We start from the raw sequence: 128,259 nt of genomic DNA, 5'->3' as shown, positions 1-128,259 counted from the left end.
AAGCTGGGGATATCTCAGCCCAAGATCTCCCAGGTCTTTGCCATTAGAAGCTGCCCTTCCAACCCTGCTTAATGAGATAGTCCTGTAATGGCGTCAGCCAAGGTAGCAAGACATTGCTGAGTCTCCTCAGACCCACCCCACCATCCCCCTTTGCTTCTAAACTTTTAACTAGACTCAAGTTTCAGCAGGCCGCAAAAGGGAAAGCACAAAATGTGTGGAGAGGCATTACACTCCAAAAGAGCTGCATGATTCTCCCAGTTTGTATAGACAGAAATTTAGATAATATGCGTGGGAATGGGTCTTAAGGTTGTGGGATCATGGTAGAAGGAACATAAAGTTGGATCAAGCAGAATTTGTTGATATGGGCTGCCAGGTTGGTTGGTTAGCTGAAACGTGAAGCCATAAGGGGTCTACACTAAGTGAGTTGAATTGCCAGAACTGCCTAGTTATGCTCTAGAGGAAGGTATTCAAAAGCGTAGGGAAATTACGATATTAGAGTGGGTTTATCATGTGGATTTGTTCACCCAACTTGGGAGGATCCAGAAGACACACCTTTTACCATAACTGTGAGAAGACATTCGTGAGAGCAGTCTACCATTCTAGAAGAACTCTGTGGCTGCTTTGCTCTTTAGGTCAGAAATTTAAATGGGAGATGTTACCAATGAACTGGGATACTTAAATACAATGGAGGTCATGGGATCCTAGGGTGGCAGGGGCCACACGGAGGCACTGAGTTGCTAAAGAAAAGATGGGTATGGTTACCATAATGGACAATGGAGCCAAAGCAGTGGTCAGAATAGTCTAACTCACAGATACGTGTGGTGTTGGCTAGTTGGTATCCATAGAAAAGAAACAGATGAACTGTTTACTAAATTCTTACTTGATCTGTATGAGCAAAAGTGTTCTAATTAATTTTAAGCAACTCAATATTCAATAACAGTCATAATGGAAAATGCTACCGTTGCTTCATGATACTTTGGAGTCCAGTGTTTTTAGCAGAGTAAAAGTTGACTGAAATTTTATCCATCCAGGGGTATCTGGAATTTAAGTCCAGGTGAGTAAGTTTGATGGTAGTAGAAAGAATTCCTTGGGCATAGGAGGCAGCCCTATTGGGAAAGTCTTTAAAACCTTTTTCCCAGACTAGATACCACGTCAAGACAGACTACTTCAGTTTCTACTCTGGGACTCTGTTTCTCTCTGCTGTGTGCAAGTGAACACCTGATATCCATCTGGCAATTCACAAATTCTGTCTTTGGTGGTGTCTTATTTTGTTGCTTGAGTTTTTATTTCAACTCACACATTTTTTTTTATTCCTGAGATTTTGATATCAACCTATTTTTATTTTGTTTCTACCTGTATTTTCACTATCAATCCTCTTCTTTTTTATGGAAAGCATTCTCTTATTTATTGTTTGAAAGATCCAAAAAATATTTAAAGGACACTGTTAGTTCTATAAAGTCAGTTTCATCTGAAATGAATTCATGTTCCAACTTTATTTTGTTGCCCTTTCTTAACATTAGATGTTTTTAAATGTGTGTTAGTTATTTAGTATTTATAACAAACTACCCCAACACTCATGGCTTAAAATGCCACACATTTATTATCTCACAGTTTCTGAGTCAGAAATCTGGGTACACCTTAGCCGAGCCCTCTGGGGGGGTGTCCTACAGGAAGTCAAGGTGTTGACTGCACTGTGGTCATCTCAAGGAGGCAGGGCATTGACTGGGGCATGATGCATTTCCAAGCTCATGTAATTGTTGCCAGGATTCGGTTCCTCATGGCCACTGAGCAGAAGGCTTCAATTCCTTGCTAGCTGTTGAGTGGAGACTGCCCTCAGCTCCTGGCCACGTGAGCCTCTCCAACACATCAGCTTGCTTCATCAAAGTGTGCAAGCCAAGAAATCAAGAACTGGCTTGAAGAGGGAAGTCACAGATTTTTGTAACCTAATCAAGAATGTGGCATCCTGTCACTTTTGTGCTATTCTCATCATTAGCCACTAGATCCAGCTCATACGCAAGAGAAGGTGATTTCACAAGGGTGTGAACACCAGGAGGCAGGGATCATTGGGAGCCATGTTAGAGGCTTCCTACTACAAAGAGTTTTTGAAACTTTGCCAACTTACTTTAAGTGAGAGGTGTTTTGTTTTCACTTTCATTTCTCTCACTCTCTGTCTTACCTCAGCCCTCACCTTGGCTTTTACCTGTCTGGAAGTTTTGCAGTTATATTCTCCTGCCCCACATCCAAGCCTCATCCCATTATGTAATGGGATATTGTAGAGTATTCTTAAGTCTACAGATGATTTAAGTCAATTTGTGATCTTAGGATTATGTCCATATGTCTCTGGTGGACACCAGTTTATAGGCCAGAGCCCCAGGAAGCAGAGAGTCATAGAGTTTTTTCAAGACTAGAAGGGGCCCCACCCCGACACCAAATCTCAAGTGAGCCTGGCTGTATCATCCCCTCTCTGTGTGGAATATCTGATCTCCGTGATCATATTCCCACCCTCCACATGCTGATAGCCCACTTCTAGGCCAGATCCCAGCAAGGCCATGTCTGTTATGCTGCGGTGAACTGAAATAATCGAAAGAAGAAAACTGCATACACCAAAAAACTTTAGAAAGAGGAAAAGGAAAAGATTGACTCTTTCCACCAAAGAGACCCCATGGAAAGCCCAAATGGTCTCAGGCCCACCATTAAATTCTGTATTTGGGTCCTGGGGGGAAGGCCCATGTAGGGCTTAAGGAATAGCCACCGAAGGGCCATGTCGTTACATCAATACATGGAGACCGCATCTCCCGGGGAGTCGGCGCACTGGGCTGTAAGGAAGGGAGGAGGCTGGCAGGAGAGTGAAGTTTCACTGAGGGGAGAGGGTGGTCCCCAGAGACCCGGCTAGGGCTTCGAACTTGGGACTGCTACAAGGGTTTTAAAAACATGCAAAGGTATATTTGCTCTCAAGTTTCAGAACAAACCAGGATTCCATGCGCACATACACGACAAAGGCAAAAAGAACACTTTGTATGGACTTCTAGTTTTTATTTTATTAGGAAATTTAGACAGTATTATATAATGACTAGGAAGGGAAAAAGGGGGAAAAACTATGCATGATGACAAGAAAAAGTGGGAAAAGATAGAACTGATATTTCCATCAAACATGATTTCATTAGTAATTTGCACAATTACTCTGGTGTCTGGCTGTATTTTTTCCAGTAGATGCCTTCTCTTCAGGACTCTTCTGATGGAAGGACTTAAGGCACCAAAGAAAGACAGGAAAAGGGTATTTTCAGGACCATCAGGTGGGGGAAGAGCAACAGGAAGGAGGAAGTCTTACCAACTGAATGGGCACTGGCAGCCCCCACACACCGTCCACTAGCAGCAGCATTGCTTCTTACAGCACTTCTGCTGGCAGCAGCACTTCTGCTGGCAGCAGCCCTTCCCACCTCCACAGCCACACGAGCCGCAGCCACACGAGCCACAGCCACACGAGCTGCTGCCACAGGAGCGGCGGCAGCAGCAGACCACGGGGACAGTGCAGCAGCACCCACAGCAGCCGGTGCAGCAGGGGCAGCAGTTGACCCGGTAGCACCTGCAGGTGGTACAGCTGCCACCACAGCCGCCACCACAGCCACCGCAGCCACCACCACAGCCACCGCCACAGCCACCACAGCCGCCACCGCAGCCACCGCAGCCACCACCGCAGCCACCACAACTTCCGCAGCCACAGCACCCCATGGTGTCAAGAGAGTAAGGACTCAGGAGAGGTGAGGAGGGAGACTCAGGAGGTGAGAGAGGTCTGATGCCACCTTCTGCTGGGGGAGCCCCTTATATACCATCTTGAGGAGGATGGGGATGGACGAGTGACCCAGGACACATGACCCCTGCACTTCCTCATTGTTGCCAATGCAGCTTCCACAATAAGCTCAGCCAGGGCTATTCCTTGTTTACATTCTTATGGATGTTATTTGACGCAATGCATTTGCTAATTTTAGCTTTTCTTCTTAAAGTTGTTTTAGAAGCAAACTAAGAGATGCTGCCATTTTGGAGGGGTCTTCATTTCCACAGAAACACAGATGAAACTTTGAGATTTAGAACTAAGAAAGCACTTGATTACTGCTGGCTCCTTTTCCGCCTCTCCTCAATGGTTTTCTCTCCATATATTCAGCTGAAACCACCCTGCTCTGACAGAAACTTCTGAGAGGTAGAGCCCATATGAATAACCAAATTGAACAAGCCATTTCTTTCCAATTATTTCACATCTATTACTGTCATGTACTTTACACCTCATTAAATGGGCCATTTTAGTTCTTGTGAGGTTACATGTTCATGGCTGTAGTTGCAAAGAGATGTGGACTAGTTTTAAACTAAACGACCCTCTTTCCTTCCTAAACCCTGAAAGTTGTCTACTGAAAATCTTGACCCCATGCTCCCCTCTCTCTCTCCACACTCTCTCCCTTGGTGCTCACATCCACACCCAGGGCTTCAGTTCCCATATGCATTTCCCAGATTCCTTCCTCCAGTTTAGAATCTCCTCCACACTCCAAATTCACAGACAGCCAACTTGCGCTCCATCTTCTTCCCACTGTCCCAAGGCACCTGCCATGTCCTGGGCCCCAGGCTCAAGCCACAATCTCCCCAGCCCAATTACCAACCCCACCAGAAAAGCTACCTGCCTCCACTGCGCCTTCTCCATCCAGCTGACAATCCATTCAAAAGTGAGCTTTGAATCAATCCCTTGTTTCTCTTAGCCCCAGATCTGGTCTTCCACTGAATTCTGTCATTGTGCCTCCTTAAAAGCTCTCAAACCTATTCTCCTATTTCTTGCCCCACTGTACCCCGCACCCCAGCTCAAGCAATCTGGGGTGGTTGAAATGTATGCTCTGGTCTACATACCACAAAAATAGTTTGGGATCATGAATAACAATGCCAACACGCCTCCAGGGACCTTACAGCATTTCCTCTCACTCAGATTCCTGAGGAACAATCTCACCAGATTGGGAAAATGGGCTCCGGACAGCAAGCCAGTTACAAGTTGTAGTTTGGGGAATCTGTTGGCCACCAACGATCTCCATGAAGGTCCTCAGAACTCCCTGAGAGGCCAGAGGGCTCCTCCAACAGCACACGTGATGAAGAGCTCACCTGTGCTCTTGTTTTTCTTGGATTATGTTTTTATAGCCACCTTGTTGGTTGTTAGCCCTCAAATCCCACTCAGGACCATAGCTGCACACTTCACCATATTTCACACTCGTTTTCTCCCCACATCGGGCCCCTCCTCACATCTCTGGCCTCTGCACCTGCACCCCTCAAGGTTCCCACCCTACTTTTTTTTTTTTTAAGATTTTATTTATTCATTTGACAGAGATAGAGACAGCCAGCGAGAGAGGGAACACAGGCAGGGGGAGTGGGAGAGGAAGAAGCAGGCTCCCAGTGGAGGAGCCTGATGTGGGGCTTGATCCCAGAACGCTGGGATCATGCCCTGAGCCGGAGGCAGACACTTAATGACTGAGCCACCCAGGCGCCCCACCACCCTACGTTCAAAATCGCCTAGGTCAGACTACTTAGCAAAGGGGTGTTTCAGACATGAGCTGATATTATCTCCTCATCCAAAGCAAAATATACCAAGGATTACATCATTAAAATGAAGACTCTTAAGAGGATTTATTTCTGTTTTAAAACAGTCATTAGATCCTGGGTGTGAGAAAGAACAATGGGATGCTTCCCACGAAGAGGTAGGGAGTTAAGTTTCCAGCTCCAGAAGTTGTCACTGGTCAACAAATGCAATGATGGCATCTGGCCTTGGCAGTGACCTTTCAATCTGTCCCGAAGTTCACATCCCCAGCTCCCAGTGTTACTTCCTGTTGCAAGCTCTTTGAGGTCAGGGACTGTCCACCTTCACTCTGCCAGCCCCCTGAGAGCTCACAGGTCACCTGGCCCAGGGTGAGGTCTGCAAACCCCACGGACACAGGCATCATGGGCAGGTGGAGATCCTGCCCTTTCCTGTTGATAGCCTCACCGCACTCCCAGTTCCCAGAATGATTCCCTAGAACTTTACGTTTTTTTCAAAGTTTAACTGGAATATAGGTTTTATTTAAAAAATAGGGGCGCCTGGGTGGCACAGCGGTTAAGCGTCTGCCTTCGGCTCAGGGCGTGATCCCGGCGTTCTGGGATCGAGCCCCGCATCAGGCTCCTCCGCTGTGAGCCTGGTTCTTCCTCTCCCACTCCCCCTGCTTGTGTTCCCTCTCTCGCTGGCTGTCTCTATCTCTGTCGAATAAATAAATAAGATCTTAAAAAAATATATATAAAAAATAAACTAAACATGTGATGAAGACAAAAATATCTAAAAGGGAAGCAAATAAGAGATGATGTGATTCTTCCCTGTAAATAGAGCCGAATAGCAACAAGGAAGTGGTCATGTGTCTTTCCGCTCTCCTCCCAGAGTTGGTATATAAGGGGCTCCCCCGGCAGAAGGCGGCATCAGACCTCTCTCACCTCCTGAGTCTCCCTCGTCTTTACTCCCTCCTGAGTCCTCTCTCCTGACACCATGGGGTGCTGTGGCTGTGGAAGTTGTGGCGGCTGCGGTGGCGGCTGCGGGGGCTGCAGCAGTGGCTGCGGTGGCGGCTGCGGTGGCTGCGGTGGCTGCGGGGGCGGCTGCGGCAGCTGCACCACCTGCAGGTGCTACCGGGTGGGCTGCTGCTCCGCCTGCTGCCCCTGCTGCTGCGGCTGCTGCGGGGGCTGCTGCAGTACCCCCGTGGTCTGCTGCTGCCGCCGCTCCTGTGGCTGTGGCTCTTGTGGCTGTGGCTCCTGTGGCTGTGGCTCCTGTGGCTGCGGCGGTGGGAAGGGCTGCTGCCAGCAGAAGTGCTGTTGCCAACAGAAGAGCTGCTGTAAGAAGCAATGCTGCTGCTAGGCGTGGGGCTTGGCCTCTGGGCAGGTGCTGCAGGTGACCATGCTGTAGGTAAGACCTCCCCCTCCCTGTCTGCTCCTTTCTGACTTGCAAATCACAAGCATGACCTGAGCCTTGTCACCAACCCATACCACATTTCTGTGGTTTCTGTCATTCTGTCTGCATTTAATGAATACCAACCAAAGTAATAAATAGGTAGTCACCCGCGTCAATGATCATTCAAATCTTGCCCTTGACAAAAATGAATCAAGATAGCTAATGTTTTACCTTCTTGAAATGCCTTTAACCTTATGTTCATTTATGTCCTGTTTTTACCTCTGCATTGCCATCTCTGTAAACACATGCAAAGCAACTGTTTTCTTAATAAATTTTCCTAAATCAGCCTCGAAGACCCGTTTCTTTTTTTCTTGCCAGTCTCTAAACTATCTATCCCTCGGGGACAATGCACTTCAATCTGAACAGATGAGGCCGATGGTATACACGTGAAGATAGCAATGAATCAACAGCTAGATAAACCGTTTGCGAAGGATATAGATGGCTGTAGATGGTTAATTCATTGTGGGTGTAGCAAGGAGCAAAGAACTCAGGGGCACATCCTCTAGTTGAGCAACTGAATGTCATAAACTAAACTCTTCCCAAATCTCTCCTTTGATAGAGTCTTAGCAACAGAAGTCTGAGTGCGTGAATATTCATACAGATCTTGCAAAGTCATTTGATAGCTTCAGGGCATGGTCACTTTTGAGGCTTATCGTTTATGATGTTCACTTTTCGTCTGCTTCTAGGGTCTTTTTCTACTGCATGTCGATCTCGATTGTCATGGCCTCATTGCTGAGAATTACTCCAATAGGCAACGTAAATGGAAGCCCTGAGTCTCTCACATCTCTTTGCCCACTAGCTCTGTAGTCCATGAGTGCTTTCCATTTAGCCGTCACCTCACTAAGCATCCATACCCTCCCATGCAGCTCCCCCAGATGTTCTGCTGGAGCCCATGGCAGGGGCCACGGAAGTCTGTCTGTCAGCCATTACAAACTACAAAATAGGCTTTCCGATGTAGTGTCAGAAAATGAGCATTAGATTCAAAATAATCAAACTGGGCAACTTTCATCCCACCCCGTCAGCATTGTCTGAAGGAGTCTGCACCACGCACACAATAAAATGTGTTCCCAGACACCACTTCTGTTAATTTCCCATAGTGCTCCCTGGTCCTTTTCTGTGTAGCTTCCAGATTCTTGATCCATCATGGGTGGTTTAGCAGTGAGCTGAAAGGAGACAGGGGTCTCCCAGCAGGGTCTGGTGGTGAACCTGGGGCTGAGGGAAGCCAAGCCCCTGGGGTCTGTCTCCAGAAGATGGATATTCTTGCTCCAACGCCACAAGTCCACATGGGGTATTTCCTTGTCCCTCTAAGCAGAGCCTGACAAACACAGATGCTTACATAGGTTGAAGTGACCAAATGCAATGAAATCACCAAAGGAAATATGAATTGAGTAGTCGCATCAAGTAAGATCCCCAAAGGGAGCCCCTGAAAAGATAGTCTTCCTTCCCCCCTTGAAATTCAGAAAATAAGGTTTGAGGAGGGGTTCTGAGATGAGCTTCCTCAAATTCTAAGTTGACACACACCCATCTATGTTTCTGTTTCCTTTTCCACATCCAAGGGCCCTGAGCCTCCAGTGCCCTCTGGCTACCCAGCACCCCTTAGTTACTCTCAGCCTCTAGGATGGTCTCCATCCTCTGACTTACACTTCTCCAGCCAGGTTCCACCTTTAGAACGACCTCCTAGGGGTGCCTGGGTGGCTCAGTGGGTTAAGTGTCTGACTTCAGCTCAGGTCATGATCGTCGTGTCCCAGGATCGAGCCCTGCATCGGGCTCCCTGCTGAGAGGGGAGTCTACTTCTCCCTCTCCCACTGCCCCTTCCCCCACTCATGCTCTGTCTCTCTCTCTCCCAAATAAATAAATAAATAAAATCTTTAAAAAGAGAGAGAACCACCTCCTATCACATAGCTATTCTCAGCAGGAGAGAGTCCTATCCATCTATCTTACCCAGATTCTCCTCATGAGGATTCTTTGAGGCAGTTTTCCCACAAAGTAAGGTTGACGGCAGAATTCTGGGACACATGGCCCTCCTGCATCGGAGATGTAACACGTCTTAGGCTCCTGCTCTCTCCGTCCTGCTCACGAGAAATGTGAGCTTGTTTACAGGCAGTGTAGGTAGAAGATGGGGCTGTTAGGAGTGGGTGAGTTGTCCTTACTCAGCACTGACATCAATCCGTGAAAGAAGAACCCAGGCAGCAGGGTGAACCAGTGACAGTTACTGAACGTTTAGTTGCCAACATTGTGCTGGGTCCTATGAGGGACACTGAGACACAATTTCTTTGTTAGTTAGGTGACAACTTGATATAGAAAACAAAGTAAGTGAAAATCTGTCATGGCTCCCAACAAAAAAAAGGGCAAAACCATATTATATTAAACATAGGTCACTAGCTAAACCACATAAATGAAGAACAAAGCATGAGACTTTTCTATAGTTTGTTATTCTTTTGTTATGGGCTGAACTGCATCTTCCCCAAGTCCATATGTTGAAGTCCTAACTCCCAGTACCTCAGAATGGGACTATGCTTGGCGACAGGCTCTTTAAAGAAGCAAGTGAGTTCAAGGTCCTTAAGTTGGATCCTAAACAAATATGACTGGTGTTCCTATAAGAAGAGAAAATTAGAATGCAGATGTGCATGGAAGGAAGACCATGTGAAGACAGAGCAAGAAGACAGTCATCTTCCTGCCAGAGAGAAAGGCTGCAAACCAAACGGGCTGCCACTTTCATCTTGGACTTTGAGCCAAGGAACTCGGACTTCATCTTGGACTTCCAGCCTCCAGAACTGTGAGAAAATAAATTCCTGCTGGTTAAGCCACCCAGTTATGGTGCTTCATTATGGCAGCCCTGGCAAACCAATACACTTTGGGGGGCTGCCTGATGAGTACCAACAATACACGTGTTGGTGGAGTTCCTGAGCCACAAACCTAAAGAGATGCTGTGGCTTAGGTGAATCTGTGTGACACGTCATCCCTGATGCTGAAATGAAAGAAACGTGCAGAGGCACCTGGGTGGCTCGGTCGGTAAAGCATCTGCCTTTGGCTCAGGTCATGATCCCAGGACCCACATTGGGCTCCCTGCTAAGCAGGGTGTCTGCTTCTCCCTATGCCCTATGCCCCTCCTCCCTGCTTGTGCACATGCACGCTCTCTCTCTCGCAAAAATAAAATCTTTTAAAAAAGAAAGAAGAAAAAAGAAAGAAAGAAAGAAAGAAAGAAAGAAAGAAAGAAAGAAAGAAAGAGAGGAAGAAAGAAGAAAGAAAGAAAGAAAGAAAGAAAGAAAGAAAGAAAGAAAGAAAATAAGAAAGAAAGGTGCTGCTGTTGTGTCCACAACGTGGCACGTGTACGCAGGATGGTTCCTGGTTTTCCTTGATGCACTCAGCTCTCTCTTCTTCCCCCTGAGTATGGTCCACACTAATTCCCACCGCATGAAGCGATCACAAAATTCACAAGGAAATCAGGATCCACGTATGAGGGCTTGGTGACAGGGGCTGGAAAGCATGGGAAGGGCACTCTGTGTGCATACATCCTGCATCTCACCTCAGTTCTTGAACATTCTTCTCCATAATCTGATTGTAAATATAGGTCTTCATCTAGGTTACCTGAATAACTGAATAACTGAAATTTGTAGTCAGGGCCTATAAGGATTGAAAAACAAAGTGAGAAAAATATCGGATTGAAAAATGAAAATATTTGCTGAGCTCCATTGAACTACAGAAGTATTTTCCTTAAATTGTGATCCATCTTTTTGTTTTCAGTACTCAGTCCGTCTGAGAAACGTGTGCCTTGTGGCAAAAGATGAGGAAAGTTACTGCAGAGGCCACAAATGCCGACCTTCACAATGACAATAACCTCTGCCACTCTTTGGCTCTGGTCCAAAATAGACCAAAAGCGACAGAGAGAAAATACACTGAAGAGTCTACAGGCAACAAGAAAGCCATGAGATTCAGTGCTATGAAGCCACTCTGGATGTTTTCAAGAACTCTCTCTCCACCTCTGATGGAAACACCTGCAGCAAGCATCACAGTTGGCCTTGGATTATAATTCTTCGTACACAACCCACCCCACCCAAAGACACTCTAAGGCAGGGTCTACTTCATCTTAGAACTGGCTTCAGCACTTTAGACCTGCCTTTATATCTAGGGACTTCTCAGAGAACACTTGTCAACAGAAAGTCAACTCTTCCAAAATATTTAAATAAATACTTCGAAGTACAACTCATGATCGGAATCCTAAAAAGTCATTTGTATTTCAATTTTATCTTCCAAGTGAATGATGGCTATAGGGGATTACCTGAACTCTAGTGTCCTCTAGGTGTGAAAGAAACAGATCTTGCTCATAAAACTGTTTTCATATCAAGAATAGACTACCACAGTCTAGCAAAACAACATAGATTCCATGAACATTCAGAGCCCCTCTAAGCTCATGAGTCTTTAAAAATGGAAATAAAACTTAAAAACATACATCACAGTTTAAGTTATTAAGTAAGATCTGAGGGGCACCTGGGGGGCTCGGTCAGTTAAACGTCTGACTGTTGATTTTGGCTCAGGTCATGATTGCGGGATCATGAGATCAAGGCTCCACACTCAGCATGGAGTCTCCTTGAGATTCTCTCCCTCTCCCTGGGCCCCTTCCCCCTGTAAAAAGAAGAAGAAGAAAAAAAAAAGATTTGAAATGAAGTCAAAAGAAAGCTTGATCCTCAACAATAGCCCAATCAAGGTTAAATTAACATAGAAGAGAATGATGGGTAGTAAGGAGGGCACGTATTGCGTGGGTGTTATATGCAACTAACGAATCATCGAACTTTACATCAAAAACCAGGGATGTACTGTATGGTGACTAACAGAATACAATAAAAAAATATTATTATAAAAAAAAGAGAGAATGAAGATAAATCCCATGTCCACCAATGCTGACCCACTTAACACTACTTGATGGCATTACTTTTTGTAGTTAGGGAGATAGAAAGCTAAACTAATAATACTAAAAGTCTAAATGTGCACTGCTGGCTGAGTTTATAGGGAAAAAATGAAAGCGCCTGCACGGCAGGGGTGGAACTCTGCCCTTGACGCAGAGTAAATGGCCCCAGTAGGTGGGAATCTAAAGCAAAGGTAGCCATCCATATTTGGGTAGCAGATACATTTCTGAAAATTTGTTTGAAATGGTTCTTTGTGAATACAACAGGATTTTTTATGAATTAGGGACACTTGCTTCTCTGTAACTGAAACTGTCATTTCAAAATAGAATTCAAAATGTAGATAAATCATTCTTTCAAGTGTCCCATTGGTGTTCGTAGCTGGAATGCATGGACAGCAGTGGCAAGAAAGCTATTCTCATGCTCCTTGCCTTGCTCTGCTATCATTGCCCGTCTTCCAATGGATGTTTAAGTGAGATGAAGATGTTCCAGGAGGCGGGATAGGATAAAATCAAAATAAAGGCAAAGAGAAACTTTTAATGATAAAAGTTTTTATTTTATTAGAAAATTTAGAAGAGAGCTATTGACAAATAGGAATACAAGATAAAAAAGGAGCAGACATAAGAGCACATACATGGGAAGGAAATAATCACATATATCTAAAGAATAATAATGGGACCCTATCTGCTGGAGCTCCATGATGCCAGCTCTTCTTCCGGAGTGAGACCATTTTCACGTCCTTGATTTTGCTGTTTCCTATTTGACTGGAAACTTTTCAGTTAGGAAAACTGAAAACACCCAAAACAGAAAAAAGAGGAACCTAAATCCAGGAGCAAAGTCAGTCCAAGAGGGTAAGTCTCAGAATACCAGAGGACGACAGGTAGGACAGGTGAATGCAGTAGAGGAAATTCCCAGTATCTCCTGTGCAGGGACAGAGGCCAGATGGCCCACCTAGCAGCAGCATTGCTTCTTACAGCACTTCTGCTGGCAGCAGCACTTCTGCTGGCAACAGCCCTTCCCACCGCCACAGCCACACGAGCCGCAGCCACACGAGCCGCAGCCACAGGAGCGGCGGCAGCAGCAGACCACGGGGGTACTGCAGCAGCCCCCGCAGCAGCCGCAGCAGCAGGGGCAGCAGGCGGAGCAGCAGCCCACCCGGTAGCACCTGCAGGTGGTGCAGCTGCCGCAGCCGCCCCCGCAGCCCCCGCAGCCACCGCAGCCGCCCCCGCAGCCACCACCGCAGCCACCACCACAGCCGCCACCACAACTTCCACAGCCACAGCACCCCATGGTGTCAAGAGAGAGGACTCAGGAGAGGTGAGGGGGGAAACTCAGGAGGTGAGGGAGGTCTGATGTTGCCTTCTGCTGGGGGAGCCCCTTATATACCAAGGCAGGGAGAGTACTGACCCAGGACTCAAGGCCACTTCCCTGTTGTTGTTGATGCAAATATCCACAGCTGAATCTCACATGGCCTCATGTGCACTTCCTTAATGGGTCCTTCTGACTTGTAAACTTTGCTAAATTTATCTTTTACTTGTCTTTTTAAGGTCATTTTAAAAATAGGACAGGAAGTAACTATGAAATTTTTTTTTTTCTTGTTTTCTGTGGGGGGTGGGATTGGAGGGGTTTTTGGTAATTTTTTTTTTTTTTAGTAGACGTCTGAATGGGTCAGAATCACCCTTGGGTGCTTTTACATTTCTTGGTCATATCAGCCCAGGACAAGATATTTTCATTCCTACACCATTTATTACCATTTACTAAGTGATGAAGCATCCCTTTAGACTGAAGAGAACATTTTGAGAATCAAAGGGAAAGGTGATCCCAGGTCACACTGTTTTGTTGTCCCAAAGCAGAGTTCCTTGGGTGTTTCTTCATCCTGCAACATGAGTCAGGAGGAGACTCTGATTCAGAGGTGAAGGGATCCAGTGTTATCAGGGGTCATTACAGAGTGCCCTTGCATTCTGCCAGAAGAATGTGCATTCTGCACAACATTCCCAAGCCATGGGCCAAACTCGAGGAGCCTTCTGCTATCATCAGCCTGTTTAAAAAAAAAGACAAACCTAGGGCGCCTGGGTGGCTCAGTCAGTTAAGCAGTTAAGCAAGTAAGCCTTCAGCTCAGGTCATGATCCTGAGGTCATGGGATCGAACCCCTCGTCTGGCTCCATGCTCAGCAGGGAGTCTGCTTGAGATTCTCTCTCTCCCTCTCCCTCTGCCCCTTCCCCCATCCCTGCTCATGCTCTCACTCTCACTCTCTCTCTCAATGAAATAAAATGTTAAGAAAAGAAAAAGGAAGACAAACCTAAAGGCATATTTCCAACAGTTGCTCAGTCCCTAGTTAGCGTGGACCAGTCCACCGCGGAATGCTTACATGAAATGGTCACTTCTAATTAGCCATTCCTATTCAGATCACTCTTTCCTGTTAAGGGTAAATAGTGAAGGCAATCAGTGCAGTCTGCAGGTCAGGTTCTATTGACTATTGTAGAACATGAAAGTGCTCTTATCGGCCATCCTAGGATAGTCCAAGTGGCACACCGATGAGGCGAGCCCAGGTGTCCTGTCAGCCTCCTGCATGACCCTGAGTTGAAGGAGTTTGGAATACTGTGATAGCCCAAGTCTTTAACACAGGGCTCTCTTCTGGTTACTTTTTTAGTTACTGTTAAAGAAGTCTTAAAATTTAACCAAGGAAGTAAAGACCTGTACTCTGAAAACTACAAAACTTTGGTGAAAGAAATTGAAGATGACACAAGCAAATGGAAAGATAGTCCATGTTCATGAATTGGAAGAGCCAACTTGTTAAAATGTCCATACTACCCAAAGCAATCAACAGATTCAATGCAATCCCTATAAAACACCAACAGCATTTTTCACAGCACTAGAACAAATAATCCTAAAATTTCTACAGAACCACAAAAGACCTTGAATAGCCACAGTGATCTTGAGAAAAAAAAACAAAACCTGATATATCACAATCCCAGATTTCAAGGTATACTACAAAGCTGTAGTAGTCAAAAAAGTATGGTACTGACACAAAAACAAACACATAGATCAATAGGATAGAATAGAGAATCCAGAAATAAACCCATGTTTTATGGCCAGTCTATAATAAAAGAGGCAAAAATATACAATTGGAAAAAGACATTCTTTTCAACAAACAGCATTGGGAAAACTGGACAGTTACATGCAAAAGAATGAAATTGGACCACTTTCTAAACCATACACAAAAGTAAACTCAAAATGAATTAAAGACCTAGATGTCAGACCTGAAACCATAAAAATCCTAGAAAAAACATAGGCATTAATCTTTTTGATATCAGTCATAGAAATATTTTTCCAGATATTTCTCTTCTGGCAAAGGAAACAAAAGCAAAATTAAACCATTGGGACTACAGTAAAATAAAAAGCTTTTGCATCGCAAAAGAAACCATCAACAAAACAAAAAGACAACCTACTGAATGGGATAAGGTATTTGCAAATGATGTATCCAATAAGGGGTTAATACCCAAAACATATAAAGAACTTATACAACTCAATAACCCGAAAAGCAAATAATCCAGTTAGAAAATGGGCGGAGAACATGGACAGACAATTTTCCAAAGAAGAGATACACATGGCCAACAGACACACGCAAAGATGCTCAACATCACTTATCATCAGAGAAATGCAAATAAAACTACAATGAGACACCACCTCATACCTGGAAGAATGGCTAACATCAAAAACACAAGAAACGATTAAGTGTTGACAAGTGGTAAGCAGGGCACAGAACATTCCCCAGGGGACCCCATCATAGCAGAGAAAACAGCATCACATTAACAGTAACAAACCGTGTTTTACTAGATTGGCTAGTTAGTCCCTTAGTCAGTGGTCAGTAAATACTGTTGAATGTGTCAATTAACTGATTAACTGAATTTTGCTCGTCATCATGTGCCATGTAGTTCCTCTCACCCTCTTCAGAGTCCTCCCCCTCAACCACACCATGATCCTGGGGTCCCCGTGAGGTGTCAGTGTGGTCAGGAACGGAGCACACTCAGCAGCCCTGGGGAGTGTCCCCAGGGCCAGGTCCCCCAGGGCCGGCAGTGATGCCACTCTGAGGCCTTGCAGGCAGGACAAGCATGACGGTACACGGTGGCTGTCACCAGCCGCAGCCACTGCCTAAGGGTTGCAGGTCCTAAGCCAAAGCCATACCACGATGGAGCCCACACTGTCACCAGCCACCGCCCTGTGCTGTGGCTGCTACCAGCGCCGACCTTCCCGGCCACGTCTGTACTAACATCACCCTGCCCTGACGTCGCTCTACTGCCATGGAGAGAAGGTCCTCCCCCACCTCGTACCACGCCCCGGACTCTGCATGTGTCACTGGGAATGTTTCTCATTGCCATTTTCCCACATGCCGCAGGCCCAAGTCCTTAGTGAGATCTAATTGCTCTTGGTCCATGACATGAACCACGCAAAAGACCTCTAGTAATTGGGTCATCGTCATAGAACTGAACACCATTGCTTGACTCTTTTCCCTTAAAATGACTCTACTTGCTTTTGTTTTCCTTAAGATGCCCCCCGGTCTTCATCCCAAGAGACCCCTGGCAGGCCCACTTCACCATTTCTGGAGACCTAACCAGACACCCCAGACCAGTCGAGTTGAAGTTCAGATGGGACAGTCACTGCCTAAGTGTACATGACATCATGGAAGCAGAATTGATAAACACTTGTGGTCATCCATACGGCTTTCCAACTACTTTTCTAGCTGAATGAGCCAGTCAACTTTATCCCTTCTCCCTACATACTTGCTATTGCCCCTGTTTTTTGTACCAATCCTCCCTACAATTAAGTTAAAACATAAACTTCTGCGTATAGTACATGTGCTCAGTCTATTTGTGGAATGTCAAGGTGAAAAAGTACAGAGAAATTCGTCATTATTACCTCTTGCTCTCCAAGCTATCCGTCAAACCAGATATCCAAATAATGAATGATATTAACAGAATCATGGTAGAGTTGAAATTGTCGTTCAGAGGCTTTGCTCTTAACTGAACTGGTATGGAATGGATTAGCAACAGATAAAGTAACTTATTGTCTATAAAGGAAATTGAATTATTTGTTTTTATCTTGAATATTTAACTGTGTTTCCTTTATTTTTTGTTAGTGAAAGGATGGAAGAACCCTCACATTTTTTCTTTTTTCTTTTTTCTTTTTTTAGAGGAGGGTTTTTGGGAGGAGGAGCAGAGGGAGAGAGAGAGAGAGAGAATCCCAAGGAGGTTCCATGCCCAGTGCAGAGCCTGATTTGGGACTCGATCTCATGACCCTGAGATCATGACCTGAGCCAAAATCAAGAGTCAGATGCTTAACCAACTAAGCCACCCAGACACCACAAGAACACTCATATTTTTTAAAAAGTAGTCCATTCGTCTTTCCTTCTTAAAGGACAGAAAGGTTCTGCACATTACCCTGGAGGAAAGAACAGATGTCAGTGGATGTGGTAAAAGGATGTCTTTTAGGGATACTTCACAGAGCCAAAGAGATGACAGAAACAGTTCGTTAAACTGGGAAAAGATGGTTAGAGACTAAAGAAATAAGGACTCAGAGCACACCAAGATCACCTGAAGACCCTAAACCATAACATTAATCTTAACAACAATGCCTCCCATTATAAAAGAGTGCAGGAATCCCTACAATTACCCAAAGACTAAACTAGACTCCAACACAAATACCATCTAATGGGTTCTTTGCTTCACTTGAACTTTTACCAAGATTTGAAAAAATAACATTGGACAATGATCAGATCTCATTCAAAGGGTGACTGCATTCAGATTAACCCCCATATGGGACTGTCAGCTCAGCTCCATCCTGTTGGGATAGACAACAATCCCAACTCCCAACCTGTACAACGAGGTCATTGGAAGCCTTAGAGCATTCAAATATATGACCCATTAGTCGGTAACACAAATTTCTACCTAAAGCATGGTTCAAGTGCGTAAGCATGCCAGTTAAAAATAACCAGGTGTGGCTGTTCTAAATAGAGGATACTATTCGGTGCACCTATCAATTAACTTCTTACTTATAGTTCTACTTGGAATGATAAACACTTGAGCAAAGCAAACCACATTAACAAATATGTGTTGAACCCATTTCACATGCCAGGCCACATGGGTAATGCAAAGAAATGTACTTCTAAGTAACTCCTACTGATCAGAGATCAGTTTAATCAAAAAAGATTTAAATAATAGTCCAATAAAATAAGAGTTGACTCCAAGTATGGGCTGTTTAAGTTGCAAGTGAATATTAAGACTTGCAAGAGTTCCAAGGAGGGGCTAATTAATTCCAATTATGTAGTGAAGATAGGGAAGCTTTATGAAGCAGGCAGGGCTCAAGCTGGGTCTTGAATGGGAAACCAGACAGGAACAGGTACATAGGAGGAAGGGGTGGGGGTGGAGTGTGTAGTCTGGAATCATCTTACTTCCTCCCTCCACCTCCAGGGGTATGACAGGATCCTTCTTGATCTCAGTTTCCGGATGAAAAGAATAATACCTCTAGCAGAGGGTTATTGAGGAATGTAAACATGATAATACATATAAACACTTCAAATAGAGCTTGCGACCTACTCAATAAAAGCCATTGTTAGCATTAGTATGGCTTTCCTATTTATTTACAAGTCCTTGGGATCACTGATGCCTAGTCACAGTCTGAGAATAACAATTTGAATATGAATATTATTCCATGTAGAAAACCTATGTTTATATCTGCATAGAAGTAACAGTGGTGGGGTGGGTGGGGAATATTTTGATTCACATAATGCTTCTTCCCAGGGCCAGACCTTATGTAGGATGAATGAAGCACTCACCTGGGGTGAAAATTTAAGGTGGCACCCAAAACCTCAAGTCATTGAGATATTTTTAATGCAATATTTTTAAAATTAAAATTGGTGCAAAAAGTCCATGATGAAAACAATAGCAAAATTTTACCAAAAGACAGGGCTGGACACTGTACTGGCCTGACTCGGCCTCCCCTAGTCCCAACCTGCTTCTTACTTTACAGGCATTTTATACAGTTTAGTATTGCCTAGGTATTTAAATGGTCCATGTCTCCACAAACACAAACATGGTTCCACCTCCCACCTGTTAAAGACTGTGGCAGGAGGGAAGATACATGTGATTAGCATGAATGCAGAGTCCCTAAGGTCCCATTTCTCAGGGAGCAGATTTTCAATTATAGTCATGCCAAGAGGGAGGCCTCCACCATGAATCACGTGCCAGGTTCTAAAAGGCCACAAAAACCTCACTCCCACCTTCACTCCTTCTCTATGGTGCCATCTGGGAGCTGAGAAGCCAGCTTGGTAACCAGCAGGTTGAATGTGATCCAGGCTCCACCATGCAGACTCTGAGAGACTTCCCCTCACAACCTCGATTTCCTAAACAGTGGGGATGGTTTTCATACCTTCCTCTTAGCCTGTTGTAAGGACTAAACAGGAGGAGACTTGCTGACAGCATCACTGCCACCATCAATATCGCTGACTCAGTGGGTGACCCCATGATTCATTCCCCTGACTTCCCTACCTGTCCCAGGTAGTTCACCCGCCATCTATCATCCACCCACTTGTCCAAGCTAGACCCCTCACTCTTGAATTCTCCTGCAGTCCATTTTCTTCTCCACTTGACATTTAAACATTTCTCAAATGTCCCCATTGCACAGCAGTTCAAGCCCCCTTCATTGGCGCCCAGACCACTACAGCAGCTTCTTATCTGCCTTTCTGCCTCCGGACTCGTCTCCCTGCACCCATTCTCCCTATGCTGCCGCACTGGTACTTTCCCCGAAGTATGTTCCTCCCCGACTAAAATCCTTCAAAGAAATCTTTCACAGTGTGGAACACAATGTCCACATACTTACGTGAGGTCTTTCCTGGTCTGGACTTTGCTCACTTCTCCAGCCCCATCTCCTCATGTGACACCCGCACCATCAACTCTGCAGCCACACCCAACTTGGGCTGTCCCCACTGCTCATGCTGCCTCTCACCTCTGACCTTTGCACACACATTTGCCTTGGCCTGAAACAGATCCCATCCCTGCCATGTCCCCCGACACTCCCTCTTCCCATCAGTTGCCTTAACACTTCTTGACTTGGTTTAAATGTCCCTTCCTCCATGAGCTTTCTATGATGCTGGCACCACCCCCCCCCCAAAACCTGGTTTAGGTCTTCATGCATTTCCATAATACCTCAGGCTGCTCTCAGCCTCAGCACTTATCACATTACGCAGTATTTCTCATTTACTTGTTTGTCTCCCTCATCAGAATGTAAGCACCCCAGGGCCAGGAGCCATTGGAGAATCAGTTTGGTATAGGAAAAGGATGGTCGGGTTTGGTGCCACAAAAACCTTGGGTTCAATCAGGACCTGCGTTTCTTTCAGTGAATTTCTTAACTGCCTCAACCTCAGTCACTTCAGCAGTGGAATGGGTCTAATACAATTCACCTCGAAGGCCTGTAGTGAGCTATAGAAGTAGCTGTGTGTGTGGCGGGGCGGGGGGGGGGGGGGGGAGTGTTGTCCAGGAGAACTCACCACCCATCCTTTCTTTTTTGAATGGACATGGGAGCAGCATGCAAACCCAAGGAGAGGACCCCTCGGCTGCCCTGCTGCTGGAGCTGGGCTGGCCACAAGGTTTGGCTCTGACGTCATAGCGCGGCTCCCCTCTTGTGGCTGAGCGGAATCATCCCACGCACTCGGCAGCTGGGAGGCGGTGCATCTTCCCTCCCCAAAGGCCTGCACCGAGAGTTTGCTGCACAAAATCAGCAGAAGCAGAGAGAAAAGACACAGTTGTCAGAGGCACGGATAAGGATGCTCGCAGAACAAGAGCCTCCCAGAACCCTCAACGGAGCTCAAGCTCCCTGCCGGGGCCAACGCTTCTCAGTCTCCCCAGAAATCACCCAGCATTGCAGGGAAGGATCACCCACCTTCTTCCTTCCTTTGGGGCCCGTTTTTTATTTCTTAAAAATACCACCACCACCAACGCCCGCCACCTTCACCCCACTGTGGAACATCCTCCGGTGGGTGTGAGTACAGAGGCCCCTCTGGGCGGCTACGAAGGGGGCTCAGTGGCTACGGCGGAAGGGTCCAGTCCCCGGGACGGCTGCGCGGCGATGCGGCCACGGGAGGACCAGGGTCGGATTCACTGTGCGGGGCCGAGCAGCCGACGGAGAAACTCACAGACTATGTGATTAATGGAGAGATGTCATCGTGCGTCAAGTCAGTTTATTAGGAAATTTAAAACAGCAGATGTAGACAGAGCAGCAGAAAAGACTGCACACAGCCAGAAAACTCCCAAATGGCCCAAAGCCAGGCCTGAGCATTTATAAACGATAGAACGTTACAAACTCCTAGGGTTCCCAGTAAATCTGGCTTTGCCCCGCTGTCTTCTCACGGGCTCTTTGGTTGCATCTTTGTTTCTTGCTGTGCGATTGGGGCAAACTTGTGCCAAGTGTGGCCAGAGGGAGATCTCAGAAGGACAAAGCAGGACGCGCAGGAAGCATGAGGGGGAAGCTGGTGACAGAGAGGCCCAGGGAAAGGAGTAGGTGGACGAGGTGAAGCAGTCTTACCGGCAGGACAGAGCGGCCTCCCGCAGCCGGCTCCCGGGAGGGGCGGAGCCGCCGGCCGCCTAGCAGCAACATTGCTTCTTGCAGCAGCACTTCTGCTGACAGCAGCTCTTCTGCTGGCAGCAGCCCTTCCCACCGCCGCAGCCACACGAGCCGCAGCCACACGAGCCGCAGCCACACGAGCCGCAGCCACACGAGCCGCAGCCACAGGAGCGGCGGCAGCAGCAGACCACGGGGGTACTGCAGCAGCCCCCGCAGCAGCCGCAGCAGCAGGGGCAGCAGGCGGAGCAGCAGCCCACCCGGTAGCACCTGCAGGTGGTGCAGCTGCCGCAGCCGCCCCCGCAGCCACTGCTGCAGCCACCGCAGCCGCCACCGCAGCCACCGCAGCCACCACAGCCACCACAACTTCCACAGCCACAGCACCCCATGGTGTCAGGAGAGACGAGGGAGTAGAGACGAGGGAGACTCAGGAGGTGAGAGAGGTCTGATGCCGCCTTCTGCCGGGGGAGCCCCTTATGTACCAACTCCGGGGGTAGGAGAGGGAAGACACGTGACCACTTCCCTGTGGTTGATTTCAGCTCCTATAGGAAAACTTCAGGCTCTTCCTGTTTATTTCCTGACACCTCTAGTCTCATTAAGTCACCTGTTTTCAGTTTAGCTAAATTTATCTCTGTTTCACCCCATGGGAATATTTAACAGAGAACCTATCCCCGTTTTCAAATATAGCTGGTCTTGGAATCGATGAGCTGGGACACGCATCTGCCCGCTGACATTTTGTTGCTCACCAGTACTTTCGCTGGCGGAATTATTTTTTCCCTTGACACTTCTTTTAGGAAAATTCTTAGAGGTCCTTTCAGTAGGGAAAAGAGAACATAGAACCTTAAATAAAGGAGGTAACTTGCAATACCTACCACATTTTCTACCACCGGTCAGCATGCCACGGAGCAAAGAGGCCACATCACTCTAGACTAGCAAACGTGTATTTCTTCTTCCTGGGACACATGCTCTGGCTGCAAATGGTGAGTTCACTCAGCAAATGATAAAAACCATCCTCCCTGGAGAAGCCCACAGTCTCCAGATTCATCCTCAGGACCTTCACACTCTTGAATGTCTGCCTTGCCATTAGTTCTCCTTGCACGAGTCCCATGTGTAGCTTCAGGCTTGGCCACAGAACGGGCAACAAGGCGGCCACTCGGTGAGCTTTCCAAGGCTCTGGGGAGCTCCTCCGTCCCCAGAGACTCCTTCATCCGATGGCTGCCTTCTGAGCGTCAGCTTTAATTTTAAGATAACACAAGCCCAGTCCTTGCTCACATAAATAGCACTTTTTTGGGAAAAATAACTAGATTTTCCCAAAAATTCAGTGAATACAGTGACATTGTTTTATACTTTTGCAAATCGCTTTAATGTCTGACTTATTCAAAGATGACCGGCTCCTCATTATCTACCTTCCACATTGTAACTATTGGACCGTGTTGTTTTCGCTGAAGTGTATGCAGAAAACCCACCCTCACACTGATACCCAGTTGGAAAAGGACCATCTTACCACCTCAGGGCCCCCCAGGGTCTTTGAACCACACCTTGAGGACTGCCAGAAGAGAGATTTGGAAAATTTGGGTCCCTGAGGAAAGAAACTACTTAAAAATGTACCCAACTATTGACTTTTGCCTCATCAAGTATAATAAATCTCTACGCATGGTTAGTATATGATACAATGATGGCTCAATGCCACTTAATGAAATTTTAGTGCTTCTATTAAAAAAAAAAAAAAACAAATCCTACCTTATGTTGCTGTATTTTCCAGGGGAACACGTTTCTTCCCACTCAACAATCCTCGGCTGATTGCCTTTGTCTTCAAACTAAAGTCCAGACTCACCAATAACAATCTGGCTTCAATTTGCTTTGCAGCCTAATCCTTCTGGGGCTCGAGGGTAACCCTAAGCTGCGCGAGAACGCAGAGCTTGGTAATTAATAGCACTACGACGAGTAGTTCATCTTCGTGGTACAGGTACCATGCCGCTCAGCGTACAGAGCACGTAGAAATAAGACACAGACGTTAACAATGAAACAGGCAAGATTCAGCAAAGAACACGCAGCACAAGAGGGAAGAGTGTCAACGTGCAAAAGTCCTCTGGGATGATGGTGACGACACAGGACACGCCCTAGATTTCTCCTGTGGCCCAGACCTTCTTGCTCTCCTAAAGGAAACACAGCAACCGTACAATCATTATTTGAACTTTTATATCCTCCCTTATCTCCCTCATGACTGTGTCTTTAGCTGAAAATGCCCTCTTCCACCACTGAAATTCTGCTCATTTTTCACAGTTCATAGGGTAGCTTTTCCCAATCACTCCAATTGAAATTAATCTTTCTTTTTTCTACCCTTCGGTTTTGTTGGATTTTCATTACATGATAATAAAGGGAGGCGGGAAGACGGGCAAGGAAAACAGGCAGACGTGGTAGGTAGAAGGACGATGGCGAGGCAAGATGGGGCTGAGAGCTGGTAGCACCACCTTCAGTGGACCCTCCACCCTGTCCTCCTCCACGCTCACCTCTCTTCTCTCATCAGCTCAGCTCCCCTTCCAACAGCACTGACCACTTCCAATCTTGTCCCCTTTCTTCAGATGCCAGATGCTTCCTCTTGCCCCTTCACTCGAGAAGGAGCTTCCTACCACAAACTCTATAAACCCACCCAAATCTGCGCCCTCTCTCTCCTTCTTGCCCTGAGTTACAACCAAGGAAGTGCACCCCCGCCCCTCCCATCACAGGCCAGCCCCTCCATCTGTACTCAGAAGACCACCCCTCTGGCCCTTTCAATCTCCTTTCTCGTGTACTTTCTACCGCCACAGTATTTGTTGAGCACCTACTACGTGCCCACCCTGTTAGAGGCACTGCAGACACAGCAATGAACTCCCTCCGCTTTCTGGACCCTTCTCAGCAGCCTCGAAACCCTCATGATAGCCTCTTTCCCACCCTCAAACAAGGAAGCACCTCTGTTAGGCCCAGTCTGCCTCCTGACACTTCCTCTTGTCTCTCCCACCCTTGACAGCCACACATCCCCACACTAGCTCCCTGGAGATGACAGGCATGAAAACAATGACATTAGAAAACAGGGATTGACCTTTCACACCGTATACCTGTATCAAATCATCACATGGTAAACTTGAATATCTTACAATGTTATTTGTCAATTTTACCTCAGTAAAGCTGGGAAAGAAAGCAAATAAAATAAGGATTGAGTGGGGATCAAGATTGTGGGAAAGGACAGTCAGCAAAATATGCATAAGATTATATACAATAAAATGCATTGGCAATCTCTTAACATATAGTAAAATATGCAGAAACAAAATATTACCCATGATTTCACTATTGAAACATAATTACTCCTACGTTAATAACACACATATGCATATTTAATACAATTTTTGTTTTTTATCATGAAAGCTATATATGTTCATCATAAAAAATTTGAAAAATGCACAGAAATACAAAGAAAATAACGATTACCACAATCACACATTCCTGAAATAACTACTGTTCACTAGAATTTTCTTCCAGAATTCTGAAAGTACACACATACGCATTATTCAAAAACATAATTGGGGATGATAGTGTGTATCCTGGGTGTTATTGTATTTTTTGTTTACTATAATAAATAAAAATCTTCGCCAAGAACTCCAGAACTTCTCCACTCCTCCCTAGACAACCACTTCACTGGAACTACTCTAGTTCAAGTCCCAGATAGCCTCCACCTGCTTCCATCCAAAGTATGCTCTTCAGGCAATTTACAAGATAATCTCTCGGCACTAGGCAGTTGGCAAATCTCTCTATTTCTTGACACACTCTTATCTCTTGGTTTTGATGAGACAAGATTCCGTTCTCTCCTACTGATCTTGCCATCCCCATCCCCCCCAGTCTACTTTTCAAAAAATGGCTATTTGGGAGGCTCGAGACTTGGTATTGTCTCTTTAAGAAAAATTCACTTCCGGGGCGCCCGGGTGGCACAGTGGTTAAGCGTCTGCCTTCGGCTCAGGGCGTGATCCTAGCGTTCTGGGATCGAGCCCCACATCAGGCTCCTCCGCTATGAGCCTGCTTCTTCCTCTCCCACTCCCCCTGCTTGTGTTCCCTCTCTCGCTGGCTGTCTCTATCTCTGTCAAATAAATAAATAAAATCTTAAAAAAAAGAAAAAAGAAAAATTCACTTCCTTTATAGTTTATTGACTCCTTTGTGGAATACTGTAGATTTTATCACATAGATTGACCTTCTTTCAAAATCTGATTTTTCTGAAGAGGACTTTCAGTCTGAAATGTTTTCAAGAATATTTTCCCAAATGGGGGAATCATCTTTTTGTCAGTTTCATGGGAAGGTAGGGGGATATCACCAGCTCTTCTGAGAATGATCTGGATAATTAGGGAGCTATAGCTCTTCATCCACTGGAGTCCAGACCAACACGGACCAGTAGAACTTCTGGCAATGAAGGGAATATTCTATTCTGCGTCGGCCAATATGGTAGCCATTTACCACATGTGGCTACTGAGTATTTAAAATACAGGGGCGCCTGGGTAGCGCAGTCGTTAAGCGTCTGCCTTTGGCTCAGGGCGTGATCCTGGCGTTCCGGGATCGAGTACCACATCAGGCTCCTCCGCTGGGAGCCTGCTTCTTCCTCTCCCTCTCCCCTGCTGTGTTCCCTCTCTCACTGGCTGTCTCTCTGTCACATAAATAAATAAAATCTTTAAAAAAAAAAAGTAAATAAAAAAAATAAAATAAAATACGACTAATGGGGCTCAAGAACCAAAATTCTTTACTTATTTCATTTTCATTAATCTAAATTTCAACAGCCATACATGGTGAGCAACTACTATATTGGAGAGCAGAGTTCTGGATTGACGGCATCTCAAAAGAAAGGACCACACCTCATCCTTCTTTGAATCAGTTCACCAAGAGTTTGATAATTGTCTCCTAGATTCCAGACACTGTGTAGCAGTCAGGGAAGTGAGGTGAATGAGAGATGAAACTGGCCCTAAAGGAACATATATAGTCCATCCAAAAGAGACAGAAGTAAACCACAAAAATGTAATATGAGAAGTTCTATCACAGAAGGCCAAGTGGAAAACACACGGAAGATCAGTTAATTAAATTTCCAACACCTAGCATAATTCCTGATATATAATACAGCCAGTTCTGCTGTAACACTTGTTTTAAAAATGCAAATTTGTTCCAAGGAGGACATTATGCTAAGTGAAATAAACCAGACATAGAAAGACAAATACTGCATGATCTCACTTAGGGACGGAATCTAAAAAAGTCAAACTCACAGAAGCAGGGAATAGAAAGGTGGCGGGGGGGGGGGGGGCCCTGGGTGGCTCAGTCGTTAAGCCACTGCCTTCAGCTCAGGGCGTGATCCCAGCATTCTGGGATCGAGCCCCACATCAGGCTCTTCTGCTGTGAGCCTGCTTCTTCCTCTCCCACTCCCCCTGCTTGTGTTCCCTCTCCCGCTGGCTGTCTCTATCTCTCTGTCAAATGAATAAATAAAATATTTAAAAAAAAAAAGAAAAAAAAGAAAGGTGGCAGGGGCTGAGGGGAGGGGACACTGAGAAGATGTTGGTCAAAGGGCACCAATTTTCAGTTAGATGAGTAAGGTCTGGGGATCTAACGTACAACGTGGTGACTGTCGCTCATAGTACTGTACTGTATCCTTGACATCTGCTTCAAAGAGTCAGTCTTAAATGTTCTCACCACAAAAAGGAAAAACATGTTACCTCAGTGTGGTGATGGATGTGTTAATTGACTTGACTATGGTAACCATTTCACAATGTGTGCATACATCACATCATCACACTATACACCTTAAATATATCCAGTTTTGATGTGCCAATTACCCCTTCCTAGGGCTGGAAAAGAAGTTCTTCTAAGGAGATTGCTATATTAGGGAACAATTAGAGCAGAATGCTAATTCTGTGTTTGCTCATGCGGGACTTTGTCCAGAAGAAACACCAAGTAGACGGAGAAAACTATAGCCCCGTGGTTTTTATTGCTTAATTTTGTGCAGTGCTACGATTTGCTGGAGCACACACATTGTGTTACAGCAGAACTGACTGTAAATAGAGAAAAAAATCTTCGCAATGAGCGTAGCTGCCATCCTGACCTTGGATTCTAAACACCATTCTCCAGTCAAAGGAACCAGACTCTTTGGAAGAAAGGCTGATTCCAGGTCTCGGGCTGGGGAAGGATGAAATGGGCCATGAACATCTTGTGTCAGGATATAAGTCGGTACTCAAAAAATGATAGAGATATTTTTAAAAGGTACGAGAACCAGCGTGGAGGTGTGGAAACTGGAAAAACATAGGCCAGTTTGAGCTTCAAAACAATGACAGTAATAGATAATTCAGTGAATAGAATAGGATTGTTCTTTCCATTAGCTCACACTGATATACGTGAGTGGAAGGGATAACGTGCATCTGCGTCTTGACCAGATGTGGCTGAACTGCTCTGCAAATTGGTCATAGTGACGTACATTCCCATCCAACGCTGTATGAACCTTCCAGCATCCTCATCAGTATTTGGTATTATCAGACTTGAACATTTTGATAAGCAGGTGGTTATAAAACATACCACAGTGTGGTCTTAATCTCTACTTTTCTGAGCATTAGTAGCCTCGAGCTGCTTATTATTGTAGGCAGAGCTGTGTCTTCTGTGACTCCTCAGTTAATATCCTTCACGCATGGTTTCATTAAGTTGTTTCCCTTTCTAAAATTGATTTTCTCTTTAGCCTGTGGCTGGTTTTAACTTTTGCTTTCAGCATCATTTTGTAAAATGTTTTCTTCCCTTTCATGTATTTTGTCTTTAATTGATGTCTTCCTTTTATAGTTTAAGAAATACTTTACTAATTTGAAGTCATAGAGCTAATTTTCCGCAACTCCCTAAAATGTCAAATTTTGCTTGTCACTTTTTGATCTTAAAATCATCTGGAACTTATTTTAATGTGTAGTATGAAGAAGGACCCTCATATTATTTGTACTGATAGAGACAAGCCTGTTATTTCAGTACCAATACTGAATGGCCAGGATCTTCTCCTGATTTGTAATGTTTCTGCCATACACCAGATTCCAAAATCTGTGTTATTTTATCTCTGTGCTCTCAATTCCCATCCACTAGTCTCTGTCTCTCTCAGCAAAAGAATATCACACTGTTTTAATGATCATAGTTTTAGAATTAGTTTCAATATATGATAGGTGAACTTCTTTCCACATTCTTCTTTAAAAAATGTCTTGGGGGCACCTGGGTGGCTCAGTCAGTTAAGTGGATGGCTTTGATTTTTGGCTCAGGTCATGATCTCAGGGCCCTGGGATCAAGCCCCGCCTTGAGGCCTATGTTCAGCGGGGAGTCTGCTTGCAGACTCTCTCTTTCCCCCTTCCTCTGCCCCTTCCCCCGGCTCCCATGTGCATTCTCTCTCTTTCTGTCTCTCTCAAATAAATAAATACATCTTTTTTTAAAAAATGTCTCTTACGTTCTCGTTTTGTCAAACATATTTTTGGGGAAGCTGTCCAGTTTTTATAAAAAATTAACAATGAAAAGAGACCAATATTTTAAAAATCTCTTACGGTTTTTCACAGAATTGCAGTGAATTTATTAATTACTTTGGGAAGGACTGACATCTGCAGTAATCAGTGTTCTCCAGAGATGCCGAATCCACAGGGTATGGAGATACAGATACAGACGTATAGATTTCCTATAGGAATTGGCTCACACCATACGGAGGCTGAGAGGTGTTAGGATCTGCCATCTGCAAGCTGGAGAGCCAGTGACGTAATTTCATCCGCATCTGAAGACCTGAGAACCAGGAGCTCTGATGTCTGCAGGCAGGAGAAGATTGCTGGCCCAGCTCAAGCAAAGAGAGCAAATTGGCACTTCCTCCACCTTTTTGTTCCATTCAGATCCTCAGGGCACCGGATGACGCCCGCAGACGCTGATGAGGACCATCTTCTTCACTCAATCTACTGATTCAAATGCTAATTTCTCCCAGAAACATTCTCACAGACGCAGAAAAAGATGTCTTACCAGATATCTGGGCCAGCCTTAGCCCAGGCAAGGGGACACGTGAAACACCATCACAGCATTGGTGCAATATGGAGAATTACTAGCTATAAACCTAGTACATTTCTCCATATATTTCTTCTTTGATGTTCTTCCACACAATTTAATAATTTTCTTTCTAAAGATCTTGCAAGTCATTAGGTATAATTTCATTATGTATAATTTTGTTGCTATTTTGAATGGGTTTTTTAAAACTACATTTTCTATTTGATGTATAAGAAGTTTCTTTATTGCTGAAAACTGATTTTTTTTCCTCCCAGACTTCTTATGACCTGTGCTATGTTTGTGCCAACTTCCCAAATGGAGACACAACTCCACAGCCCTTCCTGGGCTTATTCAGCTCTAAAATCCATTTGAATAGAGACACTAAACACCAAATTCATTGCCTTTTAAAGAGTGATTAGATCAGATAATGTACAGAAAGTGCGTATAATTGGAGTAAGATAGAAGATAAGATAAAATGCCCGTCAGGGTCTCTCCTCTGGGAGGGGAAGATCCCCCGGAGAAGCGGGAAAGCTGGATCTCCACAGTTTCCATCATCCAATATGAATCAAAAGAATTGCACTCTGGGGCAGACCTGTTGTGGGGAAAGCAGCATGTTATTAACTATTTCTGTCAGTTCTGATTCCACTTTTCAAATAAAAATGAATTTATCTGAAATTGAAAGAAAATTAAGTCATGTGTACTCATGAGAAAGTAACAGGAAACAAAACACCCGTCTCAGAAACAGGTCAAAACAACCAGGGGGTGAATACACGACATGTGCAAACCCCCACGTTCAGTATTTAAGGGCCCCTGGCAGAGGGCAAATATCAGACCTCCCGCATCCCCTGAGTCTCCCTCCTCACCACTCCTGAGTCCTCTCTCCTGACACCATGGGGTGCTGTGGCTGCACAAGTTGTGGTGGTGGCTGCCATGGCTGCCGTGGCAGCTGTGGTGACGGCTGTGGCAGCTGCACCACCTACAGGTGCTACTGGGTGGGCTGCTGCTCCTGCTGCGGCTCCCGTGGCTGCGGCTCCCGTGGCTGCGGCTCCCGTGGCTGCAGCCGTGGGAAGGGCTGCTGCTGGAAGCAGCGCCCTGCTAGGCGGCCAGCCTCTGCTAGCGTGTGCCCAGATGGCGCTGGCCTGTTGGTGCCACTTTCCCCCAACTCCCCCATTTCTCCTCCCACGACCTGCCAGTCCATCCCAGGCCTTTAAGAGCTGGAAGCTGACACCCCCGCTGTGTCATGTCACAAACTGATCATTTCAAAAAGACCCTGCTATTGACGAGAACAGCAAGAACTCTGAGAGCAGGAGACAGCCCAGCTCCTGGAGTCAATTCACATGCTGAACAAACTAAAAATGGAATCGTAGCTACTAATTTATTTCTGTTTTTCTGAAATTCTTTCCCACAACTTCAGTGCCTGCATTTCCATCGTGCCCACACGTCCCGGGCCTTTTCTACTCTGTTCTCATGCTCGGCAGGTCTGTGCCACTGAAAACCAAAGGCATGGAGAGAATAATGTACTAGACGTGGATGGTTGAGATCTCCTTTTTTGATTTTTATTTGTTGTCTTGCTATGAAAGGACCATTTGTGTTCCATAAATCCATGCAAGCTAAATAAAGAAACCGTTGTTGGGGAGAACGTCCCCTCTTGTTGGAGTCTCGTCCTTTAAGATCACGGTTGCACTGGGGGGCAACACGGGCCGTGACCCAGGGCTATGCAAGCTTGGGGGGATGAAGACACAGGGCCACGGAGAAAGACCACTAACCGCAGGTTTTGCCTTGAGACCCATTTTCAAAACAAAGGAACTGATACATTTTGCTCTATCATGTTTTCTGCCAATTCCCATGTACAGACCCTCAAAAGAATTGGATTTCCTTGTCAGCCTCCAACTCCAGGCAAGCAGCCCTGGCCCTGGGAGTCGGTGAAGCCCTTTCATGGTTGAAATTTCAATGTTTATCTTTAATTCCTGCCACGAACTGTGTAGACATTGTTCTACTAATCTTTTGTTTGAATGCTCTCCTGCCTTGTTCGCTGCCCTCAGTTTTGCGACTGACTCCATTTCCCGGGCTTGAAACTTGGCTTTGCGCTGCAGGGATGACAGGTGACCTGGGGAGCAGGGCTGTGGCCTGAAAGCCGGCGAGAAGAGGCACGCACTCCTCGAGAATCGGAGGCAAAGAGGTTGACCACAGCTCTGCTCAGGGTTGTGCCCTAAAGATTTTACCTCCGTGCTCAGGTCACTTGAAGGTTAGGTCCATCAGGAAGCTCAGAACCGGATATTTGCCTTGTCAAAAACAGTCTTCCATTTCGCTTTGAGGTGGGGTGTCCTTCGTGTTGCCCCAAAGCCAGGCCGTTGTGTCAAGATGCAAAGAGATTTTCAGAAAGCAAACATGATGTCTCTGTTGAGCAACCCCTTTCTGTTATTTAGAGGGTGCACCTGTCTGTATCAAAGTAATTCTGGAAAAAATCCCTGAGGGGTAGTCCTGAACATAAACTTTTCCTCTTTTTTCTTTATTAAGAAAGAAAAACGCATGACGCCATTCCTTTTTCCAGTAAAAATCTTTTTCTCCCTGTTCGTAGTCACCAACAGGTCTAGGACAGCCTTATTTACACAACCTCAGGGGCCGGTCTCACTGTCTGGGACACTCCGTTCTTTGAAATCAATGGGATTGTTATTACTCTTTCCAAAAGGCCCACATGTCACATTGGGTTGAAGGAACAGGAGCCCACTTTGTGCTGTTGTCACTCCAGTAGAATGGCAGGTGTTTTTCCCCAAATCGGCCTAACGCACCCCAATAGGACATTCTTAAGACAAATGTCATCCATCTACCAATCTGCATACATCTTTCCATTTCAAATACCAATCAGAAGAATGTGGCCTTTGACACAAAATGCTTATCCCGGAGAGTGATTTGGGGAAGAGGTCATGACCAGGTCAGGCAAACAGGTATTTCACTCTTACATAGCAATGGCTCTGGGCTGGGGTGGGTCGAGATGCACCGAGAGTGGGATCGTATTCAGGTGCTGTCAAAGTTCACGGAGTCCACGTGAACAGGTACAGGCCTGTACCTAAGAGTTCAGTCCCAGTCTCTTCGTTTTTACTTTCTTTCTTTCTTTTTCTTCCTTTTTCTTTCTTTCTTTCTTTCTTTCTTTCTTTCTTTCTTTCTTTCTTTCTTTCTTTCTTTCTTTCTTTCTTTCTTTCTTCCTTCCTTCCTTCCTTCCTTCCTTCCTTCCTTCCTTTCTTTCTTTCTTCTTTCTTTCTTTCTTTCTTTCTTTCTTTCTTTCTTTCTTTCTTTCTTCTTTCTTTTTAAAATTTTATTTATTGATTTGCGAGAGAGCACATGCATGAGCAGAAGGGGGGGCAGAGGGAGAGGAAGAATCAGACGCCCCATGGAGCAGGGAGCCGGATAGGGGACTCGATCCCAGGATCCTGAGGTCATGACCTGAGCGAAGGCAGACACTTCACCGCCTGAGCCACCCAGGCATCCCACTCTGGCATCTTTCTTAGAAATGGTGAAAATATTTTAATTTTGCATTTGCCAGTTTCTGAGGGTGATTCTTGGCCTCATTTTCATGAGAACAAACAAAGTAAATGTGCAAAGCAGATCTAAGATGTTGACCAAGGACCTCTACCTGCAAAAAACAAACAAACAAAACTTTTTCTGTACATTCATGAGCAGGAGGATGAAGACTTTGGAAATCTCTGTGTAACATGGGGATAAGGACTGCAATGACTCTTGGCCAAACCAAAGCATCCACAAATACACCTACCATGAGCTCTGGATTCTTAAGACCCAGAAAGATTCTCCTCATGTGTAATTAAGAGAATACAAGTCAAGCATAGAGAGAAAACATCTGTACAACTGAAGAATTTAATTACTACCCCTAGTAGATTTAGAAATTGGGAAGAATTAGGGGCGCCTGGGTGGCACAGCGGTTAAGCGTCTGCCTTCGGCCCAGGGCGTGATCCCGGCTTTATGGGATCAAGCCCCACATCAGGCTACTCCGCTAGGAGCCTGCTTCTTCCTCTCCCACTCCCCCTGCTTGTGTTCCCTCTCTCGCTGGCTGTCTCTGTCTCTGTCGAATAAATAAATAAAATCTTAAAAAAAAAAAAAAGAAATTGGGAAGAATTAATCTATACCAACTTTGTGGCATGTCCTATAGTTTTAGAAACTTAGTCATTTACTTATAAACAGGAGAACTTCCAAACAATTCGGGACAAAAACTGGCCTGAGGCCTATTCTCTTTAGAAGGACTCCGGGTTTGGAAAACCCACGCTCTCCTTTGTTCATCCGTCCCAGTGTGCTGTCCCCTGGGACTTACTGTCTCTCTACAAGGGAAATCTACTCTACTTTAGTGTTTCCCCTTGTCCACTGGAGACCCAAGAGTAACATCTAGAAATCTGCTCATCCAAAGTCTTCATAGACCTGAGGACAGCCTTCAGTCTTTTCCTTGTCGAATCTAACAACCCCAGTATTTTAGCCTTTGGTGAAGAATGAACTATATTCGATCTCACAGTTGGGCCCTGACACCAGCAGCGTCAGCATCATAAGGGAACTTGTTAGAAATGCACATTTCAGAGAGTCTGGGGGTGGGCCCTAGAATCCGTGTTCTAACAAGTCCTCCAGGTGATTCTGAGGCATGTTTAAATTTGAGATCTTTTGACTGTGTCAATCTTGAGGAAGAAGCTAGTTTCCATTGGGAGACGGGAGTGTCATCCCATCATAATAGGCACCTCATTTACTATTTACGTCACATTTTTCCACTGATGTTTTAGAAATAGAGATGATTAGGGGCGCCTGGGTGGCGCAGTCGTTAAGCGTCTGCCTTCGGCCCAGGGCGTGATCCCGGCTTTATGGGATCGAGCCCCACATCAGGCTACTCCGCTAGGAGCCTGCTTCTTCCTCTCCCACTCCCCCTGCTTGTGTTCCCTCTCTCGCTGGCTGTCTCTCGCTCTGCTAAATAAATAAATAAAATCTTAAAAAAAAAAAAGAAATAGAGATGATTAAAAAATTGTTTTAATTTAAAAATTAAAAAAAGAGAAGATAACTTTTTACTAATTTGCATTATTCAGTCACCTTTCGTATGCTTACTTTGCCTTCGAGATCTTCTTTCCATATCTTTTCTTAGACCCACGAGTTGACGAAGTCTACTATTTTGAAAGCAGCATCTTTTCTCGCTAAGACTGTATCAACTGCTAAATTTGCACAAAAACAACCCAAAATGCAGGGTCCCCTAATAATTACCTGGTGCTTCCAGGCTTACATCTCAATATATACATTTCCACACATACACAATTTTCCTATCAATAACTAATAACTCGGAACTCATTTACTCAACTCTAATACCAGTTTGGGGTTGGGAAGTGTGATCTCCCTAACAACACCAAGTGGTGAACATTCTTTTCATGATGTTGGTTAAATATACAATAAGAAATAGAATAACTGCTAGTCAGACAAAGCCGGGGGCAGCTGCCCTTTCCTCAGTGACCAGTGCTGCCAACCTTTGAGTTACTTATCTCGATACTGGTTCTTAGACTAGTAAGGGAAGAAAATAGAAGCATGTCATTTCAGCAGGTACATTCGGTACTTCCCGACAGAATATAAAAATAAAGACAGTAAAATAAATATAGCTTGTATGAACATTCTTTTAGGCCACCTACCTAATTCCAGATAGATCCCAAGAGCCAAAAACAGCTTGTGCAAAGAGCAGTGTGATTGCCTGAACGACAAAATCTCTTTCCCTGGAAACAATGCTCCCCTCTTCTCTGACACACACAAACACACAGTGAATCCCAAGCAAACATCACAGGCTTCCATGGAGGTAGAGGTGGTCTAATTCTTAACCTAGATGAAGAGTCCAGAAAATCAGGATTGAAACCATGTCTGCGAAATTGCAATTCCAGAACTCATGATTTTCTTAGTGATTTATATTTGTTACAAGGTGCAATCTTTTACCTGGAGGTGAAAAAACAAGTAGAGCAAAAATAAACTACATACTAACAACAACAAAGAAACCCATGTGGGAACATTTAAAACAATACCATTTAAATTCGCTCCAAAGAAAATGATACTTAGGTATGAATCTAACAAAACATGCACAGAATCTATATTCTTGCAAGTTACAACATGCAGATGGAAGAAATTACAGAATCCTAAATAAACGGGAGACACGTCATGTTTGTGGGATTCGAAGACTCAACATAGCGAAGATGCCAATCTCCAAACTGATCTGTAGGTTTCATGTAATTCCGAAGTCCCCGCCAGGTGTTTTGTAGAAATAGACGAGTTTATTCGAAAGTGTGTATGAGAAGGCTCAGGACCTATAATAGCTAAGGCAATTTTGAAAAAGAAAAGTAAAGTGAAAGGAGTCCTCTACCTGGCGTCCAGGATTATTCCACAGATAGTCATCAAGACAGCGTGGAATGGGAAGACGGACCGACTTACAGATCCGTGGAACGGACTCAGGGGTCCAGAAGGAGACCAACACTAACATGCCCAGTTTATTTTTGACAAAGGAGTGAAAGCCATTGAGAATCGTCCTTTCAACAGTTGCAGCTGGAGCAGCTGGACATCCAGAGCCGAGAAAAGAAAGAAAAAGAGAAAAGAATCTCAACCTGAACTTCATACCTTATTCAAAATTACCTCAAAGTCAATCATGGGTTTAAAGGTAAAACATAAAACTTTTATAAAGTTTTTAGAACAAAACGTAGGACAACACGTTTAGGACCTGGATCAAGGCGAAGCGTTTTCAGACATGACACAAACCGTAAAAGGAAAACTTGATTAGTCAGACCTCATCAAAATTAAACTGTTCACTCTGCGAAAGGCCTGCTAGACAGGACGAGGAGACAAGCCACAGGCTGAGACAAGACATGTGAAGCCACTATCGCGCAAAGGACTCGTTTCAGAAAAGAGGGCGCCTGGGTGGCCCAGTCAGTGAAGCATCCGCCTTTGGCTCAGGTCATGATCCCGGGGTCCTGGGATCGAGTCTGCATCAGGCTCCCAGCTCAGTGGGGATTCTGCTTCTCTCTCCCTCTGCCTCTGCACTGCCCCCCCCAGCTCATGCTCTCTCTACTTCAAATAAATAAATAAGATCTTTTTTTAAAAAAAGAATAGGTAAAGAACTCTCAACACTCAATGGTAAAAGAAAACAACCAATTAGAAAATGAACAAGAGGGGCGCCTGGTTGGCTCAGTGTTAAGCGTCTGCCTTCGGCTCAGGGCGTGATCCCGGCGTTCTGGGATCGAGCCCCACGTCAGGCTCTTCCACTGGGAGCCTGCTTCTTCCTCTCCCGCTCCCTCTGCTTGTGTTCCCTCTCTCGCTGGCTGTCTCTCTCTCTCTGTTGAATGAATAAATAAAATCTTTAAAAAAAAAAAAAGAAAATGAACAAGAGACATGAGCATGCTTTTCTGTGACAAGGATATGCAGATGGCGAGTAGGCACACGGAAAGTGTGCAGCATCCTTAGCCATGAGGGAAATGCACACGAAACCACAAGGAGCCACCACTACATACCTACCAGAATGGCTAAAACCCAAAATAGCGACAACACCCACAGCTGGGGAGGATGCAGAGAAACCGGACCACTCATTCTTTGTAGGCACCAACGTAAACTCGTACAGCCATGGAGAAGTTAGGGCAGTTTCTTACAAAGCTAAGTTGCAGTCAGAGAATTCAGCACTTGTACTCTGAGACATGGATCCCAGAGAAGTGAAAACTGACGTTCACGCGGAAACCATACCCAAAACCCAACACTATACACAAACGTTTATAGCGTCTTTAAATAGCCCCACGCTGGAAAAATTTCAGCTGCCACTCGACAGGTGAACAGTTAACCCCCCGCCCCCAGAATACCACGCAACCACGAAAGGAACCTGCAACACGTGGATGGTCAAAACAGAACTATGGTGAGGCAAAAAGCCTATCGCAAAAGGGTATCTACTGGATAATTCCGTTTACAGAACACCCTCAAGATCGCAAGAGGACAGAAGCAGAGAACAGAGGAGTGGTTGCGAGGGTTGAACCGAGGGAAGTGGCTGGGTGTGACCGCAGCGGTCCCTGTGAGGGAACTGTTCTGTATCTTCACTGTGATGGCGGTCGCATGCGTCCACCCATGTGATGAGATTGCCTGGAAGGGAATACCCCCAAACGAGTGCCTGGAAGAGTGAGGAAAGCCGAACACAGCCCCCAGCACTGTCTGCTTCTCTGCTGCGATCTTGCACTGTGGTCAGGCTGAGTGTTACTCCTGGTTTAAAAAGCCTGCAAGAAATACATGGAAGTTACTGGGGCATCAGGGCAGAGTGGGACTCAGTTCCTGCTTCTCTCCGGCCACTCCATCTGCTCACTCTCAGCCCCAATACGAATTGATGCTGACTCTCCCACGCCCGCTGCGGTGTCTCCTGGGTCCTCCCTTCACCTTGGACGCTTGCATCTCTTTCCTCTTTCACAAACGTGCACCTGTTTCTCCAGTCCCGTCAACCCCCGGTACCAGCCATCATCCCTCTTCTGAGCTATCGTGTGACCTCCCCACTGTTGCTCATGCTTCCCTCCTTCCCCCGCTAAGTCCCATCTTCCGCGCAGCACAGAACATGCGTGCAGACAGCTCACCAACGGCTTCCCTCTACGCTCTGGGTGTGTCCTCACCCCCCTTAGCCCAGCCCAGCAGGTGCTGCATGGCCCGCCCCTGCCCCCTTCCCACCCCCCCCCCCGCCCCCCCCCCAGCCACTCCTGCTTTCTTTCCATTTCTCAAGCACAGAAAGCTTGTTTCTATTTTAATACCTCTGCCCGAGCTGTCTCCTCCGCCCGGAAATTTTTCTCCAAATCTTTGCACAATGGACTCCTGCCTAACCTCCAGTTCTGACCTTAAACGCCACGTCCTCCCTCAGAGTGATCTTCCCTGGTCACTGGACCTGAAGCAGTTCTTAGGTTATCTGTTGGTAAACACCCCATTTTTGCTTGTTAGTTGGCCCTTACTTATTTTTCTCTCTCTCCATGAGAGTTGAACTCTGCCTGCTTATCTGCACTCTTGGGGTCGTTTTCCTGCTGCTCTTGGCCGGTGCCAGGCACTAACTCAGTAACGTCCACTGAGTCAATAGAAGGACGCTCTGTGGGCTCCCTCGCCCATGCGGGCACCTATCTTGTCCATGGTCTTACTGGCACTTGGATGCAGTCACGCCCGTGCCTGTTTACAAGACCTTCAAGTTCTTGGGGCAGGAACCATGTGTTCGGCGCTGCGTTCCCAGGCCCTTTCACTGTATAAGGCATCGATTAATATTTGATGAATGAATTACTTCACCCTCTTTGCAGGGCTGGACACCAGGTGGTCACATCACCAACAATCCATTTACCGCCATTTACAAGGCCCGTGGTAATGGATATTGAACGTGTCTTTCGTGGGGCATGTGTGTCAGGCACAGGAGACCTGACACTTCCCTTCTTGTTAAAGTACACAGATCAGCCAGGTCATGAAGCTTCTGGCCAGAGATCTGTTTCACAGAAAACACACCCAAAAAGGAGCAAAGCCACACCACCCAAGGCACAGCTGTATCATCTAGAAATATTTTGAGTTGAAACACTCTTCCAAAAGGCACATCATATAAAGCAGCAGAGAAAGGAAAGCCCCATAACAACAGTATAACAAATTTCTTTCAAATTAAAATCAGTGGTTTGCATAAGGGATGTTCCAGTGGCCTCTGGGGTCTACCAAGCTTCTGGGAGGGAACCAAAGTGGAGGAGGGAAACTCAGAGAATAAAGTCATCTTAAAATCCATGCTATTATAAAATCATGATAATACTCTTTAAAAACACATTAAAACGATCCCCCAATTCATCTCGAGTTTTACTTTTATTGTGGCTTTTATTGTTTGTTACAAAAATGTATAATTAGATACAAGCAAAACTGAGCTTCCAAAAAAAAAAAAAAAAAAAAAAACCAAGCCAAATAGGCAATAAAAAGAAAACCATTGGAATGAAGTACTAAAATGTCTAAACTCTGTGGCTATTGCATAACACCCTTTATCCACGTGTCTGACTAGTTTTCAATGGGCTGGAAACTCAACCTCCAAAAAGAAGACTTTCTCCTTGTTGCCTCCCACCCAGTCCACACCAGCGGGCCATACTGCACCCAGCCACACCAGCCCCAGGGGCCAGTGCCTTTGTGCAATTCATTCACCAGCCTCTTGATCCCGGGATACAAAGTTTTGCCAGTAGGACCAAGACAAGAACAAAGTGACATGCCTAATTCCCTGGGACCCAACGTCTTCAAAATGGCTTTTAACTATTTTTCAAGGAGGATGTTAGTGAATATTCTTTTCCCTTTGAGTTATTCCGACACAGAACAGAATAAAAAATTAGAAACTCAGAGCCATTGAAGGCAACATAAAACAGGTGTCTGGGCAACGTTGCCAACCCACCAGGAGCCAGCAGGTAAGACCAAAATCTCATCAAACGCGTCGCCATGCGAGCCGTAGGATATGGGACTGAGTACTTTTACCCAGAAATAACCAGCTCGGTAATTGTTCATAAGACTGAAGGAATACAGCGTGGGCAGCTATGGTTACCACAGGCAGCTCTTTGAAACCTTTTGAAGAGGTCGGAAAAGAGCCCGGGTGTTGAAAGGCTGGTGAACTAGAATGGGTCAGGGGGGCGTGAGAGATGGAAGACCTACACTGGCGAGCTGGAACAGGGAACCGCAGAGACAACAGAAAGTGAAAACCCTAAGGGCAAGTGACCAGCATCACTCTTTGTCTTTTTCTTAACGTGGGAACTGGTGCCTTGGAACAAGCATTGAGTGGGAATCTGGTTTTGTCCATATCACTGGTCAGCTGTCTCCCTATCAGTGATTAACCAATCCTGTCTAAGCAGCCACATCTTCCCTTGTAAACATTGGCTCAGACTCTCCCACGGGTCCTGAGAGCTCTTAAATTCTTCAGCTGAGTGCATGCTAATTCGGAAGTGTCCATTTTAACTAGACAGTCTTTCCCAGATACATACTTATTTAGGGGATTACTCATTTGCCTAAAGAGTGTAAAAGGAGTTATTTTTATTCAATCTGAATTGAAGATCTCATTCTTATTAAATTGATGTATACAGTTAACATGTGAATTTATTTCAATTAAATTTCTTTTCACGATGAGAGGTTAAGGAGGTAATGTTAGAATTGTAATTTAAATTAATAGAAGCATATAGACCCAAATTTTATTCTTAAAAGTTAGGCCAAAACTAAAAGAAATTAAGACTCTGAACATGTAAAAACTTGAAACTAGAGCCGTGATGGTAATAATGAAGATATAATAATAGTTAACAGCTATGGGGCACACTCATACATCAATCTAATTTAATTCTAACGACAATCCTAAAAGATCGATATCATGATGTACATTTTACAAATGGAGAAACATTCAAGGAAATTAAATAAGTTGCCAAAGGGGCAGGGCTTTCTGAGGAGTGGATCTGGATATAGAATCCAGATTTGAGCGATTCTACAGCCCACGCCCTAGTTACCTCGCTGCAAACACCAGCAGAGTCACGGAACAGTGGGTTGCTGGACAGACAAGGGCAAATGGCAGTGGGGATGACCAGATGTCTTTGTATATTTTAGCACTAACTAATGGTGGTGTTCATTCTTTCTGGATAAGAAGAACCGATTTATCAAGATCTATTTGAAGGACAAGTAAACTTTTTCTTGACTTGAGCAATGTCAGTGCTCTATCCCTTTAAAAGTAGCAGAGAAAAGTAAATATCAGGCTCTTTCTAAACTGGGGACAGGACCATGTTCCATCTGCACCTGGGCTGGTCCACCCCTTCCTCTCTCACTGCCACGTGGCACCTTCTCTTCCTCCTCCCACGGCGACTCAACCCACACCCAACATGGGGACAGTCGGATGCTTTCACTGCAGAAACATGCCACCTGGTTTCTTCATCCACGCTATCCTGGGGTCCTATGTGGACTCTTAGGGTGACCATCAACAAAGTCCCGGAACATAACCTGTTAGGACCAGGCTGCTCATACCTCATTACTTGAGCAAGTGGATAATATTTGGTAAGTAACTGTTGGCTAAACCCACTCAAGGAGGGAAGCAGTCACATCATCACTGGGAAATGAGTCATAGGGACCCAATTTTACCACCCTTGGGAAATGAGTCAAAGGAATTCAATTTAGGATAACATATGTATTTAGTTCACTTGTTTAATTGCTCAAAGAAAAAAACAACAGTGCCTCTAGGCACTGATTTGCTGCTATGGATTCAGATGAAGTCCTCTAGTCCATCAAGGGAGGTTAAGTATTTGCATAACTTATCCAGACATATAGGGTTTTTGTTTTTTCAATTTGTAATTGAGATATACTTCACCTACCATAAAATTTAGCTTTTAAAGTACACAATTCAATGGTTTTTAGTATATTCATAAAATTCATTATGTAATGTCAGAAGATTTTCATCACACCAAAAGAAACTCCACCCATTAGTGGTCATTTCCTATTCTCACTCCTCCCTCCTCCCAGCCCTGGGAACCCCGTCTCTATGCATTTGCCTGTTCTGAACACTTCATCTAAATGAGTCATAAACAGGTGGCCTTTTGGGTCTGCCTTATTTCACTTAGCATAATGTTTCCGAGGTCCATCCACGTTGCAGCACAAATCAGTACTTCATCCCTTCCTATGGCTGAAAAATACTCCACTGTCTGGTTATACCCCATTTTATGTATCCGTTTATCAGTTGGTGGATATCTGGGCAGTACCTACTTTTTGGCTCTTAGGAATAATGCTGCTACGAACATTCACGTACAAGTTTTTATGTAGACATGTTTTGTGTCTCTTGGGTATGCACCTAGCGGTGGAATTGCTGGGTCATACGGTAACGACGCTGAACTTTTCTGAGGAACTGTTAAACTGTTTTCCAAAGCTCCTGCATCATTTTAAACTCCCACCAGCAGCAGCAGAGGGCTCTGCTTTCTCCACATCCTCGCTAACCTTTGCGAGTGTTCATCTCTTATCAGAGCCAACCCAGGAAACGCGAAGGGGAATCTCATTGTGGGGTTGATCTGTAGATTCCTAACGACTGATGATGTTGAATATTTCTTCCATGCGCTTATTGGCCATTTGTTTATATTCACTGCAGAAATGTCTGCTCAGATCTTTTCATTTTTTAGCTGGGTTGTCTTTCTTATTGTTGAGTTTTTAAGAGTTGCTCCAAACAGTTTAAAGTACAAAAAGGAATGTTGGACACATTATGTTAGACCCAGTTGGAAATACATGTTTAGAATTCATATACAAGCTTATTTTTGTTCTTTCAAGTTCAATAATTTTTTATAAGTTGATATTTAGGGAATTCAGTTCTAGCCATCGTTGTCATAAAAAGATAAGACATGCTAAAAGCTCTACCAACTCTTCAATAGTTAGTAACAAAGAAAGTGCCAAATATACTTAGGTTTTATTATAGGAAAATAAGCAATTTCTCAGTGGCCATGATATCCAGTCACCTGTTCAGCTCTTCACTTGTAAACTGGCCACATGACTTTTTCCAATGATAAGTAATTAGAAAAAATTCAGTTACATCAGCCTGAACTAAGGCAGGTTATATACATATATTGAACCACATGTCATTAAATATTGGGAAAATTAGATCTTAACTACCTAAATTGTATTCCATTTACATAGACATGCAATAATTTACTAAACATTCCAGTTTGCAGTACAAATATTTTAATAAATACCCTTATACATAAATGTGTACATATAGTGTTACCTTTTGAAAGATTTCCAGGAATAGGCTTACTGGGATTGATCTTTTCAAGAGTCTTGCTTCATGTTACCAAACCGCCTCCCAAGAGATTTTACTAAGTTTACACTCTGACATCACAATGTGAATGTTCATTTTGCTTGATCTTTACTGATGGGGAATTTTTAAATAGTCTTCAGTACTATCATAAGCAGAAGATGGTACCTCATTGTCTACATTGTACTTAAACTGCTAGAGAAGCTATTTTCCCAGGGCTTATTTGCTGGTTCTAGTTCCTTTTTGGGGGGTGGGGAAGGATTCGCCTATTCACATCCTTAGTGTGTTTTTTAATTGCTTAGTAAAGGAACATTTTTCCTATTTGGAATATATTCATCCTCAATATCCATTCCAGAGATTCATTTATGGAACAGCAGTTGAGCAAAGATGCTGACAGTTAGTTCCTGGTTAGAGAACAGGAACAGCCTCAAGTTTCACTGGGGCGGTGGGCGGTGTCCTGCGGGCCTGGCTGTGTAAGTCACGTGGGACTCGCGCAGCCCAGCAGGCCCATTTCCAGAGCCCGCCTGCGCTGTGTGGACGCCGTGCCCTGCAAAGTCTAAATATGTACTATCTGGTCATTTTAAGGACAGGGTGCAGACCCCTTATGGTCTGACTAAAGAGACAGATATCCCCGTCACTAAAAACGACTTTATATACCACTAATGATGGGGAAGTGTACTTTTCAATTACTAAATCTGAAAGTTGATACAATATTTACATACATTGTATACCAAAAAAAAAAAAAAACTGTAATTGGGAAAGCTCTATGTCAAAATGTTGATACTGGTGATCTTGGGGTGAGGAGGCTATTCTTCGGAGGGGGAGGGGCTCTGAAAGTTTTCTCCAATGAACAGATTTTACTTTTTGTATAAATGCAAATAATAGATCTACAAAGGAACTGCTTTTAAATGTTCAAAGGTAAATGGTTCGGGTACAAGAAAAAAAATGTAAAATCATTTCTTCGGAATCCTAGAAACCACTGCCCCTCTTCAGCCAGTGTCCGGTGCCCGGGCCGCTCCTAGGCCAGCAGGAGCCGTGCCACGCATAGGATCGTCACCCTCTCTGTCACTGCTCTGAGCCAACCGCTCCAGCGTGGACTGGCATGGTCCAGCGGTCACTACCAAGAAACACCTCCGGGGTCCTTAGGTGCCTCTGTTCTGTCATCTGCTGAGGCTCCTTCCCTTTCCAGTGACTGGCTTCCGTGACCGGTGGCCGTGAAACCCGTGTCCTTCAAACTCCCCTCTCCCACAACACCCTCTGAAGAGAAAGGCTTACTTCTTTCACGCACACCTTCCTTTTACAGCATCAGCTGATGCTTTATGTTTTAGGAGGTCAACACTGGCACATGTCTCTACTGATTATTTTTTCAATAAAGAAAAATACCCTCTGCACTGACTCCTAATTCCTAGAAACATTTAAAACTGAGTATGTTTGAAAGGGAACTGGATTCAGATGTGCTTTTACATAATTTCTTTTGCTTTTTTTTAAATATTTTTTTATTATGTTAGCCACCATACAGCACATCCCTAGTTTTTGATGTAAAGTTCCATGATTCATTACTTGCATATAACACCCAGTGCACCATGCAATGCGTGCCCTCCTTAATACCCATCACCAGTCTATCCCTTTTGGTTTTTCTTAATCCACCTTTTTAAGATTCTCTAGGGCAATGGTAGCATAACCAATTTATACAGATTTAGAAAGCTAGATACAAAAATTATTTCTCTAACATAGACAGGACCAAAATCCGTGCATCTCGATTTCTTCAATGTGTGCAAATCACCTGAGATTTGTTAAAATGCAGATGCTTATTACTGGGGGATGAGATTCCACATGGCTAACAAGCTCCTAGGCCACGTCCAGGCTCTCGATCCACAGACCACACTGAGTAGCAAAGGACCATAATCGTCTTTAAGACTATAGGCTCAATACAGATATTGTAGAGAGGCCCACATTAATACTACTTTGCAAAGGAAAGTATTTGCAATAAATATTTCTACACACACACACACACACACACACACACACACACACACACACACCATACTTTAATGCTCTAATGCCCTGGGGAAAAATTGGCCCAAGTGTTTTTTTGTGTTTTTTTTTTTAAGATTGTATTTATTTATTTGCCAGCGAGAGAGGGAACACAGGCAGGGGGAGTGGGAGAGGAAGAAGCAGGCTCCCAGTGGAGGAGCCCGATGTGGGGGCTCGATGTGGGGGCTCTATCCCAGGACTCTAGGATCACGCCCTGAGCCCAAGGCAGATGCTTAAGGACTGAGCCATCCAGGTGCCCCAAGGCCCAAGTGTTTCTAACAGCTGCTTTTCCATCAGTATGGAGTGCCCACAACACAAACTCCTCCTCCTCCTGCTTCCCTCAGCTTCTGCTCTTCCTTAACTGCTGTCTTCAGTCCTATTCTTTCAAGGCTATCACTCCTTTGTTAAGTCTACATTAGGCAGGGTTGAGATCTTTCCTACTCTCAGCCCCCTTTTCCTGCCCTTGATTAGCACCTATGCATCCACCAGCCTTCCCCCCTCCCTAACCCCCAGCTCGAGATGGTCAGTTCCTTCAGGTGACTGTAAAGTGGTTCTGAGCACCTGCTTTTGAGTTAGAGCTGGGTTCAAAGCTCAGTTCTGCCACTCACTATACCTGGGCAAGTAAACCATCTCTAACGCTGTTTCGTCTGGTAAAATACAAGTCATTCCCACATATAAGGTTGTGAGGATGCTAGAAAATAATGTTTAAAAATCATTTAGCAAAGTGGCACCAAAGTAACACATGTATACATGGGAGCTACTATGACAAGGACAGAAAGCCTTTAGTGTAATTTCTCTTACATGTATAATTCTCAAACATCGCTTAGAAAGTCAAAATTGTTATGTATTTTAAAGATATTATTTCTAAGTAGGAGAAACTCAAAATATTGGAAGTTTCTGAAATGGCCCAGGACTTTCAAGTTTCTCTATTCTGAAATTCCCAGTTTATTTAGGATGTTGGATATCTTGGCAATTCCTCACTTCTCTGAGAGAGCTACTCAAATATGCTTAGTAACTGAAAATAAGGCTTGAAAGGAGCTGTACTGTTCCAAAATCATAACCAATGTATTCTATAAATACACAATATCCTTCTATGATAATTTCATTGAAGTGTAGTCTGAAATGTTACTTATAACCAGAAAAATTTTTGTTTAAAATTCTTCTAGGATTACACAGAATTTTAGTTCTTTCGAAACCTTAAAAACCTTAAAAGTTACTGCAGAAGAGCATACAGCAGAGATGACACTTGAAGACAGAATGATGAAGAAACTTGCAGAACTGGTATAAACAGCAATCCAGATGCAAGGCCCATCAAATTCCGGGCACAAAATAAACACCTACATCCAGACATCATAGTGAAACTAACACATCCTGCAAAAGAGCCATTTCTGCACGTAGCAAATACAGGGAAGGGAGAAAAGATGAGCTCATGAGCCTGCATAATGGCCAGTTCAACTAGGGGATCTGAAGTAATCCTTTTCTAACATTTTATTTATTAGACAGAGAAAGAGAGCGCAAGCACACGAGGTTGGGGAGGGAGAAGCAGGCTCCCCGCTGAGCAGGGAGCCGAAGCAGGGTGTCATCCCAGGACCCTGAGATCATGACCTGAGCCGAAGGCAGACGCTTAACGGACTGAGCCACCCAGAAGTAATCCTTTTCTGATTAAAAAACAAAATTATGAAACTAGAAGGAATCTTAGCAGTTTTCTAGATTTGAAATCCCATTACAGATGAGGTTATTCATCCTAAATGACATCGTTAGCATTAGAAAGGTTCTCCTTTGTGCCTTGGTAATCCCCAAATATAGAATGTGATGAATAAAGATATAAATTTAGGTGACCTAATTAAATTTTTAAATTAACTTTTAAAACAATCCATAAATGAGAAAATGCAACTAGGAAATCATGGGAAAAATCAACTTCACTAGTAATCAAAGAAAGGAAAATAAGATGCGCCATTATTTCATATCCCTTAAATTAGCAATCATTAAAAAGAACTCTCTCTGGCAACTGGATATTGAAGTAAAAATGGGCCACATGCCTTTTTGGTATTTGTAAAAATTAAATCAATCCCTTTAAACAGCAGTTTAGTTGAGAGGATAAAATCTTAATCCTTATAAGCCATTTTTGTGATTTTTTATAATTTACTCCAAGACATAAAACAAATGAAAGGTTATACACAGCAAGGTTTTCAATTAACATTAAATTATGAAAAACGATGAATGACCAAGATATTCACTGTTCACTCAACAATTCTAAGAAAACCTGATGCCAAACCCTAAGTGTGTAAAGGTGTAGGTAAAATTTCTGATGCTGAAAAAATCAGAAGCAACCTCAATGTTCACACTACATAGGGATGCAAACCCCACATAATGAAACATCATTGGCAGAGAATGTAGATCTATGCTTGAAACTGAAAGGAACCCATGATATACTGAGGAGGTTACAAAATAGCATAGCATGATCCCACTCTGGAAGAGGTCTTTATATTTACTTACACATGGAACAGAATCCAGAAGTACTTACATCTACGTGAGAGTATAGTTCTTTTAAAAAAAGTAATTTTCTGTATTTTCAGATTCTTTACAATAAGTGTATTATTTTTACAAGCAGAAAAAATAATAAATGTATTTCCAGTTTGGAAGAACATAGTTATGTGGGGAAAGTATCTTAAAAATTAACTGGCTATGATCATAATGCAAGATCTGCTATAGGCAAGAAGCAAATACGGAAGGGAAAAAAATCCAAAACTAAATCACGCAGGATAAGAAGACTGGTTTTTTTTTTTCACTTCCATTAGTGTTTGTGAAATAGGCTGTTTTTCCAAAAAACTCACTCTTACTAAAATTGCTGGAACTAGAAGCTTCAAAGTATGAATATAGGAGAGGATGAATTTTAAAGTCAGAACTCTCCTCCGGCCACTTACTAAGTAACTATAATCTTGGCCAAATAAAAACACCTAAATGTCAACTTTTCTGTCACAAATACTGCCTGGAAACAGTTGTTGTGACCATTAAATGATAGCAATTACATGAGATGCAAGTCACAAAATTGGTAATTAACAAATAGTGGCCGAAACACTAAATTCTATGAGGCTGACACCTGGTATTTTTGATCTACAAAAACACCAATTTCAAACTATTATTCTGAAACACTTAATTCTAATTCTCAAGGCTAATTACTATCTAATTTAAACATGTATTCCAATGGCTGAGGGGAATCCTACTCCACCATTTGGAAGAGGTCACATTTTGCAGTTGAGGAACCGGAAGATCTAAATTAGAGGCCTGAAGGCCAGCTAACATCAGAACTTAAGATTTGAATGCGGGAAGTTTGACTCTAGGTTATTTCTTTTTCCAGAGCTCCAATAAAGTTCAGTAAAAATTGTTAGCATACTATTTAAGGGGGCAAAAAAAGGAAAAAAAGAATTTTAATCTTTTCTCATTAAATGAGACTAAATAATAGTCTAAAATAAACATTAGTTTTCCCCTGGGGAGAAGGAGAGGTGATATTGGTGGTCATGGTGGAAATAAGGATTCTAAGAAAAGTAAATTTTCTTCTGGGTTCTGGTGATGGTTATTAATGAAAATAATTTAAACAGAAATGTACAGAATCATCAAGATGAATACAAATAACAGTGGTGGCTACCACAAAGACGGGGGTGTGAAGAACCAGGAGGTAGCTCACGAGTTACCTGTGAAATTTCTAGAGGTCCTAGAATGGGTAAAATCCAATTACAGTCAATCTATCGTAAGACCAAGCTAGATCAACATACGTATCTCAAGAGAAAAATGTCATCTTTTAGGGGGGAGAAATCAGTATTGAAAACTCAGTAAAAGCACATGTTTTTAAAAAAACAGAGGTTTTGTAATGTAAAAAGACAAAAGTGAGAAACGTTAAGGTATAATTAATGGAATAGAAAAGATTAAGTTGGAAGTAGATGCATGAGCCGCTTTACAGAAAATACATGTTATGTGACAATTAAAGAGGCTATTCTCAGACGGTACACAAACTGAGGAGTCTTTATTTTGAAAAGATTCTTCCAACAGTATTTTACAATGAACAAAAAACTCAACCAAATGTATCTATACTGAAAGGTTATAGAGATGAATACTGAAATCAGCCTGTAGGTTTTTGTCCCAACACCTAAAACCACCTCCTGCATTAGGGACTGGTCTTCATAAATGCTGGCATATTGAACACATCTTCCAAGACCTGTCTTGCTGGCTAAAAAGGTTTCCTCCTTTCTTTCAGACTTCTCCGTAAGTCCTCTCCCTCCCTACACTTAGCCTGTAGGTGCTACGGGACCTTTGCTATCAGCTAGTGGGGCTGATATCCGTCCTCATAAAGAAACTATTCCAGGAAGCACATCCTGTCTTGACTAATGGTAAATGCACATTTAGAAATTCTCTGGACTCTGCCTAGTCTTTTGAGGAGTAAGAATAAGAACTTAAAGTTATTATCCAAATCTTTTCTAAGGCAAAGGGAACTAATTTTGAAGAATAAAATACACGGTTGTGCCAAAATACTTTACTGTAGTAAATCTATACCTTATCTTTTTAAATATAAGGTGTATTCTAAGCTGTCGATAAGGAAAGGTGCAACACCAACAAGTAGTAATAGAAAATCACCCCAAAGCGTACTTTTAGAAACTTCCAGAGTCGTGGGTAGGGAAAATGGAAAAATTAAAGTGCAAAAAATGGGTACGAACTTGCACAACCTTTCAATGACTGACTGAAAACCTTCAAAGTTCAGTTAAAAGGCATAGGATTTCTTACGTATCTTAGATAGTCAATTTGAAGGATTTCCCGGCCCCCTTAACTGGAAGAATTTCCTAAATGGAAGCATAAGATAATAAACAGCTGGGAAGCCTCAAAATTGAATGAGGTTTGTTTTATTGAGTTTCCAGTCAGGCAGGGTCAAGACTTATCATCATATATGCATAAGGATGTTCTCAATTTTGGTAATGTTTTTAGTAGAAAAAATCTATACAAACACTCTTCAAAAGGGACATCCATTTAACGAAATCCTGCAGCCATTAAAATAATGAGTTAGAGCTGGATGGGCTAATAGTAAGATAACCAAATTAAATAAAAAGAACCAAGTTACAAAGTTGTACATTTAAAATAAGGGAGAACAGCAAGAGGAGTATATATGTATACAGAGGCGTATGAAATGAACGGTAACATTTCTGAAAGGCTATACAAGAATACAAGAAACTATATTCCCCTGGGGTGTGGGAATGAAGTCACAGGAAGGAGACGAGATGTAATTTTTCACTTTATACCCTTTATAATTGCATAATTTTAAAAAATCATAAGCACGTATTATTTTATAACATATAAAAAAGTCAAAGTCTTTAAAAAACCTGATTGTACCCACAGCATTTTATGAAACACTGACTGTATAACATCAGTTTACAATCCTTTGCTGCCTTTTATTTAATGGTCATTTAGTCAAAATTAGAAGGCTCCTTGGGTGTGTGCTTCCTCTCTCTCTCCACTCAAGATTAAGGGAAAATATTGAGAATTTAGAGTTTAAATCTAAATTCTCATTGATTAAATTGTGGCTTGGAGGACACCTAGCTAAGATACCAGAGAACCAATGACAAAATTAACTTAAATGGGCACTTTAATCACTAATTAAAATATTTTATCCAAGATCACTTTTCCTTTTTACAAGAGCCTCAGTCACATTTCTCTTTTCATTAAACTCCACAGCCCTTTGATTTCAAAAATACATTTAAATACATGTTGAATTCTTATCCAAGGCCATAAAATAAGCAGAAAACACAGATGCCACAAGTTTGAAAAGAAACACATTCTTAGCAAAAGTCTTCACTGGAAAATAATACCATAAATTCAAATCCTACAGGACTCCAAAATCAGAACAATGAGGTTGCATAAGAACCCTCTTACATAGACATGGGATTTGCCAACTCGAAGGTCTTAAAATACATTTGAATGTCTGAGGCTAAGAAAATTGGGAGGAATAGGCCAGTGACCACCTGAAGCGTGCATGCTTTAAAACTATTCAAAATCCAAGTTTTTAAAACACTGTTGGTTGAACAAAAAACTGTAGACAGAATTCAGAGTATATGACATGATGTGCAAGCCTTACCATTAGCACAATAACTGGACTTTTTAATACCAGGCTTCACAATACTTGAGTTTTTCCAGATTAAATACCTTCGTGCCCTGTCCACTTATAAAAGTGTCCAAATGCTTGCTGAATTAACAATATAAAACAAAAGACTCTTCCAATATTGGATACAATCACCAATAAATTTAATGAATGAGTTGAAGCATTCTGAGCGCTGGAGTTGGCTTGCAAAGGCTTGGGAGCCTGGTGCGCATCTCTTTCTAGTTCCAAGTTTAACGACATCAGACTGATAGGTGACATCAGCCGTTGTTGAGAGTTATCTACACCACAAATATCAGGAAACACAAAACAGGGCACTTTTTCATGAGAGAAAAAGTTTCATCAGCACAACATTAAGAATTACATCTTGGTCATATATTCACTTGTTTAAATATACAGTGCAAAATTTAAATTAATGACATTATAATGTTCTAAAATATACAAAGAAAAATGTAACTAATGAGGATGATCATATAATAGGTTAATTTAACACAAATGTTAGTAACAGCATCCTTTAGAAAGTAAATTTTAAAACCACCTAGGGTGCAAACCATATCAAAAAAAGATGGAATGTTTCTCACAAAATAGGAACCATTCTAATACTTCAGATGCTTCTTTAGTTTAAAACAAGCTCCATTAACTACGCTATTAATTAACTTGTAATAAAATAAAAGCTTAGTGAATAAACTGTACTGATTTCATCAAATGATGAATGGAACTCAAATAACCAAGTTTTATTAGGTATAAGGGATATAGAAAGTAACTCTCTTGGAATTTTAAAAGACTTTTTTTTAAAGGGCTACTTAAACATAAATGTGACAGCCCTTCAATCGAACAATGAAATATTTGCTCCCCAGAGCAAAAGCGGTCATTAGCTTAACCTCCCTATGCCTTGCCTTCTTTCATCCTTAAAGTATGCATCCGTTTAAAGATTGTATAATACATGAAAAGCACTTAGCAAGTTTCTCATACATTTAAGGGCTTAATAAACCACACCCCATAATACCACCACATTACTTTGAAGTCATTACTTTTTAAAAAACGTATCTTCACAATGGTCTCCTAGAGATTAATTTTCTGAAAGAAGTCTGAGACTGTCGGTGGAGACCAAAGATGAGGTGAGTCGTTCCGAACACAAGTTCAGGGAAGGAGCACAAACACATGGACGAAGAAGGCCCAAGAAGCAAGGCACAGGGCCTGCCTGGGGTTGGAAATGGAGTATTAGCTCGAAAAAGCCTAATTTACAATATGTCAACAACAGCAGCAACAAAGCCAGAGTTTGTGGTGACTAATTATTGTAAACTACCCTTTAAAGTCACTTCAAAAGAATTTCAAAACATTTTGTTTAAATGAGAAGCAACAGCAAGTGCTCTCTTTAAAGATGAACAAGGTATAAAAAGCTACTGGTGGGAAAACCATAGCAAACCTCTTTCTGAAGAAGTAAACACATTCCTTTAATTGTAATAGCGGACTTCCTGAAGGGTAGTGATTTTTGTTAGAGGAATCCACTTTTCATTAAAAAAATTCTTTAACTATAGCTAAAATTATTAACTATAAACATGAGAGATACGAAACTATTCATTTTGGACTTTACTTCAGCAAAGCATTTTTTCATTTTTAAAATGGCTATCTGATAGCTATTAAACAATGACACAATCTCAAAGTGGTCGGAATAGTAAATGATTCCAAAATAAACATAAAAAACCACAAATCAGAACTTGTAATATCCCTGAAGGGCATATTCACCAATGTCATCATTATTAAAACAATTTCAAATAAAAATAGGAGACAATCCAGAAAACAATATTAAACATGTTTGCAGTTTCAACTCAACTCTCCACTTTTCCCACCAAGCAAAGAAAACCACTTGGAAGTTCAAGGAGCAGTATGTTTACCTTATAACCACACACTGTTATTCTGGAAAATAGAAATTTAAAGGGTAGTGCAGTGGTTTTCAAAGTCCCCAAAAGCCAAGTGTCACAACTATTTTCATAATACTACTAAGATGTTATAGGTCTGTCTCACTCGTGAGTTCACAAGTGCGCGGTGGAGTTTCCCAGGGCCCACGTGCCACGTGACAGAAAAATCCCTGTGATGCCAAGGGAGCAGGAGAACCTCGCTGCTTCTCAAGCCAGGTGCTACAGAGATGTGCAAAACATAAAACAATGTTCTTCTCATTAATTAATGGTTTTTGGAAGACAACTAGTTTTTATTTAAAAATGGCATTTATGTTAACATGCAATGGGTTTATTATTGTTATACTTAAATGAATAAACACTTTTTTAAGTATCTCAGTATTAATTTCTAATACAGTAATTTCTGATAGATACAAGCTACATAAACAAAAGCTCTTTGGGCATCTTCAGTAATTTAAAAGAGACCAAAATGTTTGAGAACTGTAAGTGCTGCCATGTAAAAGCAGCCAGTTAGTTTTCTCTCCATTTTCCCAACTTCTGGGAACTGTACCAAAGCAGGTGTGTGCTGGGGGCTAGGGCAATGACAGAGAAGCTTCTTCAAATTTACAAAAGGAATTATTTTAAGGAAGAAAGTGATTGCCTCATCTCTATTGTCACAAAAATGAGAATAAAATATGCCTTTAAACTGTATCAACATTTGCCACCCTAAAAGAAAAGAAAATTTTCCTCCCAGAGCAAAGATAGGAGAGAAGATCTGATTCAACCAGTAAGCCAGAAAATATGAAGGTCTTCAGCCTTGTCCTCCTCTTCAGTACTCAACACAATTCGGATGGGTCTATATAAAACCAAAAGCCAGTCTGAATACGAAAGTCGAACAGAAGTGAATCTAAATCCACATTAAAGCTAGATCACTTTTTAACCTAAGGGTTTCAATTTTATAAGCACTCATTTAAAGTAAGTCTTAAATAAGAGTTCTCATTTACTTACAAACTTCAGGATTTACCCAGGGGAAAAAAAAAAAGTCTTTAAAATTACTTTAAGAACAACTGTTTAATTTACTCATTTCTTAGAGGGAAAGCCTGGTAGGTTATTTGAGTAATGGCCTACAATTATATAGCATAACTTTGTACATATGAATTGATTGGGACCCAATCAATCTAAAACACAGAAATTCAAAGACATTTCTTAAGTACTTCCTCCATGAAAAAAGGGCTGGAGAGAGACCCCCAAACTGTAGGTATTTCCAGTACACACCCACACACACAGACCTCTGCAGCATTCATTCAATATTAAGAGAAGAGGCATACTGGTCAAAAAGGGACAGAGATTTCCCAGTCTTCTTGCTCATCAAAATAGTTAAGCTAAACCACACACTGAGCTGGGGATGCAACAGACAGCAATGCTTTACCAAGTCTGGAACACTACACAGACTTTAAGATTGTGCAACAACTCATGTAGTCACCACTGGAAAAGGTATTCAACACCAATAAAATGTTTGAAGAAACGGATGTTCACTTCTTTTAATACCAAAGCTTTTTAAAAAATGTTTAATCACTGTAAGATAGAACTTTCCAAACACGTATTACATATTAGTATATGTAATTTTACCTTTTCTTGATGACACAGAGTCATAGTACCAGACTATTATCAGAACATGACGTAATACAGTGATGTCCTCTAGGCTGGCCTGGCTGGCCTTACACTAAATGGTCGACAGGTTTTCGTGGCTTTTCTATCTCCTTCCAAACTGTCACTTCTGAACTGCTAATATGCCAGGGCTGGGAAATCAAATAATCAAAATTTCACATAAAAACAAACATATAGAGACTTTGTGACTTCTGTGGGTTGCTCAAAGGCATTTAAAAAAGAATTAATCCAAGTTTCTCAGTTGTGTTCTGTTTTGATGAGACTGCTAGATTACGTCTTGATGAGGCATTACTGTACATAAATATTTAAACAAGTTCATCTATTAACAAAAAGATATAACTAAACATTAGTATCGTTGCCTTTTTAAACAAAGTATTCTATAACTTTAAGGTAACACTGGGTTCCAGTTTGTTTCCCCCCAGAAATGAACATAAATAAATGTCCTATTTTAATAATATCAGTTTGTCCAAACAAAGGAAAAAAAAAACTGAGGTGCAATCATGTCACAGTTAATGCATGTCTGCTTCCAATACATTCAAAGACAATATTTCTGTTTAAAAATCAATAGTTAAAATAGGACTTCTGCAGTCTGAGAATTCAAGATACTTAAAAAATCTGTAAATACACATACATGCAAATTCTTCATATATACAAATTTTCACAAAATTAAGAAGTTGCAAAGAAATTAGAAGGATTATGGTGAATCTGACAAGCTACATTTAAATGCTTTACCACTGACATATTCCTGAATATAGCAGTCATAGTAGTTTTAATAAATTTTCTACATGGCCTTTTTTTTTTATAAAATTTTCTCTTTTAGACATAAAAGTTAGTCACTAGAAGTCTTCTGAAATTCTAATTTAAGAATTCAAGATGTTCTCAATTCACTACTCATATTTTAAGGCCACTTTGGTAAAGGCATTGCAGCAAGAACACAAAAACAATAGCATATTTTCTAATATTTATTTTTTTCACCTGCAAACTGTAGCAAAACATGATCAGCTTTATTATGCAGACAGGTATCCCTCTACATTTTTAAAGAATTTAGGTATGTATAAATAGAAGAGCTCTTTAGAAAGGAAAAATTCAAGAATGAATAAAACCTTCCAATTTTGACTTTGTAACTTTCCAGTAGCAATGGTTAAAATGATTTTAGGTCATTCATTCCAAGATATATGACAGCACCTTAAAAGTGGCTGATCTATTTCCCCAGTAACATTTCTCACATAACAATGTGTTAAAGTTACAAATACTGATATGCACAAATAGCTAATTTCTAAGAAAAATATGTACAGTACTGCAGCATAATGAATGTGGTATCTGCAATAACTTAATATTAGCCAATTTTTAATATACATGATACCGCTACCTTTTTCTGCCAATTCACAGGTTAAAAGTTGTTACCGGAGCCCTCTGTTTTGCACATATTACCTGGTGTTTAATACACAATGCAGGCTTTTTAAAGACTTCTCTTGTGTTTAAAGCTAAGATCAGTGAAACAAGACAACAGTGCAAGAGGCGGAGAGATGTAATGTGACCACGTAAAAGTTCGTTCCAGTAAAGTGTCTATATAAGGCTATAAGAAAGGATTGGTTGATGAGCTTCCTGTTGGAAATTGTCCTGTTGGTGCACCAGTCTAAAGAAAAACATAAGACAAAATAAATAGACAAGTAAGAGTGGTATATGTGTGAAAATATGAAAAGATTAAACTTTGACTAAATCTAATTTAATGAAACAGTATTTAGATTAGAAATTATTTTATAATTATAAGCAATCATATTTATTCATTATTAGCAACATGATATAATACAACTATCAGGTGTCAGAAACTGTGTTATGGCCTTTAATATCCATTATTTCATATAATTCTCGTAACAGAATCTAAGAAAGGACTTGGCTTGGCCCTTAAGAAAATGCATTTATGATTCAAACCAAATCTCTGACTCCAAGCCCTTTTCACACAGTTCACTAAATCTACAGCTTTTCATAAAGCATTATTTTGACAAGAAAGCAAACAAGTTTCATGCTATGAAGTAGCTTATTTACTGTCAGTGCGTGGATTTGCAACTGATTGTGTGTCTGTGTGTTTGTGTCTTTTTAAGTCAAAAAAGGATCATGCATGACGGCTGTCTCAATTTGTAAAATCTTCTACTGTCACATCAGGAGAATAGCAAACAGTAGCTAGTACAGTCAAATCTTGCTTTTCCTAATTTGAAAATAACACACAACAACTTACAAAGTGCTTAAGACTGCATCTCACTTACCATAAAAGGATTACTAGATACTCCAGCAGCTGCAACTTGACCAAAAGGGGTTACCACTGGCTTTGTTTGTCCAAATGCTGCAAAACCTGCACCTTGTTAAAACAGAACCACCAATTATAACCCATACCTTTCAGAGACAATCTGATGCTTATAAAGCCTCATAAGGAGTTTCAGAGAAATTCCTACCACAGCAACAATATTATATCAATGTTTAATTGTTAAGTTTCATGCTCTTTCAAATACCAGAGACAAAGTTCCTGTGGCACATGTAATACAGCTTTCATACAGCTTCTCAGAAATGGAATTAATAGATAACCTGTGACTATCTGAGACGGGCTGCAAGCAAAACACAATGGCTTCATGTGAAAAGCACAGTATTTGTTAGGAAATATTTTATCATTATGGCTCTGCCATGGACCTTATTTCCAAATTTTATCTAACCACAGACACTAAAAAATATATATACAATTATAATTTAAGAATAATCTTCAAATCTATGGACTTTGAAACTTTAGCAAATAAGCTTAATGGGTAAAGAAATCCCTGGCCTCTAGAACAAGTAAACAAGTAACAAACTCTAACCACAATACAGTTACCTATTTAGAAAATTAGTCTATGTCTCCCACATAAATAAATAACTTATACAAAACAGCAGATCCACAAGAGTTTTCTGATGCAAAACAAAAACACTCAAGGTCTACACAGTTTTCTTTTAAAATCAAGAAGTGTATCAGAACATACAAGAAAAATTAATAATAAAGAGACTGTAGAGGGCCGGGGGGAGCCCCTGGGTGGCTCAGCTGGGTGAGTATCTGACTCTTGGTTTCAGCTCAGGTTGTGATCATGGGTCTGAGATCGAGTACCTCCTTGGAGCTCCGCTCTTAGAGTCGGCTTGAAGATTCTCTCCCTCTGCCCCCCACCCCCAACTCACACACAGGTGCGCTCTTTTTCTCTAAAACAAATAAATAAATAAATCTTTAAAAAGAGGAAAAAAGAAAAGACACTGGAGATTCTAAGAAGCGGTACTCTTTAGACAGTCTCTGATTTCTCCTAAATCTATAACCTGGTCACAAAAACTTACTAATCATTCAGTTTTCTAAGGCCCAAATCACCAAAGGTGTCTATATTTGTGTAGTAAACGTTTAGCACACAGTGCCACAGCATTCTTTGGACAAGGCTTTCTGTCCAAATATACATTATGATACATAAAGGATGTCTGACGTGGACTTACAGCTAGCCAAGTGTTAGATCTTACCATTGGGCTGTTGAGAAAAAGCTGTCTGTTGAGGGAAAGCTGCTTGGGCTGGGAAGGCAGGCTGTTGGAAGCTGCCGCTGAAGCTGGTGGGAAGACTATAGGGAGCAGGAGTCCCGAAGCCCGCAGGCATGCTCATGGAGGCGGTGCCAAAGGTCGCGGCTGACAGGAGAAAGCAAGGGCTGATCAATGACACACAAAAGAGCAGGATTTGCTCCTCACACCACACACTACAGAATGATTTCAATTGAAAAACATTAAGTTGTACACTAAAAGCATTTTAAATTCCAAAACCCTAACAAAGTTAGTAATAAGTTTAAGCACTATACAGTTTAACACAATCTATTAAATGTTGTTCTCCTGAAACCCAATGACCAGAATGACACTATTAAAATTATCGTTTGAAATCACAAGAAAACTTCTCAAAGTAATTAAAAGTCTAAACAGCAGTCAACTTTTTAAAGCCTATCATCATGCAAGTCACATGTATACTAATACACACACTTCTGTTTTTAGTTTTGTTTTGCTATATACAGTAAAATAGCAAAGACTGAATTTTATCCACTGAATTGTCTGCTATAATGTAGTAAGGATGTTCCTGACAAAAAAAATTTTAAAACTTCTAAAAAATAGGTCACTGAAAATAACAAGATTTATAGAAGAAATAGTTAGAAGCAGGCCTCTCAAAACCTATACAACTTTGTAACCAGAGCCCAAAAGGGACTGGAGGGGGATGGCTTTTCCTAGTAAAACCACTAACACAATTAAAAGAACATGTGAAGTTCTTAATACATCAATTCCAAAAGAAATATATGGACCACCACATCTCGTATGAAAGATAAATAGACTGCTTTGGATAAGTAAGGGGTTTAAGGTTAGGATGCTGAGTTATAGAGATTAGGGAAAAATGCATAAAGATTGAAAAGGTAGTGAAATAAGCATTCTTAGAAAAGACAGAGGTGGGGAAGTGAGCACTGTGATCTAGACTGCCCTGACATCAGGGTGTTAACAATCACTATACACGTGGTATGCTGCCATCACTCCCCCACTTATGAATTACTAATAAACTAATCTGCATTATACAAACACATGTAGTAGGGGCGCCTGGGTGGCTCAGTAGGTAAAGTGTCCGACTCCTGATTTTGCTCAGGACGATCTCAGGGTGGTGAGATTGAGCCCTACATTGGGCTTTGGGCTCTGTGCTGGGTCTGCTTAAGATTCTCTCTCTGCCCCTCCCCTGCCTCTCTCTTCCTCTCTCTCTTAAAAAAAAAATTAAAAAGACACAGATGTAGTAGCAAAACAGTATATTACTTACTGCTAGTGAAGATTAAAAACAGAACCTTCTGAGTATATGTTCTGGAAAAAGTCTCGGTAAAGTAAGAGCCAATAATGGTGATTTTAGCACAGAATACCAGCAATTACAACAGTGAAATATTGTCGGCATGATGCTATTAAAAACATGATAATTCACTGAATTTGATTTGAAAAAATTTTTTTAAATTTACCAACTTGATCTCTGATTTAAGGCACAGGAATTAATACTAAAATTGTTACGCAGATTATATTTTATTTTAAAAAAAACCCCAGAAGTCATGCTATAGATACTGCCCAAAGTAATCCTCATAATCCTATTGTTTATAACAATGCAATTCTTCTCAATGAATCTAAACAGAATGCCAAATTTTTTGAAATTACGATTGATGAGAAAACAGGAGAAAACAAGCCACTCGGAAGCAAGTGAATTAAAGAATAATAAGCACACTGCAAGGGAAACAGAAGGGTTTCATAACAGACAACAATGCACTGACAAACTCTGACAAATCACTTTATAAGAAAGCACTAAAAAGCGAAACTTGTATACAGTTAAGCAAAACCAAACTCCATGGAATAATGTGGTAAAATGGTTTGGTATATTGAAAAGGTGTCAAAGTACTATGAATTCAAACTCGAGAAAAATAATCAAAAAAGCTATTAACATTCTAATGTGACCATGGAGGTAAGCGATAATGCTTTTCAGCATTAAAACACAAATCACCACAATTTTCATGTAACTTTAAATATAATGTAATCCCAATGCCACACATCCATGCCCACTCCATTGTAAAACATGGAAAAAACTTAATTCCACATGCAGGGATCCAGAACACTAGCAGAAGCTTCCACAAGCAGGTAGACAAATTGCCACACAAATCTAGGTATCAGCTGTGGCCACCTACCAAAATGAGCGTGAGGAAACACTTGAGAATGCATTGCTCCAGAAAGGCCTTATGGAAAGCCATAAAGAGACCAATGTCAATTAACTTACGGATTAACTATTGTCAAAATAAAAGTAAATTTGTTTCATTAAAAAGTCCTAAAATTAGAATATACTGTTACAAAGTGGGTAGCATAAGAATACATAATAAAAACATATCCATAAAGTCTTTTAATTTCAATAACATTCATGACACTAATATTTAACCTGTTTGAAACAAAGGGGAAATTAGAATAATAAATACCAGAGAAATAAATATAAAATGAAAGAACCAATTATGAAGCCCATTTTTAAATAAACACTAACATTTTTTATGACAAGATAAAACTACATCCATAAAGACTTTGTAGGCCTCACGAGTTATACCCAAAAATACTATTCATAGGATAATCTAAAATGACCCGAATCTACCTTTTGCATCTAAAAAGTCAAATCTTGCGGACAGAACCTGAATGACGTTTGATTGTTTTATTTACAATTCTGTACACTAACTAGAAATTCATAAAGATAACACAAGTGAACTAATTAAGTATGATGAGGGGAAAATTATTCAGTGTAGATCATTAGAAAGGTGAATACAACTTTCAGTTTACAATGTAATGGCTGAAAAGAGAAGAGAAAAATGCATCTTGTGTAAATCTTACTGGGTATAAATGAAGTCAGAGAGGTTACACATAAATACATGTAATGAACAGAAAACAAACTTAGGTTTTTAAGTACTAGAAATTTTTGTGTGTTTTAACCATCTGGAGTGGAAATGTTTCAAAAATATATGTCCATGCATTTTAAATTAGCATACTTAACCAATTAAATGTGGGACAACAGAGCGATTGAGAGATTACAGTGGTTAGGAGTCTTGGTTCTGTCATTTTCTAACTATAGAAGGTTATTTAACTTCTATAAGCTTCTGTTTCCTCATTTGCAAACAGGAGACAGAGGGGAGGGATAACAGTATCTACTTGACGAAGCTCCATGAAGATAAATTTAACAATAAATTTTAAAAAGTGCCGTAAATATCCAATGGATATATTTTTCTTGCTAATAACTTTAAAAGATGTGTACTTAAGAGATACATCAGTACTGTGTTCTGAATTCAACAAAAGGGTAACTGGGGAGGACGGGTTCTATAATAAGTAAGTTAGGTCATTCTATGTTTATCTCCTTTCTTAAAATCCCTAAGTCTCTTGAGAAGTCCTGCACTAATAATAAGGCATAAAACCCTTTTCCATGGAGTATTTGATAACATCTCAAGAGACATGCTCTACAAAATACACTTTGGTACAAACTGACCTTTAGTCAACAGTGACTGTGAACCAATATTAACTGCCGTAACCTTAGTCTGTGACAATGATGCCCTCCTCTTAAGCTCTAGTCCTGGATTGCTATAAAACTTTTTTAGACTTAACAGCTTTTTGAGATATAATCCACATTACCACACTATTTGTCCACTTAAAGTGTAGAATTCAGTGCTTTTTAATATCTTCCCAGGGTTGTAAAACCATCATCACAATCAAACTGTAGAATATTTTTATCCGCAGCCCCAAGAAATTCCATACCTATCAGCTGTCACCCTTCTTCTCACCTCCCCTTCTTTCCGTCTCTACAGACGGGCCCATTCTGGACATACCACCTTACAAATGCAATCACAGGTTATATGTTACTCTGTGATTCACTTCCTTTAGCCTAATGTTTCCATGTTGTAGCATCAATCAGGACTTCATTACTGTTTATTATCAAACAAACTTCCACTTATGATTATAACACATTTAGTTTATCCATTCATCAGTTGATGGACATTTTGGGTTGTTTCCACTTTTTGGCTATTATGAATAATGCTGCTATGAACATCTTTGTACCAGTTTCTATGTGGATGTACAGTTTCCTTTCTCTTAGGTATATTCTTAATGAGTGGAATGAGTGGAACCAGTGGAAACAGTGCTGGTTTAGAAGAGTTCTGGGTACAAATATGAGCTTAGTCACTAATCAATTCTGAATGTTTAAGGCAAACCCATCAAATCAGTCTCCACCTAGGTAACAAAACAAGGAGGCTGGCCTAGATGCTACTATGATTCCTTCCTCTCTACATTTCTATTATCTCCTCGGGGGTAAAAAAATTTTTTAAATCATTCACTAATTCATTAAAATGATGTTAGGGAAATAAAGACTATTCACTCCATAGCAAAGGAGAGATTTAAGAATTGTAAGAGAATTTCATAATAATTGAAAATTGTATTAACTGTTAGATTTAAGGTCTCAAAAGCTCTATAAAAAAGAATGCTATTATAGAATAAAAATGAAAAAGGTCTTAGGCCATGTTGGCTAATACCCTAATGAAGGTTTCTATGTAACATGGTAAAAGAAAATTAAAGCCCCAAAGCTTTATGAATGCAGAAGAAAAATGATTATTAAAATACGTATTTTAAGAAAGAAATATATCAGTAAAATGTTTTAAATTCTGAAAAGAACTACTATGAAATACTCTCTTTCAAAAGCAACCTCAAATGGAATTTAACAAAATATCTGAAAGCAACAAAAAATATTTCCTAAAGAATATTAATTTTGACATTGGAAAGTTCTAAGCATAGTATTATTTATCAAAATACGATTCATATTTCAACTTCAATAGAAACATAAGTAGTTAACAGTTACTTTTAATCATTTCTATAACAACTTAATGAAGGTGATCAATGTGATAAATTAAAGTGGTTAATAATGGAAAAATTTTTTTATCTTGAAATAAAAACTTGTAGATACAATTTACCTTTCAATAAATTGTGCTTAGCCTAATACTAAATATCACCGTATGTCATCTGAACATACATCGTACCTTTTATATTCATGTACATCCTATGTAGATCCTTAACTTTAAAGGACTTTCATACTCCACATAAAAGAAGAAAAAAAAGCCCTTAACTCTAATGACAAACCAATCTGGAGGTACAGTCATGAAAGGGAAATAACAGGAAAGATTTACCAACCATACAGGACAATGCAAAGACCACGCACACTGGTCTGTACCATCTAAATTCTCACAAAAATCCTGCCAGTAGGAGAATATTGCTCACATTCTACAGAAAAGGCTGACAATAAGGCTCAGAGAAGTTAGATCAATACAAACTTAGTCAAGGTACAATCTGACTTAAGTTTCCATCCTTCAGTTGACAAATGGGGTTATAACAGCTATAAAAATTGCAACAGTATCTTGTAAACAATTTTAAACATTCAACAAATGTTAGTACATCTTCCTAACATCTTTACTCTACTCATTAGAGTAAATTAACATATAAAAAGATCTTTTAGGGTCACCTAGCATGTAAGAACTAAATCAGGATTTGAACACAAGTCCGGCTGTACCCAAAACATATTCACTTAACTTTTCTGAGTCTCACTTCCCTCAGCTGTCAACATGTATTTGATGAGAGTTAAGAGGACTATATAAGACAATGTACAGAATCCTATGTGCCCAGAGACATCTTACATATTCATTTCACCAAGTCAAAATAATGTGCTAAGAAACACAAATGTTACATATATCGTAACTGATGAATATTTCCATCCAAAACACAACAGAAATTGAATCACTAAGTAAGTATACCTGAATTAAAACAAAAACAATTTTTTTAAATTATGTGAAATTAAAATACTTATTAAACCTCTATTATGTGAGATACCAACAAATTATGACTGAAGAAACTCTTACTACCACAATTCCTAATCTTGCCAATGACACAGATTTGCTAATAATTACCAATTCTTATGGCACAAATTATGTTACAAGCACCTTACTCTTTCAAGATTTCACATCAATATATGCTATATGCTTAAAGCTTTAGTTCTAAAATTATTGGGACACATACACAAAAACAAAGCCAGCCAACTTTAAACTTAATGGGTCTCGAGCTATACCACGTACACTTGCTGACATTCTAAGATACTAGCAAACAGTTCTGGTGTTCAGGGTGACAGGACAAAAATCAAAGAGGTGTGATACAAAAACTATGTGGCTGGCTTGCAGCATGAACCAAAAAAAAAAAAAAAAGGAAGGAATAAAGAGGATTAAGAAACTATGAAGAGAAAATATTCAATTATTACACCCCAAATCAAATCAGGTTTGCACAACTTAAAAAATATGAACGCCCTAAAAGACAGAAGCACTAGAAAGACCTAATTGATAAGCCCTCGTGTAACAAAGCTAATGTGTTCCTCGCCATCTCATGAAGAGGAAAACATGAAACAAAAAAAAACTCATAAATTTTTCCTATTCAGCTTGAATGAGTAATAACCAGTAATCCCAGAACCCCAGACCTCCAAATGAGTCAGAATTACTGTATTAAAAACTAATGATGTACTGTATGGTGAATAACATATCATAAAAAAAAAATTACTGTATTCAAAAGTCCCACTCAGTCACAAAGTGGCTGCAGGGCTCTAGGAAGTCTCGCCGCCACGCTAGGCTGCCTCACGTGAACAACGAAAGCTGTGACTGAACAGTGGGGGCCGCTAGAGAACTGCTACGGTCCCGCTCAAATAAGAAAGTCCAGGATTTTATGAACTTTCAGCTAGTACTCTTTACGGACAAACTCTTCCATCCACTTCCCATTCACTACAGTAAGAAAGAAGAACTTTCTTCTTTCTTCCTATGTGTCTTTGCAATAAACAAACACCTTTTCCAAAGTTTTCTGTTCTATAATCTGTATTTACTTCTTACCTGTTGCTCCTCTGGCATTGGTCTGAAATGGATTTGTAGAAGATGCCACAGAAGGACCAGAAGCAGCAACAAATGGATTTGTGGAAGGCGTAGCTTTAAAAAATTACAAAAATACACTGTAAAATCCTAATGTATTTGTATTCAATTACTAAAAATATTTGTTCATACAATTATGAACATAGAAAATTAGAGCTTTCTGATAATTAATTGTTGCTTTCATAGCCTTCCAGTACTCCTAAGAAAATGCAGTACAATACACACAAGCTTTATAAAAACCAGCATATATACCAGAAACACATACCTCCAAATGGAGCAGGCACACTTGAAGAAGCAGGCTGTGTCTGTGCAGAAGCACCCACTGGCACTGTTCCAAAAACACTGCTGAAAACAAATACAGAAAGAGTTTTCTATTTTTTTAAAGCAACGGTAATCTGTCTAGAGGGTGGCCATAAAATGTGGAAACAGGTATAATTGAACATACCGTACATCATAGCAGTTCTTAAACTTTATGTCTCAGGACTCATTTACATTTTGAAAAAAGTTACTGAGAACCCCAGAGTCTTTGTGTAAATGTGCTATATATTAACAATATGTATAGTACAGAAATTAAAACAGAAATTTTTTAAAATTTCATTCTTTTAAAATTAACCACAAAGCTATTACATGCTAACGTAAGCAGCATTTTTATGATAAAGAATTATATTTTCTAAAACCAAAGGAACTTAAGAGTCACAACGGTATTTTTGCAAATCCCCTGAATTAGAATAGAAGATCGTGCTGTTGTGAAAAACTGCTCTCATAGACACCTAGTTGAACAAAGTAGGAGAATCTGACAAGACTGGGTGCGTTCAGGGTGGTATGGCTATAGACAAACTAGGAGAATATGAACAGCTTTTTCAGGTAATTGTGAATACTTTCCTTGATATCATACCCAAAATGACAGTGATAGTTTACTATCAGAGGTTAGCTGCAAAATAGAATTTGAAATCATATCAATGAACTCCTTTGCACTCTATTGAAGTAACACCTACTAACTTATCTTGCACTTTAAATGAATCTTTTACCAATTTTATATTATTTGGAAAATATCTGATGCAAATCTAAATGTCAACAATTTCCTTATGCAAAAATCAAAAATTTACATTCATTAATATCACCACTCATATTATCAGAAAAGTAATGTGAAGCTGTCAAGCTCATGGTGGAGTCAATAAATCTTCTAAAATCCTAGTATTTGCTTGGAAGTGTGAATTTTATCAGTTATCTTCCTTAAAGTGACAGACTTAAATATTTCATTTTTGAGAAAATGTCTGCCAAATATCCAGATATGAATCACCATGGTTATTATCAGTCTTACTTTTATTTTCCCATAAAACAATGGATATATCCATTATTGTATGTGGCTGGTTCATTCCATAACTCAAACAACCACACAAGGTGACTTTCCTCAAGTCATCCACCATACTCATAATATGCAGCAGAAACTACTTGATACATACCTTACTTGAACACATAGAAAGTTAAGAAGACATTATTTAAGGGTCAAGATTTAATAAAATTAGATTTTTAAAAAGATTTGAGAGAATAAGAGGGGGGGAACAGAGAAAGAGAGGGAGAGACTCTCAAGCTGACTCCCTACTGAGCCCAGAGCCCGATGTGGGGCTCAATCCCACAACCCATGAGATCATGACCCAAGCTGAAACCGAGAGTCGGACGTTTAACCAACTGAGCCACCCCAGCACCGCAATAAAATTAAATTTTTTCACTGTTTCATCAAGAATATTTGTAAGAATATATAAATAAGTCATGGGGAAGTAATGTACAGCACGGTGACTATAGTCAGTAATATTATAGTGCATACTTGAAAGTTATAAAGAGAGTAAATCCTAAAAGTTAGCTCTGTATGGGGACAGACAGTAACTACACTTACGTGATCATTTCACAATGTACACAAACATCAAATCATTATGTTGTATACCTGAAATCAATGTTATATACCAATGATACCTCATTAAAAATTAAAAAGAATATTAATCAGGAAAACTAAATCAAGACTATTCACAAGTAAAACTGAATGTGTGGTGTAAGAAATATAATGACAATTAGATGACTACTAGTACAGTTTGGTGTCGTGGTCTTAATTTGTGCTAAAGTGCTGGCAAGTTTTTATTTGTCACTGTTTTTGCACCATCATTACAAATGTCAAATACTGAAAACACAACCTGTCAGAATTATTTTGACTATAGTTTTAACTTCTAAGACCCCTTGAAAGGGTCTCAGGTCCACAGTAATATGATATCAATAAACCATTTGTTATGTATACCTATGTTTCCAGACTTTATGGTCACCTTGCTATAGGTCACTATTATACATGTCTAACACAGACAATCTTAATGACAATATATATATATATAAATACTCTAAACTTTATTCTTTGTATTCAATTTTTCCTATTTGGCATATAGAAAATTAATTACTGGAGAATCCAAGTAGTTAGTGTTACAATCCTCCCATTTCTCTCTAGAAAAGGCGCTAAAGGGAAACAAAAAGCTGCTCAGATAACAAAAGAAAGAAGAGAGAATATGCAGGATGGAAAACAAAGAGATGGATAAAGAAAGCACTGTATGGTAAGTCACTTGTACTTCTGGATCTGTTTCCTTCAGAAATGCAGAAGTTACAACTAGAAGAGTTTTTAAAGATCTATTGCTGTTAAAATGTGTTAGACTTTCTGCTGCCAAGAATTCCCTCACACCAGATATATTTGAACACAGTTAACAAATGTCTATGTGTTAATACTAGTAGGACACTGATGAGATACAGAATTGGGTCTTGGGTTCTCTTGCAAACATTTCTAAAAATGTTTATTTACAATTAAAGCTACAACATGTTACTTTCAGTGTTTAGTCTTCATGACTGAAAACTGTACCTTAAAAGTATATAATTTGCTAAATGGATTCTCTGCTCAGTATAATTAAATCTGTATATAACTCTCCACTCTGAGATGTGTATACACCCTCAATTACACTTTAGTGTTCAAGGAAGAAAAGTAACAAAACCTTTGATTAAATAAAAAGATAAAATGGCAATTACTCAACGATATTTTAATTAGCAAATTAAACTCAGTTTCTGCAAACTACAAAAATACTCAAAAATTTAAAAAATATGTCCCCAGTCATTATTTAACATTTATTCGGAGTCAAAAAAAAGATACAACACGAACCAGGAACATTGACTGAGACAAGGTAAGGTACCTGCTAGCATTACTTGTGGAAGTATATGCATTACTGGAAGTGGCTGCAGAGCTGAAAACACTGTCTAGTTCTGCCAGGGCTGCGTATTTGTCTGAGGATGCACTTGACTGACTGGGAACTGAAACCACAGAACCAACAGGAGCTTTACCTGTGGTCCCAAAGCCACTCCCCTGATCACCACCTATAAACGAACAAAAACAAATTACACTGAAAACTTAGTTATGCTTTCAATTTATCAACTCCATTTGCCATGAAACACATGTAAATTTAAAACTGATTTAAAGCTAAGCAAATAAATGGATAGGACTCTACAGTCTTATCTAATAAACTACCTAGAAACTATCAGACAAGATTAGTTGCTACACGTACCATTTTGGTAGAGACAAAAAGCTGCTTCTGTAACAAAAACGAAAATGTTGTACCAATAACATGTCTAGCTCATGTATAAAGAACAAATTCTCGAAGTGCCACATTAACATCTCCAAAACAGGTGATTCTCACTCAAGTGAACATACAATTTATAAAATGCTAGACTCAATGTGAATAACCCATTAATAATATCATTTTCCCAGGGCTGTCCATAAAAAAATTAGAGACAGTAGTAAGAGGAAACATTTACATAGCACTTATGTGCCAGGCACTGTTCTAAATGACTGAGATACAGTAACACATGCAAGTTCGATGCTATTACTACCCTCATTTTGGAGATGAGAAAGCATGGTCAGAGATCAGGATGCAGACTCCAGTCCAAAAGCAGACCTCTGCTGTTCTCTACCACACTACACATTTTGAGAGGCAAAATACTGGCCTTAAGATCAAAACCAGGTATAAAAATATACTGTGAAAATAATTTTTTAAAATACCAAAATATTAATAGTAAAAATAGTTCAAAACACATATATTACAAAAACCACCATATAACCCTCCAGTCAGCACTATTAATAGGATTTGTTGGCCCTCTATGGCCCTCCAACAGTGAAACATACTTTCTTTTTTTTTTTTTTTTTAAATATTTTTATTTTATTTATTTGACAGAGACAGCCAGCGAGAGAGGGAACACAAGCAGGGGGAGTGGGAGAGGAAGAAGCAGGCTCCTAGTGGAGGAGCCTGATGTGGGGCTCGATCCCAGAACGCCGGGATCACGCCCTGAGCCGCGAAGGCAGATGCTTAACGACCGCGCCACCCAGGCGCCCTTCTAAGACAAAATTGTATTCTGTCAATATTTTCTTTTAAAATTAGAACTTTACAAATAGTTTCTAGGCCTTCCAAAAGGCCTACTATTGGATTGTTTCACATCCAAAATATGGCAAATAGTCATGAACCTTAAGTATAGACAAAATTTCTTCACAACTATGAAAAGCATAATGACCTTAAATTTTAATAGGCACAACCAAATTTAGAGGACTGTTTAATATACAAATTGGTATTTATTTTGTTTAAAGCTTAATACCTTGCCCAGCACTGAAGATATTATCTAAATTAGCAAGTGCTGCATATTTGTCTGTAGTCTGTAGACCAGCTTTGTTCGTTGAAACTTTACTAACAGCCGATGCTGTTTGATGACTCTGAGAAGTATTGAAGGTTCCAAAATCAGCACTGGAGGATTTGGGGAAGTTATCAAAATGAGCAAAATTAGCATTTACTGATCCAGCACTTCCACCTGTAACAGAATAAACAAAACACTTGAAATTTCTAGACTTCTCCTAAAATCCTTTGATAGATTACATGATTTCTTCCTTAATTAAGTGTTCTATAAGCAATCCTACTGGCAGATGGCATTTAACTTTGATCATCTATATGACTTTTTATAATTTGGGAAACTACATTTTCAAAGGCCCTGGCAATACATAGGGTAACAAGTTACTATATGTAATTATCTACCCTGTACCCTGAAGTGAAGACTATAAGTCACAGAAGATTAACTCCATGCTACCTGGTTTAAGACTCAGTTACCTTATAGACTATTCAGCTATCTATATACTATCACCTTTTACTAGTTCTCCCTAAACGGATTCCATAAGCAAGATGCAAAGTATCTTAAACTCTAAGCTCCTGTAGCTCCAATACAGACATGGTTGAAACAAATCCCAGGGTGGGGATTTAAAATGTTTAAGATGTACTATTTTGATCTACAATTTCTTAAAAAGTGGTCTTTGAGCTTTATGCTTATTTTACTTGAAGAGCTCATATGTAATTCCGCATAATTTAATGTACATATAATATCATGATTGTCCTCAGTAAAATCATGTCCTATCATATAGTTCAAGGAATAAAAATTAGAGTACACAATCTATAATCTAAATATCATACCAATTTTTAAATTTATAGACCACAATTCACCCAATGGTCACTACTGTATATATCCTGCTAAGATTTTAAAGATTGTTCTGTACTCTAGAGACTTCTCTAAAGTACTATCAAGACTAAAGCCAGACTATCTCATTCTATGCCTCTGATGCTACACTGTTGTTATTAGTTCTTTACACCTACATGGTAACTGCAGCAATCAAAACAGTATATATAGTTATATATTAAATGATAGCAAAGCACAATTACAGATATTGTAAATACAGAAAGATACAGCCCTATTTTAAAAAAGAGAACACAAACACTTTCCCATCAATTAGTATTATAGACATTATAAAATTTATACTGATAAAATTTCTTTCAGGAATTAAGCTCCAGTAGTTTTCAATCAAAACTAAGTAATGTGTGTTAGTATTTAAGACTGTGATCTGTTGTAAGTAGCTGGTGAACAAAGTACGTCATACTAAGCTTTCAAAATTTGTATGATGAAATTTACTTCTAATTATTAAATACTGAACTATTAAATCAACTCTTTTATTGTATACTATTGTGTTCTCTGAGATTAGTAATAGTGAAGAGAGAATAAAAGTGAGAATTTCAGAATGATTACCATTAAAAAATGAGTAACGTTCTATAATTGAAAAATCCATGAAACAACATAAAACATACAAATTAGTAAAAGATGCCTACTTGACAACAGAACTTACTGTTGGAAGCCTGGAGAGGAAAAGCTGAAGTAAATTCACCAAAACTGCAGCTAGATGAAAGCATTCTAAATGCTGGAGAGCCAGAAATTATGTAAATGATGGAATTTAAACAAGAAAAGAAAAAAGAAAATTGAAAGAAAAGGCTTTAAGACAATACACAGAGTTAAAAGTTGAAAGAAAAATAATCAGCCAAAGATCTAAAGGAGGGTTCAATGAGATTCCGAAAATAATACAGGTAATGGGACAGCACTCAATGTCTGAAGACCGATTCCTGCACAGAAAACTATTTCCAGTCTGATTAGGGTGATTGTTCAATAGTCTGATTTTGACTACCAGTATTTATCTTCTCAAGCTTGCTGCCCTGAAAATTACTTATATTTTTATTTCTATGGAAGCAATCCATTAGCTTCCTTTATTCAGAGCCTTTATTTAATGTGCTCTGTGAATCTAACAAATTTTTAGCACTGTAATGCATAAAGAAATTTAAGGAAGACTCATGCGCAGGAAAAGGAAGAGAACAGACACTACGAATTAGACAACACACCAGAGAGTTAAAAAAAAAAACAGATGAACACAGAAAAAAATAAAGATTTCAGGTTTCCCCAGAGCTTTTTAAGGATAGAACTATTTGAAAATCAAATAATTATAGATTTTAAGTTTAGAATAATTTTTCAAACGACATCTAGAGAGTTTTATGTTTTAAAGTAAACACTGAAGCATAATGCCGGAGACGCTCTACCTGTAGTTTGGGGCTGAAAAGGAGAGTGACTCGCTGTGGGGAAACCTCCAAAATTACTCGAACCACTAGACTGTCCAAATGCATCAAAGTTTGCAAAATCTGCATTTGCAGAATTCTGAGCTGTAAATGGTAAGGAACAATATATGTTAATGAATATGAAAATTATAAATGAAAAATATGACAAATGAAATTTTATGAAAAGTTTGTCTCATAATTCACTTTAAAGAGAATTCACTTAGAAATCAAATCATAAATCCTACCAATGTTTATTTAACCCAGTTTCAAGCAATTCATTAAAACATATCCAAAAATTTCCCCAAACACTTTGTATAACAATAAATGTGTACACAATACCCTTTGAATAGCCACAGGAATAGTAGAGTAAAAGTGATTCTATTAAAGGAACCTCTAAGAGCATTAAATACATGAGTTACAGTAAAGCAAACAGAGATGTATGATATAGATTACATTCTGGAAAATTCAGACTTAAAATGGTAGTAAGTGATTCACCAGCTATGTGAATCTAAAATAATGATACAAAGAAGGTTAAATTCCTTTAATATTCTTTTGGGTTTTTTCTAAGTTTACAACTATTTTACACCATGGCATATAAAAATTTGAAAAACTGAATGTATAACAAGGACAGAGCTGCCAAACAAATCAAAGATATTCACATTCTATTAGAACCTGCCATTTTTCAGACATACTAAAATTTGAGAAATGATGAAAACAGTAAAATTTATGTGTACTTCAGACTCAGTGAAAAAGACCAATTGGTATTTTCCCACAGGTCATCAATATAAGAGCAAATTTTTAGGCTTCTCTAAACTTAAAATATGTAGCTAAGTAAAATAATTCAAAAGATTTTTTTTTAAAGGCTAAAGATGATGCTGAATAAGATTTTTATAGAGAGTATGATGAGAAGTCGCTGGTATGCAGGAAAGGGAATGCTAAGTGGGAAGAATGAAAAGCATGCCCAAAAGATAAAGGCTGAATGCCATCAACACAGTAAGAGTCAGCGACTTTTAAATCCTTTGCAGGCAATTTCACTTCAAGGAAGTTTTGGTAAAGAAATAATCTTATAAATGAGTATGGCTACATCTAACAGCTAAACAACATGTGTTTTATAATAATGAAAAAAATTAAAAACTCAAAACGGCCAGTAATGAGGGATCACTTAAATATATTATGAAACATTATACAAAGAAATATAAGGCAGCCATTTAAAAAAAAACATAGAATATGTAGTCCTATTTAAAGATGATTATGACAAAGTCAATAAGATAAACAGATTCGAAATACATTTTCATTTGCCAATTTTGTTAGCATGGTATCATGTGCACAGAAAATCCGCGTTTTCGTTAACTCAAAGTAGTGAATTTTCAGATTGGTATCGTTTTCTCCTTTGCTTGAGTTTACTAAAAGCTTTTGCAATAAATATGTATTCTAATTTATAAAAAACAAAAAAGTTATAAACAAGAAATTTTCCACTAACCAAGTAAAACATCACTCTAGCTTTATTTATAGCATTTTATAATTACTCTTTTGTGTCTGTCTGAAAGGGTATGACTGCAGCAGGGGGAAATCACCTAAAGTAGACCTCCTTTTACTAGACACCTGTGCCACTTCCCTTCCTACGTCCTCACATCTAGCACTTCCGACAGGTGGAAGTGCTATGCTACATATACATATCACTGCTCACACTTTGTTCTTGAAAACCTTTTTTAAACACATTTGTCCTAGCTTTCAAACATTACACAGAGGTATCTAAATTAAAAGGTCAAAAGGCTGCTTACTGCATAACAAAATAAATTTTGTATTTACTGGATACTCTGAAATCTTGTTATTATTTCTACTTAACATAAGAAAATTCAATTTCTTTATAGGCTGAGATTTTACTTTCCCAAAAATAAACACAATGAAAGATATACTAATAAAAAATAAATGAAAAGATCAATATATTGAAAAGTATTTGGAAGAAATATCCACACAAGTTTAAATAATAAATACAAGTTTAAACATAGTTACCATTTAGTATAATGAACTAAGTTTATGAAAAGTGAATCTAAAATAATCAGAGAATTCCATCCTAACAAAGAAACTGTACAGCCTTGGACAAGTCCCTCAACTGCTCAGGCTCTTCCAGTTTTTTCACTAGCAAAACAAAAGGATTCACTAAATGACCTGTACTTGCAAATCCAGTAGTATGACTCTACAAATTATAAGACAACAGGAATAGATTTTTAAGAACTTCGGAATACTAGGTCCAGAAGAGGAAAATTCTACTAAAAGAAGTCGAATATTAAACATATAGATAAAACTATCAACCAAAAATAAAAGAATATGGTACAGAAGTTCTCAAATTTAGAGTGGGTTATATTTCAAAAGACATGTTCTAAGTTTTTTGAACAATTTAGTTGTACATTTGAGAATAAATGACACGCATCTATACCTTGGAGAAAAAGGAATTAGGTCCCTAAGCTGGTTTATCACTTACAATCTCGAATATACGTGAATATGTAGTCTACAATAATACATATTCCACATTTAACTTACATTTAGACCATTATAGGGAAAATATACATTTAACATGTTTCAAACATCATCAGGAAACAACTCAGTTCAACATAATCTGTTTTGTTAATCAAGTCTGTTTTATCACATTTATAAACACTGGTGTTTTCCAACCGAAGCACCAAACACATTAATCAAACACCTATTCATTAGAGCAAAGCAAGACTTTGTAATACTTCTATCAGTTTTTATATGGAGACATTACATCTACTCAGTGTCTTCAACAATTGGTTATAGTAACTTTTAAAATTGGTAAGTACTGTAGAATGAATTTTTAGAAACCACAACTTTGGAAATTAAACACTAATAAATTCAATAATACAAAAATTACTATCTGGAACCTCAAGCAATCTCTATACAAAGAAATATAAACTGAACAGAAGGTGACAAAACAGTAAAGATGCTTTTTAAATATGATCTTATCTCAAAAAGCACAAAGAAATAATCTCAGTTTAAGAATTTAAGGCATTGAAGTTAATGAGCCTGAATCTTGCTGAGAACTGTCTTCCACCTCCAGTGAGATATCGGTACTCATGAGAAAGGAAGATAAACGTAGAGACCAGAGATAGAAACTGACTGCAGTCATCAAATTGAGCTGAATTTGTTTCACCTACATATTTAAATTCTTTTTCATCAACCCCAACACTTAGAACATTTCACATTAAATAAACAAGCTTTCTTGCTTCTCTTAAAAGAAAATCAGTATATCTAGTAATCCTGAGCCTGTATGTCCATGTGGCAACAGGGGGTTAGAACATCCCCCTTTGGATGTGGTTCCTTCTACAATGCATTATATTATTAACCTGTGTTAACTAGATGGCAAGACAATAAAGTTTAACGTCCATAGTACGAGGTGTGACAAAAATCAATGACAGTTTATAGTTCATAGGTTTGTGGTATGTTTATTACCAAGCAAAATAACTTAAATTCTGTAGGCTAATTATGTTTCTAACTGCGTAAGTACTTCTGTGAAAGATGACTTTTCCTGAACACAGCGATAACCCCATCACTGATACACATCGCCACATACCATCTCAGCCCAGGATGTTCGGATGAAGGGTGAAGACATCCGGCTTTTAAGTCATTAAACTATCTGCAAATATAACAGGTTTCCCTATAAAATAATGCTCACTAGACTGGCATATCTGAATAATTATCATTTGCTATTAAAAGTTCCATTTGTCATATCAATCTGTACAGGAGAAAATTTTCGCCTTAGAAAGTTTTTTAAGAGGTGCCTGGGTAACTCCTTCGGTTGAGTGTCCAACTCTTAGGTTTCAGCTTAGGTCATGATCTCCTGGGAGAGTCTGCTTGAGGGTGCTCTCCCTCCACCCCCACCCTGCCACCTGTTGCACACATGCCGGCTCGAACGCCCTCTCTCTCTCTCTCACTCAAATAAACAAATCTAAAAAAAAAAAAAAAAATGAAAATTTCAGGGTGGCTGACTTTATATCTGTGGACCATACATGGAAAAATAAAGATTCAGAGTTCTTGTAAAGGCTAGGGAAAAAGACATAGAACAGAAAAAGAGGAAATGAATAATTTTATTAGCTTTCTTCTTGTAGCATGTGTATATATTTTATTCTCCTGGAATCACATGGAGTTTTGGGGTTTTTTTTTTTTGTTTTTTTTAAAAAGGTGATTTGAGTGTGCATTCACAAATAAGAACTTCAGGCTAAAAAACTACTCCTCTTAGGCAACCTGACCTAACTGACATGGTTATTAAACTATATCCTCACAGACTAATCTTTCCTACCATTTCCACCACATGTGGAAAAGAGACAAAACAGTTAAGATCTACTATCTTCTATCAAACTGATAAAATTACGGGTTTCATTTGTTTCCTTTTTTTTTTTTTTTAACATTCTACAATTAAATAATGGCTATTATATTCAAAGAGCATTTTAAAGGAGTTATTGATGCTATGAGTGGAATCATGTTACAAAGCAGCTGGTGGAGCTGCAATGACCTGTATAACTATTTTTGGCTAACAAGGCTACCTGGAAGAGGATAGCATTATTTCCTTGAATGGTGAATATTCACAAATTGCACTTAAGGACAAAAACACAAGGGGAACATGAAACAAGTTGAAAATTTACAAAAGAGCTTGGTAGCTACTTATCAGTCACCTCAAATTATATATCAGTAAGTGTAACATTGAAATAAATGCAAACTATTCATGAATTACAGAAGGTTCACTCTATATTCCTTGATTCTTCAACTCCTTTTGCCAGGATTCAAGCAACAGGTGGGAACGCAGAGCTGGGGCTCCTCTTTGGTCAGAGGAGACTAGCTGCCCACCTGGAGAATGAAGGGGGAAAAGTCTCCCCAGGTTTCCTGGACTTTTTGCTGCATAGCTAACACAGGAAAAGAGAAACCTACCACAGTCCCAACATCTTAAGCTTCCTGATTTTTTACCCTTCTCAGTATAATCTTTGCTAAGAAAGAGATCCTCTTCATCCTAGTATCCCTTTTTAAAGCAAACACACACACACAAACATATATAAATTACACATAATTTCCTTCTGTAGCAGGCCCTTAGAAAATACTTTAACATTTACTTTTTCTCATTAATATTTAAAACAAAAGGTTCCTTTAATGCTTGCTAGAAAGAAATGTGGCTGAAGAGCAGCTTTTCCATAATTTTTAGAATTATCTTAAACAGTACATTTTGGGTGTGTGTGTATATATGTTATACTTAATACCATTATTATCCAACTATAAGCCAGGTCATCAAATTAAAATGAAGGAACAGCATCACAATCTCACAGGTGAGTAAAAGAAGGTAAAGTAAGTTCTAAAATACAAATAGGAAATCAATTCTATAAGTGCTAGTTTCTGCTATGCTCACAAAATAGTGAAATACAAGTTTTAGAAAGATAGTCTTGAATTTTTCTTGATTATATAATTAAAGTTATGAAAATCAGTGACAAAGAAACAAAAAATGTAAGCTAATACCCCATACATACATGCAAAAATATAAAGCAAAGTTTCAAATGATGACAAAATCAATTCTTAATTTTAGTGCTCTACATTTGGTATGATGCTTACTCAACTCACAAATGCTGAGAAGTAAACTTTCTAGGACATACACATCAAAGCCTACTGGCATCCAAAAGATTATTTCACACGTATCTCTGATATAAATACAATGTAGGCTTTCAGACTGTTTATATCAGACCTTATAAAAAAAAGTAGAAGGAAGCATAAACAACTCTAAAGACTCATTCCGACTCCAAAGCCTATTTCTTTTCACTACATTATGCCATTTCACTGTCCACTATAATTATTTACTATTACAATTAGAAAGGCACAAATGACTACATCCATACTTTAATAATCAATTTTTAAATATTACCTAAGCAACTGCAAGTTTTACATATTCATTTACAAAACAAAACTCCATAACTTCTAATTTCTGGTGAAGTACATTTAACTCTTGTAACAAACATGTTAAGTCTGGGAATAAAAAGAAGTTATATCTTCTAGAGCCAACCTGAAGATACTGCTACTCTAAAGATGGGATAATATGAACATCAATAAAGATAATAATGACAACAGATTTGAGATGTAGCAAATGTTAAATCTATGAATCCATAATGATATGAAACAAAAAATAGATCATCATTAAACTATGGTGGGGATTCAACTCATTCTGATACACGATTGGTCAGAATCAGTCATATATTAACTTTCCTACACAAATTATACCACTGGATAACCAAAGATTTTTAAAGAAGTATTTCAGCTCATAAATGAAGGAATGATAAATTTAGAATATCAACATTTTGCAAAACGGACCCAGGCATGGAGCATCAACAGCTCATACTACAAAAACAGAAACAATCGATAATATGTGCCTCTTAAACCATAAGTAGCAGGTTTGCACCACTCCAAAAAAATAACCTGTAACAGATCATATATCTAGAACCAACTATCAATTTATAGAGAATACAGAGAGAAGAACCTGTCAAAGGACCCCAGAGTGGTGCAATCAACAAATTCAGATTAAAATCAACTAAATACTCTACAGGACAAATAACCTGATTTCTTCAACAAACAACAGAGGAGAAAAATGAGATGGAGGAAGAACCCAAAGACTATGACGTGATCTATCTCACAACTGCCGTGTGTACACCTTATCTGAATAAACTGTGTGTGTCTGTCTGAACTGTAATGGAAAATGTGGATAGTGACTAATGAATAATAATAATTATTATCATTATTAGTTAAGGAATGATAATACTACCATGGTTATGTTTAACACAGTTCTTCTGTTTTATAGATACATATAAAGTATTAAGGGATAAACAAGTATGTCTATAATTGCTTCAAAATAATTTAAGAGGAGGAAATGAGTAGAATGACAAATGAAACCAGATTAGGCATAAGCAATGAGTACACAGGGTTATATTATCTGGTCACTTATGAGTATTTGCAATTTTCCATATTAAAAGGGTAAAAAAATACATTAAAAAGTTTTTTCCCATTTTTCTTTGGAAAGAGGTCATGTCTGTATCTGACATTAAGTATAATCTCTTCTGTGATTAAAAAAGCACGAGGGTTACATGGCTACATATTACACCTCAACAGCTATGAGGGCCCACCCCCTCAATAAAGCACATTTACTGATATTTAAGTTTTAAAAAGAATGGATGTTTCTCCATGCTATATACATGTCTGGCAAAAAGCTGTTGGGAAAAAACACGTACCTGCATGACTGTTGAAATGTGCAAAGTTAGCAAAATTGGCTGTAGCTGTTGACTGAGGTGCTGGAGCAGCAAAGATGTCTGAGCCAAGATCACTTAAAAGGTCAAACTGTTTCTTTTCCTGCTGCTGCGCTTGAGAGCGACCTACAACTGGGGACTATAAACCACATATTAACTATAGAGAGCTTCCAGTCAGATCTGCTACACTTTTAGAACACTATTTCCAATTCACCAAGTTTAAAACACAGTTTTAAAGATTACATAATCTTTCATTAGTAGTTTTGCATACTTTGCTATTTTTTGAAAAGCACAAATTTTGAACATCTATCGCCAAATTATCTCTCAATTCTAAGTACAAAGTCAAAGGCAAACAAATACTGTATACAACAGTTGTTACACCTTCTAACACAAGACAGACTTCTTCTAAGACAGCAATGATAAGACTTTCATAAAACACATCCTTTATATGATGGGAAGAGTACAATATACTGACTTAACCCTTCTCTTTACTTTTGACTCAAATCTCTTGTGAAAACTGAATTTTATCCAGATGCCCAAGTGTGATTAGAAAGGGTAGGCTTTAATTCAAACAGTACTATGCCTCAGAACCATTCCTGTGTAGGACAGACGCTGTAACCCCAGACAGGAACAAATTTGTCACAGCTCAGTCAATTGTAATGAAGTGCAGAAACACAAACTTTTTTTACCAAGTTATGAAAAGACTTCAGTCTGTTTAGTTTTTTAAAATAAGGTATGTAATGCAAAGCCACCTGTGTTTCAATGATAAACATGCTTCACAATTAGGCAGGGGGAAAATTCTACTGCTTAAGAAATTCTTTCTTGTAAAAGTCCATCACAGAGACTATACTGCTCTAACTCTAATGGTCCCCGTACAGTCATGTTTAACTAAATGTAGGTTATATGATAGCTAGCCATTAACAACATTCCTGTACACCTTTACAAACCTGTGGAACATTCAAACAAACTCTAATTTGCAGTAGCAAGAGAACGAAAATATGCACCTCCCAACCACTTAACCAAGATTCTTTTAATGTATTACAAACCTTTAGGACAGAATGCTACTGGCATATAAGTTTATGTTCCTGTCTTAAAGAATTCTCCAATTCATGATACTCACTATCCTCCTTAAGTAGAAGCCTCTACAAAGACTTAAGACTACTCACCTGACTAGGTGTGCCCTTATTTAAGTGCAGTGCTGGTGCTGAATCTCCTAACAGGGACTTCAGTGGCTTGACCTCAGGTGTGCTGCTTGTGCTACTAGCAGAGGACCCTGAAATAGACGCATGAACTGATGCCACCACTTTGGCTTGTTCTGGAGGGACATACCTAAAACATATGAAAAATTAAGCAGGCAGTTAACTAAGAAAAATGTAGGGAATACTATGCTTAAAAATGATAAACGTAATTCTCATTTTTTACGAGACTATTTCAACATTAATCTTACTTCAAAACTCTCTTAGAATTGATAGCTCAAGACTGCACTTAATTGAAATGCTCAGAAAGGATAATAAAGACTAACCACAAAACTTGTTTCAATTATTTACTCAGAATTTTTCTAAGAAAATAAATAACTGCTTTTTTTAAACGAGAGGATCTATAGTTAATCATCATGATGAACAGTTAAAACTCTAATTTTTAAAAATTAAACTATCATAAGATCATTAATAACATTTGAGAAGAGAGCAGAAGAATGGGCAAATGTTTATTATATTACAGTTAACAGTCTAAAATATAAAAGTCTATCACAAATCTAGGAGAATAAGATCAACAATGTAATTTTTAAATAAGCGGAAACAATTCACAAATGGAGACACAGAAATGAAAACACTTGTAACCTCATAAAATGCAAATTAAAATATCATTCACATTTGCTCCAAGCATAAATTTTATAAATTTTGTTACTTCCTACTAAAATATATAAACAGGTATGTTCTGTGTCCCACAAGTACAACTTCCAGAAACTTCTCCTTTGGGATTAATTGGATAAGTAACACAGATACATGTGCATGCATGTTATCATAGCTTTCTTTATAATTTCAAAAATCTGGCCACATATCAAACATTCATCAGGAGAAAAATACTTGAAGGGGTTATGTTAACATCTATATAATAGAATACTACATAGCTACTCTTGTTCTAACATGGAAAGATGTTCCTAAGTCTTTACAGGTCTTTCAGGTTTGATCTCAGTCATGTAAATATAGGATTTATAGGAGGACGAGAGTAAGGAAAGAGAGGCAGTAAGAAGATAATGCCCAAACGTTGCCAGTGCTAATCTCTAGGACTGGGATCATGTCACAGCTTTAGTTCGATTTCTAGGTTTTGTCCCACCCTACCCTTCTCCCCACCACCACCCCCCATATCACTTGGGGGACGTAGGAAAACACAGTGGTTAAGAGCATCTATGTGTTCTAGAGACAGAGTTCAAATCCTAGCTCTACCACTCAATAGCTATGAAACCTAGGGCAAACTACTTCACCCTTTGTGCCTCCAATTTTTCATCTATAAAATGGAGATATAGTTGCTGGGAGGTATAACTGAGTTAATATTTGTAAATACTTAGAACAGATCCTGGTACAGGTGTATTAGCTACATAAGTGTTAGCTCTTATCAAATTATATAATAATGATAAACAATACAACTACTTTCCCAGTAAATGGGACAGATGTGAAATGAAAATGGAAACAGGAAGTTATGCTTTCCCATAATTTGGTGTATTCACTGATGATATCAATTTTTGAGTATAGTCAAGTCTTATCAAAGGATAAAAACAGATAATACTATTTGGTTCAAAACACTCATCTGACTAAAAGTAAAGAAGCTAGGCTTCTGTAGCACAGGAAGTGAGTTTGAAAACTGGTCAATTTCAAAACCCCTTCAGATCTAAGACTACAACAACCTCAAGGTATTAAGTACAGTGAGGATTTTTAGGGAGACTGCATTTGGACAGTGCTTATGTCATGTTAAAAACCCACCGCACTGCTCTCTCATTACATGTTCCAGGGATGAAGAAGTGTGAGTTTAAAATGCACAGGGTCTGACCCACATAACTGTGGGTCACTCCCTCTAGGTGCCCACCATTCAAGTGTGTATTTGTATTAGTCTTGTCATTACTGCCCTGTTTCTCAGGACAGAAAAAGTAACATGAATTATAATTATTTGAGGGTTACAGTCATTTGGGTTATGGTCTGAATTAATAATTTTATTATTACTATTGTTATTACCATCATAAACGCAAGAAGGGAATCAATGGTTTTAAATCTATTAACTCTTACTCACGCACACTTTTCTTTTGCTACTTGAAGATGAACCATCTGAAATCCCATCTAAGTTCTATTCAAACTAACTTTCTGAGTTGGTAAAACTGTTGGGAAAATCAAAAATTAGGCTATAGCTATGCAAGGAGAAAGGTCTAACTACAGGATACAAGATCTTGGAAATTAAGAGCTGAAATGATAGAAGGGTAATTATACACTTCATTTTAAGAGAATCATTTATGACACCATGTTTTTACTATTACCCCACCCTCAAAGATTTTCTTCTTTCTTGATCTAAAATTTTACTAGTATGGGGGTACCTAGTGGCTCAGACAGTTAAATGTCTCCCTTCAGCTCAGGTCATGATCCCGGAGTCCTGGGATCAACCCCGCATCAGACTCCCTGCTCAGTGTGGAATCTGCTTTTCCCTCTGCCCCTCACCCCAATCTCATGCTCTCTCAAATAAATAAAATCTTGAAAATTGTACTAGTATGTTTTTATCTCCATTCATACTCAACGTATCTAGTGCCACTGAATGTAGCCCTGGCTATGGTTAATCTTGCCTTACAAAAACTAGTCTCCTCTAGAGAACAGTAAGAATCCAAAGTTCGCAGAGCACACAAATCAAAGCCACTTCTTTCTACTGTGCTCACTGAATCAAAGTAGAGATATGTCACCCATGAACCACAGCAAATACTTCCTCAGGATCCCCTGGGTTAAAATAAAGCTCCTCAGGGAAACGAGAAACCATTTACTTCCTCCTTATATATTCCCCCTATTTGTGACTCTCTCCTTACTTTTCTTAACCTCCCAAGAAGGAAATATGTACCACTGAAAAAAATATGTACCCACAAAAAAAAAAAAAAAAAAAATGGTACACTGAAATGTGTACCATTCAATTCTTAGTAAATTGAATTAAACTGTATTCATGTAGCTGAAAATGATGATTCCAGGGTAGCTGAATACTAGTTTTATAGACATATTTCCTGCTCTGGGCTTTCACTAGCCATATGTCCAACCTGTTTTAACTTCTTTTTAAAAATTAACATCTGATGGATTTGTCAGGGGACCATAAATGCTCTCTTCTTAATCAGGTAGTAAAATGATTTCTTGGGTGAGAAGTGAGGATATTTTGAACAAGACTTACTGCAAAATGCAATTAAGTAGATGGATTACTACACAAGAGATTTGGCATAGCGCTTAGAATACAAAAGACGCTAAATACTTTCTAAACGAATGATGATTAAGAAAGAGGCTGTATAAAACTAGAATGTCTTGAGAAGCTAATAGGACTACAGAAAGATTAGAAGGAAGGATCCCTAACTTTCCAAAAACATGGTAGGAGGCCTGGGAATAAGGAACAAACTGCTGCTAGGCACAGCTGACTTAAGTAGAAGTCAAGGCTTTTAGAAACCAAATCCAATAAAATGCCAGAATATCACGACGATCTATCTACCTACATACCTATTTCCTTATTTCCTATCTACCTATTTCCTTCCTTCCTTCATTCCTTCCTTCCTTCCTTCCTTCCTTCCTTCCTTCCTTCCTTCCTTCCTTCCTAGATTAATCTTACCCATAATTAATGTGAATTTGGGAGCCTTTGCTCTAAATACAAACTATTCACTCACCATCTTTTCTTTTCATACTTTTCTTGTAGGAACTCTTTCACTTTTTGTGGATCCCTGAAGTCTGGAATTGCTGAAGATCTATCATCAAATAATCCTAGCCAAATCTGTTTACAGACCTTTGGAAAGAATTAAAAAAAAAAAGTGTTAAAATTGACATCTTAACTTAATCAAAGTTTAAGGGAAAAATAGGATTCTTTCAAAAAGCTAACCTACTTAATACCACTGCTTTCAATGAGAATATTTACCACAAAGAAAAACGAAGAAGCAACGAATGAAGTAAATTTAATATATTCCAGTATGCAATAAAATCTTAGCAACAGCATTATAAAAAATAACACCTCACAGGGAAACAACTAATGAAATGGGATTTGAGGGGATCTGGGACTTTTTCGTCTTGAAATGACCCTAAGCTGTAAGCTCTGAGTAAAGTCATGTACTTTTATGAACCTCAGTTCCTTCACCCCATAAAACAGAGGAATTAGACCAGCAACAATTTCATGGATCTTTGACAGATTTAAAAATCAACCAAAAAAGGGGCACCTGGCTGGTTTCAGTTAGAAGAGCACGTGACTCTTTCTTTAAAAAAAAAAAAGATTTATCTATTTATTTATTATAGAGAGAGAGCACGCACATTGAACAGTCGGGGGGAGGGGAGAGGGAGAGGGAGAAAGAGACTTAAGCAGACACCACATTGAGCATGGAGCCCGACACGAGGCTCAATCTCACCACCCTGAGATCATAACCTGAGCCAAAACCAAGAGTCAGACGCTCAACTGATTGTGCCACCCAGGTGCCTTTAGAGCATGTGACTATTGATCTCAGGGTCATGAGTTCGAGACCCCATGTCAGATATAGAGATTACTCAAAAAAAAAAAAAAAATCAACCAAATAAAAAACCCCAAATAAAAAGTACTAGAACCATAAATATTTTGAGCTTAAAGCATAACAATAACAAAAATATAAGGCAGATGCAACTCTAGCTTTATAATTACCTCCTATGCTTTCTTACCCCTAATGGCTAAAAAGGAAGAAACTAAGATATTTAACTTTTTAGAAAAATTACAGAAATGAAATGATGCAGAACTCAAATAGAACACAACGAGCAGAGAATTATAAAGAAAAAACTGATAAAGGTGGACATCAAACTTTACAACTATTGCTCTTCAAAAAACTTAAAAGAAAACATGAAAAAACAAGCCACGAACTGATAAAAAGTATTGGCAAAATGTGTTAAGAACCGAAAAGAACGTGAATCCAAAATACACTTAAAAATTCTTAAAACTCAATTACAAAAAACTTGTAAGAGAGGACAGAGAAGGTGAATAGACACTTCATGAAAGACATGCAAATAAGCAGCCCGAAATCACTAGTCATGCAGAAAATTAAAAACAACACGAAGACTCCACTACATAGACACTCATATATACCACTAGATGGCTAAAAATAAAAAGATTATCCATATCATGTGTTGGTAACAATGTGGAACAACTGGAACTCTCAAAAATGTTAAAATGGTACAACCACTTTGGAAGATTGTTGACGGTTTCTTAAAAGTTAAATATATACCTACCAGATGATCCAGCAATCCCACTTCCAAAATATTTACCCAACAAAAATAAAAAACACATGTCCACACTCAGATTTGTATACAATATTCACAGAAGCTTTACAGATAACAGCTCCAAAGTCGAAACAACCCAAAATGTTCATCAACAGGTTGAATGGATCAATTTTGGGATATCCAAGTAGGATACTCTTCAGCAATTAAAAGGAATAAATTATTTATACAGGCAACTACATGAATAAACCTCAAGATAATTATGCTTAGAAGCCAGAGCCCCCTCTAAAGTAAATACTGTATGATTCCATTCATTTATATTTTAGAAAATATAAACATCTACAGTGATAGAAAGCAGATCAGCGGATACATTACAAATGGACACAAAAAACTCTTCAGGATAATGAAAATGTATGTTGTCTTGTCACTATAGTGATGGATTTTTTTAGTGACTTTTTTCATCAAAATTCATCAAAATTGTATAGCTTAAATATGCACAAGTTATTGTAATTATTCTTCAATAAAGCTATAAGAAACCAATCCACAAGTTACTAAAATTATATTATTTTTAAAAATAACCAATTACAACACTGTGAAAAGAACACAGTATCTAGCTTCAAAAAGCCTGACAAAGATTTGAGGAATCAGAATGAAAAGTAGCAGCATACCTCTCAATCTTACCCTGCTCACTGAAGTGGGTAAGGGAGAAAGAAGAACCAGAAAAAGGACTCACCCTTTTCCTCTATCTGTACCCCAAGCATGTTTCAAGACAACTTTTCTTGTGGTTCCCTCCTACTCCAGGCTCAGTACAGATACTAAACCATCATTAAGGCAGTACAGCTGACACACGTAAGTCCTCGGTTAAGGTACAATCTCATTATAAAAATTTTTCAGTGGCAAAGCCCAAGAAGTGCAGACACCCAGAAATGGTGATGCAACTTACTGCCAGAAATACTAGCAACCTTGTAGAGAGGCAGTTACTCCAACAACTATTTAACAACTTAAGAAGAACCAGTTGGGACTCTCCTTAGTCAGAAACCTGACTAATGATTCTCCAAAAATGTAATTTTGAAAGATGCTGTGGCTTTACAATTACATTTTAAAGGGAGGACTGGAAGTTTCTAATTCTTGTATCTTAAAAATTCCCAAATGAGAAAACAAGAGACATGATAATCATTTGCCCAAAGCCAAAGAATTATTAACTGTAACTGACACAATTAGTTCAGGATACTTTATGACATTTAGTCTTTACACTCCAAAAATCCCCATTAACTACCATACACAATTTTTTGAACTACAAACAAATAGTGAATAAATAACAAATATACAAATAAAAAGAAGATGGGCTGAAGAAAGATCATTAAGTTACTGTCTTGGCATTTATCATGGTACTATAAAGCAAAGATGAAGTGCTTGATGGTAAAGTTTATAGATACCTGGCATTAGCAGCCTGTAGGCCCTGCCACTCAAAATTCTGTACTAACTGCTGCGGTTCTTTCTGCTCCTGCTCTGACTGGAAAAATCACTAAAACTAGCTGCTTGGGTCCAGTAAAAATTCATGCTATCTCACTACCAAACCCCTTGATATTAGTTCTTATTTCTGACTACATTAGCCCACAATAACTATTTTTTATATTGCTCAAAATCCTAACTGTAACTACCATTCCTGGCAGTTGAATTTGTACCTTCATACCTAAGTGAAGTGGTTCTCAAAATGCATTCCCTAGGGGCACCTGAGTGGCTCAGTTGGTTAAGCGTCGGTTTCTTGGTTTTGGCTCAGGTCATCTCAGGGACCTGGGATCCAGAGCCCCAAATCCAGCTCTGCGCTCAGTGGGGAGTCTACTTGTGGATTCTCTCTCTCCCTCTTCCTCTGCCCCTCCCCCAGCTCGTGTTGTCTCTCAAAATAAATAAATAAATATTAAAAAAAAACAAAAAAAAACAAAAAACGCTCCCCAATTCCCTGGACCAGCAGCATCAGCATCACCTAAGAACTTGCAAATGCAAACTTTCGGGACCCACCCAAGACCAAAGAAATCAGAACCTCAAGAGATTGCCCAGCCATGGGTCTCGGCAAGCCCTTTGGGTAACTGGGGAATAGGTCAAAGTTTGAAAAACAATGCTTTATTAAAATCTAAGCCAGCACATCGAAACTTTCTTTCCATATATATACACTACATATAGTTTTCAGTATTTCTCAAAATTATGTAGTCACTAATCCTATTATTGGGCAAGATTTATTTGAGAGAAACAGTGTTCCAGGACCCATCTGGCAAAATATCAGTCTCTAAATCTTTGAGACCCATTCACATTTTAGTTCCTGAAAAGCTGGCTTCTGTTCCAACCATTCTACTAAAATTGCTCTTTCAGGTTTACAGATTTCTTGATAGGAAAGTATAAAGTTCTCTGTTTTTGCTTGTTTTGTTAGTAAAATAATAAATACTGAAAAGGGACAGTTTCTCGAAGGTAAAGGACAATGGGAGAGTGAATCATTAATACAGCAAGCAGTACTGAGGCCTGTGGTCATAAGTATTAAAGTGAAACCAGTCATAAAAGTTGTGGGTTTCCCTCCAGTCTCCTCGGGCTCTTTAGGTGCGAAGTAGTCAAGTGTCGGCTTTAATCAAGGTAAAATACAACGGAAGTTAAAAAGGAGTGGTTATAACAGACCATAGAATCTCAAGTGAGAAAAACAAAGATACGATGAGGATGATGGACAACAAAGACGTTTAGCCTCAGGCTGTACCAACGTTGCTGGGAGTTAGAGGGAATGAGCTGGGAAGAAAGAAGTGGAGGTGTTCAGAGAACAGGATGCTTGAACCTGAACTCTGAGAGGTGACTCAGTTTTTGACAAATAAAAATCTAAAATAAGATGCAGGATTATTGGAGGTTAAGAGGTCAAGGAATTCAGGAGGCCAAATTATCTATTATCGTGATAATCATGTGGATTACCCATGCGGATACTGAGACTGGCAGAAATGATTAACCCTAGTAAAAAAAAGACATTATGTAAGGAGCTAAAATCTATAACGAATGAGCAGCCTCACAGATATGACTGCAACAAGAAGCCACAGCAGTTGATAAAATCTATTTTCACGAGAAATATGCGGCTGGGGGACCAGAAACACCACAAGAATGATACCGAAAAGACACCATTTGAAAGAGCTGCACTCATGATGTAATTAGTTTTGATAATCTCTTTGACGGAGGTGGATAATCAGTTCTAATTATAGAATAATGGGATGGCTGGGGTAGTTGAGAGCCTAGACTAGGGAACCGGACAGCCTGAATTTGAATTTCAACTCTGTTTAGTAAGAGAACCTGCTTCACAGGGATGGTGGAAAGGTTAAATGAGTTACTAGGTGTTTTCCACTCCGGAACAGGCATATATAGTGAACTTTAACTAGAAGTATTAGTTATTATTACTTTCAGAGGTGGGTTACAGAATAGTAAAGTGAGAAAGGGCTGGGAAGTAGAGGTCTCCTCAGGAACACAGGAAACTATGAGTCTCCCTTCTTTCCTGCTGCAGACAGAATCAAAGTTGTCTTGATAAAATAATCTCCCTCCTCCAAAACTTCTATAGCACTCTGTACTTCTCACATGAGATTCATTACCAACTACCTCATATTCAAATTACTGCACGTGTCTCATGTACTTTTGAATTCCCCATAATGCTTAAAACTGTGGGTTGTGCCATAGTATGTGTTCAATAAACATACCAATAATGCTCAAAACCACACATCATTTATTTATTTTAAAATAAAATTACATATCAGCCAACAGAATAAACCCATGAAATTGTCAGAATAATTTTTTCCTTATTCTAGTGCTAATCCACTTTAGAACTGCAATCATAATAGCCACTGACAGAACCTAAAATATTTTAAAGCATACTTATCAGTCAGGGTTGCCATAGAAAACAGGTGGCATACTCAATTTGGGAAATCTGAAAAAAGTTTAATAGACTATTTACAAAGCACAGAGGCTGTAAGGAAATCACATGAATATAATTCCCCTCATTAGTAACAGCAAGGCCCAACCTTGCTGTGAAGAGAGGAGGAGAGGAAGAGGTCAGTAACCTTAAAAGGAAGAGGGCTACTTGATGGGAGTTTGACCTTCAATGGAAGGATGCAGAAAGGATACAAGAAATCCCACGGGGAAAAAGAAAGTAAATATTTTAACCTCTCCCTCTTTCCTTTCTTCCTTTGATCCGCTGACAATGTTCCCCCATCAGCTAAACCCAACTGGAAGCCAGGAGTCAAGAAAGTCCATTTGTGTATCCAGATAAACCAGCTGCCTGAAGCCAAAGCAGGGTAAAGACCAGAGGTAGAAGAACAAATAGAAGCTCTCCAGCACGGCATCCAAACCATGATAATAAATACATGTAATGCAAGCAATTTAACAAACTCAATTACGGACACCAGAGATAGGAAATATCCATACTAATTCTCAATTAGTCCTATAAAAAAGAAAGGGTAAGAAAACAGTGCTGCACCAGGCTTGAGAAGGAAAACAGATAAGGGTAGAGATTACAGCTTTATAATCCTCTCGTGGGACAGCAAAACAAGAGCAGAAATTTGTGTGAAAGGGAATTTACCTTTATTCTGACAAGCCCTTATTTTCACAAAAAGGATACAAAGAATGAACACTGTGACTAGACTCTGTTTGCAACCTCTAGGTAAAAAGATAAAAAATAAGGAAAGGACAGAAAGATGGTCTGGAATTAGAGAATATTTTTTCATTAATCCAATCTATATACATCCAACTAGACTTATTTGTCTTTTCACTCCTTAGTGGAGAGATGGAGGATTATTGACTCCATGTAAGATATAATTACAGCATTTGATAATACTGCCCATAAAACACAGAAACAAGAGACTTAAAGAACTGAAAAATTCATGAACAAGTAACTAATATCCACTCTTTCTAAGCACACAGAAAAACTGAACAGAAATAAATATTAACAAACAGGAAATCCCATTAGAAGCTCTCGAGATACCATGTATCATCAATACACTATTTTGCCCTAAAAAAAAGAAAAATCAGGGGTTTTTTTGGCCTTAATTTGCCCTAAAAATCCAAAATCAGAAAAATATCTCAAATACATGTCATGACTCAAGTCAAATACTGGAAAAATAAGTACATTACTAACATTTCCCATACCCATCCAACCTACATTAGCATGACTATGCTAATATTTCTAGACTGGTAGGTATTTCTCCATGATAGCTTATCTAAAGGATATATATTAATTAATAATACTTAGAGAAACAAAGACACTATTCATAGGATTTATACAAGAGAACAGTTCTTCATGTATGTATCTTTTAAGAACTATATGGCATATTCCATCTTAAAATCTGGTTTTAAAAAACATGCAAGAATTAGAATATATGCAACTGATTCACTGAAGAGGCACTCACAAACTTTACGTGCAGATAACTAAGAGACCAGAGCCTCTGTGAACCAGACACATAAATGGATATGTGAGGGAATAAGATCTATATCAAATCCAATTTATTTAATCATAGGTTTTTTTTTTTTAAATTTAAGCACAAACTACCTTATAATGGCTTCCTTAACATAAAAATCAAATTCTTCACCAATTTAGCCTCCAAAGGAGCCAACCCCTGGTTAACTCTACAGACTCCTCTTCTATCATCACTCTTCCTAGCCACACAGACCTCCTCAGAAAGTCTTCCCTGAACATCCAATCCAAAGGGGGCAACATCCCCCACACCAAACCTCATATATACATTACTACAACACAGTATTTATTTTCACCCCCTTTGTCTCACAGCTTCTAAATGTAAATTTCATGAGGTCGGAGCCTTCTCTGTGAATCACCACTATTTGTATTCTCAGTGCCTGATACACAGCAGACATGAAATACATAACCTAGTGCATGAGTGAAAGCAATTTCCTATGAGCACTGACATATATGTGCTGTAGAAATTATCTGTTTTCCCTTTGTTCCATCTAAAATATACACGCTGACCTAGTTTACCAACTTACTCATGCAGAAGTAATAAATTCACTGATCCAAATTCTCACATTCTATATAGACCAGAGGTTAGAAAATTACACCTCACAGGCTAAATCCGGCCTATGGTCTGTGTTAGCAGCTACAGTTTCATTGGAACACAGCCACGTGCACTTGTTTATCTACTGTCTATGCTGCTTTGCTGGGTAGCTACAACAGAGACCGTATGGTCCACAAAACCCAGTATGCTATCTGACCCTTTACAGAAAAGATCTGCCAACCCCTGACTTACCTGCAGCCATGGACTTACTAGGATACCATCGCAGCATCCAAAAATAGTGATTTAAATAGGATAATAAATAAAAGCCTATTTTAGAGGCAGATTATACTGTGCCTGGGGAATAACAGAGATGAAACTAAAAGAAGACTTTCCCTGGAGGAAGCACTTTCCAAGAATGAGGACTATCTAAGGGAATTTATCATACAGACCCATTCCCTAGAGAATAAAGGAGGAAAAGAACCACGGTAAGTTTTATGTAAGTATTAGTAGGTATTTAACACTTGTTTTCTAAGTAACTGATGAGTACAAAGAAATAGAAAAGATAAAGGCAGCAAATATTTAGAACACTAGAGAGAAATTAAATGCAGTGGAGAGAGGGCGGGGGAGGGGCGGACTCCCTGCTGAGGGGGGTACCCAGTGCGGGACTTGATCCCTGGACCCTGGGATCCTGGCCTGAGCCAAAGGCGGACGCTTGACTGACTGAGCCACCCAGGCACCGTGAATCACTGAATTCTACCTCTGAAACTTATAATACAGTGTATGTTAATTAAATGGAATTTAAATTAAAATTTTTAAAAGGAAAAATAAATTAATTAATTAAATAAATGCAGTGGAAATCGCAGTAAAACTTACTTGCAAGTATCTATGGTCTGTGAAGGAGACCAGGAGATTCAGAAACCTACCATGGCCACTTAGTAAAAGGCAGTACACAATATACAACACACAGCACATTCCCATGCCTGATTTCATTTAAAATATCTAATGTCAGGTAGTGTTCCAGATAGGTTTCAAAGAACAAAAACCCAGCCACAACAGTTCAGATAAAATAAGTTCACAGGAAGCATACAGCAACACTTCAAGAAAACAAAAACTTTATGGGAACCTGGGCTGCAAAGAGAAAGCCATCTGGGACCTAGGTAGTCTGAGTATCTGTTTCCAAGGCCCCCTTTCCACACCTCTCCCACCAAACACACAGTTTATCACCTCTGGTTCTCACAATATGTCTATAAAGTCACTGCCGTTATCTCAGCACATGATTTTTTTTCCTGTTTACTTGTTAAGACTGCACATGGCCCAAGTACATACTGTCTTTTTGGTTTAAGTGACTCATCATTTGAATCCAGCTTCTGTGAACCTCAATTCAATTTCTTAAAAGAGGGAGGATCTGATTAGTCACTGGCCCCCAGGGTTAGCTGTCCTTTCCTGGTCCAATAAATGTGTTTTGTGTCCTTATTTTGTGGTTTTCCCAAGACAGGGAGGGAGTCTTCCTCCTTCCGTCAGCAAGGAGCATGAGCATGGTAAGGACTCCCCAACCTGAAATATATGTTGATTCATGAATGTGCTCTGCAAATTATAGAAAGCTTTATAAATATAAAATTTACTACTTTAGTGAAGTCACATTAGTGTGGAGAAAGATGATCATTTGCCCTACTTTCTCAAACTACGATGACATATGTAAATTACCCTGTATGGCTGCATGGGTAACGAAACAATTGGTCTTTTAATTTTGTATGCTATGTCTATAAAAAGCTTCCTGATTTTAGCTAAACTGATCAGTATTTACTGTGATTTTTCCATTGCTTTTAGCATATAAAGTCCTTACACATTTAAATTAAACAGATACTCAGCTGTACTTTCTATTAATTTTATGGTAATCACTTGTGGTTTTTTTTTATTGTCTACCTCCAAGCATATACAACCTTAAACACTACAATTTAGTCTGTTGTTTAGCCATAAAATAATTTGTTTTACAGAAAAGTTGCAATTGTAGTAGAAAACAACTCCCATATACCCCTTACCCAAAGTCTCTAATATTAACATTTACTTTACCATTCTCTCTTGAGACAAAAATTTTTCTGAACCATTTAGATATGAACCTTCCCTTCCTAAATGTGTATCTCCTAAAAATAGGGACATTCTTTTATATAACCATAAGCAAAATCATCAAAATTTTGTTTTATTATCTAATCCATAGACTAGTCAATTATCTTAATAATGTCCCTTATAGCTAAAGGAAAAGGATCACCCAGTACAGAATCCATAACCGTCCTGTTGCCTTTAATCTGGAACAGTTCCTTCATGTGTCTTTGCCTTCAAGACCTTGACATCTTTGCAGAGTACAGGCTAGTTATTTTGTAGTATGTTCCTTTATTTTGGTTTTCTCAAAACAAAATTTTTGTCATGCATTTAAGTTATGCTGTATCCTTCTCAGTGCATTATATCAGGAGACACATGATGTCAATTAGTCCCATTCCTGGGTGATGTGAAATGACATATGCCAGATTTCTTCACAATAAAGTCACAATTTTTCCCTTTGGGATTAAAAAATATCTTGTAGGGAGATATTCTGAAACATTTTCTATATTTTTATTGTTTTTGTGCTTTTAAATTGTAACTTTAAACATCTGCCTTAGACTCTGGTCAAATTCCCAGGGTCCTGGAATCAAGTCCTGCATCCTGTATCTGGCTCCTGCTCAGCAGGGAGCCTGCTTCTCCCTCTGCCTGCTTCTGCCTGCTGCTCCCCCTTTTTGTGCTCCCTCTCTGACGAATAAATAAATAAAATATTTTTTAAAAATAAAAATAAAAAATAAAATAGTTCTGAAATTTATTTTGGCATACTATGTCAGTTAACATTCTGACTTTCCCTTTACTGAATAACCAATTCCTTCCATACTGAACTGCTGAAATTCATTTATTTTATGGTAACTTCATACACCTAATATATATAAAGATTATAGCGTATCTCAGAATTTAGTCTACAGATCTGTGCCTATTCTAGTTTCAGATTATTGTAGCTGCCACACGTTTATATTGAAAATTATTGCCTATAAACATAGATATATATAGTATCTAAGTACAGTCAATCCTATTTCCTCTTTGGTTTACAATTTCTTCCTAGTTAATTTTACTGCTTTGGTTTTTGGATGAACTTTAGAATCACCGTCTAAAATAGAGAACAAAATTCACACCAGTGTTTTGGTTCCAGTTGTTCTACACTTAATTTGTGAACCTCCTAAAGCACAGAATTCTCATTCCCAAAGACAGTTATGAATCTTACATGCAAGACTGCCAAGAAGGAAAAATTAACCAAAGGTTTTGGTTTCTCTCTCTCCACAGAGAAAGTTTTCCATTTTTATTTTCCAGAATGAACAGCAAGGTTCTGAACAAGGGAGCAGAATGGGAAAGTTAACCTAATCATATTTCCTTTAGAACTGATTAAGAAGTTTTATTTGTCATGATATGAAATAACTGTGGATTATCAATGGTTTAACAATAGCATCAATACCAGTGAACCACCTCTAACAAGAACGCAACTCATTCAATGTTTAACTTAATCTAAGGTTCAATGATAATAATCAATTTGTACTGACACTTCTATTGTCTGGTTGTCCTGGTGACTAAAGGCATGCATTTGCCAGACAGCTGACTGAGGCTGGGAATGTAGCCTTTGGCTGAGGAATAGAGAGACCAACTGGCCCAAATGCAAAACAAGCCTCTGAAGTAAACCTGATCTGTACCAAATTCTATGCAAATTAATGATCAGGAGAAGAAACATTTAGTTTCCACTGAACATTTGCGAATACACGGGTGACTAACAGGTTAATAAAGAAAAAAAAGGACAAGGAATATTCAGGCAAAGCTCTTCTAAGCAGACATGAGGTTTGTAGAAGAGCTGAGTTTTAGGTAGGTTTCCAAAACAGATTTCCTCCACATCCAAAGGGGACAATCTGAGCATCAATAGGAATAACTAAAACAGACTGAAACACATCAAATAATTTCATAATGATATTTAAAAAAAACACACACCTAGTTGGTCACTGTTGGAAGATACTACGGAATTCATTTTGAAAACAGTCAAATATGGAGAACCACAAATAGCTTTATGTGCACTATACCTGGTATGTATGAGAAGTAGTTTTGATGTACTTAAAAAACAATAATGAAAATATTGCACATTAATGTAAATGACTTCTATTTATAAAAATAGCCATACTTTCTAAAACCAAAAACTTTAGTGAAAAGAAGTGGCACTGTTTTACATCTTTGCAAAATTTCATTAATACCTCATTGAACATTAGACAGCTGATTTTTCATCTGCTTCTGCATTTTTATGTTATAGCTTCTGGAAAACTCTCCTGTATACTCATGAGAATGAAACTAAAAATTGCAAATCGAGTCTTCATTATTAAAAATTTTTGACTTTGGGGCGCCTAGGTGGCACAGCGGTTAAGCGTCTGCCTTCGGCTCAGGGCGTGATCCCGGCGTTATGGGATCGAGCCCCACATCAGGCTCCTCCATTATGAGCCTGCTTCTTCCTCTCCACTCCCCCTGCTTGTGTTCCCTCTCTCACTGGCTGTCTCTCTCTCTGTCAAATAAGTAAATAAAATCTTTAAAAAAAAATTTTTTTTTTTGACTTTATAGAATCCCTGAAAAGGATCCCCAACAGGTCCCCAGATTGCGCCTGGAAAATTGCTAAGTTAGAAATCACTACTTTAAGCCCAAATTAATGGATGTAGGAACAGAGAACTGCAGTAAGAGCTGCGAACATACGCCCCCCTCCCACGACCACAATGCCTACCCATGCATGAACACACAACCTGACAACCTATGAAACACCAGGTCTTCCCCTTCTCCAAATTAAACATGAATCTTAAGAAGCTACTAGATCCAAATACCAATTTACGGTTAACTATGATGACTGAGGAACACTGACACTACGACACGGATAGAATCAGCAAAACCCAGACACTGGAAACTACTGAACAAACAAATGGGCTGGGAGAAGGGAGAAGCAAGTGGGAGAGGAGAAAGGGAGGGGAGATGGAAGGAAGAGGAGAGAGAACAGGAGTAAACACTACTGAAGGGGAAACTCATAGGAAAAAAAAAAGATTTAAAAAGCAAGCAAAGCAGGTTCCACTTCCAGTAATGTCAGAAAGCTCATATTAACACCCAAGTCTCCAGCAAATGACAACTATAAGCTCTGCGCAAACAGTAAAAACTATCAGAAGACACTAAAGACCAACAACAGCAAACAAACTGGAAAGGAAATTAGTATTTGCTGTTTTTTTTAAAGATCATCACTAGAAAGCAGGACCCAGCCAGCACCAAGCAGAGCTGGTAAAACCCAAACAGAAATCCACAAATCTTAAAACGGAGATCCCTGCAACCACAGTAATTGGAAAGTGAAGGGCAAATCCAGGGAGGGACAGAATCAGAGAACAGGAGCCACAAAACTTGCAGAACCACTCTGCCCAGATCTCTGGCTCACCCTTAACCTAGGCATGTATGGGGCTGACTCCAAGCAATTAGTTAGAGACTAAAAGAACTGAGCAGAGATTTTAACTGGTATCCGCATGAGAAGCAGAGTTTGCTAAAGTAAAAAGTGGACAAAAGAAACAAACAAAACCAATACCTTTTGAAGGAAGAAAACCTACCAGAGAATCTACAACCTACCATTTCCAATATTCTGGATATAATCCAAAATCACTAGATAAACAAAGAAACAGCAAAGTGTGACCTACATTCAAAAGAAAAGCAATCAGTAGAGACAGATCTGATATGACAAAGATTTCTAAATTAGCAGACAATGATTTAAAGCAGCTAGCATCCCCATATGCAAGAGCTCAAATGAATAAAACTATGAAATCTCAGCAGAGAAGTAAAAACTATAAAAAAGAACCAAATGTAAATTCTAAAACTAAAAAATATCAAATTAACTCCAAATAAAAAACTAGAGTATAGTGATAACAGAAGAGTCAGGTGGGGAAAAACAGAAATTACCCAATCTAATGACTGGAGATTGGAGCTGGTAAAAGTAGTTAAGTAAACTTGAACACATTAATTAATAGAAATTGGAAGAATGAAAGACTGAGAAAAAAAATTAACACAGCTTCAGAGACCTGTGGGACAATATCAAAATGTATAACATGTATGCAGGTGAAGTATAATTTTGGGGGTGCCTGGGTGGCTCAGACGGTTAAGCATCTGCCTTTGGCTCGGGTCATGATCTCCAGGTCCTGGGATCAAGCCCCAAGTCGGGCTCCCTGCTCAGCAGGGAGTGTGCTTCTCTCTCTCCCACTGCCTCTCCCCTCCGCTCGTGCTCTCTCTTTCTAATGAATAAAATCTTTAAAAATAAATAAAATAATCTTGAAGACAAATTCACAGATTCACAAAGCTCAGCAAACACCATGAGTATAAATACAAACACACACACCTGCAAAGCATGCACAGGTACATCATAGACATACTTTAGAAAACAAAGATAAAGAGCTTCAAAATGGTCTATCGCTATAGAGCAACAACAATATAAATATCAGATAATATACTCTTTTCAAAGAATAAAAGAGGATAACCAAAGATAATGACAGAGTGACACCTTTATCAAGACAACATAGTAATAATAAATATGTTGGCCCCTAGCAACAGTTTCAAAATAGATGAAGCAAACAATAAAATAGGGGAAAATACACAAATCCACAATCATTTGTTAATTACTCTATCAGTAACGGATAAATTACCTAGACAAAATCAGTAAAGCAGACCTACAAGAGCTGAACAGCCCTATCAATCACAAACCTATAACTGACATTTATAGAACACGATACCCAACAACTTCAGAACCACATTCTTTTCAAGCGTACATAATATGTTCACCAAGACAGACTATGTGCTGGACCATAAAACAGGTCTCAAAAGGTAAGAAAGAGTTGAGAGAACATACAGAGAGAGAATATTCATTGACAAAAACTGAAGTAAACTAGAAATTGATTGCAGTAAGAGACCTACAAAAACCTTAAATATGTGGAAATTAAACAATCTCGTCTATATAATCCATGGATCAAAGAAGAAATCACAGGGGAAGCTAGAAAACATTTTAAACTGAATGATATAATACAACATATCAAAATTTGTGCAAAACAGGCAAAACAGAGGAGAGAAATTTATTGCTTTAAAATACTAGAAAAGAAAGTTTTCAAATCAATGATTTTAGGTTCTACCTTAAGCAAAGAAAAAGCAAATAACACAGAGCAAACAGAAGAAAAGAAATAATAAAGAGCAAAACTGTTATAGAATCTATGCACATTTAAGAGGGGCTCTCATTAATGTCAATAAATATGACAACTTAGATGAAATAGTCAAATTCCCTGAAAAATATAAATCATCAAAACTGATACAAGAAACATAATCTGAATAACCACAGTGGTCACTTTTATTCTCTGCCCCAGTGACACTCGGATCCCAGCATTCCTTACTGTCCTAGAGAGCCCAGTCATCTCAACTTGAGCAGCTGGCCAAAGATGACAAGAGTCATCCACACCCATGTTAAGATTCCAACCCTTGGTACAGAAGCTGCCAACAGGGGAAGGGGGAACGGGGAAAGCAGGGGGAGAGCCTGGGCTTGGTCCCTATGTCAAATAACAGTAGACCACTAAATGGGACATATAAAAACAGGCAATAGGCCAAATTTGGGTGGGGGGACCGGGGGAGGCGGGGGCACAGTTTGCCAACTCCTGATCTAGACATGTAGAGTAACCTTTAAAGAAAGGGAAATTGGAGGACTTGCACTACCTGACCTCAAGACGTGGTACTGGTGAAAGGACCAATGAATAAATGAATGAAACTGAACACAGAGCCCTGAAACATACTCATACTTACATGGTCATTTCATGTTTGATAAAGGTTTCAAAGCAATCCATTGAGAAAAGTGTTTTTTAACAAATGGAGTTGGAACTGTATGTATTCATAGAAAAATATGAACCTCAACCTCTAGCACATGATATACTAAAATTAATTTGAGATTGATCATAGATGAAAATGTAAGAGCTAAAGCTTTCAAAGCTTCTAAAATAAAATGAGATTATTATGATTTGGGAGTAGGCAGATTTCTCAAGATAGAGCTGAGAAAGCAGTAACTATAAAACTAAAAATTGATAAAATTCATCAAAAAGACAAACTTCTGCTTGTCAAAAGACACCAATAAGAAAATAAATGAAAAAGCCATAGACAGAAAGAAAATACTCTCTAATCACAGATCTTACAAAGAAGAATGAACAAATTCTGATCTATTCATATAATAGAAAAGTACTAGGTAATAAAAAAGGAACTATCATGCATAACTCTCAAAAGAACTTTTACCAAAAAGCACACTTTATTATTTTATTTATATGAATACAAATAAAAATCAAAACGGTTACCTCTGGAGGGCAGAGAGATTAAATAAGAAGGAATGACAAGGAACTTTTTGGGAAGATGGCCATGTTCTATATCTCTGCAGGGGTCTGGCTTGCCACAAAATTGGATGTATTTATTAGAACTCTTTCCCAAAGTAAGATTTTTACATTTCAGTCTATGTAAATTATACCTCAACAATTTTTAACAAATATTGAATTCCAATTAATGATATCCTGAAGATTTAAGTGGTGATGTGAACCAATGTTTGCAGCCTACTTTGAGATATAAGAAAAATATAAGATGGACTGACTAATGGACAGATACATAGATATGTGCTAAAGCAAACATGGCACAATATTTACTGTACCTGCATCATTTCTCCACTTTTATGTATATCTGAATTTTTCATAATAAAATGCTAGGAGGTGGAGGGGGCAGAAGACAGGCAGATCTGGTCATTGTGCTATGACTCTGAGCAGCCTCTGCCCAAGACCAGATCTTGCCATGACCATCCATGAGAAGGGGTTCTAGGGGGCAATACAGCATGTAGCTCAATCTGGCAAGCAGAACCGATACTGCGTCACAGCACTCTCACTACTGGGAGACCCCACTCACCTGCAGCAAGACCTAAAGGACCATGCTACAAGTTCTGCAACAGAAGATGACTGCTCACAACCACCCCATCCTTGTAAAGATCCTAGAGTCACAGGCCAGTATGAGACTGTCCATGGGGAATTGGTGGAGCCCACGGTCCAGGAAAAGACTGACAATACACCATCAAAACTCTAAGAAGTTCTTGCTGGGCGTGGCCTTTGCTTACTCCTACCCAAAGTTGATCTTGCCTGTGCAGGATGGCTTGACTTTCATGAAACAGATGAAGAAACCTTCAATGTCATCACCAATTCCTCAAAAATCTATGGGCCCAGAACCTGTTTCAACTTTCTTCTTACCAGTTCATAAAATATCCCACAACCAGATGGCATCCTCTGTTGCCAAGATGAATGCCAGTTGCTGTCATAGAAGCCAAACAGATTTCCTGCTCTGTAGTAAGAATTAAACATCAATTGTGAGGAGGCTGTATAGCAGCTGATGCTGGAGCAGTGGAGGAGACACAGGTGAAGGACTACACCTCAGATGTGCACCACAGGGTACTTGGCCTGCCAGGGCCTAAAGTCATCTGAGCTGTTATGCTTCCCAGGGACTTAAGATGGCAGGGCCCCCAGGTTACAGGGTATCCAGTCCCACTATTCTGAGGCCCCCACTCTCGGATGCAAAACTGGCTTTTTCCCACAGTCCAAGTAATACAAGTCCCAAGATGTTGCCTGGTCAGACTGTGATCACCTAGCCTCTAATCCTTTATCAGCAGTACAGTTTCAAAACCCATATTAACCACTCACAGTATGTGGACCTTACTTGTATCTTGACTTATACAAACTCTTAAGAGAAGGAAAAAAATGAAATTTATGAAATGAAAGAAATTTGAATACTGGCTAGGTAACTAGATTATTGTTAATTTTTATGGATGTGAAAATGGTATGTATCGTGATTACATATTTTTTAAAGTTCTGTGTTTTAGAAATAACATCAGTTGATGAGTTTACAGATGAAATTATAGGTCTCAGATTCGCTTCAAAATAATAAGGAAGGGATAAGACCATGAGTTGGTAGAAGTTTGTTATATTATTCTGTCTACTTGCGTAACAAAAAGTTTTACAAAGAACCAAAAAGACTAACAATTTCTATTTTTAATTAGATTCAAGTAAGTTTTTAAAAAGAGAACATACTAATAACAAGAAAGAAACAAACAAAAAGCTGAAATAAAAGGAAGCTAGAATGACTGAGGCAAATAAACTAGAAGGAAATAAATCATGTGACCTGGGATACCAGTGCAAAAAAAGTTAAATACTCAGAACAGTAGTTACAACCTAACATCTAGCTCTTTCTACAATTCTCTGCATTTTCAGTCACCATTGAAAAAGACCATGTTACAATATATACAAAATAAAGGTACAAAACAGGTACTTCTCACAGATGATAAAGGAAAATGAAGCTCAGGGAGGAAAAGTAGTTTGCCCAAAGTAACAAGATTCATTTTATTAGTGGTGCTGAAACCAGACCACAGATTATTTTGAGTCCTAGTCAAGAGCCTTTAGTTGCTATAGTTTTCTCAAATGGTAGTCGGTAGCCCTCAGCTTCAGAATCACAGTGGGGTTCTGGCCAAAAATGGAAAGAGACAGTCCTTTGCCTCACCCCACATCCAGGATCAGAATCTCTGGGGAGTAAAGCCCAGGATTTTTCACACACACAAAAAATAAAAAATAAAAAAAAATTTACTACAAGTTAATTTCAGTGAAACTCACATTGATCTTAAGTTTCAAAGTCCCTTGGGTATACACTTGTACATTCTCACTGCTGTAAGTGTAATGAAAAAGTATAGAAGATTATGCCACAGAAATGCCTATGTTTCAAGGGTAGTAGAACCAATACAAAAGAAACCATGAGAGCAATAAAAAAAAAATTGTGTAGGGGCACCTGGGTGGCTTAGTAAGTTAAGCGACCAACTCTTGATTTCCACTCAGGTCATGACCTCAGGGTCCTGGGATCGAGCCCCGCATGGGGCTCCCTGCTCAGTGGGGGAGTCTGCCTGAGATTCTCTCCTTTGCCCTCTCTCTCTCTCTGCCCCTCCCTCCCACTTATTCGTGCATGTGCTCTCTCTTGCTCTCTCTCAAATAAACAAATTTAAAAAAAAAGTTGTGCAGTACCTTATAGTGAATACTATACACACACACACACACACACACACCCTATATGTGTGCACACACGCACAAGCACGTGTGTGTGTGTGTGTGTGTGTGTATAAATTTTTCAAGTATGAGTGGGGGTTTTATAATCCCTGTCAGCCACAATATTCCTGGAAGACTTAATAGGGAAGTAAAAATTTAATAGGACTTAAAAAAGATTCACAACAAATAAAACAGCATGGGCAAAATGGCAAGAAAACTGGAATACAGACAGCAAACATGGAAAACAAAACAGAGATCACTACAGTTAAAACACTTCTGCTGGGAATGAAGCAAGAAAAAGATTAACTAGGAAGGTTATAAAAGGATTCATATTGAGAACTGAAAACTTTGGAATGCCGCAGACCAGGAGTCTTCAGCCAACCACCTGTAGATCAAACTGGGCCACTGGCCTGCTCTTGCACTGCCCCGATCTAACAACGGTTTTTAAATGTTTAAAGGATTATTTTTTTAAAAATATTTTTTTCAAACAAGGATATGAAATAGCGACTGTATGTAGGTGGCCCACAATGCCTACAATATTTACTGGTCATTTACAGAAAGTTTGCCAACCTATGCTAAGAGCAACACAGTAACTGTAGATCCTGGAGTAATGAGTTTGTAACTTAGCTCTGCATTCAATAGTGACATTGAATATGTTGTTACTAAAATAATGGCCAATTTTTGCTATTATTTACACTCAGCAAAAGGTTAAAATGTTCTAAGAGTTTAAATACATAAACCAAATATTAATGTATATGACACTTTCATATTCTATAAAAACTAAAAAATCCTTCTAATAAAACCACTCTGCAGGGAGTAAAAATACTGATAATCCTTCCCCTGTAACTTCTACTATCTCAGATTTTGATTCAATAAACATCTGAATATATACATTATTCAACAAGAACTACATTAGGAACTTGCCTGATTCAAAGTATATGTTGCCTGATTTCAAAGTATTTTAGGGGCATCTGGGTGGCTCAGTTGGTTAAGTGTCTGCTTTCATTTCAGGTCATGGTCCTGGGGTACTGGGATTGAGCCCCCATCGGGCTCTCTGCTCAGCAGGGAGCCTGCTTCTCCCTCTGCCTCTGCTGCTCCCCTTGCTTGTATGCTCGCACGCACTTTCCCTTTCTCAAATAAATAAATAAGATCTTAAAAAAAAAAAGAAATACAATACTTTGAAGCTACATGATATTTCCATATACTGATTCACAACTCATTCAAAGGTTCACTGTCTTTGCTCTGATAATGTCCCAAACACTCTTTCTGATACTGGCTTTCTACTTTTCAGAGTCCACGATTCTGTATGGAGAACCACCATCATGTACTACAGTTTACAGGACAGGATGATTTAGGAAATAACCACTAGTGTTCTGTTTAACCTCGTAATGGACTAGGTATATATAACATATAAAATGATACCTGGATAATCCAGCAAAACTATGAGAGCATGTGAATTTGGAATTTTAAATTTTTTTAGAAACAAAAAATTCTTTTTGTGGTAGTGTTTGCTTGTGGTTATAAATGGCTCCAATCTCTCAAAGATGCAATTTAATTACCCAAAAGCTCTAAATAGTTTGTCTCATAAAATAAGGCCTATTTAATCATAAGTATAGCTTCCTGAAAAATACTATGTCTCCACACTCTCAAAGCATCTGCAACTCCCAACTGAAGCCCTTTCTCACTCTTAAACTGAAATGGAATTGACAGAAATAATTCTTCTTGTCTCTCTCCCCCCACTAAACTCTAAGCTTTACACGAGGCAAAATCATATCTGCTTTTGCTTATCACTGTATCTCTGGCACCCAAGGGGACAGTCCCTGGTATACACCAGGTGATTAATAAATCTGCTTCAAAAATGAAAAACAAATCCTTTATAAATGTTAACAGAGAAAGGAGCACCTTACTTTATGGGTTTATTGTTTTAGGAGGATCTTTTTAAAAGCAGTAGTTTCTGTTTCTTGGGTTATTTTGATAATCTCGCATAAAGACAATCAAGTACTGTCAATCAATGCAAGATTTTATTTCTCCACTTAGACTGTATGCCTGTGGAACATCAGTAGTAACTCTTTCATTCTCAGGCCTAAAACATAATTAAGAAGAGTTAATTTGCTACCAGAAAAGAATAACTGATGCTTCAAAATAAAATTACTAATACATCTTCTTTTTATTGAATTATCTATAGCACCGATCACCAGCCCTCCTTCCATTAACTTTAATAATCAGAAGTTAACCCAATAGTGAAATTCCTTCAACTAGAGGACCATGAATTACCCACAATACCACAAAAGAGGATATATGGAGAAAACCACTAAAGACTTTTTTTTTAAGTTAACATCACTATACAAAAGAAAGTATTACAAGATAAACATATGGAAATATTTTTGTAAAATATTTTACTTTTGAAAAAAATGTCAAAACAATTTCTTTAAATAATAAATACAAAGTGCTTCATTGCAAAATATTTTACTAACATCTGGCATACTATGTTCTATAATGTAATAATGTACATATCTGCTCCACTGAACACACTAGTATAACCTAAAAATGTACATATCTGCTCCACTGAACACACTGTAGGAGTCTGAGAACACTAAAGTAATACTCAAGTATTTTGTAAACTACATCTGTAGAAACTAATGATGTACTGTTATAAATATTAAGCATGTCCTTTATACATGCTTATAAATAGTAATAACTTTATTTGCTTACCACAGCTTACAGAATACAGATGTACTTTATTAATGACTCAAATATCATAAGTGGCACTGCCATCAGTTTGGTGATTTTCCAAAAACAGTGAACAATTCTAAATATAGTTCTGAATGAAAGCTGAAATCTTCCCTAGATATACACATGTGCTAGGCCACTGAGCTTGATGGTGAATTAAATGGCTTCCCTGTATCCATGTCCTTTGCCCTGTAACTTGGTGGTCCCCTCCTACTCTTTATCTGAATTTGGCAGCATGATTTTCTTTGTCAAGTTTTTTACAACTGTGATGAAAGCATTAAAACAGATTTAAGTTATACACACAGATGACTGTAAACAGGTTTTCCCACATATAAATGTCTGGAGGAACATTCAGAGCATGTGGAACATAGGTTAATTCTGTACAACACTCTGTGAGTCATCCAACAACCACTGCGCTTATCTGCTTAAGCCCGCACTACCCCAATCATGAACCAAATATGCCCCTCAGAACACTAAGATCCCTGGAGAGAGTAGAAGATCCCAGATTGCTGCCAGTCAATTTATTTTCTTTTAACTGGTCAAGCACTCCTCTTCAGGCATGACCCATTCACACACAAGATGTATGACAGTAGTGTCTTTTTAATCCAAAATAAACGTGGTTGAGTATGGTCCTTTCCAAACTACTGAAAGATGATACACAGAATATGGCAACATGTTTTGAAATGAAAAATTAAGATTTGTATACTTTTTTCTATGCATGTTATACTTAAGGTTTAAATGTTTAAATAAGATAAACTGATAATAAAGCACCTGCGTTTGAGGTCTATATAAAGTTTTAAGTTGTGTTAATCACCCTGCACATCGTAATATCAATCCTCACCTTCTATGCATCTCTTAAGTTTTTAAAAACACAGATATTGTTAATATTGTTAAGAATTAAATATACCTAGTCCAATACTTTGGTTCTAGGATGTTCTTAGGAACACAAAGTATGTGTGTTTTCCTTAACAAACATTTAAAAGGTTGGTATATTTTCTAACAGTAAGAACTACAGTAAATTTCCCTTTTTCTTTGTGCACTATGTTTGCTCTGCCTTCAGTATCTTTTCCTGCCACAGGGTGCCTGTCTGGCTCAGCTGGAAGAGCATGTGACTCTTGATCTCAGGGTTGTGAGTTCAAGCCTCACGTTGGATGTAGAGATTACTTACAAACAAACAAACTTAAAAACAAATGAACCAATATCTTCCTGCCAGCTTAGGTTCTAACCTCTATGAGATCTTCTCAGTCTTCTCCTTTTCACCAACAAGTTGTCTCTCTTTCCATATTACTTCTGAAACTTTTTATTCTTACCATTAATTATCTAACACATGCTATCACTGTTACATATCTGTCTCCCCAACTAGATTTTAAGCTGTCAGCTAAGCCTATGAGAAACACCGTAACTGCATCCGCAGCATCTAGCACATCGACTGCCTTGGTGAGTGCTTTAAGTGGCCTAATTTGCATGATTCTTTTTGGATTAATATTCATGAACCCATTCCAGTCACCTCTAAGTTTACACTTTGTTTCTAGTTTTTGATATGAGTTGCCTAAAATCAAGTACTTCCTTGTATACGTAAGTTTATTTTGAAATCCATCTTAATGACTGCCATATTTGACAACATGGTTGAACCTTGAGGACACTATGCTAAATGAAATAAGCCAGTCACAGCAGGACAGAAACTGTATGATTCCACTTACATGAGGTATCTGAAACAGTCAAACTATGAGTCAAACTCATAGAAGCAGCAAGTACAACGGCAGTTGTCAGGGGCTCAGAATGGGGAGTGGGGAGTTGCTGGTCAGTGGGTATAATGTTCACTTATGCAAGATGAGTAAGTTCTGGAGACTTAATGTACAACACTGTCCCTCTATGTAAGAATGACACATAACTTTTTTTTTTTTTTAAGATTTTATTTATTTTATTCCTTCCAGTGGAGGAGCCTGATGTGGGGCTCGATCCCGGAACGCCGGGATCACGCCCTGAGCCGAAGGTAGACGCTTAACAACTGAGCCACCCAGGCACCCCAACACATAACTTTTTAAAGAGAGGAGACCTTATGTTAAGTGTTCTTACCAAAATTAAAAGTTCCTTCAATCTTAGTATTTGGAGACCAGTCGTCACACAACCTTAGCTACTTCCTGACAGGTACAGATGTTTTTACTTACTTCTCCAGTGAACCGTTACCTTTTTAGTTCTACTACTCTGAATTTATCTGTTATCATTCGATTTTTAATCCACGAACAGAATAATATTTATTTCTGACTCCGAATTCTGATGTCCAAAATTTTGCATACTAGACCAACATTCTAAGAGAGGAATTAAAAGTTTACACTACTGGTATAATTCCAAACTTTATACAGAAACAGTTCAAATTGTATTTCAATCGGTAAATACATTATTCTATACTTACAGCCATTACAAATCTTCTGCCCTTTCCCCTTGCTTTAGATTTTCCCACATTAGCCCAGAATTTGATTACGCAAAATAATTTTTTTATCAGCAAAACAGTGTGCTCACTTCTCTACATCATGTATTTAAAAATATTTCATAGTTTTTAATTTATACTTACTCACTGTTTTAGAGCCAAAAACACATGTGCGTAACAAGAAGACAAGCAAGTTTAATATATTACTATCAGAATGTTAGGGAAAAGGGGCGCCTGGGTGGCTCAGCCAGTTAAGCATCTGCCTTTGGCTCAGGTCATGATCCCAGCCCCACGTGGGGCTCCCTGCTGAGCAGGGAGCCTGCTTCTCCCCTTACCTCTGCCACTCCCCTTGCTTGTGCTCTTGCTCTCTCTCAAATAAATAAATAAAATCTTTAAAAAACAACAACAACAAAAAAAAACCCAAAATATGAGGGAAGAAAGAGAGGCAGAGTGTAAAACGTTTACATGTATCTTCTCAGGGTGAAAAAGATTAAAACTAATAAAATCTTAAAACAACTTTTTTTCTTTCTATTATATCAAAAATATGCAAGCGGAATACTGTAACTAAAGTAATATTTCCTTTCTATAAAATAATGAGATAATGGTTATTATTAATCAATTAGGATGACTGGCTCAATCTTATCCCAAAATATCCACTTTTCTTGTCAATTTTATAGATAACCACTTTTTCAATTATTAGATAAAAAAATTAGTTTTTTCAATTATTAGATAACCACTTTTACCAACAGCATGGTAAAAACATAGAACTAAAAACAAGAAAGCAAACAAACAGAATGAAATTACTGGAAACCCATTAAAGCAGAGTTAGAAGGAAAAAGCTCCTCTCCAAATTCTTATTGGGTTCCCCTTAATGCTGGGCTGCCCCCAGCACTGCCAGCCTCCTCCCTACCCAGCACCTGCTCAACACAAAGTTCAGCATATAATCAAAAGGCATGAGGGGACCTTCAAGTAAAGCTGATCACACAATGGCCTAACAGAAGTTTACTACAGTACTACAAAGTTAATTCTCTCTCTCTCTCTCTCTCTCTCTCTCTCGGCCTTTTAAAGCAAAGACTAACAGTTACGCCAATACTAGATGTCCTCCAAAAATGCCTTTTACATTCAACATTGATGAATTTTAGATACATGTTTCAACTCAGAATAAAGGTATTTATTAGATATTTATAGTAGACATTAATTCTAAGTACATTATTAAATGAGTACATTCTAAAATATCTAAATATGGAATACAAAGATAACTTTTTCGACAGTGAAATTCACCATTCTAAACAACTTATTAAATCTTATTAAAATGACTGCCAACAAAAAAGTTAAAAATTGTAAAAACACTTACTTCATTTCCATGTTTTTGCAGGAATTCAATTTCCTGTTGTGTGAATGTTGTCATGGAGATAGATTTCACCCTATGTGGTGGATTTAACCCTCTCCTAAAAGAGAAAATATTTTACAAATTTACTATTATGTATCTTAAAAAGTACACATCAATGTAAAACATTTTTAACTAGCAGATTTAAGCATGGAACAGTGTTCGCTCTATAAACTAAAATTATTTAAAAATTATTTTAAACTATTAATCCCCACAATAGATAAATTAGATTCACACTAAATAATAAATTTAAATATAAATTCAGGTAACCATCTATTTAGGAACACATAGTACCTGTAACACAAATATTGCTTTATTGTGTTTCTCATGGAAGGAGAAGACTATGTAAGAACTCTACGGTTAAGAATTCAAAAGTTTAAATATTTTCAAATATTTAAAATTCAGAAATTTAAATATTTTCGTATTTCCTAAGAAAATGACAATGATTTGTTAAGTATGGAGCTATACAAATATTCTAATCAAATAGCCATTACCTTTAAGCTTGAGGCTGATTTGAAAACTGAAAACTAACCCAAGAAAACTGAAAAGTATTAACCCAGAAGAATGAAGTCCCATCTCTCCTTCAATTCAAATGAAAATTTATAATAAAGGACATTTTCAATCACCTCGGAAGGCAGTAAATGCTCAAGAAGAAACTGAAGGGACATGAAGGAATTCGAGAAATACCCAGATACATGATTAAATGCCTTTAAAGTTCTTTTACAACCTTGAAGCATTTTCTGTATAGACGGCCTTAAGAGAACTTTATGTTTCTTGATGTTTACACTGCATATTAAAACACTGATAGAAATACCTTCAGAGAAGACTAAAAACTATTTACATTTTGTCCAACTATCACTAAGTAGCCTACTCCACCACCCACAAAAATAAGGGTTAAATAATCTATGCAAAGTAACAAGTAATCTATGCAAAGTTTCATAAAACTATGTTTGAGTCATGTCCTCTGCCAAAGGCCTCATTTGGAATGCAAGTTCTAGAACAGATTATTAATACTTTTACATAATTTGTCATACTCATCTTGTAGTCATCCATGCTGAGAGATTTAATTAACAACGATGTAAAATAATAAATGAACCAAAGGTCTTTCAAAAATAACCTGGAAATATTTTTGAGTAATTAAATATGGTGTGTAATAATCCTAGAAATTCACAATATTGTAATTCAACAATAAGGGAAATTGAGAATTAACAGAAGGTCCTCGATTATCATATCCCACTCCTCCTCCCTCCCTGACAGAGAATAGATGGTAGATCTTTCGAATCATGCTTTGAATTAGGGCAAAGCACTTTATCTGTTGCATATTTTGAAGAGGGCAAACATTAAGCTGGGTTTTGTTGCTGTTTTGTAACTAATTCATTTACTTCTAGCTCTTGGCTAAATCATAAGATACAGAAATAAAGATTGCACAGAAGAAATTGAACACAGCAATTTCTTAACTATGAAAAAACAACTACAGAATTAATTATTTTCAAGTAAATTTGCAATCACAAATTAAGGCTTTAAAAATATCTTCTAGGGGGCACCTGGTGGCTCAGTTGGTTAAGCACCTGACCCTTAGGTTTCGGCTCAGGCCATGATGTCAAGGTTGTGAGATCAAGTCCCACCCCCGGCTCTGTGCTCAATGAGGAGTCTGCTTGAGATTCTCTCTCTCCCTCTCCCTCTGCCCTTCCAACCACTCAAAGGTTCTCTCTCTAAAATAGATAAATCTTTAAAAAATAATAAAAATAAAAAACAAAAATGTCTCCTGAATTTCCAAAGTGAAAATGTAGGAAAGTCATTATTCATTTAAAGCAGTACACTCTGTTTTCCAATTCATCCGTATTATGAGAACAAGACTAGATTCACCATCTTCAGAAAGCTTATTAATTTATGATGTGTATTTACATCCTACCTTGTTCCAAAGTAACTTAAGAAGGAATTAACTTATTGTTCTCTTAAATTTCACTACTCCTCCCTCTCACTTAGCAATTTGGTTTCTCCTTATTTCGAATACTGCCTTCCTTGTTCCTGCCAACCATTTACTTTTCCACCTCCTTTATGGTATCCTTTAAAAAAAAAAAGGAAAAGGCAAAGGAATAATCTTCTAATAAGGAAATGTCAAACACTATTTCAACAGTGTATGTTTTGGATAAGAAATTTTGGAGCAAAGACTTATACTCCTATATTTCTCAGATCATTAAATGAGGAAACCCCAGATTCTTTTTTAGTTATGTTACACAGATGTAATCTCATGAGAGTAGTACAGTGTACGGCTTATTCACTCACAGATCTCATGGCCCTATGGTATCACAAGATCTACTTATGCATAAAGAAGACACTCATATTACTTAAATAAGTAACAAAATTTCGAACTTACAAAACAAATATAACCAGAATGAACTCATAACCAAACTATGAAAAGACATTTTTCCCCACTAAACAAGAACACTTACTACAGGACTTCTTTAAGTGAGCTGACTTGGTGCATTTAAAATAGGGCTCAATTTACAAAACTGGAAGACACAATCTTGCCAGGCCACAATAATTATACAAATTACACAACTCCAAGAAAATTTTACATGTGTTCATGCTGCCTTCCCTAATTGCCCTATTATATCCCATTTACTCAGACAGATTAACCATACTCTCAATTCAAGGATATACATGGATTTTTCCCCTTTTAGCCTCCAAAAGCTTTATATAGATAATACATGCTTACAAAATAATTCTGTTAAAAAAAGTGGTAAGTCCAGTCCAAAGTGAAAATTGGTCTCATACACTACGTTAGGATAAATTCACCAATTTGTATCAAGAACCTCATTCACACCTTTTGACCCAGTACTACCCTTTAACAATCTGTTCTAAAGAAGGAATCTGAAACATAGCTAACTAATTATGTACAACATGTTCATCAAACAGGATTATTAACAGGAAAACATCAGGAACAAAATTATCAAAGAGGAAGTGATCAAATAAATGACAATAACACTGTAAACATTATGCATACTTATGGTTATGTTTTTTTAGGATGAAAATTATATAGTACTCTCAGAACCATATAAAAAATATCTGCAAAGAAAACAGATAAACTAAATACCCCCAAATGTTAGCAGTTCTTGCAGATAAATGATAGGATAGGATGATTTTTTTTCTCTTTATAATTTTCTATTCTCTCCCAAGTTTTCCACAATGATATGCACTATTCTATAATAAGGAAAAAGAAACAGCAAGAAATAACAGAGAGTCCAACTGACTAGTAGCAGTAGTCAAAAATTTTGGACTTTCAGTCCTGGCTATATGGATGTGAATGGCTGTGCTGAAGAATTAGAGAAAGAAAATATGGGAAGGGGAGAACAATTTTCCTTTCTAAAGCTTTCTTTCAGTTTTTCTAAAAAACCTGGAATGCTTTTCCTCCCAAATATACTTACCAGCATCAACACCTTATCCTCACTTTATTTCTCTAAATCAGGGTTTTCTCAATTTTGCCACTATTGACATTTGGGGTCAGGTAACTGTTTATTGTGAGGGGGCTGTTCTGTCCGTTGTAGGATGTAGAGGAGCACCCCAGCCTTTAGGGACTAAATACCAGAAGCATCCTCAAACCAGTAGGGACAATGAAAGATGCTGCCAAATCTCTCCCAGGGAGAAAAATCCCTCTAGTTGAGAATCACTGCTCTAAATATGCAAAATGCTAATTACCAAGCAAAAGAAATTACTGGAATTCCTCTGAATCTTTATTGGATATAAATCCTACCTAGGTTCAATCTTTTACAAAACACTCCATACATTCACCCCATATACAATAAAAAAGTTAAATTTTGCCATAAAGTCATTATTTTCAGAAGAACAGAAAATAGAAATGAACACTTTTTTCTATGAAATGATAAATAACAAAATAAATATACAAGTTTAAAATCTGTATAGTATATATTAAATTTAAGTTAGGAAGGACTGGGGAAAGTGTCCACAAAAAAAATAACCAAACATGGAACTATATTATGTCAAGCATGCTTAATACAAATGCATAGGCAAAATGAAAGTTAATAAGTCAGAACAAAAGTACCTATATTGCATACTTAATCTCATCCAATGTCTACTTTCAATTGTATGGCAGACCAGATATTCTGAAAAGTCTCCTCTGCTAAAATAAGAGAGATGCTCTGTAAGTTACAAAACAAAAACAAAAACAAATCCTAACTGTTAACATATTGTTGAGCTTTTTAGAAAATAAAGGAAATCTCTGAGGATCCCCTCCCAAAAGGGAAAAAAGACATAAAAATTAAAAACTGAGCTGAAACCAAAGAGTGATACAAGTTATATTCAAAATTTAGTATTGCTTAGAAGGCAAATACCAACCAACAATAGCTAAGACAAGATGACACAGCCAAACCTGAGATAGACCTGTTAAACCTAAGACCCTGGATGAGAAATAAAACTGCTTCAGGCTTTAGTATCCCTCAGTCCCAGCAGAAGAATATGCAAATCCTCTCAGAAGGAATGCACTTTAAACTTATGCTATCAGGATCTGGAAAAATTGAGCTCAATAAAAACCATCACACAACAACAAAACATGACACTGCACTTGTCAGTAGATACATTTTTAGACCCATCTCTCCCAAAGACTTTAGATATTGTAGTGATCAAACACAAAATAGAAAATATGGTATTACAGGAAACATAATAAATAAAAGCATAAAAATATACAAGATAAATGGAGTCATCAGAATAACCATGCAACTTTAAAAGTCAGAACTTTTAGAAATGAAAAACTATAAATGTGGAAATTAAAAACTCAACAAAGCAGGTAAAGAGCAGATTAGACACACCAAAAAAGAAAATTGGTGAATTAGAAGATAGAAGAAAAACAATCCAGAAAGCAGCACAGACTAAGGAGACAGAAAAGACTAAAGGAATTAAAAAGGACATCAGAAGGTCTAACATATCTAATCAACACTCTCTAAAGACTTATTATTTTGAGAGAAAGAGAGTGGGTATGGGGAGTGGGGAAGGGCAGAGAGAGAGAGACAACATCCAGCAGACTCCCCACTGAGTGCAGAGCCCAACAAGGGCTCAATCTCAGGACCCTGAGATCATGACTGAGCCAAAACCAGAAGTCTGACACTCAACCCAACTGAGACACCCAGGTGCCCTCTAATCAACACTCTTACTTTTGAGAGTGCAAATGAAAAAAATTAAGAGAGGTGATATTTGAAGAGATCATGGCTGAGATTTTTTGGATCCAGTGAAAGGCACGCATCTACAGATACAAGATTTACAGTGTATCAAAAGCAAGATAAATAAAATCCACACTTAGAAACATTTTGTTGAAACCTCAATAACAGAACAATCTTAAAAGCAGTCAGAAAGAAAAGACCAAGAAAACAAAATTTGACTAAAAGCAGACTTCTCAATGGAAACCAAAAGATAACACAACATTATCTTTTAGTAGTAAGAAAAATTAAGAATGTGAACCCAGCAAAACTATCTCTGAAAGTATAAGATCAAAATAATAATATTTTCACATAAACAAAAACCAAGACTTTACCCCAGGAGATCCTCACTAAAGAAATATAGATTGATGGGGCACCTGGGTAGCGCAGCGGTTAAGCGTCTGCCTTCGGCTCAGGGCGTGATCCCAGCGTTCTGGGTTCGGGCCCCACATCGGGCTCCTCCACTGAGAGCCTGCTTCTTCCTCTCCCACTCCCCCTGCTTGTGTTCCCTCTCGCGCTGGCTGTCTCTCTCTGTCAAATAAATAAATAAAATCTTTAAAAAAAAAAAAAAGAAATATAGATTGTTGTGGCTCCTCGTGGCTCAGTCGGTTAAGTGTCTGCCTTCGGCTCAGGTCATGATCCCAGAATTCTGGGATCAAGCCCCGCAACAGGCTCCCTGATCAACAGAGAGCCTGCTTCTCCCTCTCCCTGCCGCTCTGCCTACTTGTGCTCTCTATCTCTCTGTCAAGTAAATAAATAAAATCTTTAAAAAAAAAAGTCAAGTGTTGTATTAAAAAACAAAAAAAAGAAAAGAAAAGATATATAGATTGTAGAAAAAGAATGACCCCAGGAAGATACTGAAATGCAAAGAGGTAAGGAAAGAAACTGGTAAACACCTTTAGGTAAATCTAAAACAAACATCATCTGATTTTAAAATATCCAATTTATGAGGAAGTGGGGATGAATTTATGTCTCACCAACAATAACCCTTAACTGAGGGTACTTTGTATTTTTAAAGACCTTATGTTATTAGGGAAAGGTTAAAATACTGATTAGCTCTAGAATGTCAATATGGAAAATCAAAATTCAATGATGACCATAAAAGTACATGGAATTTACAGCTTCCAAACCAGTATAAAAAGAAAATCAAATCAAAACAAAAAACTGTCATTTTTTTAAATAAAATTAAACATACAATTTCCATATGACCTAGCAATCCCACTCTTATTTACCCAGGTGAAATGAAAACTTACGTTCACCCAAAAATCTGTATATAAACATTTGTAGCATCTCTATTCATATGAATCAAAATCTGGAAACCCAACTGCCCTTCAAATGGGAAATGGATAAATTCACAAGCAATGGAATACTAACTACTCAGCACTAAGGAGAAATGAACTATTGGAATATGCAACTAACTTGGATTCATCTTAAAGGTACTATGCTGAGTGAAGAAGGCAATCTGAAAAGGTTATATACTTAAGATAAAATTTCCATGACATCCTCAGAAAGAAAAACTACAGTGTTAGTTGGCAGGGGTTAAGAACAGAAAAGGGTTAAGAAGAGTCTTCAGGGGTGGTGGAACAGTTCCATGTTCTAATTGTGGTGGCAGTTACACAAATCCATACACGTTAAGACTCATATAACTATATACCAAAAAAGTTAATATTGATATAGGTTAACTTAAGATTGTCTTGATTCTGTTACTATTCACAGTAACCACAATTTTCACACTAATTAAAATAAATGTTTTCTCATTAGTGGACCTACCTTCTTCTGTACTAAGTTTGATCATTTACTTGAATGAAAACTAATCAAAACTGAATTATTTATCTAGTTATTTCAAAGGTGTATTCATGGAAGCTGGTGCCACCTCCCTTTTTTTTTTTGCTAAGTCTAGTCTAGCTATCATGTGAATTCAATGTTTATAAAACATTTTACTGTAATGACATTAGTCATAACTATTGGATAAAAGTGTTGTACAAGTAAGCCACATCATTTTTATAGTGCCAATATTGAAGTACCACCCATTCCAGATCCTAAAATACACATTTTAAGTCTCCAATTTAGTGTGAAAAAAAAAAGAATTAAATAATGACTCATTTAATAACAACAGTATTGGTATTTTGAAAGCATGTTTGCCAGTTAATTGGTTTCAAGAAGTTCCAAAGTCACCTACTGGTACAGCCCAATATGTTTCCGTAGTATAATTAAGTTACATGCAGATCCCCAAGAGCTTTGGTTTTGAAGACCACCACCCAGGTACGACTGTAACCAGATGGTGCGACTCATTCCATATGTCCACCAGTATGCTGCTCTTAACTACGCCTCAAACAATCTTGCAAATAGCCATTTGTTCAACCCAAATAACGATGTATACTGGGTGAATAGGAAAGCTTGTTTAGTTTTATTCATTGTTTTTCTCCTGCTGGGAGAGAAACTGGCTAAAATATTTTAATAGACTGTGGAAATTTATGTGATTGTTAATCTTGACATGAAGCAATAAAGTTAATTTGATATTTAGATCTATCCCAATCCTAGTTATTTAGTAAAAATATTACATATAGATGGAAGATGCCTTTAACAGGACATCAAGATTTTACAAACTATCGATGCCAAGGCATTATATGTACTAGATAGTCCGGAAATATTAGTCTATCCAGAACCCAACTTTAAGATACTGAAAACACACACACACACACACACACACACACACACACACACACACACACACACAATATAAACCACATCTGTTATTTTGGGTTTTTTCTGAAAGTCACAAATACTACACCGTAAAGTCCTTTTAACACTTAGGGGAAACATCTAAAAAATAATACTCAAGTAACAATTTAAACCTAATTAAGGTATCCCAGTTAAATGTGGCCACCCCACCCCACCCCCTGCAAAAAAAGGGGGGGGGGCGCCTGGGTGGCTCGGTCACTTTAGCTTCCAACTCTTGATTTTGGCCCAGGTTATGATCTCAGGGTTGTGAGATCGAGCCCCCCATCAAGCTCCAGGCTCTGTGCTGGGTGGGAGCCTGTGTAAGATTCTCTCTCCCTCTTCCTCTCCCTCTTTCTTGTCCCTCCCTCTCCACCCACCCAGCTCATGCTCTCCCTCTCTCTTAAAAAAAAAAAACAAAGTGGACAAAACCCAAGAATGTCTTCACAAACCTCTCCAAACCTCACTGAAATGAAAGCAAAGGAATAAAAAGGCATTAACCCACACAGAGAGACAGAGCATAAGGGAGGAAGCCAAAAGCATACTATAGTTCTCTAATAACAAAACTTGGAAGATAAAAAGTGAATACACCAGCAGTAATTGACTTTGCAGAGTAAAGAAAAGCAAAACAGAAGTTCCTTCAAAGAGAAGCGAACTAGAAGCTGATTCCCACTCTAGAACCCCTGAAAGATTCACAAAAGGAATTAGAGGCAGGTTAGGGGGATTTACATTGGGTCAAAAATAAACTCCCAGTTGCCCTACAGCCACAAGACTACCCCTACCAGGCCCTAGGCAAAAGTCTGAATGAAAATTTAATCTGCAGAGATTATCCGAATAGACTCTGGCCTCAGGCATAGCTAAGGACTGTTATTAGGTACTCTGCTAAAAACTAAGGAATTCAAACTGAGACTCTACCTACTGAATGACAGATTACATGCCCCTAGTCTCCTTCCTCAACTTGGATCCCAGAAAAATGGCAGCCAGGCTTTTTTAGTCACCAACAAGAAAGAATACTGGAGAAAATATCTCTGAACTAAAAAAAAGCATGACTTCCAAACCAATGAGTCCAAAACAATGGCTACAATATTGAACAAAAGACCTAACCAAAATGCTTCAATGTACGGCTCAGAAAAGCAGGAATAAAAAAAAGATCATATATACTCCCAAAGAGGGAGAGGGAAAATGGGGCACAAAGAATCAGTAATAAGAATAGTGCTGGGTGGCTCAGTCAGTTAAGGGTCTGACTCTTGGTTTCAGCCTAGGTCGTGATCCCAGGGTCCTAGGATGGAGCGCCAACTCAGGCTTTGCACTAAGCGTGGAGTCCACTTGAGATTCTCTCCCTCTGCCCCTTCCCCCATGATGCTCAAGCCCTGTCTCTCGAATAAATCAATGCTTTAAAAAAAAAAAAAAATCAGACTTCCCCACATCAATACTGAGGATGTCAAGACAATTAAGCACTGCCTTAAAGTCTCAAGGATAAAGTATTTCCACCTTATGAATGGGAACAAACTATCAATTTAAAAATGAGGGCAGAAGAAGAGATTTACACCATAGACCTCTCAAAACGATCTCCCACTGACCTTTAATCAGGAGGCTGAGGGAGATGAGGGGCTCCTGGAAAGAGAGGGTCCAACACAGGTTAGACATGAAAAGAATTTCCAGAATGAAGGCAGAAGAAAAGCCCAGGACGACCACTGCATAGAAGGTCTAGAGAGCAGCATTTCCAGACTAGAAGATGACAAAAGTACCCAGAAAAGATTTATCAACTTAAAACAAAAATAAAAAGGTATCTGTTGTGTCTGATCATATTGAAAGAAATTTTATGCCTCAGCCAGAGACACTTATCTGGGGATATACTGATACGTACATGAAAAAGCAAATGAAGAGAACTACACAAGTACAAACTTCAGGGGGAAAAAGGTTGTACAAGTAAGAAAATAACAGAAGCGATACAGTGTATGACTCAGCTGAAAAGTATACATATTCATGCAATAAAGCAAATACAGAATAGTGATTTAACCAACAACTGTGATAACATTATACAGAAGAGGTAGAGACAGTAGGTAGAAAAGGAGAAAGAAGTGTTAAGAGGACCAAATACTTATCTTCCTTCTTGTACAGTAGAGAAGTCAATATTATAAAGCCAAAACTGAAAAATTCTTTAAAATAGCTGTAAGTGCGTTAGCTAGAAATATTAAGGTAAACATAGAAGGAGGGCACACACAAGAGTTGACAGTCACTGTCTAGGGCAATAAGAAATGGCAGAAGGGAACGGGTGATGGTTGTTCATTTAAAGCCTTTGCCTTTTTAAAGAATGTGCAGGTATTCTTTTGTTAAATAATTAAAACTGAATTAAAAATTGAGCATAAATGGGGCGCCTGGGTGGCACAGCGGTTGGGCGTCTGCCTTCGGCTCAGGGCGTGATCCCAGCATTATGGGATCGAGCCCCACATCAGGCTCCTCCGCTATGAGCCTGCTTCTTCCTCTCCCACTCCCCCTGCTTGTGTTCCCTCTCTCGCTGGCTGTCTCTATCTCTGTCAAATAAATAAATAAAATCTTAAAAAAAAAAAAATTGAGCATAAACAAGAATGGATATAAACAGGGGGTGCCTGGGTAGCGCAGTTGTTAAGCGTCTGCCTTCGGCTCAGGGCATGATCCTGGCGTTCCGGGATCGAGTCGCACATCGGGCTCCTCTGCTGGGAGCCTGCCTCTTCCTCTCCCTTTCCCCTGCTGTGTTCCCTCTCTCGCTGGCTGTCTCTCTGTCACATAAATAAATAAAATCTTAAAAAAAAAAAAAAAAGAATGGATATAAACAGTTCTTGCTCTTCAAAACTAAATTTAACTGACATACACTTAAAGACTGTTATCTTTAATGAAAAAGTTCGAGGAATTTTTAAAATTTCTGAAGTATCAAGTCTGTTCACTAGACACCAGAGATCTTTTTGTAGAAGTACCTACTGAATACAACTGTCCCAGGTTGTCCCAAGGTAGAGCTACCAAGATTCACTGAGTAAGAGATAAAGCTTTGAAGACAAAGAGTTTTCACATCTTCCCACATTATTAGTTCCACTGATTTTAACTCTCCTCATCAAAGAGCTTACACGGTCTAACAAAAAATGGGGGAAGAACAAGAATTTTTAGAATCTGACAATGACAAGAAAAATTCCTCTCTTCCTTTTATTAACACGCATGTTTCTCTGTAACTTCCATACACTTGTGTCCTATCTCCCCCTAGATAATGTACCTATTACCTCTTCCACATACAGGCCTTAGACTTACCCAAAGATAGTGACCATATGTATAGCTCCTCACACCCACTAGTATTTTCTTCTTTAAGCTAACAACATTTCTGGCTCCTGCAAATGTTCTTCTCATACACAGTTTTTTAAGTCTCCTTATCATCCTGATAAAATTCCTTAGAGCATGCTGCAGTTAATGTACCTCTTAAAAGAAGCAACCAGAATAAAAGCAAAATGTAATTATGACTTCCCTCCCTCTAAAACAGCATGGTACCAATCAAAAAGAGATGACGTCTTACTCAGGAATCTTTGAAATAAATATGTTCTAACTTAAAACAAACAAAAAACCCTATCATTCCTCGTATTTCGAACAATTCAAACAAGTTTCCCATCCTTACTGTAACATAAGTCAATGAATTTCATTCTTATCACACCTAATCAGGGGTCTTTAGGGCAAGAGCTCTCATGTGTGGGCCTATAAAGGATGTCACAAGGAACCTGCTACTAATTAAAATAGTTATGAATGATTTCCCTTTTTTTATATACATTAGAGAAATCCATGATGGCTATTCCTAACCAATTATCACTCCGACCATATCAAGTGGGAAATGCATTAATGAGTCTGGGGGAAAATGGGAAGGGTAACAGCATCTAGTGCTGAATATCTCCACTGGAGTTTCTCAAGAATATGAGCATTATGCATGTTGTATAAAAAAGAGTGAAATTATGATGTCACCATGCCACATATGCTTAAGAGTTTTCCCAGGACAGAAGATGTTCACAGCACTACAGAAAAATCCCTCTTAATCAATTTGCAAGATGAATCCGTTTTCTCCTCTTTGCTAAAAAACATACAGTGAATGCCTACTGCACAACAAACATTTATAGCTAGGAGGCCACTTTCTCCTGCTCCTTCCAACTGAGTTTTATATTTATCAAGTATTGTTTAATATAATAACTTGGTAATACAGTTGGCACAGTATTTGGTAAATATATAGTTGAAGTGAATACTTTGTAAAATACTGACACAAGTGAGAACTGCTTCCATAAAAACGAAGTATTTTAGAGACTTAACTAAATTCAATTACTATGAAAAGCTGTTACTTACCTGTAGACAAGAATTGTAAAAGACTGAAAAAAAGACCTAGAACAATCCAGCACTCAACTTACTTTAAAAAGTAACTTAAAATTCTAAAAACTGTAAACACAATGTGAGTCTGGGTCATATCAAAGGGACAAAGAATCTAATCAGTAGAACCACATTCAAAGAAAAGTACTAGGTGTTACATTAAAACACTGGCAAATTAACAATTATGTTAAAAACCTAAGTATATAAACACATACATATATATATACGCATACATATATAACTTTTAAAACAAATCTAATCACTATCAATCCTAAATGCACAGGGTGAGAGGTTTTAATTACAATTCAGATAAAGAAAACAGCAAGAGAGTTCATTCATGGCAGTATAGATGGGCCAAATTCAAAACAGTCAGTGCCAAATTCACATTACACTCACGATACACAATAGCAGCTTCTGAATAAAATTCAAAGAAAACACAAAGTTAAGAAAAGCTAAGTTCCTTTACATTTTTTAAAAAAGCATAGCTATAAAGCAAAAACGCACGTATATCCATAAGCTATCCATCCTGCTTTTAAACTCCAAAGAAATTAAAATCTATTTAAATCCCAAAACACAGAATTCACAATAATTTATAATAATTCATGGGAAATCTTTATACCTTTGCTAGTGGTAGAATCAGCATTAGTTCTGGATCTCAACATTAACCAGGATATTACAACAAAGCATCAAGAATGTATATGCTATATTTTACAACTTAAAGTTGGGGGAGGAATAACAGCACCTTCCTCAAATGATTTTTATTAGAATCACACCTGACACACAGCTAGCACTCAATAAATATGACAAATAGTTATTATTATTATTATATTTTCCACTTCAACAAATACGTTGTCATAACCCCAACACATGTACTAGTGCCAGGAAGTTCATATTTGCTTAAAAAAAATTCTGTCCTTCATAATGGGCAAGTATCAAATCATTTTCCCACTTATACTAAAGTGAAATTGTACTACATTTTCAAAATACCTCATCAAATACAGCCACATTGGAGTACTAAAAAATGAAAAAGGAATTAAAGATATAAATCACTGCCCACTGTAACCTCATGAGGTCCTGAATATTATAAACAGAGCTCCAAAAGAGTATTTGATTCCAATCCACTCTAATGCTAATAAATGTATAAAAACAAATTAAATGCCTTTTCATCTAACTTTAATGTCAAAATTCTTGCAATATTCACCATAAAAATCAAAATGCACACAAAATTAATAACATGTAAGTTAATATCAGGCTATATTTATACATCTATGAAATTCCTACTTTAAATACCCTGTCCACATAAAATAGCTGGCAGTGAGACAAAGTGTTTCTTAAAGGTTATTTTTTATTTTATCTAAACCCTCTCTGAAAAACTTGTGAATCACTTTTTAAAGATGAACAATTCTTATTTACTGATCACACTAATGTTAAATAATTTGGTCTAAAACTAGTCTTTAAATGAACTAAAGTTCTTTGGCATGAAGACAATAGTCTGTTGTTGGCTATCCATTCATAATTTTACGTATTTCGGTAGCTAGAACCAGAAAGAAAATGACAAATTATCTGTTATAATACCCCCATTCTACCTCAGTAATAAATACTATAACTGCACCTAAATTTGAAGTTTCACAATCTGAATTCAGTTATATGCCCTGAATGAGCATCAAACAAGCATATGACAGTCATCGGGAAAAAGATTCTCTGAGTCTAGTAAAATAAACAGTTAAGATGCTTGTTCAATTTGTTTAAACAAAGATACTGCTAAATTAATGATAAAAGGTATATGACTAACCTCTAAAATTTAGAATTCATGACAGTAATAAAAATTATTTTAAAAAAATTTAAAAAATAAAATTAAAAAAAAATTCATGACAGTAGATACTGTTTATCGTATATTAGCATTTTCTAGGCAATCAGGTTTTCCCAATGATAGCTAGAGGCCTTATACTTTGTAAATCCACTGCTTAGCCTCATCCTTTCATATAGTATATGTTCAATAACTGCTCGTATTGTATCATCTAATCCTTATACCAATCTTAAGCTATGCATTATCTTCTTTACACAAAAGAAACTGAGGCTGAAGAGAAAGATCCAGGTCAACTGGCACATGGTGGCCTGGCTTAATACGTTGCCCTAAGTCACAAAGCTAGTGGCTGTGCCTGATTTCAAAATTATATTCTGCCAAGTATACCATATCATCTAAATAGCAAACATATTATTATTAAACTCAATAGTTACTTAGTTCTTCTCAAATTATTTTCCTTTATTACTGCTTTTCAAGGACAGAAATATTTAGGAGCTTCAATAGGTACCTTCAATATTTCCACAGTACACATCTGATCCAGCATCTATGCCTTCCCTCACAAGAATCCCAGATTTCTGATTGGAGAACTCTATTTGGGGATCTTTGTTGTTCCAATTACAGAATATGGGTCCCATCAGGGCACTGGTTCAAGGTGGCTATATGACATGAGTGAATTGCAAAACTTTGGAAAAGTTGGGACACCGATATAAAATAAGGCAATATGCAGCCCCAGGAGCTGGAAGCAGCCATCTTTAGATGAGAGGAATCTAGGCAACAACATTCAGCCACTGGAAAAGTCTTACTTAAAAACAAAGAAAAATCTAAACTCATAGATTTTTATAAGGTGCTTTTCGTTTCAATGTCTTTCACATACTGTTCCCTACTCATGGAATATCCTTTCCCCCTTGTTTAATACCTCCCATCTACTGGGCAGCTATTACGTACCAGGCATCAAGTGAGATGTTAAACACATGTTATCTCTAATACTGAAAACTAATCTACATCCAAAACCTACAAGGTAAACTTTACCCTCACTATTCATGGATGAGAAAATTCAAACTCAAGGAGACTGAGTGACATTCTCAATACCACACAGCTAATAAGCAGAGCCAGGATTTAGGGCCAGGTTTATCTAGCTCACAAGTACTTGTTCTTTCAACAACATTGAAGCAGCCAGACACATGGATCTTGTCTTTAGAGGTCTTTGCTCAGGCATCAAATCTTCTGTGAAGCTTTCTCTATCCATTCACATATTTCAGCGATAGCTCATTTAGAGAAAGAAAATATTACAACGTATTATCACTGTTTACATATTTAGAATGCAAGCTCCGTAAAGATAGGAGGATCCAAGAATACCAGTGCCTCCCACAGTGTATGACATAGGCCAGTCAAGCAAACATTTGTAAAATCATCAGTGAAGGGAGATATGAAGTCCTATTACGGATTTAATTCTTTAAAATAAACAACTGTCATTATACTGAGATATCCTTTTATATAGAATGTTTCAGAAATGTGGGTTTTAGAAGAAATGTGTAAATTATTTCTTGATCTCATACATTTGCTGCATAAACTAAATGTTGCCCTGCTAGACTTATGAAGAACCACAGAGAAATGTCAGAAATTCAAAAGAGTAACTAAAATAACTACATACATTTTTTTAAACCAAGTATTTCATATGTACCAAAGGATCTTGTGTTTAGTAAACACAGGATGTATTTATTATGCACGTAATAAAAATCAAATACACTTAAAACACTGGACTGTTGGCTTCATCTTAGAACCAAAGTTGCCTAATCCATGTCACTTTATCTGTAAGTGAAAAGTATGAACCAGACTATCTCCTAGATTCCACCTAGCTCTATGATTCTGTTGTAATTCAATAATACTACTGTCAACTTCTCAGAGTGCTTCCCTAACTACAATCTAAAGTAACCTCTCAAACAAGGTCTCCGCTATCACACTATTTTAGTGCATACTTATCCCAGACATTTTTCTCATTTAATTACCTATGTATTATCATCTCCCCTAGTAGAATGTAAGCACCAAAAGAACAGGGATTTTACAGTATTCATCAGCACACCCCAAAGCTTCACACAACACAGCAGACACCCAGTATATGTTTGCTGAAGAAATAACATTCATGGAAGACTAATAATACCTTGTTGCCCAACATAAGGGGAAAAAAGCAAATCGTACACTGCTGGGCATATCCTACATTTTCTAATATATTATGTACTTTGTCTCAGTATTAATCTTACAAAGGTTTTTTTGGGGGGGGGTGCCCAAATTACTTTCTATGAAAGAATGCTACAAATGGTGTAACAAAGGTTTTAAGAGTATTTAGTGACTACTTGAAATAGAAGATAATTAGTACATAAAAGCAACTTATCAGTTCCAAAATTATGCTCCAACTTTCCAAAGGAAATTTCACAGTAACAAAGTAACAAAAATCTTATCAAAATAAAGCTTAATAAAGCAAAGAAGAATACAAACCATCCCAAAAATTCAAGACGGTAGTCTCCATTTTTCTGAAACAATGCTATCTTCTCACCTCTCCCCATTTCTGTATACAGCCTGATATCGATACTGATAGAGAACTCCTACAGACACCACCACATGTACAATGACACAGCTTCTAGTCAATATCTTATTTCCATTAAAACTTTCCCCAAACTCAGACTCTTTTTGGACCATAAAGCTAAAACCCCACAATCTCATATCTGCTTCTCTGCCTCCCTCACAATTACGCCTCTTGAACTTTTCCCTTGGGATTCAAATCTCTGCCATCAAGACATTTTAATCGCGCTACTACTCCTCAGTGCCTGTTTTCTCCCCGCGACCTAGGTACTCTCGACCCGAGTCAAAAAAAAAAAAAAAAAAAAAAACCCAGGCTACGCATCCTTGCTCTTTCCCACCCTAGCTTCTCCCCCACCCCCTCTATGGGCGCCCGGCAGGTGCCCAGTTGGGGACCTCCGCGCCCCGGCCGCCGAGAGGCGGGGCACACAAAAGACCCGCACGGCCCTCCCCAGCCTCCTCCGGTCTCTCCCCTACAGCCCCATCGGGTCAGCGCCACGGAGAGCGGACGCCCTAGGGAGGAGGCGCCGGCACCGCTGGGACCAGCGATGCTCGCCCCAGGCGCCCCTTTCTGACCCCACCTTCGCCCACGCCCCACCCACGAAGGCTGCCCTGGGCCGAGACCCTCGCCCGGAGAGACCGTAAGTGCATCCCCAGGCCAGCAGCAGGGGCCGAGCACATCCCGCCCGCCGGCCTCCGCCGGCCTCCGCCGCCCCTCCCCGCGAACCCGCGCCCCAACTGCCGCCCCGGCCCGAGCCGGCGCCCCCGCTGGCCTCCCGCGCCTCCCAGCGCCCCCGCCCCGCCGCCCGCTCCCCCGCCCCCCCAACCCGGGGGAAGGGCCCACGCCTGCCCGGCCGCCCCGCACTCACAGGCTGCCAGAGCAGGAGGTACAGACGAAGGAGCCGACCGTCATGTTCACGTAGGTGGGGCCGCGCTGGTCGCAGTCGAAGCACTTTCGGTTGTGCGGGAGACCCGTCATGTCCCGCAGCATCTTCAGGTGCTTCTCCTCCTGCTTCCGCTTCGCGCTGGCCGCCATGGCCGCGGCGCCGAGGGAGGAGGCCGGCAGGGCCGGGAGCGGGAGCCGGGCGGCGCTGCGCCGGGGGCCCGCGGTCCCACGGGCCGCCCTGGCCGCGGCCGCCGCCCTCCGTCAGCGCGCGCCGCCCGCGCCGGACCTGGCCGCCTCGGCTCGACTCGACTGCGCTGGGCGCGGCGCGGACGCTGCGGAGCGCGGGCTGACGGGCCACACCAACCGGCCGGGCCGGGACAACCGCCGCCGCCTCCGCTGCCGCCGCCACCTTCCCGACTTCTCCGGAGGGGAAAAGAGGAGGAAGGGGGACGGCAAGAGGAGGCCCGCCCCGGGCGGCCGGAGGCCAAGTGTCGGCCGGCGCCCTCTGCTGGCCAGGAGGAGTTAGTGACTGCGGCCGCGCTGAGGCCTGGATTTGGGCGGGGCAAAGTAGCAAAGATTCAAAGGTGATGGTGATGATAGGCAGTATTTATTAGAGAGTTTATATGTGCTAAGCGCATTACCTGACTTAACTTCCTCCTCTG

At 39.1% G+C, this 128,259-nt stretch overlaps 1 protein-coding gene across 8 annotated transcripts; it reads right to left on the bottom strand.

Annotated features, from left to right (window-relative positions):
- Nucleotides 1-49,346: 49,346 nt before the first annotated feature.
- Nucleotides 49,347-128,030, bottom strand: AGFG1 (ArfGAP with FG repeats 1). 8 transcript variants are annotated; one of them, XM_045775252.2, is made up of 15 exons: nucleotides 127,581-128,030; nucleotides 110,005-110,098; nucleotides 84,723-84,838; nucleotides 81,001-81,163; nucleotides 79,820-79,973; nucleotides 72,534-72,653; nucleotides 71,795-71,866; nucleotides 70,231-70,440; nucleotides 68,781-68,961; nucleotides 65,831-65,910; nucleotides 65,530-65,622; nucleotides 60,784-60,831; nucleotides 58,571-58,729; nucleotides 57,316-57,407; nucleotides 49,347-56,687 (listed from the first exon to the last, which is right to left on the bottom strand). In XM_045775252.2, exons 1-15 carry the CDS (start codon nucleotides 127,745-127,747, stop codon nucleotides 56,628-56,630), a joined length of 1,809 nt encoding a protein of 602 aa, XP_045631208.1. In that variant the 5' UTR covers nucleotides 127,748-128,030; the 3' UTR covers nucleotides 49,347-56,627. The 8 variants fall into 8 exon arrangements, with proteins under 8 accessions (XP_045631208.1, XP_045631210.1, XP_045631209.1 ...); XM_045775254.2 differs by having other exon boundaries at nucleotides 57,316-57,401; XM_045775253.2 differs by having other exon boundaries at nucleotides 65,831-65,907.
- Nucleotides 128,031-128,259: the final 229 nt, after the last annotated feature.

This window comes from Ursus americanus, chromosome 1, assembly GCF_024610735.1.
Source record: "Ursus americanus isolate L20-20 chromosome 1, mUrsAme1.1.p, whole genome shotgun sequence".
Lineage (NCBI taxonomy): Eukaryota > Metazoa > Chordata > Mammalia > Carnivora > Ursidae > Ursus > Ursus americanus.
Note: the sequence above shows the minus strand (reverse complement) of the source record. Positions and strands in the feature narration are given on the sequence as shown.

Excerpts from the sequence above, each read along its gene's own strand:
- AGFG1 (XM_045775252.2), bottom strand. The coding sequence starts at position 127,747 with ATGGCGGCCAGCGCGAAGCGGAAGCAGGAGGAGAAGCACCTGAAGATG. Across the intron at positions 110,099-127,580 it reads ACCTCCTGCTCTGGCAGCCT|GAGAGGGTTAAATCCACCAC; the intron begins GTGAGTGCGGGG and ends TTTCTCTTTTAG. Across the intron at positions 68,962-70,230 it reads TATCTTCAGTGCTGGGCAAG|GTGGTGATCAGGGGAGTGGC; the intron begins GTATTAAGCTTT and ends GTTCGTTTATAG.